Raw genomic sequence first — 144,179 nt, 5'->3', positions numbered from 1 at the left:
AGTACTGTGTTCCAGGAAGTACTCCGCTACATCTCCTACACGGCGCCGAACTCGGACAACGACACTGGAACGGCGATCTTGGTCCGAGAAGGGATCCCAGTTCGCGATCTGGTTTAAAAATACCTTCAGCATGGGAACTGACAATAACAGTTCATGTGATCCGTATTGTCAACGTTTACGCCCCATCCGGTACAGAAAACAGAAGCGCACGTGCGAAATATTATTCAGAAGAGATCGTGCTCTTATTTACCGGCGTATTCGATCATTTATTGGTGGCTGGAGACCAGCTGTGTATAAGTCCTGAAGAATCAAACTCCACATTACAATACCTAATAGTGAAGTACAAGCGATATGCCAGGAAATGGATTTATCCGACAAATGGGACAGAAACCATGGCAAGAGCGACGGATATACGTTTTTCACTAAACACTCGGCAACCCGACTTCATCGGATAGATGTTTCTCTTGGCCTACGAGGTAAGGTTGCCGATGCTGAACGATGGCCCACTGTCTTTACCGACCAGCTAGCTTATCTGTGTTCCATATTCCTTCCTCAAAAAAACAAAAAAAGTGCGTGGGGAAGCCGCGGCATATGAAGCTCAATTCGTCAGTGTTAGTGGACCCCGAATGTCGCCAGCGAGTCGAGGGTGTACTGGCGCCGTGTCAACGCGGCATTGCAGCTTACGTCTCGCTACTTCACTGGTGTTCATTATGTGCTAAGCAGATGATACAAAGAGCTCTTACACAACACGATCTGGATAAGACGAGATTGATAAGGGCCATTCTTGATTATTATTACACGATACTATGTGAGTTGTCATTGCGGGTTCCGTCTCTAGAACATCAGGCAGAAGTTCATCGTGTCAAGGCACGTATCATATCGATCACGCGACGTCAAATTGAAACTTCTTTATTACAAATTTTACTTAAACTGCTGAGTGAAATTGAATGCAAGGGAACCTACTTTCTCTTTACTTGTTCTTATCATGTCAACACTGACCGATAATATTCTAGCGGAACGCAATCTGACTGCTCAAAAAAAGGTTGGTCATACTGTATGTGTAAAAACTCAGAGGCTAAATGACTGTGTTAGTGTTTGGACGTGTGTTGATAATTGAGCAATGGACTGGTTAACAGCATTGCTGGTTCTATGGACATTGCAAAAAAACTAGTGAGTGCACAAGTGGTGGTTTATGGACTTGCTTTATTATCTGCAAGACTCTTCATTTGTGATTGTGCACCCACATAGTCGCAATAGCTGGCTGCTGGCCATCTCTACAAGGACTACAGTGGAGCTGCACCCTTACCAATCTTCATGTCAAGAGTAAGCACTTTGTTTCCATTGGCAGGACAACACTTCTTCAAGACTGCGTGGAGATCCACTACTTGAGGGTGCATTTTTCTTTTACTGCTCAGCCTTGGTGCATAAAACTGTCATTTACTATTACTCTGATATATGATTAGGGTTGTCTTTAGGGACTGAGGACAATATTTGCTTTTGACTAACAGTACATTAATAATTGTGTGCATTTGAACTATTTGATATTGTTAACATAAAAAATTTAACAAATTGATCCTCGCCACTGCCCAAGATAATGAGTAAAATTTTGTTTTTTGGGAGCAGGGGGCTATGTAAGTGGGCTGCTTCTGTGTTGGCAGCGCTGTGTAGCGCTTTGCATTGGATCCCTGACTGCGCTTACTTTATAAGAGACTCTGTGGCTGGTTGGACTCGCTGGAAGTTAATCGCCAGTAGTATTGGGCAGGTGTCTATACAAGTTACAATTTTACAGCATAAGAATACAATTACAAAGGTACAGAAAACATCATTGAAGAACATGATAATACAGATAACATTTGTAGTAATACAGGCTTTACAAAGGAACAGAAATAAGCATATACATGAGTATTCCAGGAATTGTGACATAAGTAAGTAAATGAAACATGAGAATATTCTTTGAAATTTTAACTTGACACATGAGCATTAAAAGAAAACAGAACAGAATAAACCATGTCTAGACATCTTTCCAAAGTAAAGAATATATTAGATTTGAGGATAACAGTATTTCTCATCACAGTAAATGCAGCATAGCACTAGAAGAGAAAATTTAATAAATCTCATCAGGTAAATACGCAGAGACAGGAAGAACACAAATACACAAGGGTACACATAAACACATAGCATAATAACACAAAAGGAAAGAACAGGGTTTGTTTTCAGTGTAAAATTTGGTACTGCAGTCCAACCAAAACTTCATTCCACAGATCTCTCTTATTTCAACATTTGTTCCCGCAAAAAAAATAAATAAATAAATAAATAAATAAATCCTGTATAAGCATTTTTTCTGTATTTCCCATTATCTTACCTCATCATTTATTTTCCCTTACCTTTCCTCATCATTTCTTTCCAAGAAAATCCTACCTAAACCTGTTGTCCCTCAACCCTACTTCCATCTGTTCGTCTCCTCTTTCAAAATTAATTGTTCCTCAATATACAATACTCTTTTGGTCAAACTTGTTTTTATAGCTTCTCAATACATTTCTTCCCAATTCATCACTCTCTTATATCGCCTACACCCTCTTAAACTAACTGAGCTCAGATACATAAACTAGAGAACGAGGCAATGCAGCAGCACAAAACAATTAACGCAAACATCAATGACAAAGAAATGCAAATTGGCAAAACAAGCAGCAGTATATCTAAATTAGCAAAGCAACTGTAACATTACAGCTAATATAAGGCAATATGCAGCAAACAAGAAAGAGTAGTACAAAGTAACATTCAGTAGGACAATGCCTGGCAAATAGTAGCAGCAAATGCAGTAACTTAAATCTAAACATGACAAAGCACGAGAAGAAAAAATATTACGGTAAAGATAGTAATGAGATGAGAGAATATCTGTTTACATCTTCATGCTAGTGTCACATCTTAACACTATAGCGATGCACCACAACAATCTATTCCATGAAAAAAAATAACCAAGTCCTAGAAAAGGAAATTATGTATACAGTTCCTGTTATCAATCACTTCTTCTTATGCTCCTTTCGTTTCCTAGTGCTTTTTTTTAATAATGTAGTTCATACAATTATTATTTAATAGATCTGTAGACAGAAAGTGTGTACATTAGTATATGCATTAAATTTTATTTTATAAAATCAATGCTACAGCGCAACTAGAAACTAGATATAAAATAAAACAACCAAATATGTACAAGGCAAAGCAAAACAAAAAAAAAAAAAAAAAAATCATCCACTAGCCATATAGCATTTCATAAGTCAGTAAAAAGTCTCTCAACTCTAGTAGAAAGACACTTGTCGTAATCAGGTGTGCAGACGTCAAAATATTTCTCATTACTTCATAATCATTTCAGCAAATGGCAGAAAGTACGAGGTCACAGTGTAATCATATGTTTCCAAGTAATAGCGTGTCATGCTTGTGATGCGTTCTGCAAAGAAATGTCAATAACGAGGTCAACAGCCTCTCTTTTCTACAAGCATGCGAGCGCTTGCGAAAGTGCGGGTAGCTTTTAAAGTAGCTAAAGCGGCACAAGGAAAGTTAAAAAAGTTCACACAACAATAACTATATTTCAAAGCAAGTAGCGCACAGTCCAGCACAGCGTTACGTCAAGGTCTTATACACACTTTACCGAATAATTTACGACAGCCGTCTCCGCTACAATGACAGCTTGAGACCAGTAAAAAAATTTCACAGTTTGAAAATTTACGTTAGAAGTGTATAGAAACGAAATTTCATGAATAACAGTGTCCAAAAAATTTCCGTCCGCATTGTGGTACTCACATTCACATATATATATTCACATCTCATAACTCTTCACATACGATTCTATAATAACATCTCAGATCAATCACAGCTCAAAATCGATGTAGCTTCCTTCATTAATCTCAAAATCTCTAAAAATTTCTCTCTGCTCGCTTCAATAGAGTCATCTACCTCAAATGTACTTAAAAAATCATGTTTCCATACAAAATACATCACTCAAATCTCTCGTAGTGTCACTGGTTCCTAAAGTAAATGTGAAAAGTTCCCAAAATGCAGACAAAGTACAATTTTATAAGTGTGCAGTAATATAACTGTGTAATTACGTAAATCTGTGTCACTGACGTAGTAAAAAATGCTTGTCTCTCTCAGTTAAAAGATCAGATAGCTGTGTAATTCTGTGTTAGAGAAATATGATACCGATGTGTAACGTTGTATAAGGAAATGCCATGTTTGCTAGGGCTCCATGCGCTTGCTACACGCATGGTACACAAAGTAAGCGTGTACCTCCCTGAGGATTGATGTAATTATACCCTCAGATACTATAGATTAAACTGTGGAATGAAATGTATCGCCGACAATCTTCTCTCTATCATAATAGTTCTAAAATATTTCTAAAAATATTCCAAGTACGAAAGATAATGACTCAAATGCGTGTCATAAAGCCCTAAACTCTGCGTCTTGCTGTAACATAATTTCTGTCATTGTTTAACGGTAAAATGTGCAAAGTGTCGTAGTTATCGTCGTTCATAAGCAAAGTTCTCCAGAAGTCAATGTACTTACCTTGTCATATACAAAAGTAAAATGCTATGCGTATAGCTGTGGTAGTTATTACGTACATTACTGTGACCAATAACGTACTGTGCTGTAACATATTGTTGTGTTACGAAAAATGCCAATCTCATTGTAGCAATGACACAAAAGTCATTACTAAAATATGTTTCGCTTTCCAGAAGAGCGCAAAAAACTGTGCAGACATGAAACAAATACAGCGCAAAAATAATAATGAAAACTGTGTCACTCATTAGTGGCGTCGCAGTATAATAGTGAAGCTGTCAAACAAACCGACTACTATGTCATCTGTTATCTCTCAGGAAGTACTTTAAATAAAACATGTCTTTTCAAGTAAACCAATATGTTGCAGTAAACCCTCATAATGAATTTATGTTCCTAGAATGTGGACTTCATAGTCATGATGTAATTGTGCAACTAACAAGCAAAATGTACACACACTGAGACTGTGTCGTCTGTTCCTTATAAAAATGCGCTCGTAAAATTACTGTCTTAATAAATTCGATAGGTTCTTGACTTGATATTTGAGTTCAAAACATTGTTGCATGTTAAACAGTTTCTAAGTGTGACAAAGCGTAATAGTAACGTGAAGTAAAAATTTTATAGCAAAGACTAAGTTAGAAAGCAAATTATCTCTCAATAAAAGGTTTTACGTGAGAAATGTTGTGTCCTTTACTTTTCTTAATACACAGAGTTTCAACTTCAACACAATTATCATGTGATATACGTTGGACCCTATAAGGTCCATTGTAAATCAGAAGGAATTTGTGACTCAAATGTTTCTTCTTATGTGACAATAAATGCGCTTTCATGAGAACTTTCTAACCAATACGTAGTTTCTTTATGTTGTCTTACGATTTAATTTTCTCCTTTTTTCAGCAGCAGAATTTTTATTTTTAATAGCCAAATCAATTATGTCTTTATGTCGAAGTTTACGTGTATTTGAAAAAGGTACAAGCTCCCTAATTCTGCTCGGTGGTTCCTCATTCTTCAGTACAAGAATAGGTTGTGAAACAATGGAGTCATCAGGCATTTCATTCAACACGTTTTGAAATAAATGTATGTATCTGTCCCAATACTGATGCTTCCTGTGACAATAAAGTATGCTAAGCTTATTGATTTCTTTCATAATACGTTCAGATGGGTTACAATGTGGTGAGTACAATGAAACAAAAACAGGCTTGATTTTACGATTCCGAAGCATGCGTGACCAAACAGCAGATCTGAATTGCGGTCCGTTATCTGAAATAACTATAGCAAAGTGTCCACCTTGACGTAAAAAATTTTTAACAAAGGCGTTGGTTACTGACAGTCCAGTGGCTTTGCGTAACGGTGTAAAAGAAACAAATTTTGAAGTAAGTTCAACAGCGACTAGAACGTACTAAAATCCAGTCGATGTTTTGACAAGGGGTCCCAGAAGATCAACGACAGCAAATTCTTTTAATCTAGTAGGAATGATAGGAAACAACGGAGCACGATGTGGGATGGTGAAAGGTTTAACTTTTTGACAAAGTTTACAAATAGATAAGACGCTCCTAATTCTCTTTTCCATATTGTTAAAATCAGAAGTCGTTCGAAGAATATGATAACATTTTCGTGGACCAAAGTATGCGTAGCTGAAATGATCATGAATAATATTCAATCTCCAAGTCGATCATGTACAGATCGTTAGCCTACCCTAACACTTCAGACCTCTACCCTCCAACAATGCTAACTTCTCATATTTAACATCCATCACTGCAGGCCGTTTAGCTCCAATTGGCTAAAATGGCTCTGACCACTATGGGACTCAACTGCTGAGGTCATAAGTCCCCTAGAACTTAGAACTACTTAAACCTAACTAACCTAAGGACAACACACACATCCATGCCCGAGGCAGGATTCGAACCTGCGACCGTAGCGGTCGCGCGGTTCCAGACTGTAGCGCCAGAACCGCTCGGCCACCAGCGACCGGCTTAGCTCCAATTGCTCAACAGTACTTCCATCACTGCTGGCGACTAACTTCCAACTGCCCAACACTACTGGTGATTAACTTCCAACAACGAGTCCAACCAGCCACAGAGTCTCTTACAACGAAAGCGCAGTCATAGATCCAATGCAAAGCGTTACACAGAGCTGCGAACACAGAAGCAGCCCACTTACATAGCCAGATCCAATACACAGTGCTACACTACGCTGCCAACACAGAAGCAGCCCTCTTACAAAATGGGAGGCATCCAGATCCGAGTAAGGTGCCCAGACAACATCGCTGGGGAATGATCTCGGTGCATCATATTTCACGAGAACACAAACGTTACCACCGATCATTAGTCACAGCGCTCCATAACTCAGAGGGTCATCAACTGATGATACAAAAGGACTTAGCGGCTGGATTTTTGAAGCATTGCCGCCACCTCTATGCCGGCGCACCGACGGACCACCGGCTGGGGGTGGACGTATTGCAACAGTTGCCAACGAAACTGACTGAGATGGATAAGGCTGCAGTAGTGGAGCTACTCACAGAAGATTAAATAATGGAGCACTCAAGGATAGAGCGACACAGAAATTCTCAAGGCTTGATGGGGTAAAAATTGAATTTTATGAGGAATTTGCGGAAATGATGATGACACATTGTGTGTCGATGTACAAGGTGCTGATGCGCCCTGACATGAGCGTGCCACCGGATTTTGTGACGGGTTTTATTCTTCCCATTCCAAAGTCGCAGTGCGAAGCAGTATCGGTCGCTCACCATGCTAAACAACGATTACAAAACCTTTGCACGATTGCTGTCGTCTTGTCTTAAGGGGACCACACCCTGCCTATCTAACCCACGTTAATTTAGGCAAGTATTTGACCCATTTCTGAAAAAACTATTTGATGCAGGACTTTAATATTTTTACTAATGTTGCATGAGGCTAATAGAGTCAACTGCACTAAAATCTACTTTATCCATTTTATTGTTTTTATGAAATGCTTTTCTAAATTTATTAACAAAAAATATTAAGTTTTTTCTGCAGAAAATATTTTTGTGAACTTCCTAATGGGGGAATATTAATGAATGTAGTACCAGAGGTGGCTTTTTATGTCATGCAGAGTCTCTGAAAACTTCATTCATTTATCCATGGTAGTTTCTGATATAATGGGGCATATGTACTGAAAATTTTAGTTTGCAGAAAATTGACTTTAAAGAAAAAGCTTTTGAAATTTGTTACTTACAGTTAATTAAAACTGTCCTGCTGCATATAATGGCCCTTCTTTGGCCTCTAGCAGGTCTTCCAGCTTGTTTTTCACCTTTTTGGATGTTCGTCTTGCTGTCTTGGCCATATTAAATGCAGACCTGTCTGCATCGGCTATCCTAATTTTATCGCAATGCTGCAGCCCAGTGATCATATTTTCACTAGGCCTCTACGAGGGAGAGAACTTGTCTGATGACGAGATAGAAAAAAACAGCAGTCAACAAGGAAGAGATAGCGGATCCAGTATTACAATCGGAATTTAAGAGTGCTTTGGAAGACTTAACATCAAATAAGACAGAAGGAAACGATAACATTTCATAGAAATTTCTACAATCATTAGGAAAGTGGCAACAAAACGACTATTCACATTGGAATGTATAATCTATGAGACTGGTGATATACCCCCAGATTACTGGAAAAACATCATCCATGCAATTCAGAAGATAGCAAGAGCCGGCAAGTGAGAGAATAATGGCACAGTCAACTTAATATTTCATACATCCAAGTTGCTGACAAGAATAACATATGAAAGAATAGAAAAGAAAACTGAGTAACTATTAGATGACGATCAGTTTGGCTTTAGGAAAGGTAAAGGCATTAGAGAAGCAGTGCAGTAAGCTGCTGTTGGTAATGGAGCCAAAATTGAAGAAAAATCAAGTCACGTTCATACGATGTATCGACATGGAAAAAGCTTTCGACGATGTAAAATGCTGCAAGATGTTCTAAAGAATGAGAAAAATAGGGGTAAGCCTTAGGGGAAGACAGGTAATATACAATATGTACAAGAACTAAGACAGAACATGAAGAGCGGAGGACCAAGAACAAAGTGATCGGATTCAGCAGGGTATAGGACAGGGATGTAGTCTTTTTCCCCTACTCTTCAGTCTATGTATCGAAGAAACGATGACGAAATTTAAAAAGAAGTTCAAGAGTGGGATTAAAATTCAGGGTGAAACGTTATCAGTGATAACAATCGCTTATGACATTGCTATCATCAGTGAAAGTGAAGAAGAATTACAGAATGTAATGAACAGTCTAATGACTAAAGAATATGAATGGAGAGTAAATCCAAGAAAGGCGAAAATAATGAGAAGTGGGAGAAATGAGAACAATGAGGAACTTTACATTAGGACTGGTGATCGCGAAGTACATAAAGTTAAGAAATTCTGCTACATAGGCAGCAAAATAGCCAATGGCGGACGAAGCAGGGAGGACACGAGAAGCAGAAAAGCACTGGCAAACGTGGCAGTCCTGGACAAGAGAAGTCTACTAGTGTCAAACGTAGGTGTGAATGTGAGGGAGAAACTCCTGAGAATGTACTTTGGAGTACATTATTGTTTGGTAATGAGACATGGACTGTGGGAAGACCAGAACAGAAGAGAATCGAAGCATTTGAGATGTGATGCTACAGAGTAATGTTGAAAATTCTGTGGACTGCTAAGCTAAGGAACGAGAAGTTTCTCAGCAGAAACAGTGAGGAAAGGAATATATATTTAAAACACTGACAAGGAGAAGGGACAGGATGATAAGACAACTATTAAGACATCAGGGAATAACTTCCATGGTACTAGAGGGAGTTGCAGAGGGTAAAAACTGTAGAGGAAGACACAGACTGGAATACATCTAGCCAATAATTGAGGATGTAGGTTGTAAGTGCTGCTCTGAGATGAAAAGGTTAGCACGCGAGAGGAACTTGTGGAGTGTCGCATCAAAACAGTCTGAAGACTGATGGCTCAAAAATAAAATTGTTGTTGCTTGATAGCATTCAAGAAAGTCATGAAAACGAACATTCAAAAAAAATTTTTAAACTTTTTATATTTCATACTCAAATATATTCTAGCATGCTGAAAAATACTCTTATATATTCCTGAATTCTCTTATATATTCAATAATATACTAAAATGAAATAAAGTACTATGTCACTCACTCGCTCATTACTTTATAAAACATGAACACATTTCAAAATATTCGACAACATTCAAAAACGTTTACACGACAACATTCCAAAACGTTTGCAGATATTCGAGAACTTTTAAGAAAACTCGAGAACATTCTATAACATTCTAAAACGCTAAAGAACACTCTAGGATAATGTAGAAGACTCTAGAGTATTGTAGAATATTCGAGAACATTTTAGAAGATAAGAAAATATACGTTAACATTGAAGAATGTTCTTGAAATCTCGAGAAATTTTAGATGAAAGTTCCATCGAAATATTCATTGATGCAAAAGGAACGGAAGATGTTCCGGTGACGACCCCAATATGATGGTGACCACATATTTCCGCGCGCTAGACGAGATTGGAATAATCGAGAATTGTGAAGGTGGTTCTATGAACCCTCTGCCACGCACTTAAATATCATTTGCAGAATATCCATGTAGATGTAGATGTAGAGTTGGTGATGATGTGGGCGTGGGAGGAGGGCAACAAATGACAGGAGAGGGGGGAGGGCGGGGGTACTAGTAAATATTTAATTCCACTGAAGGGTAATGTTTTAGGAAAGGTTGGGAACCACTGTATTAGGAGAACAATGGTGGGTCCTTGACTGACTCTTTGTAGTACTCCTGAGAGAACAGGACGACTTTTCATTCCTGCAGACAACACGTCGCTGTCTTGTTTTTCAAGTAGCTTTAACACCACATTAGGGGACTATGTGAAAAAATTAGCTGTCGCATTTTTCTGAGCAATATGTCAAAGCTGACGTTTTAGAATGATTTTCTGAATTCTCGTAGTGTCAGAATTGCGGCCTCGTGATTGTTCATAGCGTATTTCAGGCGAATAGTTACCACAGTCCGTGCAGCGTTTGTGCTATGGTGTTTACGAAAGCTGGACAGGGCTGACTGGCAGCGGACAAAACCGCTTTTCAGGTAAGCGCTACACAAAGTTATAAGATGAAATTAGAATTATATATTAATACCTTCAGCTGCTGACGGGCGTTGATATAAATCAACGTGGACAGGTGAAAACGTGGGCTCCGACCGGGACTCAAACCCGGGATCTCCTGCTTACATGGCAGACGCCCTATCCATCTGAACCAGCGAGGGCACAGAGAATAATGCGACTGCAGGAAGTATCTCGCGCACGCCTGCCGCGAGATCCACATTCTGTCGTTATGTCAACACACTATATTCGTAGTGCCCCTACCCAATACACTCACTACTCGTGAAAGACATTCTTACCAAGTCCAGTAAGAGTTAGGGTAATATGTGCGTATCCGCACAGAAGAAGAAGGTCATGGCCGGTATTGTCAGAAAGAATAGACATCATATCCATATAAGTGTATAAAAATTTATAAGATGGTTCAAAATGCAGATAAATTTAGCTAAAAGAGACGATGATTTTAAAAACGCATGAGTGGACAATATTTAGAGTTTTTACATAAAACTGAATGACACTAAATAAAGTTCTTCCGGAAAAAGAACATTGGCGGACAATATCGAAGATTTTTTAAACCGTTGTACGAGATTTATATTATAGTTAAAATATAATCACGGATGATAATGGGAGTGATGGTAAGGTGCAATGGTAATGCTGATGGTATTTGAAATGATCATCGTCATGGCAGAGGTGGAATAATGAGTATGAGAACGGAGTCTCGTGGAGCTGCAGGTAGCGGCTAAAAGCAAGGTCGGGAAAGAAGGAGGGAAAGAAATGGAAGGATGGTAGCAGGTGGAGCGTTGTGACTGGTGTTGGAAAGATGGGTTTACCTCAGGACGGATTTGATCGTTGGGGAGCGGGAGTTGTTTGAAATTCTGGCACAGCGGGGTTCCTGGATTGGTGATTAGTGAGTGGGATATTTGGTGCTGCGACTAAATTTTGCGAATAATTGAGAAGGCGCTCTAGGAAGAATGGGACGTGGATGAGTTAGTATAAGATGCGAGCTGGGGTGGTAGACTGCTGCGGAAGTAAATGTGGAATCAAGTCTTTCCAGGATTTCAACGGGAATTTAGGGGAGGTTGAGATCCAGGAACATTTGCGTGGGTGATGATGTGACAAATGAGGCTATAGGTGAAGATACTTGGGGACAGATGTAAAACATAGGTGCAGTCTGTTAGTGCTTATAGTAGGTTTCCGGCTTTGTGTTGGTTGGTAAGGAGATGTGCATTCCATATTAGTTTCCTGCAGAGCATTAGCTCTAAATACCTCACTGTGTGTGTAGTGGCTAAGTAGGCGGTGTCCTCAGCATACTGCATGAGGGGCTGGGCTGAAAGTCTCCTACCGAGCTTTGTTTTTTTCTTTGTACAGTAGGATAGTTTGTGTGTGTAGTTATAGTAATGATGAGTGATAAATATATGTAGTGCTCCCTGCTCCACATTTAATTGGTGCATGGAGTGACATCTCGTGGCAATGATGGGAGCTAGGAGCTGGTCAGCTACGGAGGAGGTAGTATCTAGCGGGAAAAACAGTAAAATAAACAGCCACAGCAACTCCAGGGAGCAGCGGAGCTTGACCAGAATCTATAGCGTATCTGAAAGTACATATAATTACTTTTCTGTCTGCATGTGAAGGTTATCTCAGCAGCTACTCTACGGATTTTAATATAGTTTTCACTAACACACAGACTGCTTCACGAAGCAGGTTTGTGTACGGAATTTACTACCGCTATGCCAAACAAGTCGTTCAGCCACAGAAATGTTAACCATGCGATGCGGTGGTGGTTCGATAGTTTGTAATATTAGTTGAATTTTCATAAGTATTCAATAATTTAGGTGTGAATAATATACAACAGGATTTCGAATCCCGCGAGCACGATACTGACTGGTCAATATAAGCACAAGGTAGGTGACTGTGAATTTGAGTTCTAGGGGATAGGTCGCAATATACTTCCTTTCCATGGAATATGTGGTATTGACGAGAGGAAAGTTATATACATGGTGAAGAAAAAATGCCGCACTTGGTGGTCAGCATGTGATTCGTCACCCGAATTCAACACAAATGTGTATCTAGCAAAAACTGATCCCACCAATAAGTTAAAAAAATGTAATTTAATAAACAACGCTCTGGGGAACACTGTAACCACATACAAAGTGGCCAAAGAAAAGGTAGCAGGAACTCGACACTCTGCCGGATTGTCCTCTGAGCCCGGCGGTACGGTAGCGGAACGTGTTCGGCCAGGGGATTGGCTGCCCTTCGTAACAAAAGAATTCAGTGAAGGGGTCAGCAACGAAACTGAAGGGGTGTCATGTCGTATCCGCCACGAACAAATGCGACAAACAATAACGAACAAGCGCATTGAGACGAAGCAAAGCCGTGGGGAATGAACATACAGGCTGAGTCACGCTCGCACCACGTTTTTTTTTCTTTCAGTTAAAGTATCGTTTCCAATTTACACCTCCAAGGTGCGGTATCCTACCTATTTCTTAATGCTGCTGCTGCCTTTTTTCGAACATTAAGACAAAACATGAACTTCTTACGTACGTAATTGAGTAAATTGTTTCGTCCATAACATAAATAAAGTCAGTAGAAAATAATAGTGGATACAGTAATATCGTGTATATCCAGTGAGGTACAAAATCACATTAGGAAGACTACACTGAACTGCACATCAGCTATGCCCAATAATTCCGTTCTATACGTTTGACAGCAATGCTTATCTTCACTGAAACGGTACGTACACGTACGAGCAACGTTTAATTTAGAGAAGATGTTCAAAATGGCCACCCTGCATCTGCAAACAGTTCGCCACTCGCTGGATCATACTTTACTAGGCGGTACGCAACACAATGGCATCCACCATTGTCGAAGCGCCATGCACACGAGTTAGTGAATCGTGTACAATCGTGAGTGGAGTACTAAAAAACTTTTTCCATTAAGTGTTCTCACAAACAAAAATCTAGTGGATAAAAGTACTGGAAACGTGGAGACTAGAGCATTGGGCCTACACAACCAATTCTCTTTTTTGGAAACACTTCATTTAAATAGTTATGCACATTCATTCCGAAGTGGAACGGTGCACCAGAATGCTGAAACCATAGCTGTCGCTGAACACAAAGTAAAACGTTTTCTAATGCATCAGGAAACGTATTGCAAAAAAACGTGCGATACAGTTGTACATTCAATTTGTACGACAATAGATAAGGGCCCAAGATTACCAAGATTCTAGCCCACAAGTTTATGTCAAAGTGTGCCTGAAAGTCACGTTCATGGGTGACATATGAGTTGTGTTACGACCGGTAATGGTTGTTGCTGAGCTTCAAAATACCTTCACGAGTGAAGCTAGATTCGTCAGTGTGTATCACGTTTTTTATGAAATATTCGTTATCTCCCACTTCGTAAAAAGCCATTGAAAAACCGTACTCGTCGAATGCGGTCTTCTGATCGCTGGTGTTAAAGTGTAATGTTGGTGATGCAGGCTTCATAGAACAACACTTCAACATCCAGTCCTTGACGTATCTAGAACTGCCTTGAAATATCACGGGTACTTCCCCGAGGTGACTGGTGAACGGTCACAACAATCACGTCCTCTGTTTGTTGATTTCGTCTAGTTCAAATGGTTCAAATGGCTCTGAGCACTATGGGACTCAACTGCTGAGGTCATTAGTCCCCTAGAACTTAGAACTAGTTAAACCTAACTAACCTAAGGACATCACAAACATCCATGCCCGAGGCAGGATTCGAACCTGCGACCGTAGCGGTCTTGCGGTTCCAGACTGCAGCGCCTTTAACCGCACGGCCACTTCGGCCGGCTGATTTCGTCTAGTCCTTAGACATCTGTCCATTACTTGTGGGCGAAGGCGTTGCTTCAGGCGACGAAAAACGTTCTTATCGGGATGGCGCTTATTAGAATATCATGCAACATACACGCGAGCAGCAGCAGCAGATGCACCCAGCACCAAAGGCGTATCAGCGTATTCATCGTTTGCGTACTCCATCGAGTAGCCGCCCTACATGAACTGACATGAAATATAACATATATTATGGACTATAAAACCCACTTTTTTCTTCCAAATTCAGGTGCGTCTTATACTCGAAATTAATATAAAAATGTCCAGTGTTTGATTAAAAATTTTCGCCAGTCTTTAAAATGCCCACATATTCGATGCAGCGGGAAAACTATCTCTATCTGGCAACATTGGATTCAACTGGCTGCAGCAGTGCACCGATGTGACGAACATAAGTCGCGGAGAATCGCATGGTTGCTAACACTGTCTGCCTCCCGTCCCGCCATCACAGATAGAGAACACTGCCTAGCCTATGATGCGTCATTGCAGTCTACGGTGCCAGTGCACTTGAATTGAAAGTGATTTGTGTTATCAGTAACAGTACAATATTTTTGTTAGTTGTTTCATAATGGAAAAAATAAGAGGTATTCATATGATTCGGGATATAAATTGAAAGTAACGGCATATGCGGAAGATCATGGAAACAGATCAGCTGACCGACCCTCCACCAACAGAAAAAAACCATTCGCGATTGACGGGCTAGTAAAAAAGAATTGAAAAAAATGAGGAATACTAAATGTGCAAATACAGGACTGAATGCAAAATGGTAAAAAGTAGAAGATGACATATTGAAAGGAATCCGAGGGCACCGTCAAAATGGCAAAGGAAGTAATACAAAAATCATTCAAACACACGCTCGTAAGTTAACGCTGCAATGGAACTTAACAGACTTAAAGGGTGGAGTTTGTTGATGCCACAGATTTATGAGGTGTCATCGACTTAGCGTGGTAACTAAAACCAAAATAACTTAGAAAATGCCACAAGAGTATGAAGAGAAAATATTATCTTTCCATCGCCTTATTATTCAACATCGAAAGAAAACCAATGTGGAACTAAACAAAATAGCGAATATGGACGGAACGCCTCTGACATTTGATATAACTGTTGCCATGAAAGGTGCTAAAACTGTGACTATAAAACTAAGTGCACGTGAAAAAATACACTATAACGTTGTCCTTTCATGTTGCACTGACGGTAAGAAACTTAATCCAATTACCATTTTCAAGAGCAAAACAATGCGAAAACCTTCTGAAATATCGCCATGTGTTGTTGTTCACGTACATGACAGAGGTTGGATGTATGAGGCTGGTATGAAATTATGGATTAACAGAGAGTGGTACAGAAGAGAAGGTGCTTTATTGAAGAGGAGTTCTCTTCTTGTGCTACATCAGTTTAGCAGTCGTTTGAAAAGTTCTGTGAGAGAGACATTAAGACGGGGAAATACAGAGCAAGTTTTTTCCGGGAGGACTTACTTCACAATTGCAGCCTCTTCATGCTTCAATAAACAATTTAATGCGTATTTGAGAGAGAAATGGAACAAATGGATGATGGATGAAACCCAAAATGAATTCACGAAGGGAGCTTTAAAAAGGACCTACAATCAAAGAAGTGTGTCAACGGATAAAACAGCCGTGGTCTAGAGTGAGAGAAGACATTACTGCTAAATCTGTCAAGAAGTGTGGCGTAAATAACGCTGTCGATGACAGTGAAGACCATCTTATGTATGAAGAGGACAACGACGACGAAGAAGAAGAAGTAAGTTCAGATGACTTTTCAGGGATTTTGAAAGTCAGTTCGGTTCTATAAATTAATAATTTTTTAGTCTGGACTTGCAATCTAATAATAAAAATGTCAAAAATGTTATTTAAAAAAAAACAGTTTACAAATTAAGGTGCGTCTTGTAATCTGTAGCGTCTTATACTCCATAAAATTCGGTAGCAGTTGTGCACTGCATGGTTAGTAGACACAAGCATGTCGATGCACCTCAATGTCACGTGATAGGCTATTGTCATGCGAGAAAACGATGTCCTACTCATAAAACATTTACATAAACGTCTTATGTGTTATTTATTTTCTGACACCAGATGTATTTCCTCAGTCAACTATCAGTCACATTTCATGAGTCATTTTAGTTAATAGTTGTGGAGCTGCAACAGTACTGAGTTTGAGGTCCTCTTAACTTCTGCCACTAGCTATAAATCGTAATGTAACAGCCTCTCCCCGTGGCTTACAACAGAACTAGGTGGCGCAGTGGTTAGCACACTGGGCGACGGTGAAGAACAACAGTTCGAACCCGCGTCCTGCCATCCAGATTTAGCTTTCCCGTGGTTTCTTTAAATCGCTCGAGGAAAATGCCCGGACGTTTCCTTCAAAATGAGCACGGCCGATTTTCTTCCCTCTCCTCGACATAATCTGTGCTGGTGCTCCCTCTATAATAACCTCGACGGCGACGGGACGTTAAACCCACTGTTCGTTCCTTTCTTCCTTCGCAGCTTACAGCGTCCCGCATGACTATGTTCTTTCTCGTTAAGGACGGTTCTACATCTACATCTACATCTACATGATTACTCTGCAATTCACATTTAAGTGCTTGGCAGAGGGTTCATCGAACCACAATCATACTATCTCTCTACCATTCCACTCCCGAACAGCGCGCGGGAAAAACGAACACCTAAACCTTTCTGTTCGACCTCTGATTTCTCTTATTTTATTTTGATGATCATTCCTACCTATGTAGGAATACAAAATATTTTCGCATTCGAAAGAGGAAGTTGGTGACTAAAATTTCGTAAATAGATCTCGCCGCGACGAAAACGTCTTTGCTTTAATGACTTCCATCCCAACTCGCGTATCATATCTGCCACACTCTCTCCCCTATTGCGTGATAATACAAAACGAGCTGCCCTTTTTTGCACCCTTTCGATGTCCTCCGTCAATCCCACCTGGTAAGGATCCCACACCACGCAGCAATATTCTAACAGAGGACGAACGAGTGTAGTGTAAGCTGTCTCTTTAGTGGACTTGTTGCATCTTCTAAGTGTCCTGCCAATGAAACGCAACCTTTGGCTCTCCTTCCCCACAATATTGTCTATGTGGTCTTTCCAACTGAAGTTGTTCGTAAGTTTTACACCCAGGTACTTAGTTGAATTGACAGCCCTGAGAATTGTACTATTTATCGAGTAAACGAATTCCAACCGATTTCTTTTGGAAATCATGTGGATCAGCTCACACTTTTCGTTATTTAGCGTCAACTGCCACCTGCCACACCATACAGCAATCTTTCCCAAATCGCTTTGCAACTGATACTGGTCTTCGGATGACGTTACTAGACGGTAAATTACAGCATCATCTACGAACAACCTAAGAGAACTGCTCAGATTGTCACCCAGGTCATTTATGTAGATCAGGAACAGCAGTGGTCCCAGGACGCTTCCCTGGGGAACACCTGATATCACTTCCGTTTTACTCGATCATTTGCCGTCTATTACTACGAACTGCGACCTTCCTGATAGGAAATCACGAATCCAGTCGCACAACTGAGACGATACCCCATAGGCCCGCAGCTTGATTAGAAGTCGCTTCTGAGGAACGGTGTCAAAAGCTATCCGGAAATCTAGAAATACGGAATCAACTTGAGATCCCCTGTCGATAGCGGCCATTGCTTCGTGCGAATAAAGAGCTAGCTGCGTTGTAGAAGAACGATGTTTTCTGAAACCATCCTGATTACGTATCAATAGATCGTTCCCTTCGAGGTGATTCATAATGTTTGAATACCGTATATGCTCCAAAACCCTACTGCAAACTGACGTCAATGATATAGGTCTATAGTTCGATGGATTACTCCTACTAGCCTTCTTAAACACTGGTGCGACCTGCGCAATTTTCCAATCTGCAGGTACAGATCTATCGGTGAGCGAGCGGTTGTATATGATTGCTAAGTAGGGAGCTATTGTATCAGCGTAATCTGAAAGGAACCTAATCGGTATACAATCTGGACCTGAAGACTTGCCCGTATCAAGCGATTTGAGTTGCTTCGCAACCCGTAAGGTATCTACTTCTAAGAAACTCATGCTAGCAGCTGTTCGTGTTTCAAATTCCGGGATATTCCATTCGTCTTCCCTGGTGAAGGAATTTCGGAAAACTGCGTTCAATAACTCCGCTTTAGCGGCACAGTCGTCGGTAACAGTACCATCGGCACTGCGCAGCGAAGGTATTGACTGCGTCTTTTTTTTTTTTCTTTATTGATTTTCAATTCCCCCCGAAGGGGGCGGGCTGGCAGCAGCTTAGTACGCTGCTCTACAGCCGACAAACTTTTTTTAAAAACGGAAGAAGAAAAGAAACAAGAAAAACAGGCGATAAAACGGTGACTTAAAGTGTAAAATGGCGGAAAAATGCGGAAAGTTAACAGAAAGCAGAGGGGTTGGCAATGTTAATAAAATACACACAATTAAAAAACATGGCGACAGTCTGGTTTCTGTTCGCAAGAGATAAAAAATCACACCCAGCGACAGTATGATGGCCGTTCGCAACACTTCCCAAAAGACACAACACGGAACACACACTGTAAAACACTGCACGAAAATGGCGACACAAAGATGACACTCCCGAGCCAAAGGCAGATGGGGGGGGGGTTGACTGAGTCTTGCCGCTTCTGACCAGAATTTCTTCGGATTTGAATGAGGTTCGGTGGCTGTATTAACAGATATATACGAAAACCATCGGCTCCTTCCTTTCCTTGCCGTAGTCACTTCTTCGCGGCTTTTCTTCGCCTTGTTATCTCTAAAAGAGACAGGGCACACCTCCGTTTTTGTTTCTGTATAAAGTGGGATCTCGTAGAAAAAATCAACGAATTTTAGATAAACAGATCACAACAGGGAGGCGCTATAATAGCCGCGAGTACAGTTGGTCGGGACGTGTGTATGCTACCACTAAATTGGTTGGTTGGTTGGTCGGTCGGTCGGCAGATGCGCGCCTATGTCTAGAGAGAGAGAGAGAGACCTTAACAAGTACTGCTGGAAAGCTTAGTTTCTGTACAATGGGAAACACACAGCAGACAACAGGTGGCGCCACATGCATCGACTCATCGCTTAAGAGTCCCACCAGCGATTCCTCAGTCAGCGCAGGTGTTTCCGTGCAGTTTGTGTCGTAGGGCTCATTTCAACGTGACGCATGGCAAGTATACCAAGTCTCGGTTGGCGTTGTCGCAAAAACTGAGGTTCCATCCGTTATTTAATTTTGAGGTTCCAGTAGCGACATCATAGGCAAAGATTTCGGCTTTTTTCATTTAGATTTGGTTCATTTTTGCGAGATGTTCTCTGATGCTGCAGATGTATACAGTGTTTCCTGTTTGCAATGGCATACATATTCGGCACTGCAATGTTTCATTTTAAATCGTCTAGCACGTATTTACAGACATTTCCACGCTCATGATTCTGTAAGATGGAAGTGTTTCACTGGGTGCAGCGTAGACTTAGTCTTAGATGACTGTCGGAGCACTTGTTCAGGCTCTTTGTATTTACGTCCCTTTTTTCTGTGAAATGGAGTCGTAGAAGAGAAGTGCAGACGGTTTCTCGCTCTCACCCGCAGTTTCAAAGTAGTCACATCGTTTTCCGTAACGAGATATCGTAATGTTAATTGCTGCTTGCAAAATGCAATAAAATACTAAATGCTATGCTGTTCAAAGTTGATAGTCTCCTCTATAATAGTGTTTCTTTCTTGACATTAAGGCAATTAACGTTTGGTGAAATCTCTCCGTTGATTTCTGGTACTGGTGAGTAATCAGCTATTTTGTCACCCTTCCTTCTTCAGTGGTGTCACACTCTGCACACAGTGTGAGTAGTGATGACAAACAGAACTCTAAAGTACTCTGTGGTCGAAGTTTGGTTGGAAAACAATGTGAGTTGGCAATGTCTACTAATTCCACGACTTTTCTTTCATATTGCATATGGTGTACCTACTTTTTACAACAGCATTGAAACGTTTTATCGTGGTACACGTATTTTAAAGTTTTCTGCATTAGAACTAAACCTTCGTATTTAGAAACCCCATATTCCTTTGACAGCTCAAATACGCATGATAGTAGCGTCATAGTGGCCATAGTCTTTTTAGTCCTGAGGAATAGTTCCCTTTGTGATAGCGGCATTGGTCAAAGCGGACTGCTTGTGAAGCATTCTTCATTGCTTCCAGAGTGCTGCAAGCAGAACGTTTCTAATCTCTATACAGTATGGAAGATAGTACTGGATCTTTGAAGTTAGACGGGTTGCTAACTTCATGCCAATGATGTCCCGTGGGATTCAGTTCAATCTTTCTGCATCCCTTAACGTAGCAAATAAAATTTTCTTCGTACATGATGCAGTGGCGTTAGCTGTGAACACAATTCAATTAAAGTGATAAATGGTAAGATTCCAAGCAGTTAGTATAAAAATATGCATTTTTCTAAGATTGTTGCAAAGTAGCTACGGTCAGTTCGTCAGAGGTTAAAACTAGTGATGAGCCAAAACTAAAACCACACTTCGGCACCACCTGATTTTTAATTCTTCACAAAATACTCGGGTGAAGGCCAAGTGAAGGAATACCTCGTGCGACACACACGGCGTGATTCTTCATTTTGTACTACCTTTCGTTACTCCAAAAGTAATAGCTTGTCACCCATGGCTATCGTAATAAACTGACAGCGGTAAGAGTCCTATCTCCGGAAGACGGATCGTTGTCACTGAAGCTTGTGCAGGAGGTATAATTAAAGTCCTAAAACAGTATTTTACAAGACGTTCATACCGTACGGCTTCACAGTTTGGCAATTTCTGTGTTAGTAATTAATCCGTCCTACCAGAGTGCTGACTGGTTTGCCAACGTTCAATATATTAGATATCGAATGAACGCTACTTAGAGTGAGTTTCCCCCGAACCAAGTCAACTACACAAAATATCAAACATATAGGCACATTAAAATATATTAGAGATCGGGTCTAAAACTGGGACCTTTGCCTCTCGCGGGCAAGTGCTCTACTGTCCGAACCATCCATGCAGGACCCACCCTTTGTTCCGTTTCCGTCAGTACCTCTGGCCCAGTATCCTTCGTCACAGAAACTGGAGCTTGAGCATCCAAGAAATGTGACAAATCAGGTCAACAATAGTGCGTCAGAGTTCGGCTAATATTTAGGAGTATATTGATAGTTTGCCATGAGTAGAAAGTCCTAGAATGAAAAAAAATGTTATTCTTCATAAAATAAAAATTACCCTGCATTATGCTGTTCTGGACTAGATACACGTTTTCTGTTTGGTTAATGGCACTGGTAACTATTTGGATCCTCGTTCGGAAGTATCGCCATTTAAATCCCCGCCCAGTAATACAGGTATAAATTTTCCGTGATTTCCCCAAATCGAATAAGATAAATGCTGGGATTTTACATTACTATGGTTTGATAATGGAATGTAGTCTAATTAAATCGGGTGACGCTGAGGGGATTAGATTAGGAAGTGAGACACTTAAAGTAGTAAAGGAGTTTTGCTATTAAGGAGTAAAATAACTGATGATGGTCGAAGTAGAGAGGATATAAAATGTAGACTGGCAATGGCAATGAAATCGTTTCTGAAGAAGAGAAATTTGTTAACATCGAGTATAGATTTAAGTGTCAGGAAGTGGTTTCTGAAAGTATTTGTATGGAGTGTAGCCATGTATGGAAGTGAAACATGGACGATAACTAGTTTGGACAAGAAGAGAATAGAAGCTTTCGAAATGTGGTGCTAAAGAAGAATGCTGAAGATAAGGTGGGTAGATCACGTAACTAATGAGGTATTGAATAGGATTGGGGAGAAGAGAAGTTTGTGGCACAACTTGACTAGAAGAAGGGATCGGTTGGTAGGACATGTTTTGAGGCATCAAGGGATCACAAATTTAGCATTGGAGGGCAGCGTGGAGGGTAAAAATCGTAGAGGGAGACCAAGAGATGAATACACTAAGCAGATTCAGAAGGATGTAGGTTGCAGTAGGTACTGGGAGATGAAGAAGCTTGCACAGGATAGAGTAGCATGGAGAGCTGCATCAAACCAGTCTCAGGACTGAAGACTACTACAACAACTACAACAACAACAACAACGTTTGCGCTCGTCACGTGGTAGTAGATGGGATACGATACCCCCAATCCTTTGTCTGGCAATTCTCCTTCCCTTTTCTTTCCGGTGAAGTACCACAGCGCTGAGATAAATTAGATGAAAGCTTGATGATCATTCCAGCTGCTGATGCAGCTGTAAACAAGAAGCCTATTCTCAGTTTTAGTAACAATGTGGCATCCTTCGTCCGAGGGCTTAATTCTCCATTTACCAGGTATTAGTAGAAAAAATGAGGCTACTTTCATGGTAGGTCGTAAGGTATCGTAAATTTTCAGTCTGAAATTTACATTCCTGTCTTGTGACAGTAAAATTAACATTTAATTTAGTGTGGTAGTATTCCATAGATGTACGGCCATATACTGCTAGCCACTTCATGGTACATGGTGGAGGCTACCTAGAACTTTCAATACTCCCACCTTTCCTGTGCAAGCCGGGAACGGTAAGAAAGAGAGCAAGACTCTGTGTGAGCTCGAATTCAATTTTAATGGTATCCGTGAGGTACACGCATGAGGAATAGATATATCGGCTGACTCTTCTAGAACGTACTCCTTCGGTATTGAACAGTAAACCACGCCGTAATATATAACGCCTCTATTGTAACATGTCACCGGAATTGGATGACTATCTCCGTGTCGCTACTCCGTTTACTAAACGCTTATTATGCTGGTCTTGTCTCGATCCTGTTTATTTCCTATGTTCTAACCGGAAAAGGGTCTGACGACCAATACCAAAATACCGGGCGAACGAGGGTTCTGAAAGGTAACTCCTTCGTGGTTGGCGTCACCTTCCAATGGACTCGTACAATGAATGTCTCGCACCTGCTTTCCCGATGATCAATTTTGTGATTACTGCCGACAGTTTTTCGATCATTCGATCTTACCGTTCGCTACAATTTACATACTCCTATGTTTAATGGATGTAACTGCATCCAGTGATTGCCAAACAATCTATTAATCATGCAACGCTCTCCCCACGTAGTGATGCGCAATACGTTAAATTTTTTTGAGGGTGACCTGCAAATTTCTGCGTCAAACATCTATCCGCTACATGTTTTTCTGCATTTAGCTAAAGTTTTCTAGCGTTGGGGCTTCTACATAGCTCATCCTCGGGCTTCCGGTCTTATACAATAGATCATACTTAAAGGGTGACGCGACACACACTGCCTATGGCCCTTTCATCTGGTCCGCTCTCTATGCCTGTAAGAAATCAGGTATAGATCCCTGAAACTGTTACTCCAACCACAGCGCAAAGTCATGTCCTTACAGCTCTCTAGCATAAATTCTAATCTGTTCCACGAATATTGCTTAGTGCTTTGTGAGGGCTACTTCCGTACGTTCTGGAACATGTTTCCATTGAGAGGGCGGAATAATTTGATCTAGCCCCTGTCGAGGAAATCCAAATTCTATAGCCTTCAATAGGGTTATGTTCCATTCGTAATGGAACGCGTTGAAGGCTGTTAACAGCTCTGGTACAAGCAGCAGTATCTGCCACACACCACTAATCTTGGCAACGTAGAAGTGCAATGGAAAGTCTTCGCATTAAGATTAGGTAAAACATTCCGCGCTATCATGTTCCTGGTGGACAGTATATCGAAAGCACATTTTCGCACGTCTCATGGAAGCGTGACGTCGGCATCTGGTGTCAGATAAAATTCCCACGGACAGACGAGTTACTAGAATGCCTGTACGAAGTGATTAAACTGGCAACTTGGTAGACTGTGTGATAAGTTATAAGCCAGGTTGATGGTGACAATATTTCGGCTATTGATCAGCTGATAGTGTTTTGGCTCCCTGTATCGCAACCGGTCTAATATTTTTGTACAAATAAGGTATACCAACAGACTTCATTTTAATAAAATTTATTGCTGTTTCTATTTCTAGAGTGCCCACAGTGCAAATAGACCAATGAGAACAGTGAAAATACATGGTACCTTCCCTAATCCGTCTCCTCCCATAGTCAGAAACATCACAGTAAATTTAGAAGTGGAATGTATGCTGTAAATGACAATAGTTTTAAAAAATTAACATGAAAGGAATCCAACAGAGACCTTTCACTGCTTAATTTATATTCGGCCTCACTTCTTGATTTTGCTTCCTGTTTTTTTTTAGTGCTGTTAGCTGCTGATAATTTCCATCTAAAGTTCGTTCACTTTCATTCCCCTTCGTTTTTCTGTTAAGAAAACTAATTTGTTCTCTCTGGTTTCACGTTGACAGTCCAAAATTTCCAAAGAAGAGGCTGTCTTTCGTGTCTTTATATCAAAATCGCCGAGTATTGAAGAAAACATGGTAGTTCCTTAATTTTTTTACTGTTGTCAGATAATCATACAATTCCTCAGTTCTTCGGTTACCGTGTACATGGTCTTGGCAGAAATGATTTCAGTGCTCGCCTTACCATTAATCTCAGTGATCAGTCTGAAACGAACATGGCCTTGGTGATGTGTTCTCTCCTGTTATGAATCAGTGGAGCTGTGCCACTACTATGCGAATTTACGTCGGTTATTTCGAAACATGACACTTGATGTCAGCAGTCACTTCGTCTTTAATCCTCACCTCAGTGAATCCGAGCATGTCCCATATGTCATGTAATTCGTGCTACAAATAGCAGAATAAATGCTCCAGAATGAGATTTTCACTCTGCAGCGGAGTGTGCGATGATATGAAACTTCCTGGCAGATTAAAACTGTGTGCCCCACCGAGACTCGAACTCGGTCCCGAGTTCGAGTCTCGGGCGGGCACACAGTTTTAATCTGCCAGGAAGTTTCATATCAGCGCACACTCCGCTGCAGAGTGAAAATCTCATTCTGGAAACATCCTCCAGGCTGTGGCTAAGCCATGTCTCCGCAATATCCTTTCTTTCAGGAGTGCTAGTTCTGCAAGGTTCGCAGGAGAGCTTCTGTAAAGTTTGTAAGGTAGAAGACGAGGTACTGGCAGAAGTAAAGCTGTGAGTACCGGGCGTGAGTCGTGCTTCGGTAGCTCAGTTGGTAGAGCACTTGCCCGCGAAAGGCATAGGTCCCGAGTTCGAGTCTAGGTCGGGCACACAGTTTTAATCTGCCAGGAAGTTTCAGAAATAATGCTCTTTGTGTATATTTTGTTTAGTTTGGCTGCTCCATTATTTCCCACCCATTTTCTTCCCGCAGAAGTTCTTCATTCAGGGAAGGTTTGGAATGTATCTTCTCACTGGTTCACTGGGGTTGTATAGGAGTTAATAGATAAGGATGGATAACGAATTCACCGTTTTTTCCGCTCAGGATGTAAAAGTAAGGAAGAAAGACAATGATCGCCACTCCCTGAGACGATCCTTCTTCCACCAGATCGTGAGAGCAGACCATCTACTGCCACAGTTGCAGCAACGCACATCGATAATTCTCATATGGGCTAACACTCTGTGCAGACTGAATTGCTACATAGGAAATCAGCATCATGCTCACCTTGGTTCCGTCATAAGCGCACTTACTGTTGAAAGCTCTTAAACATAGACACGTTTTGCTTTTATTGACATGGCATTAGAAATGGTAATATTGTAAACATTACCAGTAGATAATTTTTGTAGCACTTCGGGTATTTACGCTCAGTGACACTTTTGCTTACGGATGACTTCTCCACACAATCCTGTAAGAGTTCTGGTGACAACTTCTCCTTTCATGTTACCTGGTTTGACTTTCTGAACTTCTTTCCATGCCCACCCTTTTCAACATGGCGAATAGTTTTCTCGGACACTAATATTTCCTGATGTCTAACTTTATTTTTAGCTTAGAATGTCATTCTGTGGATGTTCACATTTTGTGATTAATACTGTTTCCTTTTATGTTCCTGTGTTTTGCAGATAGTGCGAACGACAGCATTCTTAAGAAAAATATTGCAAAGTGTGTAATGATCAAAAGGCTGTTATCTACCCTTAATGTTTCAAGTATAGCCACTTGAACAATCCAAAAACGTGAATACTGAGAGTGAATGAGTTTTCATTATTCAGTGCATTTAAGGCAAAAACAAATTGTTACAATTAATGATTTATTGTATTTAATTTGCAGTTAGTGCGCCCAAGTAACTACGCTCTAGTCCCTAAACACAGTGACAGAAAAGAATGCGACTCACTAATATATTCCTCAGGGGTTCTGGATCTTGACCGCCACTTCTTTGAGATGTAAGATGTAGTCATATTTTGTAGCCTACTCAAGAGACTAATCAGCTGGTGTTTTTCCTGCTATTAGCATAATGGCATAAATGAATCTTGGCAACAACGCAGAATGTTTGGCAACCCCCTGGTTAGCAGAGGTTTTTTGACATTTCTAATGAATAATCAGTGATTTTCGCCTAGTGTGACGTAATGTTAACAGTTTATGGTTTTGAGTCGAGAAAAGTCGTTCCATGCAGAAACCTTCTAATCTCGTCTTCTACATTGTGATTCATTTCCAAACCACCACTGGAATAATAAGGGAGAGACTAATGCCACAGTTCTCCACTAGCTCAGGTAATGTGGTGCCTGCAAAGTGAAAGCTGCTTTGACTCATGGTTGCAGTCCCACTGAAGGTCAAATTCTCTGACAAACTACAGACAGTTCGAAGTCCAGTAGGAAACCGTAAGAATACTTCTCCATCACAAGTCGTTTTGCTACTTCCAGTACCTAACAGTGCAAGAACAGAATACTTCCATAATGCACAACTAATAATTTTTCTTTCCGTTTCTGTGAAGGTAATGTTTGGTAACTGCATACACTACTTTATTTACGAAATGTCGCATTTCCATTACACTTTCATATACGTCAGCAAGTAAACAGACCATTCCGAAGTTCAAAATGGTTCAAATGGCTCTGAGCACTATGGGGCTTAACATCTGAGGTCATCAGTCCCCTAGAACTTAGAACTACTTAAACCTAACTAACCTAAGGACATCACACACATCCATGCCCGAGGCAGGATGCGAACCTGCGACCGTAGCGGTCGCGCGGTTCCAGACTGAAGGGCCTAGAACCGCTCGGAAACATCGGCCGGCTTGCCGAAATGAGTAAAATGTTTCTAATTCGTGATGATACACGCAGGACTGCGCGTTAGTTTCTTAATGTTGTTAATGAAATAGACTTGAGCTGTAAGGTTGTGTGTTTCATTTGTATTAGCGCAATACATATTTAAATAGCATTTTCCATTAATTTAACGCAACAGTAAATATCAGAAATAAATTAGTCAATACAGTATTCTTTTGCATTATCTGCAAGTCTGATGATCAGGTAGGTAAGATCCCACGCCTGTAAAATAAAAAAGGTTCTGAGTTAGAGATGTCATAAAACCAGTTTTGAAATGAATTTTCATCTCTAAAGGTATTTCCTGGCAGTTGTGTGATAAGAACTAGGAAAGTAAACATTTGGGAGCACAGGATCAGAAGAGTAATTGCATGAGGGAAGACTTCACAAACTGATGGATAGTGTTATATGTGAAATCAGCACATGGCATTATCATGTAGTAGCAACACATGTAAAAGTTACGTTCCACTGCCCTCTCCTTGAGCATATCTCTTGCTACTGCTCAGCCATTATTCTTCTTAATAATTTAAACACACCACAACCTGTTACCAGCAACAGTATTGTATAGAATAGTCAATGGCAAAATTGGTGTCCAAGCTGATGAGCAGTAATATTCACCCGTTTAGTTTTTGTTACTTTGCAACAGAGGATGCAGTACTCCTAAACCATACTCCTGAAGCTCGTCAACGAAGTTTTGCCCAACGGTTACATGGCCGCAGTTACTCACACTCGTTTATTGAAACGTCCTGAATGCTGAAAAATCATTCACGCCACACCTATCTTTCTTGAAAGAAGAAAATCCTTTCTTGACATTGTCCTCCGAAATGATTCGCTCCACACAGTGAAGAGCATTAGAGCTGCCTTTCAGCCTTCACCTATTAATCCCAAAGAACATGATGTCGCAAATGTTTGAATTTTCTCCGCTTGCGACTATTTAACAAGCTTAACATTTTCGCTGAGGCATCGGTGCAGGCGTGCAACTCTCCAGTGCGGCCGGGTAAGTCTGAAACGGCAGGTACCGCTCGGAGCCGACGCTCCTAAGAACACCTGAGCTACAGGCTGACGTCAAGACCTTCTAAGATCTATAGGATCATGTTCTATACTGACGTAATGACACCACCTTAGATGCATTACTTCAAATAAGCTTCAACTGTATTGTGGTCATGTTTTAAAGTCTGTTTGCTGTCTGACACCTATAGGGGTCACAGGCGTCATTCAAATGTTGTTCGTGATTTGTTGATAATGTAACAAAAATAAAATTCAAACAAGCAACTAATCCTCTGCATTCACGAAAAATTTGGATTCCAAAACGCAAATTCTTAAGAAGGGAAAAAGGAGAAAGGAAACTGGATTCATTTGAAATTATATTTACTTCAAATGCGCATTTTTAAGATTGACTCTGATGTCGTCAATTTAGTACCATGTTTGGTCCTGGTACGAGAGAATTAGCCGTCTACATTTATCATAGACGCCCAGGGAACGCCCCGATGTGTAGAAATTAGTAAGCGAAACACACCCTTGGTGGAGGTTTCTCTCGTGTCCTCCATCACTTCAGTTGCGGTGCTATTAAAACAAATTCTTTTCGCAAAAAACTGAAGTAAACGCTTTACAACGTAGTAAGAAATAAATCGACCTAACACAAAAGAAAACCTCATTTTCTGAGTACTCGTGGAAAAAGTTCTAATCTTTCACGTCATAAAAAGAAACCATGCAATGTCAAAAGAAATAAAAGTTGTCTTTGATAATCTGAATTTCCCCGATATTATCTCGTTTTTGCTACTTATGGGAAATTATACAGCAGTTCAAGCAGTATCCAGGTTTGTCTGGGGAGGTTGTACACTCGTATCAGTGCGCTTGCCTTGTTCCGCGCACTTCTTACACAGCTTCCTCATAACTTGCTTCTTCCCTGCAGTAGCTTCCCGCTTTTGCACAACGCGCGCGCGCGTGTGTGTGTGTGTGTGTGTGTGTGTGTGTGTGTGTGTGTGTGTGTGTGTGTGTGTGTGTGTGTTATGTTTCTTGCTCATATTTCGTGAAGCGTCCATTGGTGGAAGGAAGCCCTTTATAATGTTCATTCTGCAATTGTACAATGTCATTTTATTTTGTTGTACAGATATAGAGAACTGAAAACTAGCATGTCAGTGACATGAAAGAATAGTTTTTCGGCCAGCGGACAGTCTTCCGTTCACATAAATAATACGGTAACATCTGATCTTGTTCCAGTCCCAGACATACAGGAATTGCACCTAATAATAGGCAAAGGATTCGTGACTATTTGTTGGCGCGCATTCTTACTTGTTCCATAACATGTAGATGTTCTGTGGAAATGTAGGAAACCTCTCGTCGATCCTTCCATTGTCCAATCATAACTCCATTAGAATACCGCGCAATTCTCTCTCCTCTCCAAAGTTTTGCCGATACAACGTCTTTGGGGGTATATTTCCTATTTAATTTCAGGGTACCTGTGGAAAGTGTTATGTTCAACAGAGTTGTAGCTAGATGAAAACTGTTACAATAATTGTCAAAGTAAATGTGATGACCAACATGCAGCTTTTCTTCCATCAAATGCAAAACGTCCTTTTCAGCGTGACCTCCCCCCCTCCCCCACCCCTATCATCACTACTTCCTGTGTACAGAACGCACTTATTTATGAAACCGTCTGGATTATTGAGCATGTACATCTTAATACCATATTTATTACGTTTACTTTTTATGTATTTTCTAAAAGACATTTGAGACATTGTCGTGTTCAAATAATCCAATATAGGTCGTATCTTATATAAACGAGCGTCTGGTTTCGGGTTTCCTGGAAGCGCATTTTTTGCAAAATGCAGAGAGCGTAATATGATCAAATACTGGTCTCTGTTTATACTCATCGCTGTTCCCCTATTCTCAAACAGCGGTTCTTTCTTCCAGTAGTCTTGTAACCGTGGATATTTAACGTTACCCATATGTAACGAAACACCCAGGGAAACTAGTAATTCGCTTATACTTAGGTTTCCATTTTCAGATCCTAGATCCCTCTTTTGTAATTTCGGTCAGCAATATGCTGACTTCGTTATCGTTCGTTTCACCAACTACAAGTTGCAACAATTCGTCTGTTACCAATAATCTGAAGAAATCCATAGGAAAATTGCCTGCAGGATGAATTTGTAAAACTTCTTCCTTCGTAAACGGGTGATACTCCATATTACGTGGTTCTTTATTCCGTGTGCCAGGTCGGGCACTTTTTCGTCGTAGATTTCCACACAGTCGTCGTGATCCGCATCATCAGATTCGGAACTGTCACGAAACAGATTCGAAAGCTGTGCTTCTACGCTATCATCACTCTGCAGTTCTTCTGCAGCCTCTAAATGACGAGCTCCGTGGTCTGCCTCGTCCTCACTACATAGAAAGTCACTGTCGTCTAGTACACTAACTGATCCTCTGTCAATTTAACATTTTTTCCTGCTGCTTTTCACATTGGAATGTCCAGGTGTCGGTTCATTAGCCGCCATTACGAACAGTATACGTTCGATAACTGACAACACAAAACGAACGTTTACATGCTTTGATGCTAGCTTAGACGCTGCAACTAGACTGAGTAATCCGGCACAGCGCTGCAGAAGTTGTTGGGGCATCTTGGGTTGCCCAGTCTGAAAGATAGAAGTAAAAGCCTTTCGGCTACGCCTTCAATAATCACTCGTAGATTAACACGATAAATACATTGCACACGTTTATACATCTTACGGTATACACACACACACACACACACACACACACACACACACACAAAAAAAATTCTTTTAAATACACTCCTGGAAATGGAAAAAAGAACACATTGACACCGGTGTGTCAGACCCACCATACTTGCTCCGGACACTGCGAGAGGGCTGTACAAGCAATGATCACACGCACGGCACAGCGGACACACCAGGAACCGCGGTGTTGGCCGTCGAATGGCGCTAGCTGCGCAGCATTTGTGCACCGCCGCCGTCAGTGTCAGCCAGTTTGCCGTGGCATACGGAGCTCCATCGCAGTCTTTAACACTGGTAGCATGCCGCGACAGCGTGGACGTGAACCGTATGTGCAGTTGACGGACTTTGAGCGAGGGCGTATAGTGGGCATGCGGGAGGCCGGGTGGACGTACCGCCGAATTGCTCAACACGTGGGGCGTGAGGTCTCCACAGTACATCGATGTTGTCGCCAGTGGTCGGCGGAAGGTGCACGTGCCCGTCGACCTGGGACCGGACCGCAGCGACGCACGGATGCACGCCAAGACCGTAGGATCCTACGCAGTGCCGTAGGGGACCGCACCGCCACTTCCCAGCAAATTAGGGACACTGTTGCTCCTGGGGTATCGGCGAGGACCATTCGCAACCGTCTCCATGAAGCTGGGCTACGGTCCCGCACACCGTTAGGCCGTCTTCCGCTCACGCCCCAACATCGTGCAGCCCGCCTCCAGTGGTGTCGCGACAGGCGTGAATGGAGGGACGAATGGAGACGTGTCGTCTTCAGCGATGAGAGTCGCTTCTGCCTTGGTGCCAATGATGGTCGTATGCGTGTTTGGCGCCGTGCAGGTGAGCGCCACAATCAGGACTGCATACGACCGAGGCACACAGGGCCAACACCCGGCATCATGGTGTGGGGAGCGATCTCCTACACTGGCCGTACACCACTGGTGATCGTCGAGGGGACACTGAATAGTGCACGGTACATCCAAACCGTCATCGAACCCATCGTTCTACCATTCCTAGACCGGCAAGGGAACTTGCTGTTCCAACAGGACAATGCACATCCGCATGTATCCCGTGCCACCCAACGTGCTCTAGAAGGTGTAAGTCAACTACCCTGGCCAGCATGATCTCCGGATCTGTCCCCCATTGAGCATGTTTGGGACTGGATGAAGCGTCGTCTCACGCGGTCTGCACGTCCAGCACGAACGCTGGTCCAACTGAGGCGCCAGGTGGAAATGGCATGGCAAGCCGTTCCACAGGACTACATCCAGCATCTTTACGATCGTCTCCATGGGAGAATAGCAGCCTGCATTGCTGCGAAAGGTGGATATACACTGTACTAGTGCCGACATTGTGCATGCTCTGTTGCCTGTGTCTATGTGCCTGTGGTTCTGTCAGTGTGATCATGTGATGTATCTGACCCCAGGAATGTGTCAATAAAGTTTCCCCTTCCTGGGACAATGAATTCACGGTGTTCTTATTTCAATTTCCAGGAGTGTATATATATACACGAGGTGTAAGGTCTTCTTATTCTCGTATCTGGTGGAGGCCTGGTAGTGAACCCTGTGTCAAAGTTCTCGTACAAGGTTGTTTGCTGAGTTTTGTGTTCTTTCGTAGAAGGCTTTGGCAGTGGTTCTGAATCGGTCCCTCAGGTATGGCACCCCTGCGAGCTGATGAAGCTCGTTCGTTGGGAACCAGTGTGGCCGCGCGGGATTAGTCGAGCGGTCTGAGGCGCTGCAGTCATGGACTGTGCAGCTGGTCCTGGCAGAGGTTACTCCTCCCTCGGGTGTGTGTGTGTGTGTGTGTGTGTGTGTGTGTGTGTGTGTGTGTGTGTGTGTGTGTGTCCTTAGGATAATTTAGGTTGTGTGTAATAATGTAGTCTAGGATTGGCCGCACCAATGTGAGGTACAATATCACCCTCAGTGTTGATCGTTATGTTGATGATGGGTTTAGTAGTGGGTAAAGCACTACCATTCTTTTCCTGGCTTTCTCTCGGATGTTTTCTGTATGAGGGCGCCATGTCAGACGTCTGCCGAGTGCCACACCTAGGTATTTCGCTGTTTTTGACTATGGGACTGGAGTGCCCCTTATTTCGATGGGCTGGATGTTAGGTGAAAAAGGTCTTCTGCAAATAGCTATTGCCTGCGTCTTCGTGGCGTTGAAGGACAATTGCACTTTCGTCGCCCATTTGCTCTGAATATTACACGCTTGTTGCTGTCTTGCCTGGAGATGTGCAGCATTCATACTTCGGGAGCAGATGGCAGTGTCATCGGCATATAGATACAGGTGTGTTCTGGCCGTCGATGGTAGGACATATGTGTACAATGTGTGTAACAGTGGTCCCAATACGCTACCCTGAGGTACTACTACTTAGATGAGTCTGGTAGGCGATGTACCATCTCGAGTGCGGACATGAAATGTCTGGTTTTTGAGGTAGCTTTCCAGGAGTGTCACGTGTGACACAGGGACCACCTATCTAGAAGTTTATACAGGAGGCCCTCGTGCCACACGCAAAGATGCGTGAGACATCCAGAAATACAGCCCCGAAGAATTCCTTCCTTCCCATGGCGCCGAATGCTTCCTCAACTAGGCGTAGTAACTGCTGGGTTGTGGAGTGGCCTCGCCGAAAGCCGAACTGGAAGTCTGGTATTTTTTGCTAATGCATCTGCCAGGGCGTTAGATTTGGCGTCTGGTTCACTGACAATATTGTTGCCCACGTGTAATGTGAGTAACTTCTGTCCCTTCCCGAGTAGAGACTTCGTCTTCCAGGCTGATTGGTCTTGTAGCTGTAGCAGCGCGATCTTATCTGCCCAAACTTGGTTCTTGTGTATTTCTACTGTGACCCTTATTTCTCGTTGCAGTCGGTTCACTCGGAGCTTTGTGGCTGGGTTGCGCGTTGCCTGCCATTCTCTGAATACGCGGATTTTTTCTCTGATGGCTGTTGTGATGGGTGGAGGCAGTTGTTGAGTTTTTGGTCGTGTAGGTCGTCTCGGTGGCGTGGCTTCTGTTGCAGCGTCCATTGCCTTGGATGTTATGTATAGTAGTTTGGCTGCTGCTCCTGCTGTCTCTGGGTCTGGTGTATCCGGAAGGTCTCTTTCGAGCAGTTGGCGGTATGTTCCCCAGCTGATTCCGCGGATATCGAGGTGGTGTCTCGGCGGTTTATTGATACCGACTAGGTCGACATCAAAGATGACCGGTCATGATCTGACGTAAGGGCCTTTCTGGTGGTGGCACTAACATCGTTGAGAATCCTGTAATGATGGATATATCCAGTACATCGCTCAGGCCTCTGTTTGGAAAGCTCGTGGGGTCGTATGGTCCCACAATGATGGCATGGTTTCTTTCTGCGACTCGTAGGAGACGGCGTCCACTGATATTCGTGATGCGTCTATTCCAGTTGGTGTTTTATGTGTTAGTCGCCAGCAACAAAAAGGTTTCCCTGCTGTGACAGTAACTCCTCGAAGTCTGCTCTTTCTAGATGGCCACGGGTGGGGGGGCTGTAGATTGCGATGAATTGTATGCGGCCTCTTGATGTTTGGACTGCAACCGATGTGGTTTCTACTGTGGCTAGTGCTGGGAGTGGCAGTTGATGATGCATTAGGGAGTTTTTTACGTAGACTGATGTCCCTTTACCAGCGGAATCAGCTGTAGTTGGCGACTCGTACGTGGATATCAGGTTTCAGCTGTCTCTCGGTGACAAGGCACACGTCGATCCTTTCGTCTCTCGTCTACTTGAGTGCGGATTCCATTGGCGTTTCATGGCACACTGTTAGTCCAAATCTAGCTGCCATATTGTGTGATGGAGGTTGGCTTTGGAATGGCCTGTAAGGCAACTTCAACTGCAGCAGAGGGGGGGAAGGGGGAGAGGTTTGGGCATGTTGTGTTGTGCCTGAGTTGTTGGCGATCCGGCACTGATTGTGTACTGCTGGGGCGCAGCAATGGTCGGAGGGGGTGGAGCTGGACGATAGGGAATGAAATGAGGTGGGGGTTGGTTCTCAGTGTACCTGCAGGGGTGGCATTTGCCTTAGAAGATGGGGCAGTGTTGGCGTTGGTTGCTGCGAAATTTGTGGTTCTTCTGTCAGTTGCGATAGCAGCATGGAGTAATCAGTGAGCGCGGACGCTTATAAGTGTAAGCCGCACTGGCTCGTGGTTTGCTGTGACGCTTATAAGCGTCAGCCGCAGCGAAAGTATTAAACAGCAATCGTAAGACTCACATGTACAAAATCCAATATGTAATAGAAATATAAAAGCTAGAACTTCAGACAAGAAAATGAGTTGATAAATATACATACAGCACCGTGCCGTGGTCATCTCATCGGACGGCGCTTGATGTGAGGGGCCCGTAGATCGGAATCACAGCAGGGCGAGGGAACTCTCGAGCATTAGCTTTTATCTAGACTGCGCCATAAGCTATTTTGCGGAATATTTTCTAGAAGTTTTTGCTGTTACTGGTGGGTTGCAAACTGAAGCGAATTCTCTTCTGAGGTTCGTTCAGAGCGATAACTTAAACAGAGCCGAAATACATGTTAAAAATGGGGAATGTTCAGATAGCTCGCGACTTTCGCTACCTTTCGTTTACTAGAAGACAAAGAGTTGGGACAGCGCTGTAACAGCTGGAGGGGGAGAAACTTCATCCAGGCACTTCAGTATCCTCCATTGTTAGTAAATCATACTTAGGGTCGGACATAGAACTCTGAGGGGACGATCGGTTTTATTGGCCATCTTCAGTAAACGACTCGGAAGTCCTTTGATGCGGACAACATGGAGCCAGGTATGGCCTGTAAAATCCACTGGTGTAATGGCAGGAAGGGAAAGTAGAAACGGGTTCGAATATAAATTAAGTAGTGTTAAACTACAAAGGTTTGAGTATAAATTAGTGTTGAACTACAAAGATTGATGATGTGATGCTTATTGTTGCAGGCAAAGTCTCCTAGGTAAGATGCAGGAAGAGACCAAGGAGATAGGTGAAACCAGCATTTCTTTACTTTTGGAGAAGGAATAAACTTTAAGGTCAATGCTGACAATAGACTGGAAAGCATGGAAGGTTGTAGTGCTTTGAAGGCAGTAAACATTTAAAGAAAAGTTCTTGAAAGTAAAAAGATTGTACCTATTCATCAGGAGTACATGAATAACCATACCGTAGTTTCTGCGTAACTATTGAGAAGCCAGGTCCTATATCATACACAAATCTTTTGTGATACGTGCGTGGCAAGCACGGGCCCCGAGCTATTGCAGCCTTCTTTCTCTCCAGGGCTGCATTTCCTTCCCCTCCCCCTCCTACCCCTTCCCCTCCCCCTCCCCCTCCTTACTCCTTTCCCCTCGCCCTGTCCTCTCCCTCTCTTGGTGTCCTTGCTTATGTTGGCCCCTGCTATCCTCCTGGTAATGTTGGTTTTACAATTTGGCCTCTGTTGCGTAATCACCTCCTCCTTTTGGCACTCACTGGTCCCCCTCTGGGGTTTGACCTCCATTACTAAATTTCTCTTCCGTAGTGTGAGCCATTTGGGGAAGAGCACCTTACCTAGTGTCTCCAACGTGTACCCTCCTAGTACATTCCACCTTTTCTTTCACATTGTTGTCTGATGCTAGGGTGCATAGCCAGCACGGTAGCCAGCCTGTGTGGTGGGGTCGCTATGTACCCTTTTGGTTGATCACACTTCTGATACCTGAGCTGTGACCACCTCATGCAAGCCTTGGAGTGGTTGCTCGTCATCCTGGAGCATCGGAACTCCAGGCAATGGCCGCCGTGCCAGATGGCCCTTGCTGTGGCTGGGTGGCGCCCGTGAGGAGAGCCCCTGATCGGAGTGGGTGGTATCAGGGCGGACGCTATGCAACTGAAACGCATATGGGTCCAGAACTCTGGTTGTTCTTCTGCGGCCGTCTCTCTGCGTGGAACTGATTCTTCGAGTGGTGCTTCTCTTGCCCCTTTGGCTTTCCCTTCCATGGCTACCCCCTGGGAGGAGGGTCAGGCCTGTTGGCTAGGGGCAAAACCTTTCCCCCCTTATCTGGTTTGCACCAGGACTGATAGGGATACTTCCACCAATACCAAACCTTTATTCTTTGTGGAACACATTGAAGAAAAGTTTGGCGAAGTGGACTCCCTGAGCAAGATGCAGTCGGGTTCGTTGCTGATAAAAACTGCTTCAGCTGCCCAGTCTGCGGTCCTTTGTGCCTGTACCCATCTTGGCACAATTCCTGTGTCCATTACCCCCCACCAGTCTATAAATATCGTTCAAGGTGTGATTTTTCACAGGGACCTCATCCTTCAAACTGATGAGGAACTTCGGGACAATCTCAGGCGGCAGGGTGTTCACTTTGTTCGGCGTGTTCAGAAGGGTCCTAAGGACAATCGCATTGATACTGGTGCCCTTATCCTGGCCTTTGGAGGGGATACTCTCCCTGAGAAATTTAAGATTATGGTTTATCGATGTGATGTGAAGCCATACATCCCACCTCCTATGACGTGTTTTAAGTGGTTGGGTTTTGGACACATGTCTTCCTGCTGTTCACAGGCCCTTCTCTGTGGTGACTCGACGTCCACTCCAAGAGGGGAGTCCCTGTGTTCCCCTCGTGTGTGTGTTGTCATGGCAATCATTATCCACATTCACCAGATTGCCCAGTATATAAGAAGGAAAAGAAGATACAGGAGTATAAGTCCCTCGATCGTTTAACCTACACAGAGGCCCGTAACAAGTATACACGTCTTCACCCTGTGTCCATGACATCTAGTTACGCTTTGGTTACATCTTCACCACTTCCTCCCCCTTCCTTACCCCATCCCGGACCCCTCTCGTCCCACACCTTCTCCTCTGTGCGCTGCTCCCCCTCCCCAGCCGGAGAAGTGTCCCACTCCTTCGGCGTCTGCCGGTCAAGGGCGCCTCTCCCAGGATGCCCCTTCCCGGCACCTTCCAGGCCAAAGGTCTGCTGCCACGCGACGACCGCGAGAGCTGCGGTCTGTAGGCCCCCAGATCGCCCGGACACTTTCTTTTCCTGATCTTGCTGCAGCTGGCTCCTTTATGCCACACAGCCCTCCTGGATCTCAGCCTGAAAACAAGAAGAAACAAAAGTCCCGGGACAAAGAGCCTCTGGTGTCACCAGAGGTCCCATCCGAGGCTTCACAACCTGATTCTGACCTGACATTCATGGATGTCGCCCCCCCTCCTCGTCGGTGGCGGGTGGGGACCTGGCGGTACGACTGGCTTTAGCGTGTTCAGTCCCCATTTAAAGCATCGTTCTGTATTTATCCAACGGAATTGTATTGGATACTATCCCTTATTTCGTCTTACTCTGCAGCTTGTGTGGTTCTACAGGAATCTCATTTTACTGATGCTCACTCACTGACCCTCCGTGAGTTCCGTGTTTTCTGTCAAAATGGGGTTGGACTCCTGCAGGCTTCTGGTGGCGTTTGTACATTGGTCCGTACAGACATTGCTAGCACGTGGATTCCTCTTCAAACTACATTGGAAACGGTTGCTGTTAGGGTCCACCTGGACTCTGAGGTCACGGTTTGCAGTCTTTATCTCCCTCCTGACAGGACTCTTACACCTGCTGCCTTAACTGCCCTTCTTCAGCAACTTCCTCCTCCCTTCCTCCTCCTTGGGGATTTTAATGCTCATCATCCCTTGTGGGGCAGTGCCTTTCCATCTAGAAGAGGTCTTCTCATAGACCAGTTTACTGCAGACCACGACTTGTGCCTTCTTAATGATGGCTCCCCTACTCATTTCACTGCCAGTCATGGTACCTTTTCAGCCATTGATCTTTCTCTTTCTCCTCCCTCCCTCCCTCCCTTCATTACACTGGTCACCACACGACGACCTTTGTGATAGTGACCACTGATTGGCCTCTATACACTCCACAGATCGTGTTTTCTCCCTCTTTGTCGAGTTGTATTGATGACGTCCTACGTGACGTGTCTAACGCCATTGTCTGCGCTGCTAGCCTTGCTGTCCCGCGCTCATCTGGACCATTTCGTCGCCGGCAAGTCCCGTGGTGGAGTACGGCCATTGCCATTGCCATCCATGATCGCCGTCGAGCTTTGCAACACTTTAAGAGGCACCTGTCCGTAGCCAGCCTTCCTAACTTTAAACGCCTTCGCGCTAATGCCCGTTATTTAATCAAACAGAGCAAGCGGATATGTTGGGAATGCTTTGTTTCTTCCCTCAGTTCCACTGTCCCTATGTCACAGGCATGGGCTACACTTAGCTCTCTCCAAGGTTGCCATCGGCAGTCCACCCTCCCAGGGCTTCACCTCCCAGATGGCCTTTGTACGGACCCATTGATTCTTGCGGAACATCTTGTGACCCATTTTGCAACAGCATCAGCCTCCTATCTGGCTGCTTTCCTTCACCAGACTGTGGGCCAAAGCTTCCGCCTTATGTTTTACCCCTTGTTAGTCAGAATCATACAACGAACCTTTTACTGAATGGGAATTTCTTTCCGCACTTTCTTCTTCTCATGATATGGCCCCTGGCCCAGACTCCATTCATAACCAACTGCTTCAACATCTCAGTGCTCCACAATGGCAACATCTTCTCCAGGTGTTTAACAGTATTTGGCTCCAGGGTGACTTCCCTTCTCAGTGGAGGGATAGCATTGTGATTCCTATCCTTAAGCCTGGTAAGAACCCCCTTTTTGTTGAAAGCTATCGGCCAATTAGTCTGACAAATGTTGTTTGCTACTTGGTTGGATGGTAGCCTGTCGGCTCAATTGGATCCTCGAATCTCGGGATCTATTGTCCCCTTACCAGTGTGTGTTCTGAGAGGGACAGTCTCCGATCGATCATTTACTTCGCTTGAATCCGCAGTTCAGCAAGCTTTTTCCCAGCGCCGCCATTTGGTTGCAGTATTTTTAGACCTTCGCAAGGCCTATGACACTGCTTGGTGCTGTCACATCTTACTTACACTTCATCAGTGGGGTCTTTGGGGCCCACTCCCGATTTTTATCCGCCAGATCCAGCTCCATCCGTCGTTCAGGGTTTGGGTTGGTACTGCTTTTAGTTCTCCATGGACCCAGGAGACTGGCATCCCACAGGGTTCTGTATTGAGTGTACTTCCTTTCCTCATTGATATCGATGGACTTCTGGCCTCTCGGTCCTTTGGAAGCCCCTGTTCTGTGTGTGGATGATTTCTGCATTTGTGTTAGTTCCTCTTCGATGGCCTCTGCAGAGCGGCAGCTCCAGGGAGCTATATGGCATGCTTCTGCATGGACCCTCTCACATGGGTTTCAATTCTCTCCTTTAAAATCGCGGGTGGTCCACTTCACTCGCTGTACTGCGATCCACCCCGGTCCGGAGCTCTGTCTCGATGCACAACAATTACCTGTGGTCCCACACTTTCGTTTCCTGGGTTTTCCATTCAACAACAAGCTCACTTGCTGCCTCATATCAGACTTCTGAAGGTAGGATGTTTCTGTAAACTCAGTGTCTGTCACTTCCTTGCCCACTCCTCTTGGAGTGCGCACGGTTCCCTCCTTCTCCATCTTCATCGTGCTCTAGTTCTGTCTCGCTTGGACTATGGTTGTCAAGCTTATGGTTCAGCTGCTCCTTCCACACTGCACGTGCTGGATCCAGTCCACCATCGTGGTATCCGTTTGGCCACCAGTGCCTTCCCTACTAGCCCTGTTGATAGTCTCCTGGTTGAAGCTGGGATCCCCCCCCCCTTTCTGTTCGGCGGTCCCAGCTTCTGGTGTCTTATGCACTCGCTATCCGTTCCTCTCCCACTCATCCTTCCTATTCTATCCTGTTCCCAGACCATGGACGTCACCCACCTGATTCTCGCCCTCAGGCGGGTTTACCAGTTGGGCTCCACCTTGCGTCTCGTCACTGTGATTTTCAGCTTCCATCTTCGTCCTGTCTCCCACGCTCCCTCCCAAACACCCCACCTTGGTTAGTTCCTCGGCCCCAAATTCAGATGGATCTCCGCCGAGGTCCAGAAGATTCTATTCCCTCCATGGTGTTCTGTTGTTTCTTCTGCCGAATTTTATGGGAGTTTCGGGATGCTGTTTTTTACATCGATGGTTCTAAATCTGCTGATCGTGTGGGATATGCCTTCGTCCTCGGTTGGCACGGAAAATCATCTCCTGAAACCTACATGTAGGGTGTTTACTGCAGAATTGATGGCAATTTCCCAGGCCCTTACCTTTATTAAACCGTCCCAAACCAACCGCGTTTTGTTATGTACTGACTCAATGACTTGCCTTCTGGCTATTGACCAGTGTTTTTCCCGCCATCTCTTGGTCTCGGCCATCTGTGACCATCTCGCTGATCTTTACCACGCTGCTTCTTCCGTTGACTTCCTTTGGGTTCCTGGCCATGTGTGTATTGCAGGTAATGAGCTTGCTGATCGTTTGGCTGAGGGCTGTCACTTACCTCCCCCCCCCCCTTTCTCGGTAAGCCCTTCTCCATCTGACTTATGGCTTGCTTCACATCAAATCCCACTTCGCACAATCATGGGCCAACTTTTGGGAGGCACCCTCCCTGTCTAATAAACCTCGTGCGATTATTGTTACACCAGTCCCTTTGCGTTCTTCCTTCTGCCTCTTCTGAAAGGCCTCAACCACCCCATGTCGTCTCCACATCGGCCGTACCAGGCTGACCCATGGTTTTCTTTTGCGCAATGAGCCACCCCCACTTTGTGGTTGTGGAGCCTTCCAGTCAATAGCCCACATTTTGGCAGCACTTCACCTTTAATGTTGGCTGATGATTCCCAGATGGTCGAACTGGTTCTCAGTTTCTCCGTGAAAGTGGTTCTTATTGTCAGGTTTAAGGTTTTTAATCTCTCTGGTGTTGGGGCAGCGCGGTGAGGGTTGGGGTGTCTCCCACTGTAAGCTGTGTTTGAAGATTCCCGACTCTCCTCCCTGGCCAAGATCCTGTTTTCTTTCCCTTTTACTCTGTTTTTATCACGTTTTAGAACTGGTTAGTCTCCTTTTCCCATACGCACTACTACATTTTAGCAGTTGAACACTTTTAAATAGCAGGTGGTCCTGCCTCTACTGCTTCAGAAGTGGGATATTTCCTGCCTCTAGCATAGCCTTGGGGTTGCTCTCTTGTTGCCTTCCCTCATTTTTTTACCACTGACGACACAACTGCAGATTTACGTTTTTTAGCCTTTTCCCTTTCATAGTTCTGACTTTTCCGAGATGTAAAACTGTTTGAATGCACCACATTTGAAACAAGGGACTGATGACCTTGCTGTTTAGTCCCTTCAACCCCAGTCAACCAACCAACCACTAAAACAAAGGCAAGGCCCCTCTGGGGTTCCACCTTCCCCTCCTTCAGCGAATGAACTAACAGTCTGACCCCACCTATAAGGTCATTACCTCATCCTTATGGGTGATGGATGGTGACTCAACAGTGTGACTGGCTCTGGTCTGTTTGCTTCCCATTTGGACTCCAGCTTGAGAATCCTCCAGTGGAATTGTAATGGCTATTTGCGTCACCTCCCGGAGTTGCGGCCCCTTCTTTTCTCATACTGTACTGCTTGCATTGCTCTCCAGGAAACCCTTTTTGTCAATTCTTACCCACCCTCTGTGGGTTCCACACTTTTTGTCGAAACGAAATTGGCTTCTTGCAGGCTTCTGGTGGTGTTTGCACCTAGGTCTGCATGGACATTATTAGTACATGGGCTCCTTTCCATACTACTATGGTAGCAATTGCTGTCAGGGTCCATCTGACCACTCCAATCACAATCTGTAATCTGTTTCCCGCCTGACAGGCCGCCCACATCCCTTGCCCTAGCCATCCAACTACTACTCCAGTCTCCCTTCCTGCTACTAGGGGATTTAATGCCCACAACCCTCTTTGGGAGTAGTCATACGACTACTGCTCTGGGTAGGACAGTTGAAGCAGTTCTGGCAGGGCTTGACCTCTGTTTACTAAACACAGGCGCTGCCACACACTTTAGTGTGGCGCATGGCGCTTTCTCTACCATTGACCTCTCCATCTGCAGTCCCAGCCTTTTTCTCTCCATTCAGTGGGGTGTTCAAATGGTTCAAATGGCTCTGAGCACTATGGGACTCAACTGCTGAGGTCATTAGTCCCCTAGAACTTAGAACTAGTTAAACCTAACTAACCTAAGGACATCACAGACACCCATGCCCGAGGCAGGATTCTAACCTGCGACCGTAGCGGTCTTGCGGTTCCAGACTGCAGCGCCTTTAACCGCACGGCCACTTTGGCCGGCTCAGTGGGGTGTCCACGATGACTTAAAAGACAGCAACCATTACCTGATTGTTTCGACCTTCCTTCAGTATATCTCGCTCCCTCACTCTCCCAGGTGGGCCTTCTCTAAAGCTGATGGGGGTGTCTGCTCCTCTGCTACAATTCCCCCTGTACTACCACACAGTAGTATTGATGAGTCTACAGAGACTTTGTCTGCCACCATTCTTTCCGCAGCTGTTTCAGCCATCCCTTCTTCCTTGGGTTTCCTCCCTCGAAAGATGGTCTCTTGGTGGACTTGCTACGGACATAAGACTGCCACCATTCTCTTCAATGCTTAATGTGGCACTCTTCTACTGCTCTCCTTGTGGTCTTTAAGCGATTCCGCACCTGGGCCCATTACCTAATCAAATTTCAGAAACGGATTTGCTGGGAACAATACGTGGCTGCCATAGGACCCAAGACCACCTCTTCACAAGTCTGGGCGAAACTCGCGCGAATTTTTGGCCATCGTCCTCCCATGGGCGTTGGAATAATTTCTGTGCATGGTGTTGTCCTTACCCATCTGGACTTTGTCGCACAGCATTTTGCTCAACGCTTTGCCCAAGCCTCTGCATCGACTCAGTATCTGCCCACGTTCCTTCTGCAGAAAGAGCACTTGAAACAACCACGTTTGCCTTTCGTTTCTCGCTGCTTGGAGCCTTATAATGCCCCAGTTAGCGAGTAGGAATTCCCAGTGCCCTCGCGCTTCGTCCCTACACTGCTCCTGGACTGGATTGGATGCATAACCGAATGCTCCAACACTTACTGGTGGCTGGCCACCTTCGTATACTGACCCTTTTCAACCATCTGTGAAGTGAGGGAGTGTTTCCTACCTAGTGGCAGGTAAGCATCGTTACTTATGTTGAAGCTTGGGAAGCCAGCTCTTTAGTTGGATAGCTACCGTCCAGTTAGCCTTACCAATGCCCTCTGCAAGCTCCTTGAACGCCTGGTGAGTTGGCTGCTGTTTTGGATACTTAAAACCCATGACCTTTTGTCATCAGCTCAAGGTGGTTTTCGCTATGGTCGCTCTACGGTGGATAACTCTGTCCACGTGGAGGCTGCTATCTGGTCAGTTTTTGCCCATTATCAACACCTCATTGCAGTCTTCTTTGACCTATATAAAGCCTAAGACACTGTCTGGTGCCACCACATCCTCACCACCCTTCTCAAATGGGGCCTTTGTGGCACTCTGCTTGTTTTTATCTGTAACTTTCTTTCTTGTCGCTCTTTCTGGGTCCAAGTTGGTTCCTCCTACAGCACTTCCCATTGGCAAGAAAATAGTTCCACAGGGTTCCATGGTGAGTGTCCCTCCCTTTCTCGTCGCCATAATGGACTGGTGGCGGTTGCTGGGCCAGCAGCATCCCCCTCTTTGTATGCTGACGATTTTTGTATCTATGTCGCTTCCTCCATGGGCGCTTCCGAACGCTGTCTACAGGAGGAAATCTACCAGGCACAATCTTTGGCTCTCTCCCATGGCTTTGTTTCCATTGGAAAAGTCGTGTGTCGTACATTTCTGCTATCGCCGTATAGTCCATCCCCATCAGAGCTGTTCCTCGATGGCCAGTCTCTCGAGGTGGTGGACACTCATCTCTTCTTGGGTCTGGTGTTAGATACCTATTTTACATGGCTCCCTCGTCTTCACCAGCTGAAGAGGATGTGCTGGTTACATCTCAGTGTTTTTAGATGTCTGTGCAACACCACCTGGGGTGCAGACGGCTCTCTTCTCCTGCAATTGTACAAAGTGCTGGTCCAGTCTCATTTAGACTATGGGAGGCTATGGTTCTGTGTCACCTTCGACATTGCCGATACTAGACCCCAACCACCATTGTGGGGTACGGATTGAGACTGGTGCCTTGTGGATTAGATGCGTGATTAGCCTACTTGCAGAGGCAGGGATTCCACTGCTGCGAGTTTTGCGCCAACAACAGCTGATACCTTATGTGCTCCACATTCGCTGCACCACAGAGCATCCTAATTATGGTCTCCTTTATCCAGACACAGAGATGAACCTCCCATGGCAGCAGCTATGATGTGGGCTTACCATGGCTGCCCATATTCAGTCACTCGTTTCTGAGCTCCAGCACTTCCCTTTACCACCTCTTTACTCCACTCACTCACGTACCCCTCCACAGTGCGTCTCTTGCCACAGCTCTGTCTTGATCTCTCCATCAGTTCAAAGGGTTCTGTCCCTTCAGAGGCCCTTCGCCACCAATTCTACTGTCTGCTCAGTACATTCCAGGGTTCAGAAGTGATTTATACTTATGGCTCCATGGTTGCTCATCAGACTGGTTACACCTATGTGAGACACATGGAACTTCGTTCCTTGCCAAATGGCTGTGGTGTTTTTACTGCAGAATTTATAGCCATCTTGCACGCACTGAACCCCGTCCACTTCTGCTCAGGACTGTCTTTCACTATCTGTAGTGACTCCTTGAGCAGTTCGCAGGCTATTGGCCAGTGCTTCCCTCGCCACCCATTGGTCATCGCTATCCAGGACTCGCTGTCCCTCCTTGATCAATGTGGATGCTCAGTGGTTTTCATTTGGATCCCAGGCGATGTTTGGATCCCTGGGAATGAACTTGCCGATAGACTGGCTGAATTGGCTACTAAAGGTCCATCTCCTACTATTGGCATTCTGGAAATAGACCTTTTCTCACCATTACGTCATCAGGTTTTGGGACTACGGAATGCAGAATGGCACACTCTATCTTCACCAAAAAAGCTCAGGGCGATAAATGATGCTAAAACTATGTGGTAGTCCTCCTTACAGGCCTGTCTTCAAACCTCTGTCGTCCTTTGCTGGCTCCACATCGGCCATACTTTGCTGACTCACGGTTATCTACTCTGTCATGAGGACCCCACCCCCCTATCTGTCGTTGTGGATCAATGTTTACTGTGGTTCATGTCTTACTGGACTGTTCTGACTTAGCCGCCCTGTGTCGGACTTGTAGCTTCCCTGACTCGCTACCCCTGGCGTTAGCTGACAATGCCTCAGTGGCTGATCTACTTTTAAAATTCCTTCGTGATTGGGGTTTTTATCGCTTTATTTAAGGGTGGGACCTTCAACCATATCGGTGGGTGGAGGGGATGGCAGACTGTCGTGCTCCCATCTTCACCCTCATTGAACTGGCTTCGACTGGGCTTGGTGGTTCACCCCTGCCTCTGCCTTCCCACTTCTTTCTTTATGGGGACTGTTCTATCTTGAGTGTCTATCTTGTCTACCTGTGCTTCTTCCTTCTTGCCCCAGTCATTAATCACTTTCTTTCCCTCCTCTCTTCTTCTGCCTCCTTCCTTCATTCACTGTCAATAATTTGTAATCTTATGACCATTGTAGTTCCCTCTCATAGTGTGAGATTTTATTGGTTTTAGTTATTCCAAGGTTGGAGGGACTGATATCATAGTTTGGTCCCTTCTCCAATCCAACCAACCATTATGAAGCAAACACCAGCTTCCAAAGTGCCTTTTTGACACCTTTGGTATGTGGATTCATGGGGGTCAGCACCGTGTTTGAACACTACCGTCAGATCTTATTAACTTATCTGACCAGGCCATGGTTTTCCAGCAATATGTTCGTGGGACCAGGACTGGCTCGACCCTGCAAGGCCCACAGCTCTTCTATGGGTATGTGTGGCACACATGGGTCCCCAAGCTATTTTAGGCTTTCTTATTTTCTGTGTTGCTCTACCTTCCCCATTGCCTCCCTTCCTTTCCTTCTCTTGGTGTTCTTACTTACGCCAGCCCTTCAATCCACCCATGAGTTGAGCCTCTGGTTGGAGTGAGTGGTACCAGGGTGGAGGGTCTGGCGCATGAAACATGTTAAACTCACTGGCCGCTCCTCTGCTGCTGCCCCTAGGGGGATGACAGTTCGTATGCGAGTTTTGCTTGGTGGATGCGGGGAACTGAGCTATTGCACTTTCTTCATTCTGCCCTCTCTCCTTGTCCTCTCTCCTTCCCCATTGCGCCTTCCATCCCCTCTCTAGGTTTTCTGATTTATATCGACCTGGCTATCCACTTGGTTATCTGTATTGCTTGCAATTTTGCTCCTGCCTGTTCTTTCACCCATTTTGGGGTTCAGGTCCCTGCTTGTTTGACCTCCCAAATTTTCTGTTTATAGTGAGAACCGTTTGGGGAAGAACCTCCTCCGTAGTGTCTATGGTGTGGATACCTCTCCACCTTCCTTCCACCCACCCACCTTCCTTCCTTCCCCCCACGTTCCTTCCTGCTAGTTCACCAGCATGTGTAGCCAGTCTGTGTATTGGGGCTGTTACGCACCCATTTAGCTGAGCCCCCTGAAAACACAGGGATCACACTGATACCTGAGCTCTTCCGCCCCCACATATGCCAAGGAGTGACTGCTTGTCTTCCTGGAGCATTGGAACTTCTGTCAAAGGCTGCCATACCAGGTGAACCTTTCTGTGCCTGGATGGCGCCCATGGGGAGAGCCCCTGATTAGAGTGCGTCATATCAGAGCAGATGGTTGGCTCATGAAGCATATCAAGCTTTATGAATCTGGCCAGTCTCAAAGGGCTCTCTCTTTGCATGGTGAAGAATCACTGAATGCTGCTTCGTATGTTCTGGCACCCTTCTCTTCCCTGATCACACCATGAGGGGGGCCAGGCTCAATGTCTTGGGTTGAAAGACTTTCCCTGCTACCTCGTCTGTACTGGGATGGATGGGAACACATTCACAGCCACAAAGCATTTGTTCTTTGTGGATAATATCAAGGACAAGTTTGGTGAAGTGGAGTCTCTCAGTAAGATGCAGTCAGGCTCACTGTTGATGAAAGCTTCTTCTGCCACCCAATCTGCAGCTCTTGATGCTTGTGATCGTCTTGGGAATGTCCCACGCTCTGTTACCCCTCACTAATCTTTGAATATGGTCCACAGAGTGATTTTTCATAGGGACCTCATCCTGAAAATTGATGAGGAGCTCTGGGATAATCTGGAGTGACACAGCATTTTGTTCGATGTGTGCAGAAGGGTCGCAAAGACACTGATCTGGCGCCTTCATTCTGGCTTTCGAAGGGGACACCATCCAGAGACAGTTAAGGTTACGTGCTACAGATGTGACATGAAGCTGTATGTCCCACCACCTATAAGGTGCTTTCGGTATTTGCATTTTGGGCGTGTCTTCTGCTTTATGGTGGACCCTCTGTGTGGTGACTGTGGACACGCACTCCATGGTGGAAGCCCATATGTTCCGCCACCTGTGTTTTGTCATGATTGCTACAACCATCACTTGCTGGATTGCCCAGCTTACAAGGGAGAAAAGATTATCTTATGTTGATGCTCGCAAAAAATGACTCCATCCAGTGTCACTTAAACTTTTGCCTCAGTTACATCTTCCTTACCGCAGCCCCATCTCCCCCTCCCCTCCCATACAGTTCCCACAAAATCCCTTCAGAGAGCTGCTCCCTCTCCCCAGCTGGAAAAGTGCCCCCCTTCTGCAGCACCTGCTGGTGATGGGGTTCCCGTCACCCCCCAGGACCCCTATTCCTGGCGTCTCTCAGGCTGGAAGCCTATTATTACAACTTGGCCACCAGATCCACTATGTGCCTCAAGGTCGCCCCCCCCCCCCCACTCTTTTGACCTCAGATCATGCAGAAGCCTGTACTCCCTCTGTGCCCTGCCCTCCTCCACCTGAGGGGGAGGAGGAGGGGGGAGAAACTAATGGCCCAAGAAAAGTCCCACAAGGTGCCTCCAGAAGTGCCATCTCCCCCGTCGCAACCTATGCCTAACATCTTACTTACGGGTATCACCCCATCCTTGTCGGTGATGACCACAGACGAGTGACATAGCCCCTTCTCGGCTTCTTTGTCTAACCTGGACTCAAGCCAAAGGATCATGCAGTGGAATTGCAACAGTAACTAGTGTCACCTACCGGAAACACAATGTCTAGTTTCCTCCTATTCTGGGTTCTGTCTTGCTCTTCAAGAAACGCACTTCTGTGGTGACCACTCGCAAACATTTCGTGGTTAGCAGGCACTCTGTCATAACCGTGCTGGCCCCAGGAGCCCTATTTTGTATCTTCCCACCATTTCGTCGATCGGTTCGGTACAAGAGAGCACTGAACGGTATTGTTTTCGAAGGAGAGCTCCAACATTCTGTAAGAATTTCGGAAGCGATGTCTAACGGTGCTGAAGAACCGAAAAGTTGTCAGTTCTCCTCACGCCAATCAATCAAAATCAATCTGCCTCAGATCTGCGTATGTGCACTTCAGCGCCACAGTGGTAGGAACTCGAAGTGGCTAGCAGCTTACACAGGCACGCTATTCTGCACAGTACCGTTAAGTGTCAACCACACTACACCACGTAATACTGTTGGTTTCGCTGACCACGTGCGTCCATGAATGCATGGTAGCGATAGAATATTGACTGTGTTCTGGATACCGTCATAAGTCACATTGTCATTTTATTCTCATTCACATCGACGTCTTGTGTAGTACCACATTGGGCATCTATAGAAACACCCCCAAAATTCGTTACTCCTTTGTTTTTTCGTCGTCCTTAGTTGCTTCAAAATTCGTGGAGGTACGTTCCGTCTATGCAAATAATTGAAGGCAATTTGTTTATTCCCATACGCGTTTCACTTATTTTATTCGTGATGTTTCACAGATAAAAGAAGCGAAGTGCATATGGGAATAAACTGCCTTCGATTAGTTACGTAGACGGAACACACCTCCACGAACCCGAAAACTTGTAAAGAGTGTGTCAAAGCATAAGAAGATGTATAGAATGTGGTTTTAGCTCGCTCCTAGAGATCCAAATGATGAAGTAGCCTCCTCCACTATGATACATAAAAGATTTGGTTAATAAAAACAAAATTTAAAAAATCGCCTTTTAGAGAGCGTGTGGCGAATAGCAGTTCATAACAGGCATCTGATGAATCAAAATGTTTCATATATGGTAGTATAGTCTAAAATATTATGGTGGGATCTGTCATCTCTGACGACTATTGTTAAGGATTTGATCGGAGATAAATACTTGTGACAAGCAAGAGTATAAACACTATTGCTGATAGTTTCATTCGCAGTAATTTGTGCTCTTAGGTTCCTGTCTGACCAGATTCTCGCCAAATCGCTACGTATTCAGAAGAAACTGGTAAATTGTGCCAAGAAAAGGTATAAATCTGTCAGTTGTTTCACGCACAGAAATTTCACCTTTCATTTCTTAAACATATGGAAGTCACGAAATCCAAGATACTTGTTACTGAGAAAGCACGCTCTTACGTTATCAGGAGAAAGAAAACTGGCGTCCTACGGATCAGAGCGTGGAATCTCAGATCCCTTAATCGAGCAGGTAGGTTAGAAAATTTAAAAAGGGAAATGGATGGGTTAAAGTTAGATATAGTAGGAATTAGTGAAGTTCGCTGGCAGGATGAACCTGACTTTTGGTCAGGCGAATACAGGGTTATAAATACAAAAGCAAATAGGGGTAATGCAGGAGCCGGTTTAATAATGGATAAGAAAAAAGGCGTGCGGGTAAGCTACTACAAACAGCATAGTGAACGCATTATTGTGGCCAAGATAAACCCGAAGCCCACGCCTACTACAGTAGTACAACTTTATATGCAAACTAGCTCTGCAGATGACGCAGAAATTGAAGAAATGTATGATGAAATAAAAGAAATTGTTCAGGTAGTGAAGGGAGACGAAAATGTCATGGGTGACTGGAATTCGGTAGTAGGAAAAGGGAGAGAAGAAAACGTAGTAGGTGAATATGGATTGGGGCTTAGAAATGAGAGGAAGCCGCCTGATAGAATTTTGCACAGAGCACAACTTAATCATAGCTAACACTTGGTTCAAGAATCATAAAAAGAAGGTTGTATACATAGAAGAAGCCTGGAGATACTGACAGGTTTCAGATAGATTACATAATTGTAAGACAGAGATTTAGGAACCAGGTTTTAAATTGTAAGACATTTCCAGGGGCAGATGTGGACTCTGACCACTGAAGAAACTGCAAAAAGGTTGGAATTTAAGGAGATAGGACCTAGATAAATTGACTAAGCCAGAGGTTGTACAGAGTTTCAGGAAGAGCATAAGGCAACAATTGACAGGAATGGGGAAAAGAAATACGGTAGAAGAAGAATGGGTAGCTTTGAGAGATGTAGTGAAGGCAGCAAAGCACCTAGTAGGTAAAAAGACGAGGGCTAGTAGAAATCCTTGGGTAACAGAAGAAATATTGAATTTAATTGATGAAAGGAGAAAATATAAAAATTCAGTAAATGAAGCAGGCAAAAAGGAATACAGATGTCTCAAAAATGAGATCGACAGGAAGTGCAAAATGGCTAAGCAGGGATCGCTAGAGGGCAAATTTAAGGATGTAGAAGATACATACTGCCTACAGGAAAATTAGAGACCTTTGGAGAAAAGAGAACCATTTGTGTGAATATCAAGAGCTCAGATAGAAACCCAGTTCTAAGCAAAGAAGGGAAAGCAGAAAGATGGAGTATATAGAGGGTCTATACAAGGGCAATGTACTTGAGGACAAAATTATGGAAATGGAAGAGGATGTAGATGAAGATGAAATGGGAGATAAGATACTGCGTGAAGAGTTTGACAGAGCACTGAAAGACCTGAGTCGAAACAAGGCCCTGGGAGTAGACAACATTCCATTAGAACTACTGATGGCCTTGGGAGAGCCAGTCATGACAAAACTCTAGCATCTGGTGAGCAAGATGTATGAGACAGGCGAAATACCCTCAGACTTCAAGAAGAATATAATTCCAATCCCAAAGAAAGCAACTGCTGACAGATGTGAAAATTACCGAACTACCAGTTTAATAAGTCACGGATTCAAAATACTAACGCGTATTCTCTACAGACTAATGGAAAAACTGGTAGAAGCTGACCTCGGGGAAGATCAGTTTTGATTCCGTAGAAATATTGGAACACGTAAGGCAATACTGACCCTACGACTTGTCTTAGAAGCTAGATTAAGGAAAGGCAAACCTACGTTTCTATCATTTGTAGATTTAGAGAAATCTTTTGACAGTGTTGACTGGAATACTCTCTTTCAAACTCTGAAGGCGGCAGGGGTAAAATACAGGGAGCGAAAGGCTATTTACAATTTGTACAGAAAGCAGATGGCAGTTAAAAGGGTCGAGGGACATTAAAGAGAAGCAGTGGTTGGGAAAGGAGTGAGACAGGGTTGTAGCCTCTCCCCGATGTTATTCAACTTTATATTGAGTAAGCAGTGAAGGAAACAAAAGAAATTCGGATTAGGTATTAAAATCCATGGAGAAGAAATAAAAACTTTGAGGTTCGCCGATGACATTGTAATTCTGCCAGAGACAGCAAAGGACTTGGAAGAGCAGTTGAATGGAATGGACAGTGTCATGAAAGGAGAATATAAGATTAACATCAACAAAAGCAAAACGAGGATAATGGAATGTAGTCGAATTATGTCGGGTGATGCTGAGGGTATTAGATTAGGAAATGAGACACTTACATTAGTAAAGGAGTTTCGCTATTTGGGGAGCAAAATAACTGATGATGGTCAAAGTAGAGAGGATATCAAATGTAGACTCGCAATGGCAAGGAAAGCGTTTGTGAAGAAGAGAAATTTGTCAACATCGAGTATAGATTTAAGTGTCAGGAAGTCGTTTCTGAAAGTATTTGTATGGAGCGTCGCCATGTCGGAAGTGAAAGATGGACGATAACTAGTTTGGACAAGAAGAGAATAGAAGCTTTCGAAATGTGGTGCTACAGAAGAATGGTGAAGATTAGATGGGTAGATCATATAACTAATGAGGAGGTATTGAATAGGATTGGGGAGAAGAGGAGTTTGTGGCACAACTTGACTAGAAGAAGGGATCGGTTGGTAGGACATGTTTTGAGGCATCAAGGGATCACAAATTTAGCATTGGAGGGCAACGTGGAGGGTAAAATTCGTAGAGGGAGACAAGAGGTGAATACACTAAACGGATTCGGAAGGATGTAGGTTGCAGTGGGTACTGGGAGATGAAGAAGCTTACACAGGATAGAGTAGCATGGAGAGCTGCATCAAACCAGTCTCAGGACTGAAGACCACAACAACAAACAACGTGTAAATAACGAATATTTTAGAAATATGCTTAACTCTGACCTTTAACGAAGTCTCAATGTGTTACAAACACGGAGAGAGGAAAAAAAAATTTTTGGTATCACGCCGTATGCGAACCCACTATCTTCGTCACAGTGGTTCGTTGCCTTAGCTACTGCAGCTCCTATGCCTTGGGCACTTTATTCTGTATAAGACGACAGAAGGAAGCAGCCTGACTCAGTTGCCGAAAGACGCGGGCGGGAGCCGTATATGCATGACATTTTGGAAGGTTTCCTTTATCAGGCTTCAGAAAATCCCTTTTCACTGTTACTTAAGTTCTAAACGCATTTCTATAAGTACACCATTTGCGGAAAAAACTACGTGAAGTTACTAGTGATTTCAGCTAACACTCATGTGATATACGTAAGCGGAGCCCACCTTCCGAAATTAGATGATTTTTAAACTCTTCATTACGTAAAAATAGTAAGTATTTTGTGAGAATATGGACCGAAACTTTATCATTCACAGTAGTAACAATACAAACCATATTTCCAACAAAGGAAATTAGTCTATTATGAACGCGCTTTCCACTCAGACGCGTTCTGGTGATTCTTCAGTAACACAATCACTGGATCCGAAGCTAAAACAGCACAATATGTTTAAAATAACGAATTCTAGGTGTAAATAAACTACTCCGAACTGAATGGGAGGACCCTACCGAAATCTAAAACCTCTCGGTACAATTGTCGAAAATCCGGCAGGAGGATGGATCGATAACAGATCTCAGAAGCTTACTGGATTGGAACTTCGGATAAGAAACCGAAAATGACATCACTACCGATGTTAACCTACTGCAGCGGTCGGTATGAACGATACAGAGAAAGAATAGGGCCACACGGTAGCATCTGGTGGGGTTTGCACTTCGGTTAGCTCTGATGCCATTAGTGACTGGATCACCCTTTTTACCAACCTGGAAGCAATAGTGGTTAGAGTGCAAACGACTCTGGCAGTCACTGTGTACAGTGTCTGCCTTCCTCCAGGTAGGCCAGTTCCTTACTTTGAACTGTATACCTTAACGCAACAACTCCCGCCTCTTTTTCTCTTCCTTGGGAACTTCAATGCCCACCACCCCCTGCGGGGGAATGCCACTTCAATGGGTAGGGATCTCCTAATACACCAATTTATTACAGACTTTCTCTCTTCAATGATTCCGCTATCCACTTCAATGCCGCTAAGGTACCTTCACTGCTATCGATCTCACGATCTCCTCCCCTGCTCTCGTGGGTTCCCTAAAATGGCCATCGCAAGATCATCGTGTCAGTGACCCCCTTCTGGTGATTCTATCGTTCCCCTGCCTACCCCAGGCAGACAGGCACTCACATTGGACAATCTGCAGGGACAATTGGCATGTATATACGTCTGGCATGCACTTAAACACATCCCTCTCGAATTGTATTGGTGCGGTCGTGCAAGACACCTGACACCACACTGCTGGCGCTGCTGTCCACCAATTCATACGGGCCCTTCATCGTCGACCTGTACTGTAGTGGACTAAGGATGTAGCAGTCACTTGTCCATGAAGGCCAACAGACGCTGCAGCGATGTGAACGACACCCTTCATGGACCAACCTAGTCGCTTTTTAAGTATCTCTACGCTAAGGCCAATTACCTTATTAAGCACATTAAAAATGAATGCCAGGAGCACTGTTTATGGGGATGAATGCCTCTTCATCGCAGGTTTGGTCAAAGTTCCATAGCCTTCTGGGCCGCTAGCGGCAGTCAACTCTCAAAGGTCTTCACCTCAAACGTGCTCTGTGCACTGATCCAGTGGGCCTTGCAGCACATCTCACAACACACTTTTCAACGCCATTGGCATAATCTTCCTATCCTGCAACATGCCTATAGCAGAAATGCAGAGTTGAAAAGACCCACCTCTGTTTCAACCCACACCACGCTGAACCCTGTAATGAACCCTTCAATTAATGGAAATTTTTGCAGGCTCTTACCTCTCCAATATTAGCCTGACGAATGTACTTCGTAAACTGCTCGAGAGGATGGTTAGCTTCAGATTATGTTGGGTACTCAAATTTCGGGGCGTTTTGTCTCCGTATCAGTGTGGCTTCCAGTAAGGACGATGTCTAACTGATCAGTTACTCAGAGTGAAAACAGAAATCTCACAAGTTTTTACTAACCGCCGGCACCTTGTTACGATCTTTGACCTACATAAGGCACGCGACATGGCTTAGCGCCATCACATTTCAGTTACCATCCATGACTGGGGCTTTCGTGGCTCATTTCAGATGTTTATCCCCGAGTTTTTATCTCGCCAGCCCTTCTGGGTTCAAGTTGGCACTTTAATCAGTGCCCCTAAGATTCAGGAGAACGGTATCCCACATGGTTCTGTGTTGTCACACTCTTCCTCATAGCGATCAGTGGACTTTCAACCTCCGATGGGCCTGTGGTTAATCCAGCGTTGTAAGTCGGCGATTTTTACATCTAGTGCAGCTCCCACTTGTTAGCATCTGATGAGCGCCAGCTCCAAGGCACCATCCAACAGGCCTCTGCGTGGCCCATCTCCCATAGCTTACAGTTTCCTCTCTCCAAAACGCGGGTTATGCATTTTTGTCATCGACCCACGGTACACTCTGATCCAGAACGTTTAGATGACCAGCTCCTCGATTTTGTAGCAGTCTATCGTTTCTTGGGCCTCCTTTTTGCTAAAAAGCTGATGTGGCTGCCCCACATTCACCACCTAAAGACCACGTGCATGTGGAAGCTTAATGCTCTCCACCTCCTGGCCCACGTATCTCGGGGTGCAGACTGTACCACTCTTCATCTTAATCATCCTGTGGTCTTGTCCAGACTAGATGGTGGTAAGATTTATGGCTCAGCAGCTCCTTTCTCATTGCAAATACCTGACGCTGTTCACCATTGCAGGGGCGTCTGGCTATTAGTGCCCCCTCTTCATAAACGATGGAGCTGGCTACTGGTTTCTTACACAATCGGCATTCGCCAATTCCCTGACCATTCTGTGTACCCTGTCCTCTCTGCAAACGAGGGATGTCTCCCTCCTGATAAGCACCTACTTGTTGGGATTGCTGGTTGGAATGCATTCACTTCCCTCTGTCAGATCTCCATCTCCACTCACTGGAATGCGCCCTGTGTATTTCTCTCCCCCCCCCCCCCCCTCCACCACCTTGGGTAGTGCCTAGACAACAGATTAGGCTTGACCTCTTCCAGGGTCCTAAGGTCTCTGTCGCCCCTATGGTTTTCCTGCGTCTTGTCTGTCCCATCCTTGCGGGTTTCTACCATGTTATACACTGATAGTTGTAAGGCTACAGATTTGTCGGAATACAATTTCACCGCTTTCATGTCTCCTGGTTAAGAGCACCATTTATTTCCGGAATCATGTAATGTGTTCACAACAGAACTCATAGCCGTTAACAGGGCCTTCCATTTTGTTACGAAGCCTCCCTCCAGTGTTTTAATACGTACCAACTCACTGAATAGCCTGCAGGCTATAGACCAAAGCTAATCTTGTCACCCTGCCGACCCATCAATGTTCATATTACATGTTCCCTTCAAGGCTCTGTACATTCCGTTCAACTACATTTGTAAGTCGGACTTTTTTTGACAGAATTAGAATGTCACCGGTAAACCTCAAGTTTTCATTTTCTGTCCCTGAACATTACTTCTCCAAATTTATCTTTGGCTTCCTTCATAGCTTTCTCAAACATATGGAATAACATCGTGTATAGGCTATAGCCCTGTCTCGCATTTCTGAACCACTGCTTCCCTTTCACTTACCTCGACTCCAACAGCTGTCTGGTTTCCGCCCAAGTTAAATATAACCTACCACTCGATTTTACCCCTACTATCTTCAGACTTGGTCTGTACATAAACCAACACTGCCATTGTTAACATTAACTTATAAATAATAAATCCATGCTTCTGGTTTTTCTGTTAAAGTGACTAAAGGCCGTCTAATCTTGCTGACAGTGAAAAGTTGGCAAACTGTGCTCACACTCACACAGATGACACAGGGGACGGAATGCTTGGGATACTAACATAATTTTTCTTCTGCAGGCAGCTTCCAACATGAGCGTAGTTTCACCATTGTCCAAAGAAGAATGCCACAAGATCGTAAAGAGGTACTTGCCGGTAGACAGCTTCGAACTGAAATCTTTCTCACTGTCTCCACTGTGTACCCAAATCACAGGTTTCATGGGGGATCACATGAGGTTGCATGTAACGTTGTCACTAGGGGACAAAGACGCCACAGCCATCAAATTGCAGTTCTTCGTGAAGTCGTTGCCTCTCAACGTCTACAGGAGGAGTTTCACGATGTCCACTCTGGCCTACCAGAAGGAGGTGCTGTTCTACGGCGACTTCCTGCGGGAAGTGAAGAAACACCTGAGCTGCGCGGCGCCAGAGGCGGCTTCTACGTGCCTGGCCACCGTCCCTCGATGCTACTACCGGCGGCTGGACTTGCTCGTGCTGGAGGACCTGTCGTTGGCGGGCTTCAGCATGCCGGACCCCTTGGTGCCGCTGAGCCTCCCCCAGGCCGAGTGCGTGCTGAAGGCGCTGGCGCGGCTCCACGCCGCCTCGCTCGTGTTCGAGGAGCGCGAGGGCCGGCGGCTGGCCGACGCCTACCCGCTGCTGCTCGAGGAGACTCTGTTCCGGAAGGAGCCGGGGTTTCCCCCGTACGTCGCGCAGGTCTCCTGCGTCCGCATCGCGCACGTTCTGCTGGATCTCGTCCCTCGCTTCGGGCGCGGTACGCCTCTCAATGAGCAGCTACACAGTCACCTCGAGCCCGCTATGAAAGAGATTTACAAATTCCTCAGGCCAAGTGATAAGTAAGTTTTCATGAGGAAGATGGCAGCATAAATCCTTCAAACAGCATATTTGTCAATTTTCACTACTGGCCATTAAAGTCGCTACACCAAGAAGACGACGTGCTACAGACGCGAAATTTAACCGACCGGAAGAAGATGCTGTGATACGCAAATGATTAGCTTTACAGAGCATTCACACAAGGTTGGCGCTGGTGGCTACATCTACACCTACAACGTGCTGATATGAGGAAAGTTTCCAACCGATTTCTCATACACAAACAGCAGTTGACCGGCGTTGGCTGGTGAAACGTTGTGTTGTTGTGATGCCCGTGTAAGGAGGAGAAATGCGTACCATCACGTTTCCGACTTTCATAAAGGTCGGATTGTAGCCTATCGCCATTGCGGTTTATCGTATCGCAACATCGCTTCTCGCGTTGGTCGAGATCCAATGACTGTTAGCAGAATATGGAATCGGTGGGTGCAAGAGGGTAGTACGGAACGCCGTGCTGGATCCCAACGGCCTCGTATCACTAGCAGTCTTCTCCGCATGGTTGTAACGGATCGTGCAGGAGCGCCTGCGATGGTGTACTCAGCGACGAACCTGGGTGCACGAATGGCAAATAGTCATTTTTTCGGATGAATCCAGGTTCTGTTCACAGCATCATGATGGTCGCATCCGTGTTTGGCGACATCGCGGTCTTGTTCGCATTGACGGCACTTTGAACAGTGGACGTCACAATTCAGATGTGATACGAGCCGTGGCTCTACCCTTCATTCGATCCCTGCGAAACCCTACATTTCAGCAGGATAATGCACGACCGCGTTTTGCAGGTCCTGTACGGGCCTTTCTGGATACAGCAACCGTTCGACTGCTGCTCTGGCCAGCACATTCTCCAGATATCTCTCCAATTGAAAACGTCTGGTAAATGGTGGCCGAGCAACTGGCTCGTCACAATACGCCAGTCACTACTCTTCATGAACTGTGGTATCGTGTTTAAGCTGTATGGGCAGCTGTACCTGTACACGCCATCAAAGTTCTGTTTGACCCAATGCCCAGACGTATCAAGGCAGTTATTATGGCCAGAGGTGGTTGTTCTGGGTACTGATTTGTCAGGATCTTTGCACCCAAATTGCGTGAAAATGTAATCACATGTCATTTCTAGTATAATATATTTGTCTAATGAATACCGGTTTATCTGCATTTCTTCTTGGTGTAGCAATTTTAATGGTCATTAGTGTAGTTAACTTTGCAAGTTTCGTTTTGCCTTAGATAACGTTAACTGGAATATTGGCAGTTGTCGTTGGCATTGCTGCTACGTACACTGCAACTGTACCCCCCCAGGGGGTCCACAACTCTTTTGTGGACACGTGCGTAGCGAGCACGGGACCCCGAGCTAATGTGGCCCTCCTTCCTTTCCGGGCTGCATACCTTCCCTTTCCACATCCTTCCCCGTCCCCCATCTTCACCCCCCCCCCTCACCTCTGGCTCTTTCCTTCCCTTTCTCCCCGTCTGGGAGTATGGTTTGTGCCTACGTCCGGAGACGGACGCTCGAAACTGTTCCAAATTCCTTGCTTTCTACACTTGCAAGTCCTCGTCCTTCCTCTGTCCTCTTTTCCTTCCCTCTTCTCTTTTCCTTCCCTCTTCTCTTTTCCTTCCCTCTTCTCTTTTCCTTCCCTCTTCTCTTTTCCTTCCCTCTTCTCTTTTCCTTCCCTCTTCTCTTTTCCTTCCCTCTTCTCTTTTCCTTCCCTCTTCTCTTTTCCTTCCCTCTTCTCTTTTCCTTCCCTCTTCTCTTTTCCTTCCCTCTTCTCTTTTCCTTCCCTCTTCTCTTTTCCTTCCCTCTTCTCTTTTCCTTCCCTCTTCTCTTTTCCTTCCCTCTTCTCTTTTCCTTCCCTCTTCTCTTTTCCTTCCCTCTTCTCTTTTCCTTCCCTCTTCTCTTTTCCTTCCCTCTTCTCTTTTCCTTCCCTCTTCTCTTTTCCTTCCCTCTTCTCTTTTCCTTCCCTCTTCTCTTTTCCTTCCCTCTTCTCTTTTCCTTCCCTCTTCTCTTTTCCTTCCCTCTTCTCTTTTCCTTCCCTCTTCTCTTTTCCTTCCCTCTTCTCTTTTCCTTCCCTCTTCTCTTTTCCTTCCCTCTTCTCTTTTCCTTCCCTCTTCTCTTTTCCTTCCCTCTTCTCTTTGCCCTTTTCTCCGCTGCAGCGTTTGAGACCCCCTCTTCTTTCCTTTCCCTTTCTCTTTCTTCCTCCCTGTGCGTGTCTGAAGGCCAACCCACGCACTTCCATGCGTAGCCGGTGACGGGGTAACGTGTAATTCCCCGCCCCGGATAGACAGGTAGGACACGTACGTACCCCCTGGTAACGGCCAGGCCCAGAGAGGGGTGATTACCCGAGCTGATACCTTTCGAAAGTGCCGATTGGTCCCTCCGTCCGTTAGTCAGGAGGTGTGACCTGAGGTGTGAAATCACCTAAGGGGGAGTGCCCTCAGAGAGGGCCCCCACAAGGGAGGAGCGCGCCATCGGAGACGCCGGTAATCATGGGGGATTCTTCCGCAATGGTTTCCTCACCTTCCACTATGTCTGCTCACAAACGTAAGTTCACTGAGTCTCAGCCACAGACGGTTCTTCCATCGTTACCACAGTTCCTTGTTGTTTCTCGGTCTGACGAAGGTCATGACTTCTCCACGGTCAACCCTTTCATTATTCAGAAAGGTGTCGACGCAATTGCAGGTCCTGTAAAGTCTTGTTCCAGATTACGGAATGGCACCCTGTTGTTAGAAACACACAGTGCCCTCCAGGCACAAAAATTGCTGCGTACTGCTCTGCTCCACACCTTCCCTGTCCGGGTGGAACCGCACCGTACCTTAAATTCCTCGCGTGGAGTCGTTTATACACGCTCCCTCGATGGATTGTCTGACGAAGAAATTCAGCATTACCTGTCTGACCAGGGCGTAACGGCTGTTCATAGAGTTATGAAAAGGGTTGACACGAACATCATTCCAACCCGCACTGTCTTCTTGACATTTGACAAAGTTCAACTCCCATCGAAAATCAAAGGAGGCTATGAGATAATTTCCGTTCGCCCTTACGTCCCAAACCCTACGCGTTGCTATTGATGTCAGCGGTTCAATCACACCAGCCAGTCCTGTTCCAATCCGGCCAAATGTGTTACGTGTGGCAAGGATGCCCATGAGGGTGCTTGTCCACCTCCATCCCCTCGCTGCATCAACTGTATGGGTGACCACGCTGCTTCCTCTCGAGATTGCCCCGTTTTTAAGGACGAAAAACTCATCCAGGAAATAAGAGTGAAGGAAAAGGTGTCGACCTTTGCTGCTCGAAAATTATTCGCCAGTCGACAGCCCACCGTGCCTCAGACAGGAAAATACAGCACTGTCCTTGCTTCCCCTCGGCCAACAAAGGAGGCGGCCACGCAGACTTGCGACCTCACCTTTAGTACCACGGTCGTCAGATCGGCCAGCGCAAAGATCGCCCGTTCAACCTCACCACTTTCGCCTGCCCACTCTATGGCTCACCCTTCGTCGGGTTCTGCTAAATCTCGAGCCCAAAATTCAGACGCAAAGTCTTCGAAAAAAGAGCATACTCGTGAAGAGTTTTTACGTACCGCAACTTCCCAACCATCGGTTCCTCCTTCATCTAAACATCATACTTCCAAGAAGGCTACAAAGAAACCCAGTTCCTCTCCTTCTCCGCCAAGGCGTGTCCCATCTACAGCACCACCTGGCGGAAATCGTTCTCGGCCGTCTTCTGTGTCGCCGAGGCGCACTGCTGGTGGCCGGTCAACCGGCCGATCGCTGGTGGCAGGAGCTGCTCCTGATCAACCTGTGGATCAGGATCTTCTGCCTTCGGCTGAATGCCATTCCATGCTGTCGGTCGCAAGCTCTGCGCAGTCGTTGAGTTGACAGCACCCTTGGTCACATTCCTCCATTTTCTGTTCACCCTATGTCCATTATCCACTGGAATATCCGCGGCATTCGAGCCAATCGGGATGAATTGTCGATCCTCTTACGATCCTACTCGCCGGTCATCTTCTGTCTTCAGGAAACAAAGCTGCGTCCCCATGACCGCTTTGTTCTCCCTCATTTTCAGTCTGTCCGATATGACCTCCCCTCTGTTGAAGGCACTCCAGCCCATGGAGGACTCATGATTCTTCTCCATGATACTCTCCATTATCACCCAATCCCCTTAAACAGTTCCTTCCAAGCTGTCGCCGTCCGTGGTTCCCTTTCTGGATACACGTTCTCTCTTTGTACTGTATACATTCCATCGTCCACACCAATGGCACGAGCTGATCTCCTTCATCTTCTTGGTCAGCTTCCACCCCCCTATTTGCTGGTTGGGGACTTCAATGCCCACCACCCGCTTTGGGGATCTCCACATCCTTGTCCACGTGGCTCACTATTGCTAGACGTCTTCCACCAAGCGGATCTAGTTTGCCTCAACACTGGGGTCCCCACATTTTTGTCTGCCTCCACGACAAATTTATCTCATTTGGACCTTGTGGTCGGTACTGTTCCGCTAGCTCGGCGCTTCGAATGGTTCGCCCTTGATGATACATACTCGAGTGACCACTTTCCATGTGTCCTTCGACTGCAGCCTCACTGCCATACATGCGCTCGCGACGCTGGAAGTTTGCCCAAGCCGATTGGACACTTTTTTCGTCTCTAGCGACTTTCGATGACGGTCGCTTTCCCAGCGTCGACGATGAGGTCACAAATATTACCGACGTTATTCTTACAGCTGCGGAACGTTCAATACCACGCACCTCCGAATTTCCCCGGCGCCCCCCAGTTCCTTGGTGGAACGAGGCATGCCGTGACGCAATACGTGAGCGACGACGTGCTCTTCGCATTTTCCGTCACCATCCTACTTTGGCCAACTGTATCCGCTATAAGCAGCTCCGTGCGCGATGCCGTCGCGTCATCCACGATAGCAAGAAGGCGAGCTGGAAATTCTTTATTAGCTCATTTACCACCTTCACTCCCTCCTCGGAAGTTTGGAGTCGGCTTCGACGGTTCTCAGGCGCGCCTAGTTTCTCCCCGGTCTCTGGGCTCACTGTCGCGCGTGATACCTTAGTGGACCCCGTCGCAATTTCTAACTCATTGGGTCAGCACTTTGCTCAGATTTCGAGCTCTTCAAATTACCCGCCAGCGTTTCTCCCGAAGAAACGTGCAGCGGAAGTGCGACCTCTTGCTTTCTCCTCTCAAAATCACGAAAGCTACAATACTGTTTTCTCCATGCGGGAACTCCAACATACCCTCTCTTCTTCTCGCTCCTCCGCCCCAGGACCGGATGGTATCCATGTCCAAATGTTGATGCGTTTATCAACCCGTAGTCTGCGTTACCTCCTTCGCCTTTATAATCGAATTTGGACCGACAGTACCTTTCCCAGACGATGGCGGGAAGCTATTGTCGTTCCCGTTCCGAAACCTGGAAAGGACAAACATCTCCCCTCTAGCTATCGCCCCATTTCTCTCACGAGTAGTGTCTGTAAGGTTTTGGAGCGTATGGTGAATTACCGTTTAGCTTGGTGGCTGGAATCCCGCAGTCTTCTAACACCAGCCCAATGCGGATTCCGAAAGCATCGTTCTGCAGTTGACCATCTTGTTGCTCTCTCCACTTCTATCATGAACAATTTTCTCCGGAAACGCCAAACGGTAGCAATATTTTTTGATATGGAGAGAGCATACGATACCTGTTGGAGGACAGGCATCCTCCGCACACTGTTCTCTTGGGGCTTTCGAGGCCGGCTGCCCCTTCTTCGCGAATTTATGGCAGAGCGCACATATAGGGTGCGGGTGAACACTACTCTCTCCCGTACTTTCTCCCAAGAAAACGGGGTACCCCAGGGCTCCGTGCTGAGTGTTGTACTGTTTGCCATCGCCATAAATCCAATTATGGATTGTCTCCTTCCTGATGTCTCGGGCTCCCTCTTTGTGGACGATTTTGCGATCTACTACAGCTCTCAACGGACCAGCCTTCTTGAACGACGTCTTCAAGGATGTCTCGATCGCCTCCACTCTTGGAGCATCGAAACCGGCTTCCGTTTCTCACCCAGTAAGACCGTTTGTGTTAATTTTTGGCGACGTAAGGAGTTTCTTCCGCCCTCCTTACATCTAGGTCCTGTCAACCTTCCGTTTTCAGACGTCGCTAAATTCTTGGGTCTTATGTTTGACAGAAAACTGTGCTGGTCCTCCCACGTTTCCTATCTTTCGGCTCGCTGTCTGCGATCCCTTAATACCCTTCGTGTCCTGAATGGTACCTCCTGGGGAGCGGACCGAGTGGTCCTTCTCCGCCTCTATCGCGCCTTAGTGCGCTCGAAATTGGATTATGGAAGCATAGTCTACTCCTCTGCTCGGCCGTCTATTCTTCGGCGTCTCGACTCTATCCACCACCGTGGATTACGTTTAGTGTCTGGAGCTTTTTACACTAGCCCTGTGGAAAGCCTTTATGCTGAGACTGCTGAACCTCCGCTGTCCAATCAGCGAGCAGTCCTTCTGAGGCGTTATGCTAGCCATCTGTCTTCCATGCCTGCTAATCCAGCCCATGACCTTTTTTTCGACGCCTCCTTTGATGTAGGGTATGCAGGCCGCTCCTCCTCCCTACTACCCCCGGGAGTCCGCTTCCGTCAACTGCTCCATTCTCTTTCCTTCCGCTTTCCTAAAACCTTTTTGACAACTTGGGGTAGAGCACCGCCTTGGCTCCGTCCCCGGATCTGCCTGCTCCGTGACCTTTGTCGATTTCCCAAGGATGGTACCCCTACCCTTGTTTATCGTCGGGCATTTGCTGCTCTATGTGCACAAATGACGGACGCCACATTTATTTACACCGACGGCTCGAAAACATCGTTAGGTGTAGGGAGTGCCTATACTGTTGGCGACACCCCAAATCACTTTCGGCTTCCCGACCAGTGTTCGGTTTATACTGCGGAGCTTTACGCTGTTCTCCAGGCTGTCCACTACATCCGCCGCCATCAGCGGATACAGTACGTAATCTGCTCAGATTCTCTCAGCTCTCCCCTTAGTCTCCAAGCTCTTTACCCTGTGCACCCTCTGGTCCACCAGATTCAGGACTGTCTGCGGTTGCTCCACCTGGGGGGCGTCTCGGTGGCGTTCCTCTGGCACCCAGGACACGCTGGTATCTGTGGGAATGAGGCGGCCGATATAGCGGCCAAGGCTGCAGTCTCTCTTCCTCGGCCAGCTATTCAGTCGATTCCCTTCACCGATCTACAGAGCGTTTTATGTCGCAAAGTTGCTCATTTATGGCACGCGCATTGGTCAACACTTCCCCATAATAGATTGCGGGAAGTGAAAGCCCTTCCTTGCGCTTGGACCTCTTCCTCCCGAACGCGTCGTCGGGAGGAGGTAATTTTAGCTAGACTCCGGATAGGGCACTGTCTTTTTAGCCATCGACATCTTTTAAGCGGCGATCCTCCCCCACTCTGTCCCCACTGCTCTCAGCTGTGGACGGTAAGACACCTTTTAATTGAATGCCCCTATTTTAATCCGTTACGCTCCCGTCTACAGCTATCGCCTGATCTATCGTCGATTTTAGCAGATGACACGCGCTCAGCCGACCGCGTTCTCCAGTTTATTAGTGCTAGTGAAATGACGTCAGTCATTTGAAGCCTTTTTTGGGGACAACCAACCCCTTTCTGTAGTGGATTTTTAAGCATTCCTTCTGCTTTTAGTTTCTCCAATTTTATGAATTTGTTCCCATTGCTGCTGGTTTTCAATTTCGGTTTTTTTACTGTTTCCTAAGTCACGGGCTGGGCGCTAATGACCATAGAAGTTTTGCGCCCTAAAACCAAAAAAAACTGCAACTGTACCACTGTTATTCAATAAGCAAGTTGCCCATTACTCAACAAATAGTCCAAGCATTTTAAAGATGGGAGGGCTTATGATCGAAGTATGAAGTGGCTATCATATTGTAAACATCCACACCTCTAGCTATATTCATTTGTTTAGTAGCGTCTATAAATTAAGGTAATCGGATATCATTTATTGAGAGGATAAACTACTTCAAGATTACTTGTAAACCCTTATTGTTCACAGATTTCGGTAAGCATGCTTAACATTTTCAGATCTGTGAATGTCATACTACGTGAAATTACAGGGAGAGGAAATTACGTATAAAACAGATGGACTGTAACAGGAAAACGGTATTAAAACACACATCCATAAAAGGTTCTTACATGTCTCCTACACCAGCTGTCAAAGTACTCTCTGAAAATTGTCAGCTATGTGAGGGATGAGACGAAAGGTACATCGGCAAGTTAACGTTAAAACCATAATATAGATAGTAATTCAACAAATGCTCGTGTGCCATGCTACGCGGTAGTGTTTACTTCATTGCAGCCAGGGCACCGCTAGACGGCAGGTGGTGGTCGCTACCGGCCGAAAAGTTGACAACAGGCACACAGGTGTAGCTAGTGTATTCCTGTACTTGTTACTTAATTATTTATGTATTTTAACTACATGATTTTTGATACGTGTCGATAACAGGTACTTACACGAATCTTTCGAAATTACTGTGAAATAGTTACTAAAATAGAAACTACGAATTACGTTCACTTGCCCAAGTGCGGTTGTTAGAAGCTGCTTTCGTGTTTGGTAAAGTTTCTGCAGACTGTTGGCCAATAATTTGTTGTGTGACAATACTTTTTAATTTATAAAAATCTACAGGCATAACGGTAAAAATACTAAAATTGCGAAAATTATAAAAAAATATTCAGAAGTAAAGTTAGGTGTGCTTCCACTGCGTTACGTGGACAGCAATCTACACTGCGGATGACAACCTAAGTAATCTCCGCGTGTGCAAATAATAAAATAGTGATGGTGGGTAATACAATTAACGTAGTAACAGTTACACAATGTGACTGCCTATACCACTCACGATCTGTGCCTACGTTGCACTCCAGAGGTGTGCTAATTAAGAAATACTCACCACGATGATATTAGTGGAAGGACTAAAGTCATTTAACACGTTACACCAATCTAAAAACATAAACTCCAGCCGCAATTCCTGCCATCATTTGTGGCTACAGAAGAAAACGCGCATTATCCTGAAAGACCTACAAATGACTTTAAATCAGTAGCAGTACGAACATATAACTGAGCTGCCAGCATGTAGAGATGAGATTGCATGAGGCTATTGTTGTCGGTTAAAAAGCTCCTGGCACCAAATTTAATATTGAAACTGGTATCAGTAATAAAGATTTAAAAGCGTTCTTGGCCAAGAAATGAATTTTTTCTGGAGTCCCCTCTTAACTCAAGATCAGTAAACTGATACCATTTCGTATGGGGAGGTAAAGAATCCACACTCAGGTAACCGAGGAAAAGTTGAGAGCTGTAGTTCTATCAAAATTACCCGTCCGTCTTAAGATTCTAACATAGCTTGCTTTCCATTGCAAATTCCATGAATCGTAGGAGGCACATCGTTTGTATGCAATAATTATGATTAGCAATTCTTGTAGTTCCTCACTGTTTACTGGTAAATTTCACACATGAGTCGGCCCTCACACTATGTCTTTACTGCCGTTTTATTCCTAAATTCACGGATGGTTGAACTGGTCATCAGTTTCCTCCATGAAAGTGGTTTTTATTTCCAAATAAAACTTATACTTTACTCTTGGATCAGGGACAGGGTGGTTTTGTTTGGGACCTCTCTTCGTCTTCTCTGTCTGGGACGCCATTACCGCTCCCCCATGGAAAGACCGCCCCCCTTTTTCCAGTTCTTAGATTTGGTCTCACTTTTTTCCTTTTACTGTGTTTTAACTTCATTATTTTGTAACTTGAATCCCATGACTGGATCCGTCCACCTTCAGCGGACCCTCTTTCTTCTGTGAGTAACTTCGGAACTGCGGGACTGACGACCTCGCCGTTTGGTCCCATAAACCCTCTCAATCAATTAATCATTACTGCCGTTTCGAAATTTCCCCCATGAGAATTACAGGGTTCCACCTAAACTTCAGCCCTCCACAGGGTGCTCACCAGTCTTTGGTGGGTTTGTACTTGCCTACCACGGGGCCCAAGCCTTTCCCCCTCCCTTTGATAACATGTCAGGGGTGTTATTGGGAATGTTCTGTATTCTGTCGCTGGCGTAAGAACAGTCTCAACTTTGTTTTATGCTCCATTTTCCTTACTTCGTTTCCCTTCTCTCGTTCCTCCGCTTCGGCGTTTGAGGTTCCTCACGGTCTTCTTCCTCCTGTGCTCTCCTGAAGGCCGGCCCACGCGTGTGACGCTTAGCAGGTGACTGGATAAGGCGTAATTCCCTGCCCCAGGTAGACAGGTAGGGTTCGCATGTACCCCTGGTATAGGCCAGGCACAGGGAGAGGTGATGACCTAAGCTGTAACCTTCCCAAATTGGCGATTGGTCCCTGTGTCAGGTGTTCAGGAGGTGTGACCTGAGGTGTGAACAATCACCTAAGGCAGGTGTGTCCCCTTGTAAAGGGGGTCCCCAGTTGGAAGGAGTGCAGCATCGGAGACTTTGGCAGTGATGGGGATTTCCTCGCAATGAGTTAACCGTCTTCCCACCCAACGGCTACAAAACGTAAACGTAATGAGGCTAATGGTCGAAAGACCTTTCCCGCTGCGCCACGGTTCCTCATGGTCTCACATACTGCAGATGGTAAGTCCTTCACTACGGTAAACCTGTTTATTATTCAGAAAGGTATTGATGCAATTGCTGGCCCTGTTAAACCCTGCTCTCGTCTACAGAATGGCACTTTGCTTTTGGAGACCACTTCTGATTCTCAAGCACAACCTCTTGCTGCCTCACTTCTCCACAGCTAAACCGTTAATGTCAAGGCCCATAGAACTCTGAATTCTTCCCATGGTGTAATTTACACCAGGCTGCTCGACGGTCTGACTGAGGCTGAAATCCAATCGGGGAGTCATTGCTGTCCATCTTCTAATGAAAAAAATAGATTCCTCCTTAGTGCCCACCTGTACTCTTATTCACCTTTGATAGAGTGGTTCTTCTGTCAAAGATTAAAGCAGGGTGTGAAATTATCACAGTCCAGCCATACATTCCGAACCTGATGCGCTGCTACCAGTATCATCGTTTCAACCACACTAGAACGTCTTGTCGACACCCAGCCAAATGTCACCTGTGGTAGGGATGCGCCCGAGGGCGATTGTACACCACCTTCTCCTTGCTGCATCAACTGCAAAGGCAGCCATGCCGTCTCCTCTCAGGATTGTCCCATGTATCCTGACGAGAGGCTGTTGAAGAGATCCGGGTAAAGGAAAAAGTGCCTTACCCAGTCACTCGCAAGTTACTGGCTAGTCGCAAACCCTGCGTTCTCCCATCTGGTACCTAAAGTTCTGTTCTTGTTACCCCTGGCTCCATGAAGAACATGGCGATGCAGACGTGCGACCTCCAAGTCAGCGCTGAGGTTCTGAAATCGCCCAGTGTCAAGGTACCCCCGTACAGCTGTGTAACAAGCCATCAAACTCTCGCCTCAAGGGGCGAAGCCACCAGCTACACAACTGGTAGGCCGGAAAGGACAGTAGTAGTACTCCTGTGAAGACTTCCTCCGTTTCCCCAGTCAAAAAACACCAGTCTTCCCTAACTGGAAAGGCTCGAAGTAGTCTACCAAAGGCAAACGGTCTTCTTCGCCAACTCGGAGGTCCTCTTCCATGGTGTCGCCACCTGATACCTTAGCCCAGCTGGCCTCTGTGTCGCCAGTGCGCACAAACATCATTTTTTTCAGCGTTGGACTCCACACACCAACTGCACAAGCAAGCTGATGCTTCTTTCGATCCCATGGAGCAGGATCCTCCTGCTTCCGTGCCCTGTAGTAGCGACTCTTCCCCAGCTATCACTCAGTAGCTGCCGAGGTGACACCCCTATATCTCTTCCTCATCATGACTCTCCTCCAATGGAACGTTCGCGGCCTTCGATCCCACAAAGAGGATTTACTGCTGCTCTTAGCATCGCAGCGTCCCCTTGTACCCTGCCTTCTGAAAACGAAATTGCGCCCTCATGACCGCTTTGAACTTCTGCATTTCTCTCGAATTCAATTTGACCTTCCCCCTAAGGTCGGCATTCCGTCTCATGGGGGCATCATGCTGCTCATACTGGATGACATTCATAGTCAGCCCATCTCCCTGACTACCAATCTTCAAGGTGTTGCAGTTCGCCGTTTCCTTCCCCACCTGACTTCTTCCCCTCTGTACCATTTATGTCCCTCTGTCATTTTCTGCCACAAGGGCAAACATTCTTCAGCTTATTGGGTAGCTCTCGCCCCCATTTTTTGCTAGTCATAGACTTCAATGCAAATCATCCCCTTTGGGGTTTTCCCAGGACCTGTCAGAGAGGTACCCCCTTGGCTGACCTTCTTAACCAACTTAACCTCTTCTGCCTTAACACTGGCCGCTCATGATGGATCAGGGGTGGGAAACTATAAACGGGACATTTCCTGTCGCATGCAGAGCCCTGGGGACTTCGCTATTTCCTTCATCTTCCTCTTATTATTGACTGTACAAAATGTCTCTTACACTTTTATCTTCCTCGTTTTTAGTGTTATGAATATCCCGACTAGACCAGAAAAGTTTTCGCTGTACGTCTCTACCTCTGGATGTTCCACCTTCGGATCGAAGGACTGATGACCTCGTTACTTGTTCCCTTAACCTCTCCAGTCAACCAACTAACTTTAGACTTCATCAGTCACTGCCGAAAGTAAACTTCATACTTCTAGTGCTTCAGTTCCTTATCCAACTCACATAAAATCGTCTGATACAGAATATATTTCAAAACGTTGTTTTTCTATTGTTTTTCCTTTTACAGACACGATTCAGTAAAACCACCTCCCAAAAGCCTTGCTTAAAGCTTGTGTGTTGAATTGTGGTACTCTTTTTAATGAAGAATGGAGTTAACCACGTGGTTGAAATCTGTCCTGAAGCAAATACGTAATTGACATTAGTAATTGTCTTTGTGCTCCACGCCACATTCTGGTTTGCTGTGCAGGTATCGCAATGTGCTGTGTCACAGAGACCTGTGGGTAAACAATATGCTGTTCGCGGAGGACGCCAAGGGCGAGCTGTCAGTAAGGCTGGTGGACTTCCAGACGGTGCACCTGGAGCCTCCAGCACATGACCTAATGATCTTTATGCACTGGGGCATGTTGCGCGATTTGCGGAGGGCGTACGGCCAGGGTCTCCTGGAGCTGTACCACCACACACTGGCCGACGTGCTGCGCCAGCACGACCTCGACATCGACTCCGTTCTGCCGCTGCAAGTCTTCCTGCAGTCATGCGTGGAAACACAGCCGCTGGCCGTCATCCTCGCCGTCTACACCCTGCAAGCCACAACGCTGCCAATAAAAAAGGTACCAATTTAACAACAGATGCAGACTATATTACAAGACCGGTTTTTCGTACTTGTGTAACAAATTCTCACTGTGCAAAATTCGTCAATTTTTTTCGAACTTCTCTGTTTTAGCAGAATACCACTTCCAGTTGTAATACTATTGCTGTCATTGGTTCTCAGAAAACGTATGTAAATACGAGCTAATACACCTGCAACTGACGTCAGCATGTCTAGAAAAGGGTGGTGCTGCAAAGTAGTAAGCGCACACACACACAGACAGAGAGAGAGAGAGAGAGAGAGAGAGAGAGAGAAAGAAAGAAAGAAAGAAACACACACCAACACGCCAAAGTGTGTGTGTGTGTGTGTGTGTGTGTGTGTGTGTGTGTGTGTGTGTGTGTGTGTGTGTGTGTGCGCGCGCAATGTTTTCGTACTGCTAATTCACCAATCTAGACTCAATAACAGCGTATTCTAAATGTTTTTAAAGTTCCGTAATGCCAATATCCAGCTCTGCAATGGGTGTTATTACAGACATCTCGTGACAAAAATCTGGATTATATGGTCACTGTTTCTTTTGTATCGTACTATTGCATTGCGAAGACACAGAAATTGATGTAACGTGTGCGGTTGTTGCCTTTGGCAAGTGTTCTTACTTTGCCATTTCTCTGTGGTTTATTCATTTAATTCAACATACACAGCTCGATGTGGAATAAGGTAAATACGTAAAACACAGTATCTTTTATTTTGGGAAATGGAAGTTTCCATTATGTCTGAAGCAAATGTTTACACGAATGTAGTACCCTTTTACGAACTTGTGCTTCTGTACACTTGACTCTGTTACCATTCGAAGAGAGACTGTAGACAAGTGCAGATTATCACAGAGAATAGGCTCCATGAGTTCTACAACAAGTGGCCGTGTTTTAAAATAATTTTTAAGTCCTAGCCCTTCAGATTTGTTCGTTTGACCTGGGAGATCATTCCCAGGTAACTGCTTAGTACCACTTAGTCACCTCCACGCTGCTCTTTACTTTCTTTTCGTCTCATGGATGTCTTAAACCAGTGGTGGTCAAACGCTTTTGCTCAAGAACCAATAATAATGTTGTAGAGCGGCACCTCGGGCCGCATATTTACCGGCATTATTATTAATTGGTAACCTACATAAATTATGCTGAGAGACCCCAGTAGGCTGTCTATTGTGAGTGTGGAGTAAGTTGGCCGCAGACTCCCGACGCTCCCACCTTCAGCGACCTTGTAGTTGCTGACACTGTAACTGCTAGCGATCACTGTGTTGTCTATGCGAATGAATGAGCAACTAATTAATAAGACATTACTTAGATGTAACTGCATTAACCCATACGAGACACGATCACAAATGTTTACTAAACGCTTACTACTGCTTTTCAGTACAACAGACATCATTTAATTTCGTATTCCTTGCTACACATACATACCATAGATGAATTCTTGAATAGCAATAAATAAATCTGTAGGCATAGTATATGCATTTTGTGCCATTTAAGAGAGTGGAGTAGATAACACTTTATTCATGAGTGCATTTCTTATGCACTGGAGACTTTCCACATCATAACGGTCACCATGAGACTGATCAATGAAACACAACTAATTAATTACCACGTTTGAAGATAATCGCCTCTGAAATGCACTTTTGGGAATCTGTTACCTCTGTGTCAAAATGTGTACCACAGCAACTGATCAGGATGAGTCGCCCACGCCCATGAGATGGCAGTACTGGAAGAACAGTAAAACATTCCTCCTCGCACATACTCTAGTCCCCAAAATGACCGCGCACTTTCTCTGCTCCTGAGGTATGAGGCTGAATTAACCAACGTCACTTAATAAGCACCTTAAAATTACCGTCTCGGTATGATTTTGCTTGTTACTGATCAGAACAAAAACACACGAAGCTCTTGACATTAGTTAGTTGCTAGAGACACATTATCATAAAATACTGCCGAGAACCGTGGGCAGCACGAATACTTTATTCATGCTACAGTTCGACGACCAGCCTTACACCACTTTCTATAACAAATGCAGATAAAAGTAGAGACCAAATGACGGTAAGAAACATTGAGCTGGAAAAAGTGAGAACCATATCTGAGAAAAGCGTCGCTATGTAGGCGTGTCGACAAAACAGCACATAGTCGTGCGTGCGTGCGTGCGTGCGTGCGTGCAAGTCAATACCAGTGAAGTAAAGTTTGTGCAAGGGAAGAATTATTTTACAGAGATGGGGCAATTATTTGCCTGAGGATGTCTACTTAGTAGAAACTTCAGACCCAGAAATTTTGAACATTCAATGTAGAAAGTAGTACTGGACACGTCTTAACTTACATTCTCTTTTCATCAGTTATCTCAATTTTCAAATGGTTGCCTCTCTGAGTAAAAATTAACTGTCCGTGTCTTCTCAGTATATGAGGTAACCTTCCAAATTTCATTATACACGGTGGAGAAAAATTGTCGCGAAATTTTAACCCTTGATAGCTGATGCCAGTAACAACACAAAATTATTCATATTGTGCAGGTCGACAGTCCACAGTTTTTTAACTATGGAACCTTGGTGCCACGCGCTCGGATTGGCCGCGGGATTGCCCTGTTGCCGGATGCTGTGGACAACGCATGATCGCGAACGCTTTCTCTGCCAGAGATCGCTATGTATCGAGAGACGCTCTATGGTAGCGCGCCAACCTTCCACTCCGGGGGCTTGGAGGCGAATCCGCCGCGGTCCCAACACATCCATTCTAATTCGTACCGAGAACAAACCCGTCAACAACTGTTACTTCGTGTACAGAAAGTATTTTTCAAATTGTCTGCACTGAAAAGGGCCTTTTTTTGTAGCTAGGACATTGTTTATTTAAAGTAGGTGCTCGAACTGGAGACCCTTTGACCCGACACAAGCTTGGTAACGTCGAACGGTGTTCTGCTGAACCTTTTCAAATATTCCTGCCATTGCCCTGATGTGATTGGCGGCATGTTGAATGCGATACATTAATTCCTCTTCGTTTCTAGGTGGTTCGCTTCCGGTTGGGTGAACTAGAACCTTGAAGAATCCCCACAGGAAAAAGTCTGGTGGCGTGAGATCTGGTGATCGCGAGGGCCATGTCCTTCGAGCGCCTCTGCCAATTACCCGGCTGTCATTTCAATATCCACGCACAGGACGACTGTTCTATGCGGGTGCCCCATCTTGTAACCACACGAGTAGCCGTCTGTTAAGGGGAACATCTTCCAGCAGGGCGAGTAGTCTTCTCCAAAAAGTACAGGTAATTTGCCCCCAGTTAGTCAAGGAGTACCGGCCCAATCAGAAGGCCACCCACAATGCCTGCCCAAATATTGAGCGAAAATAGTTCCTTGTGTCTGGGGACGTACGTGACGTGAGGATTTCCCGTTGCCCAGTAACGAACGTTTAGAGTGCTGTAAAGGCCATCCCACGGAAGGTGCACCTGTCGATAAACAACAGGGAAGTCGGGATGTCGTGCAACACGTCGCAGAAACCCCCGGCAAAACCCTAGCCTGTGTTGATAGTACGCCACATGCAAGCGTCGAGCTTCATGCGCATTACCGTCGGATAGTCCATAAACAAAAGGTCTCGTTCTTCAAAGGAATACTGTGCCGCCATGCTTACTTTATGACTAAATTGCGGATGACGTGTGTGTGGTCCGCAGCCAGTCTTACGTGTGGCTGCCTGTGACGTGAGTAGAGACAAACAGAAGGGCCTCTTTGACACGTACGTATCACGTTGGGTCAGTGACGGGGCGAGGAACATTTGTATGTGTGAACAGACAACCGTAACGCCGCCCGTCAACCGACGAACGGCGACAGGGCAATCCCACGGCCAATCGGAGCGCGTGGCGCCAAGTTTAGTTTAAAAATGGTGCGTTGTCGACCTACTCAACATTAGCAATTTGGTTCCTACTGGCATCAGTTATCCAGGGTTAAAATTTCATGATACCATTTTTCTCCATCTTGTTTAAATGAAATGCATCTCTTTACAAAATAATGGATTTACCAAGATTGGCAAAGTTTTACAAAATTGCAAACTTAGTGAACTTCAGTACGAAACGCGTTTTCGAGTTTCCACAACAAAACTGTCTAGAAATCTCGCAGATAATCCAGATATTCGGGTCATATGTAAAGAACACGAGCGGAAAGACACAATTAATACCCTCAATGCGCGATAACAATGGTTGGGTTACTGATGATGACAAAGTTACTAAAGTTTTCCAAAATTCCTTCACCAAAGAAGACGAAGCAAATATTCCAGAATTAGCATATTGTCTCAACTGTGTGCCTACATTCGTGATTTCGTGTCAGAAAGATTGCAGTTCTTAGCAACTGAAGGGAGGTTGTAGAGTAAAACACAACCAATATTTGGCGTTCCCCAGGGTAGTGTTAAGGCTCTGTGCTGTTCCTAATCTACATAAATGATTTAAGAGAGACTTTGGGTAGCCCTCGTAAACTGTATGCAGGAAACCCTGTGATTCACCGTCTTACAAAGTCGTAATATGATCAAAACTATTTGGACAAGATACCTGTGTAATGCAGAAAGTGGCAGTTAACTCCAAATAGTGAAAAGAAGGGAAATCATCTATATGAGTAGCGAAAGAAATCCACTAAATCTCGGTTACAGGATAAAACACACAAATGTAAATGCTGTAAATTCGACAAAAACTTAGCTTACATTTAAGAATAACTTGGAACGATCACATAGATAATGTTGTGGGGAAAGCAGACCGAACACTGCTATTTATTGGCAGTGTATTTACAAATGCAACTAGTCTACTAAAGCAGGGAGGGGCGCGTGAGCTGAGCTGTCTGGCTGCACTTGGACACGTGTATCACCATGTGGGCAAGATATGCGCGCAGTTAACAGGACTGAAGACTGCCAGTAGCACACGATCGACAGCTGACGCTTGAGTCTGTAGTCATGTTAGCGTTCCTTGCATTGTCATAACTATTGCAGTAAGATAGTGCAAGGAATATCCACTAATCTTACAACATGTGCATAGTATTTTCGGAAGTGAAAGACCAATTGTGTGATGCGAAAAATGGCCATCGAATGAAAAATTAACTTAAGTTAGCTTATAACAATTGCTTCACGGCAGAAAACAAATTTACGTTACCCTGTATGCTTCTATGCTACATCTCGTCATGTAAGGCTTCACGTGCCAGTTTGTAAAACAACCATGTTGGTTTCCTATGTTCGTCAGTGAAAAATTTTATTTTTGATTTTTTTTTATCCCTTCCCAGGAAACTCGTACTTCATATTCAGCCATTCCCCCTTGCCCCTGGGGGCTCAGTTTTTTTGAGGTCGTGCGTGGCGCACACGGGTCCCCAAGCTTTTGCAGCCCATTCTTCCCTCCCTGGCTGCATTTCCTTCACCCTGCCCTCCCACCCTGTTCTCACTCGTTCCCCTCTCACGGTGTTCTGATTTATATCGATCTGGCTATTTACCTGGTTCCCTGTATTGCTTGCTATTTTGTTCCTTCTGCCTGTCCTTTCATCCTTCCTGTCGTTTAGGTCCTCGCTTGAGGTCGACCTCCACTTCTAAATTTTCTGTTTTTAGTGTGAGCCATTTGGGGGAGAGCTTCCTCTCTAGTGTCCCCAATCCTTCCTCGCTTCTTCCCGTCCACTGTCACAGGCATGTGTAGCCAGTCTGTGTGGTGGGGCTGTTTCGTATCCATCCGGCTGAGCCCCTTTACAACACAGGGATCACACTACTGATACTTGAGCTGCTCCCTCCCCATGTATGCCAAGAAGTTGTAGCTTGTCTTCCTGGAGCATCGAACCTCTGGGCAATGGCTGCCATGGCAGGTGGCCCTTTTTGTGGCTGAAAGGCGGTCATGGGAGAGCCCCTGATCGGAGTAGGTGGTTAACAGGGCGGATGCTTGGTGCATTAAGTGTACCAAGCCACAAAGATCTGGCCGTTCTCGAATGGCCGTCTCTTGGAATGGTGAAGGATCTTTCATTGCTACTTTGGATGAGCTGACGGCCTCCGTTCACTGGCTACATCATGAGGGAAGGGTCAAGCTCGCCGTATTGGGATGAAACACTTCCCCTATTACGTCATCTGTAATAGGACGGATGGGAACACATTCACCTCCACAAAGCCACTCTTTTGTGTAGAGAATATTGAGGACAAGTTTGGTGGAATCTCTCAGGTCGGGCTCCCTGTTAATCGAAGCTTCTTCTGCCGCCCAGTCTGCAGCTCTTCGTGCTGGTCTATTACCCCCGCCCCCCCCCCAATTTTTTTCATAGGGACCTCATCCTGCAAACTGATTAACTCCGGTCTAATCTGGAAAGATGCGGCGTTCATGTTGTTCGATGTGTGCAGCAGGGTCCCAAAGACAACAGCACCAATGCCAGCGCCTTCATTCTGGCTTTAGAGAGGGATACCGTCTACCCTCTGTGTGGTGACTGTGGACACCAACTACATGATGGAAGCCCCTGTGTTCCACCACCTGTGTTCAACTGTCATGACCGCCACTTCCCTCACTTGCCGGATTGCCTGGCTTACAAGAGAGAAAAGCAGATTCAAGACTAAAAGTCCCTGGATCGCCTGTCTTACGCTGGGGCTCGGCAAAAATGATACTAATCCAGTATCACTTCCTTCAATTTTTTGCTTCAATTACATCCTTTCCCCTCCTACTTGTTCCTTACCACAGCCCCATCCCCCTCTCCACTTCGCCCTTCTCGGCAGTTCCCACGACCTTCTTCTGGGAACTGCTCCACCTCCCCAACCGAAGCACCTCCCTTCTTAGGCACATGTCAGTAATGGGGTCCCTCCCTGGGACCCCTCTCCCTGGCATCTCTCAGGCCAGAATCATCCTACCACAACCTGGCCACAAGACGCACTATCTGTGCACACCATGGTTGCCAGTCTCTTTTGGTTCCAGATCTTGCAGACGCCTACACTCTGTGCCCTGCCCTCCTACAGCTCAGAAAGAGGAGGAGGAGAAGAAAAAAAAATCTTAAGTTCCAAGACAAGGACCACCCCAATGCCCCTTCAGGTGCCATCTCCTCAACCCCCCTCACACCCAACCTGAGTCTGACCTCTTATTTGTCACTCATCCTTGTCGGTGACGACCACTGACAGACATGACGTCCTCTTGGCTTCTGTGTCCAACGTGGATTCCAGCCACACGATCATTCAGTGGAATTGCAACGGATACTATCGTCACCTAATGGAAATACGTCTTATTTCCTCCTAGTCTGTGTCCTCTCATGCTCTTCAAGAAATGCACTTCCATGAGGACCACTCGCCTAGGAATTTTGCTGTTATCAGGCGTTCTGTCAGAAATATGGGTAGACTCCAGTGGGGTCTGCACTTTGGTTCGCTCAGATGTCACGAGTCACTGTACCTTCCTTCACGCCAACCTGGAAGCGATAGTGATTAGAATGCAAACGACTCGCTCAATCACTGTCTGCAATGTCTACCTCCTTCCGGATGGGCCATTTCCTTCTGTTGAACTGTCTAACTTATTACATCACCTCCCACCCCCATTTATCCTCCTTGGAGACAACACTCACCACCCAATGTGGGGGATTGCCACTTGAAGAGGTACGTGTCTCCAAATTGACCAACCCCCCCTGCGGGTCCGGGGTGAGAATAGGCCCGAGGTATTCCTGCCTGTCGTAAGAGGCGACTAAAAGGAGTCCCTCCCCCTCAAGGGGGTAGTTAGCGCCTGCGTCCGGAGACGGACGGTTCCACGACCTCTATTTGCGGTCATTTTGCTTTTTCACTTCTCGTTTCTTCCTTCCTTTGGTTGGTTCCTTTCTTTGCTCTTCTCCACCTCACTGTCTTCCTTACTCTTTCCCCTGCAAAATCTCCTTGCCTTCTTCTCCTTGCCTTCTTCTCCTTGCCTTCTCATTGCCTTCTTCCCGTTGCCTTCTCTGGTCTCCGCCTCGGCGTTTGAGACACTGTCCTCTCTCTCTCCTTTTTCCTCTTCTTCCTTCCTCCCTGTGCGCGCCTGAAGGCCGACCCACGCGTTCGCACGCGTAGCCGGTGACGGGGTAACGCGTAATTCCCCGCCCTGGGTAGACATGTAAGGCACGCGCGTACCCCCTGGTAAAGGCCAGGCCCGGGGAGGGGTGATTGCCTGAGCTGATACCTTCTGACCATGCCGATTGGTCCCTCCGTCTGTTTCTCGGGAGGTGTGACCTGAGGTGTAAACATTCACCTAAGGCGGGAGTGCCCTCTGAGAGGGTCCCCACAAGGAAGGAGCGCGCCATCAGAGACGCTGGCAATCATGGGGGATTCCTCCGCAATGGATTCCACTCCATCTCTCTCGACTTCTGCCCAAAAACGGAAACGTGACCAGCTACCAGTGACAAAAGTACTACCGCCTGCCCCACAGTTCCTCGTCGTTTCTCGATCTGAGGACGGAAAGGATTTTTCCTCTGTCAACCCTTTCGTTATCCAGAAGGGCGTCGATGCCATAGCCGGATCTGTCAAATCTTGTACCAGGTTGCGTAACGGTACCTTATTACTCGAAACTGAGAGCGCCTTTCAGGCACAAAAACTGCTTCGGGCCACACTCCTGTACACATTCCCTGTCCGGGTGGAGGCTCACCGAACTTTGAATTCGTCTCGTGGTGTGGTCTATACTAGATCCCTCGACGGCTTGCCTGACGAGGAGATTCAATCTTTCCTCGCTGAGCAGGACGTGACGGCTGTCCATAGGGTCATGAAAAAGGTCAACAATGACCTTGTACCGACCCGGACACTTTTCTTGACCTTCGATAGTGTTCAGCTGCCATCGCGCATCAAAGCGGGCTACGAGGTTATTTCTGTTCGCCCCTATGTCCCGACACCTACGCGCTGCTACCAGTGTCAGCGTTTCAATCACACTCGCCAGTCTTGTTCCAATGCGGCTAAATGTGTCACTTGTGGCAGGGATGCCCATGAGGGTGACTGTCCACCTCCGTCTCCTCGTTGTGTGAACTGTCACGGTGACCATGCCGCATCCTCCCGCGACTGTCCTGTCTATAAGGAAGAACGCTGTATCCAAGAAATTCGGTTCAAAGAGAAAGTGTCCACCTCGGCTGCTCGCAAGCTATTGGCTAGTAGGAAGCCCACGCTGCTCCCAGCGGGGAAATACAGTACTGTCCTCGCCTCTCCTCGGACTACCAGGGAGGTGGCAACCCAGACATGCGATCTGACCTTCAGCACCACGGTCGTCCGTTCGGCCAGTGCTAGGATCGCGCGGTCGACGTCTCCTCTTCCTCCCATCACCCCACAGACACCAGCCCCTTCATCAGCTTCTGCTAAGACGAAGACCCAGAAGTCAGATGCACGGGCCTTCAAGAAGGAACCGTCCCGTGCAGACTTCCTACGTACCTCGACCTCCCAGCCTTCGACCGGTACTTCCACCAAACGACCTTCCAAGAAGGCTAATAGGAAGCACAGTTCTCCTTCTCCGCCACGGCGCATTTCTTCTCCTGCGCCACCCAGCGGTTGCCGCCCCAGGCCGTCATCCGTTTCGCCTGGCCGCACCGCTGGTAGCCGAACATCTGGCCGTTCACCGGCGGAGGAAGCTCCCCCTCCCGGCCATCTTCCCAAGATGGCCGATGAACCTATAGACCCAATGGACGATGACTGTCCGCCTACTGATAGCGGCGGCAGTGCTCGCTCGAAGCCAGGCCCTCAGCGGCCTTCGAGGTGACCCCTTCTTTCATCTTCCTTTTTTTTTTTTTTTTTTTCTTACGATGGCACTTATTCACTGGAATACTCGCAGCATTCGCTCCAACCGAGAGGACTTGAAGTTGCTGCTCCGCTTGCACCGTCCGCTCGTCGTAGCCCTCCAGGAAACGAAGCTACGCCCATGCGATCAAATTGCCTTGGCACACTACACCTCTGTGCGTTTTGACCTACCCCCTGTGGTAGGTATCCCAGCTCATGGAGGGGTTATGTTGCTGGTCCGGGATGATATTTACTACGATCCCATCACGTTGCACACCGGCCTGCAGGCAGTTGCCATCCGCATTACTCTCCCCACTTTTACATTTTCCATTTGTACCGTTTACACTCCATCGTCGTCTGCCGTTACCAGGGCAGACATGATGCAACTTATTGCTCAGCTACCTGCACCATTTTTGTTAACTGGAGACTTCAATGCCCACCATCCCCTTTGGGGCTCTCCAGCATCCTGCCCGAGGGGCTCCCTGTTAGCAGACCTTTTCAACCAGCTCAATCTTGTCTGCCTCAATACTGGCGCCCCTACTTTTCTTTCGGACACATCTCACACCTATTCCCATTTAGATCTCTCTATATGTACTCCCCAACTTGCACGCCGGTTCGAGTGGTATGCACTTTCTGATACATATTCGAGCGACCACTTCCCGTGTGTTATCCATCTCCTGCAGCATACCCCCTCTCCGTGCTCATCTAGTTGGAACATCTCCAAAGCAGACTGGGGGCTCTTCTCTTCCAGGGCGACCTTTCAGGATCAAACATTCCCAAGCTGCGATAATCAGGTCGCACACCTCACGGAAGTCATTCTCACTGCTGCTGAATATTCCATCCCTCACCCTACTTCTTCTCCACGTCGCGTACCGGTCCCCTGGTGGACCACAGCATGTAGAGACGCTTTACGTGCTCGTCGACGTGCTTTACGCACCTTTAAACGCCACCCTACAGTGGCGAATTGTATCAATTATAAACGATTACGTGCGCAGTGCCGTCGTATTATTAAAGAAAGCAAGAAAGCCAGTTGGGCTGCTTTCACAAGCACCTTCAACAGTTTTACTCCTTCTGTTGTCTGGGGTAGCCTGCGCCGGCTATCTGGCACTAAGGTCCACTCACCAGTTTATGGCTTGACGGTCGCGAATGACGTCCTTGTGGCCCCTGAGGCTGTCTCCAATGCCTTCGGCCGCTTTTTCGCAGAGGTTTCGAGCTCCGCTCATTACCACCCTGCCTTCCTCCCCCGCAAACAGGCAGAGGAGGCTAGGCCACCTAACTTCCGCTCCTCGAATCGTGAAAGTTATAATGCTCCATTCACCATGCGGGAACTCGAAAACGCACTTGGCCGATCACGGTCCTCCGCTCCAGGGCCTGATTATATTCATATTCAGATGCTGAAAACCTTTCTCCTGCGGGTAAAGGTTTTCTTCTTCGTACTTACAATCGCATCTGGATTGAGGGACATGTTCCCGCATGCTGGCGCGAGTCTATTGTTGTCCCGATTCCTAAGCCGGGGAAGGACAAGCACTTGCCTTCCAGTTATCGACCCATCTCGCTTACCAGCTGTGTCTGTAAAGTGATGGAGCGAATGGTTAACTCTCGATTGGTTTGGCTGCTAGAGTCTCGACGCCTCCTTACCAATGTACAATGTGGATTTCGTAGGCGCCGGTCTGCTGTTGACCATCTGGTTACCTTGTCGACCTTCATTATGAATAACTTCTTGCGGAAGCGCCTGACCGCGGCTGTGTCCTTTGATTTGGAGAAGGCTTACGACACCTGTTGGAGGGCGGGCATTCTCCGCACCATGCATACATGGGGCCTTCGCGGTCGCCTCCCTCTTTTTATTCGTTCCTTTTTAATGGATCGACAGTTCAGGGTACGTGTGGGTTCTGTCCTGTCAGACACCTTTCGCCAGGAGAATGGGGTGCCACAGGGCTCAGTTTTGAGCGTCCCTCTCTTCGCCATAGCGATCAATCCAATAATGGATTGCCTCCCAGCTGATGTATCAGGCTCCCTTTTCGTGGACGATTTTACCATCTATTGCAGCGCGCAGCGTACGTGTTTCCTGGAGCGCTGTCTTCAGCGTTCTCTTGACTGTCTTTACTCCTGGAGTGTCGCCAATGGCTTCCGTTTTTCTGCCGAGAAGACAGTCTGTATTAACTTCTGGCGCTACAAAGAGTTTCTCCCACCGTCCTTACGACTCGGTCCCGTTGCTCTCCCATTCGTGGAGACAACAAAATTTTTAGGTCTTACATTTGACAGGAAACTTAGTTGGTCTCCACATGTCTTATTTGGCTGCCCGTTGTACCCGTTCTCTCAATGTCCTCCGTGTTCTCAGTGGTATGTCGTGGGGAGCGGATCGAACCGTCCTACTTCGCCTATATCGGTCGATCGTCCGCTCCAAGCTGGATTATGGGAGCTTCGTATACTCCTCTGCACGGCCATCCATCTTACGCCGCCTCAACTCCATACAACATCGGGGTTTACGACTTGCGATCGGAGCGTTTTATATTAGTCCCGTCGAGAGTCTTCATGCTGACGCTGGTGAGTTGCCACTCACCTACCGGCGCGATATACTGCTTTGTCGGTATGCCTGTCGGCTACTGGCAATGCCCGACCACCCGTCTTATCGTTCCTTTTTTGATGACTCTCTCGACAGTCAATACGGGTTGTATGTCTCCGCCCTGCTACCCCCTGGAGTTCGCTTTCGTCGCCTCTTTCAACACCTTCATTTTTCACTCCCTGCCACCTTTCGAGTGGGCGAGAGCCACGCGCCACCTTGGCTCCAGGCTCAGGTTCGCGTCCACGTTGACCTCTGCTCACTCCCGAAGGAGGTTACCCCCGGTTCAGTCTACCACTCCCGTTTTGTCGAACTTCGTTCGAAGTTCATTAATATGACCTTCATTTATACAGATGGCTCTAAGACCAATGACGGGGTCGGGTGTTCTTTTATTGTCGGGGCACAAAGTTTCCAATATCGGCTCCATGGCCATTGTTCGGTCTTCACAGCTGAGCTCTTTGCCCTCTACCAGGCTGTCCTTTACATCTGCCGCCACCGACATTCTGCATATGTCATCTGCTCCGATTCCCTGAGCGCTATCCAGAGCCTCGGTGATCCGTACCCGGTTCACCCTTTCGTGCACCGGATCCAACGCTCTCTTCAGCAGCTGGTGGACGTCGGTTCTCCGGTTAGCTTTATATGGGTTCCTGGCCATGTCGGTATCCCTGGGAACGAAGCTGCAGATGCCGCGGCCAAGGCTGCGGTCTCCAGCCTCGGACAGCTTCTTGTTGTGTCCCTTCGTCAGATTGTAGCAGGGTAATTTGTCGGCGCATTGTATCGCTGTGGCATGCCGATTGGGCTGCACTTCCAGACAACAAGCTTCGGGCCTTGAAAGCTCTTCCCGTGGCTTGGACGTCCTCCTCACGCCCTTCTCGGCGGGAGGAGGTAGTTTTGGCCCGGTTGCGAATTGGCCACTGCCGGTTCAGCCATCGCCATCTGCTGACGGCTGCGCCGGCGCCGTTCTGCCCATGTGGGCAATTGCTGACGGTCCGCCACATTTTAACGTCGTGTCCGAATTTTAACACCCTACGTGTCGATATTGGCCTGCCATGTACTGTAGAAGCCATTTTAGCGGATGACCCACGAGCAGCTGCTCGCGTTCTTCATTTTATCAATTTGACAACCCTCTCAAAGGACATTTGATTATGCTGTTTTCTTTTTTCATCCTATGCCTGTCAGTATGTCTTTCATCGTGTTTTCCGTTTCGTTGCTGTTTTAAACTTGTGACTCGCGGTGCATTCCTAAAGTAGTCTGGGCGCTAATGACCGTTGACGCTGTGCGCCCTAAAACCACAAAAAAAAAAACAAAAAAAATTGACCAACTTACTACAGACTTCGATTTCTCTCCTCAAAGATGGTTCCCCTACCCACCTCAGTGCCGCTCATGGCACCTTCACTGCTGTCGATCTCGCAATCTTCTTCCCAGCTCTCGTGGCTTACCTACAATGGTCATCTCATGATTATCTTCGTAACAGTGACCACTTCCAAGTGATTCTACTTCTCCTCTGCTGCCACCAGGCAGTCAGGGCCCTCTGTTGGTCTTTCCACAGGGCCAGTTGGCCCTTATACATGCCTGCTGTGCACTTAGATGCCTGCCTCTCAAATTGCTCTGATGGGGTCGTGCAGTGCGTCTCTGTCACCATTCTTCTTGCTGGTGGCGCTGCTATCCCCCCATCCACAGGTCCACATCATCAACCGGTACTGTTGTGTATCTAGGATATAGCAGTTGCTGTTCAGGACCACAGCTGGGCGGTGCAGCGATCTAAATGAAACCCTTCACAGACCAGCCTCCTCGCTTTTAAGTGTCCCAGTGCTGAGGCTCATTACCTTATTAAGCAGAGTAAAAAGAAATCCGGGAAACACTGCGTTTCCTCCCTGGGGACATATGCCTCTTCATTGCAGGTTTGGTCCAAGCTCCATAGCCTTCTGGGCTGCCACTGGCAGTCAACTGTCCAGGGTCTTAACATCAAAGGTGCTTTGTGCACTGATCCATTGGTCCTTGCAGAACACCTCGCGATGGCACTGGCGTCCTCTTCCTATCCTGCTACCGTTCTCTGGCAGAAACGAAGTTGAACAAACCCCTTCTGTTTAAGCTCGCACCATGCTGTATCCTATAATGAACCCTTACTGAATGGGAATTTGAAGGCTCTTACCTCTTCACGTGACATAGCCCTAAGCCCAGATTCTATACACAGTCAGATGACCCAGCACTTGGACGTTCCCCAGAGGCAACACCCCCTGTGAGTATTTAACTGCATTTGGCTCATGGGTGCTTTCCCGTCACAATGCATAATTATCCCCTGGGAAGAACCCACCCTCTCTTGACAGGTATTGCGCGATTAGTCTGACAAATGTACTTTGTAAAATATTAGAGAGGATGGCTGGCTTCAGATTATGTTGGATACTCGAATCTCGGGGCTTTTGTCCCCTGTATCAGAGTGGTTTCTGGGAAGGACCATCTCCAACTGAGCATTTACTCAGATTGGAAACAGCAATGTGACAGTCTTTTATTTACCACCTGCACCTTGTCGTAGTCTCCTTCTACCTACAAAAGGCATACGACATGGCTTGGCGCCACTACATCTCAAAGACTGGGTTTTTGCGGCCCACTTCAGATTTTTATCCACGAGTTTTTATCTCACCAGCTCTTCCAGATTACAGTTGGTACTTCACCCAGCGCCCCTTGGATTCAGAACGGTATCCTACAGGGTTCTGTGTTAAGTGTCACACTCTTCTTCATAGCCATCAACGGGTTTTAACCTCTGTTGGGCCTGTGGTTACCCCATCGTTGTAAGTCGATTTTTGCATCTGGTGCAGTCCGCCCTCGGTAGCATCTGCTGAGTGCTGGCTCCAAGGCGCAATCTGATGGGCCTCTGAATGAGCCATCTCCCAGGGCTTCGTTTCCTCCCGCCAAAACGCGGCTATGCTTTTTTGTTGTCGACCCACAGTACACCGCGACCCAGAACTTAAAGTGACCAGTTCCTCGATGTCGTAGCACAGACCCGTTTCTTGGGCTTTATTTTTGGCAAAAGACTGATGTGGCTGCCCCGTATTAGCCACCTAAAGGCTACATGCAAGCGGAGGCTTAATGTTCTCGGCATCCTGGCCCACACATCTTGGGGTGCAGAGCATATCACCCTTCATCTTCCCCATGCTCTGGTCTTGTGCAGACTAGATTATGGTAGTCAGGTCTTTTGCTCAGCAGATACTTCCAATCTGCAAATACTTGACCTTGTGGGGTGTCTGCCTATTGGTGCCTTTCACACTAGTCCCATGGAGTCACCTCACAGGCACAGAGAGATTCGCCCCCCCCCCCCCATCCCCTACAAAGACGATGGAGCCAACTCCTGGTTTCTTACGCACTCGCCATTCGCAAATTACCTGATTATCCTGTGTACTCTGTCCTCTTCGCAAACTAGGGATGTCTCCCTCCTGACAATCGCTCATGTGTGGGATTACCGGTTTGAATGTGTCTCACTTCCTCTGTTGAGATATCTATCTCCACTCCCTGGAATGAGCCCTCCGTATTTCCTCCCACAACCCCCCTCTCCCTTGGATGGTGCCTAGACCACAGTTTAGGACCGACCCATTCCAGGTCTCTGTCGCCCATGTGGTTTTCTGGCATCTTGTTTGTGCCATCCTTGCAGATTTCCATAGTGTCACCGTCTTCTACTCTGATGGTTCGAAGACAATAGATCAGGTGAGATACGCTTTCACGTCTCCTACTGGCTTAGAACACAGTTTGATGGGATCATATAGTGTGTATACAGCAGAGCTTCTAGCCATTCACAGAGCCCTCTATTTTGTGTCTCAGGCCTCCCTCCACAGTGTTTCCATTTGTACTGACTCAATGAGCAGCCTGCAGGCTATTGACCGATGCTACTCTCGTCACCCTTTGGTCTCTGTAGTCCATGACCTACCTGCCCTTGGTCGAGCCAACTGCTCAGGTCTCTTTCTCTGGGTCCCACATGATGTGGGTATCGCAGGGAATGAACTGGCTGTTTGGCTAGTCTCTCTCTCTCTCTCTCTCTCTCTCTCTCTCTCTCTCTCTCTCTCTCTCTCTCTCTCTCTCTCTCTCTCTCTATATATATATATATATATATATATATATATATATATATTCCAGTTGCAGATATGCGGATACACATTAAATCTGTCTTTGCCCAAAAGTGGAATGACATCTGGTGCACTTCTCTGCATCGTCGAGGAGCCTACTGCGGTTTGGCGCTCTTCCTTCCGCTCGTCTTGAGAGGAGTCCACTCTCTTTTGTCATCTACACGTTGGTCACAACAGGCTTGCTCATTGTTTACTTTCGCGTAACGAACGACCCCCACAATGTGGTTGTGGTGCCAGGCTGTCGGTAACCCATTTATTGGTGGAATGTCGCTTCTTTTGGCCCTTCGTACTCAGAGCTTATAGAAAACACGAGCTCATACAAAAATACAACTGATGAACAAGGAAAAACCGAATACAGAAGATTAAGGAATTTAGTTATTAGAGAAGCTAGGAAAACAAAAGAAACAGTTTTTGAAGAAATGTGCAGGGAAGTGGAAGAAAATGTGCAAAACGGAAGAACTGATTTAGCCTACAGAAAAGCAAATCAATTTTTAACAAACGTAACACTCGCAGGCACAACAGAAAATGAAGAGGAGAAAATGCTGTTTGGTGAAGACATGGTGAAAAGATTGAAAGAATACATAGAAGAGTTGTATGCCGGAACACCTCTTTCGGAGGAAGTAGTAGAAAGAGAAGAGCAAGTAGACGAAGATGACAAGGGAGATGACCTTGTGCAAGAAGAATTTGACAGAGCTCTAAAAGAACTATTGGACAAAAAAACGGGTATTGATGACATCCCTGCAAAACTAATAAAGAATGCTGGTGACAGCATAAAAATGATGCTGCTTAAACTTGTTAGGTCCATCTATAACACAGGAGAGATGCCGACAAACTTCCAGAAATGTATCATTGTTCCTATGCCAAAGAAGGCAGCAGCTACAAAATGTGAACAGTACCGAACTCTAAGCCTAATATCATATGCATAAAAATTCTCCTAAAAATAGTTCTGAAGAGAATTGAAGAGAAGATGGAGGATATACTGAGTGAAGATCAGTTTGGTTTCAGAAGGGGATTGGGAACAAGAGAGGTGATTCTGGCACTGAGACTAGTTATCGAAAAGCAATGACAGAAAAATAAACCAACGTATATTGCCCTTGTAGACATGGAAAAGGCATTTGGTAATGTTATCTGGCAAGAGATGTTCAGAGTGCTGAGGAAAAGTCGAATAAAGTACAGAGACATCCGTGTGATACTCAGTTTCTATAAGAATGAGGTAGCAGTGATTAGGAACTGTCACCAGGAACAAGAAGCAAATATTAGAAAAGGGGTAAGACAAGGATGTGCTCTCTCTGTCTCCTCTTATATTCAATGCTTACATCCAGGAAGCTATAGACAAAGCTCGAGAAACTACTGAGGTGGGGATCAAAATTAATTGGCAGAAGAGACATGCTACGTTATGCAGATAATGTTGCTATACTCACGGAGACAAAAGATGATTTAGAGGAAGTCGTCAGAACAATGGAAAAAACTCTATGCAATCAGTATGGAATGAGAACAAACAAGAAAAAGACTAAAGTGATGGTATGCAGTACAGGAGCAGAATATGAACCTCTGAGAATGAGAATTGGATGAGAGGAGCTGGAAGTGACAGAGGAATTTACTTACCTGGGAAGCAAAACCACAAGGGATGCTAGAAGCCGGAAATAAATTGTGAGCTGAATACAAAAGGCCAAAATTGCATTTAATTGGAGAAGGATCTTACTGACCAGCAACAATATCAGTCTGAAAATAAGGAAACGTATAATGAAAGGTTTCGTTTCGAGTGTTGCCCTATACAGATGTGAAACTGGGACAATGGAAGAGAAGAGAGAAGACGGCTAGAGGCCCTGGAGATGTGGTGCTATAGAAGGATGACGAAGATCAGCTGGAGAGACAAAGTAACAAATGAAGAGGTACTTAGACGAGCACAGGAATCAAGATCTCTGTGGAGGCACATCCAAACAAGAAGAGACAAACTTGTAGGGCACATCCTACGACACAACCTCACTGGAACAATAGCATAAGGAGCTATTGAGGGAAGGAAGCGGCTGGGGTGACCAAGGATATCATACATACAACAGATCATGAATGACGCTGGATGTAACACATACGCGGAAATGTAGAGGAAGGCAGGCAGATGAGAGGAATGGCGCTCTGCTGCAAACCCACCTCAGGTTTGAACACTAAAAGAAAACTCAGTACAATCTTCTTGATTTCTGAAAATTAACACTGGCAGACTTTTCACGAATGGTTGAACTGGTCCTCAGTTTCCTCCCATGAAAGTGCTTTTATTTTCAGATGTAACATTTTGCTTTACTCCTGGAGCAACGGCTGGGTAGTTGTGATTGGGGCCTCTCTTCAGGTCCACCTTCTTCTCAGCGTTGATGGGTCGTTCCAGCTTTGTCATATTAGACCAGCAGACTAGAGGAGCAGGTGACCACCTGCAGTTAGGTACAACAGTGTGTCAAAGAAACAAACATTAACATTTTCACTTCATAATGCTGTAACGATTCCTGCAGTGTCGCATTCCGTAGACTGGCAGCAATTACAAGCAGTACTTTGTTCCATAATCTGTTGTTCAGTTTAGTAGATAGACACGTTTGGGTGTAGGAGTTTCGAGGAAGAGAAAATGAAATACCACCGTCGCCGACTTAAGTTCTTGTGGCAAACACCACACGACGTAATAAACAAAGAACACTGTTTTTTTTTATTGAACTGTTAAATCAAAACATATAATCTTATGAAGATAAGTTAACTTCGGAGCTGGTCTAGTACTTCAATAAGACTAATCGTAAGATTAGATGTGGTTAATTTCAGCAACTGTGGAAACTGTTATCGACGGAATTTTACTGTAAAACATTTCAGTACTTTCAGTACTTTCAGTACTTTCAGTACTTTCAGTACTTTCAGTACTTTCAGTACTTTCAGTACTTTCAGTACTTTCAGTACTTTCAGTACTTTCAGTACTTTCAGTACTTTCAGTACCGTATTTTCCGCAGTGTGGAAACTGTGAGTGGGCACACGACACTGAATGACTGAAGGTCTGTGTGCGGGAAGTAAATATTCTAATCTTACCCTCACGATCCCTATGTGAGAGATACATAGGGGGTTGTATACGCCTAAAGTAATCATCTAAGGCGGGTTCTTCAAGCTTCTGTCAGTCGAGTTCCTTCAGTATCTCTGTGACTCTCTCCCACAGATTAAACAAACCTATGACCATTCGTACAGCCCTTCTCTGTATACGTTCAATATCCCCTGTTAGGCCTATATGGCACGGGTCTCATAAAATTGGGTAATACTACAGACGCGATCGCATTAGCGATTTTAAAGCGATCTCTTTTGTAGGCTAATTGCACTTCCAGTATTCTACCAACGAACAGAAGTCTGTCACGAATGAAGCAATGTGATAATTCCATTTCAGGTCCCTACAAAGTGTTACACGCAGTCAGACATTTTCTGTATCCAGAAAAGCCCGTACAGGACCTGCAACATGCGGTCGTGCATTATCCTGCTGAAGCGTAGTGTTTCGCAGGGATCGAATGAAGGGTAGAGCCACGGGTCGTAACACATCTGAAATGTAACGATCACTGTTCAAAGTGCCGTCAAGGCGAACAAGAGGTGACAGACGTGTAACCAATGGCACCCAATACCATTACGCCGGGTGATAACCCAGTATGGCGATGACGAATACACGCTTCCAATGTGGGTTCACCGCGATGTCGCCAAACACGGATGCGACCATCATGATGCTGTAAACAGAACCTGGATTCATCCGAAAAAATACGTTTTGCCATTCTTGCACTCAGGTTCGTCGCTGAGTACACCATCGGAGGAGCTGCTGTCTGTGATGCAGCGTAAAGGGTAACCGCAGCCATGGTCTAGGAGCTGATAGTCCATGCTGCTGCAAACGTCGTCGAACTGTTCGTGCAGATGGTTGTTGTCTTGCAAACGTCCCCATCTGTTGACTCAGGGATCGAGACGTGACTGCACGATCCGTTAAAGCCATGCGGATAAGATGCCTGTCATCCCGACTGCTAGTGATAAGAGGCCGTTGGGATCCAGCACGGTGTTCCGTATTACCCTCCTGAACCCACAGATTCCATATTTTGCTAACAGTCATTGGATCTCCACCAACGCGAGCAGCAAAGTCGTAATACGATAAACCGCAATCGCAATATGCTACAATCAGACCTTTATCAAAGTCTGAAACGTGATGGTACGCATTTTTCCTCCTTCCACGAGGCATCACGACGACGTTTCACCAGGCAACGCCGGTCAACTGCTGTTTCTGTAAGAGGAATCGGTTGGAAACTTTCTTCATGTCAGCATGTTGTAGGTGTCGCCAGCGGCGCCAACCTTGTGTGAATGCTCTGAAAAGCTAATCATTTGCATATCACAGCATCCTCTTCCACTCGGTTAAATTTCGCGTCTGTAGTACGTCATCTTCATGGTGTAGCAATTTTAATGGCCAGTAGTGTAGGTGACTGCATCATTTTCAAGTAGCCTGACTTTACTATTAATATTGTCTGCAATGTAATTAATGCACAACATGAACAGCAAGGGTCCTTTCATACACTGGCGTTCCTTTCATGTCCAAGAATAGCGCAGTGTCCTTACTAAAAGAAAAAAACATGCTATAACGCAACCATCGCTGGTTGACTGCGCCAGCGGACAAGCAGTGCGGGCATTCACGGGCGATAGTTGGCGCCCGCAGCAGCTCATTTTCCATCCGTCTATTGAAGAGACTGCTTGCACTATGGTTTTCCGCAGTCTTCTGTAGTATTATTGTGCGTGTGCGGGATGCGCATCATACAGCATTGACGGAGTACACCGGAGACGTTCTAAGAAGGGTGTCTTGTTTTGTATTATCACTGAATAGGGGAGAGTGTGCGGCTGATATGATAGGCAAATTGGGGTAGCATACATTAATGCATAGATCGTCGGTACGCCAGAATAATCTCATGAAATTTGTCATCAACTTTGTTCTCAGTGAGAAAATCTTTTGTTAGTGCCTACCTACATGGGGAGGAATGATCATCATAATAGCCGGCCGCAGTGGCCGAACGGTTCTAGGCGCTTCAGTCCGGAACCGTGCTGCTGCAACGGTTGCAGGTTCGAATCCTGCCTTGGGCATGGATGTGTGTGATGTCCTTAGGTTAGTTAGGTTTAAGTCGTTCTAAGTCTAGGGGACAGATGACATCAGATGTCAAGTCCCATAGTGCCTAGAGCCATTTGAACCATTCTTGATCATCATAATAAAATAAACCTTAGCTCTCTCGGAAAGATTCGCGTGTTGGTTTTTCCCGCGCACTGTTACAGAATGTGCAGAAACAGCCTCAGAGTTCGATAAACCCTCTGTCAGGCACTTCATAGTGAACTGCACAGCAGTGTAGGGTCCAGGATTACTACTGTAGACGATGTGCTTCTAGTGTAGTACACGTAATTATTAATCTGTACCCACTAAACATCGCGGAAGTATCGCTTCTGTCGAAACAAGCATTAGACAGGTATTTAAATGTTCCTGTCAAACTTAAATAATTAGTTCAACGTAATTATCTGCTGGACTAGAGGCCGCCTATTAACTAGGGAAGGTTCGTTTAAATATTGTACGCGTCAGGATGGGTTAAGGAGCATAGGTGGGCATCGAAGACTGATCCCATTCACTCTACCACATGAAGTGAAAAAGATTGTAGATTTATTAACATTCTACTATTCTACAGGGTACACTTGGTCTGCCGCCTGCTACGATCGCGGAGGGAGAGCATTTCGCCCTCAATCTGAAGCCAACACACACAAATCTAAAACAATTCTCGCTTCCTAAAACGAAACAAAAAAGCTAAGCGCACACGAATAGTCAAACCACAGTCTTAAAAGTGCCTTACGACCCCAAACGCGACTATTCCACTAAGTTAATAATAACACAATGAAATAATATAGAACATACCACTAAATGCTTTTACACAACCAAATTGACTAGATCGTGTTGTTCAGGTCCCAGAAGACCACATATACCAAGATGCAGTAATTCACTATGTTTATACTGTTCAAAACCGCCCTTCTTAAGCAGACTTTACCTAACACATCGACTGCCAAATTTACCATACATGAACGCAAATACGGGCAAGACTCCAGTTGAGCAAATAAATTAGTACCAACAAGTACCGTAACGAGCCAAACACACAGCAAAAAGTTCCAACAACACCGTCCCACATCAGAAAAGTTCAGAAACCGCTGCTGGAGCTTCCATGAGAAATTCTGAAGAGCCAACCGAGCCCACACCTTAACCTACCAGGCTACTCCAAAATTTAGCAACTAGTTGTCTCCGGGCCAGAATATCGCAGGATCCAACCGGACCTCCACATCAGACAGGCAGGAAGAACAAGTACGCCGACTAAAATTAATCACCATCGCATGGCCAGCACAGCGGCAAGTCGCCTCCGCCCCAGACCACTCTGCTCATATTGCAAGGCACAACCACCTTAGCGCTAGTCAGTAGCAGGTCAGGAAGAGCGAACTTCACATTCCGTCCAGTCCCCGGAAAACCATCTACCCTCTCGCTTTCAGTCGGCCACCGCAAACACACGCCAGCGACGTCATAGCAAATCGCCACCGGAGCGCCACCCGCACCAGGACAGCGACCCCCCCAGGGGGTCCACAACTCTTTTGTGGATACGTGCGTGGCGAGCACGGGGCCCCGAGCCATTGCAGCCTTCTTTCTCTCCCGAGCTGCATTTCCTTTCCCTTCCCCTCCTTTCCCCCTCCATGCTCCTTTCCCCCTCCATGCTCCTTTCCCCCTCCATGCTCCTTTCCCCCTCCATGCTCCTTTCCCCCTCCATGCTCCTTTCCCCCTCCATGCTCCTTTCCCCCTCCATGCTCCTTTCCCCCTCCATGCTCCTTTCCCCCTCCATGCTCCTTTCCCCCTCCATGCTCCTTTCCCCCTCCATGCTCCTTTCCCCCTCCATGCTCCTTTCCCCCTCCATGCTCCTTTCCCCCTCCATGCTCCTTTCCCCCTCCATGCTCCTTTCCCCCTCCATGCTCCTTTCCCCCTCCATGCTCCTTTCCCCCTCCATGCTCCTTTCCCCCTCCATGCTCCTTCCCCCCTCCATGCTCCTTCCCCCCTCCATGCTCCTTCCCCCCTCCATGCTCCTTCCCCCCTCCATGCTCCTTCCCCCCTCCATGCTCCTTCCCCCCTCCATGCTCCTTTCCCCCTCCATGCTCCTTTCCCCCTCCATGCTCCTTTCCCCCTCCATGCTCCTTTCCCCCTCCATGCTCCTTTCCCCCTCCATGCTCCTTTCCCCCTCCATGCTCCTTTCCCCCTCCATGCTCCTTTCCCCCTCCATGCTCCTTTCCCCCTCCATGCTCCTTTCCCCCTCCATGCTCCTTTCCCCCTCCATGCTCCTTTCCCCCTCCATGCTCCTTTCCCCCTCCATGCTCCTTTCCCCCTCCATGCTCCTTTCCCCCTCCATGCTCCTTTCCCCCTCCATGCTCCTTTCCCCCTCCATGCTCCTTTCCCCCTCCATGCTCCTTTCCCCCTCCATGCTCCTTTCCCCCTCCATGCTCCTTTCCCCCTCCATGCTCCTTTCCCCCTCCATGCTCCTTTCCCCCTCCATGCTCCTTTCCCCCTCCATGCTCCTTTCCCCCTCCATGCTCCTTTCCCCCTCCATGCTCCTTTCCCCCTCCATGCTCCTTTCCCCCTCCATGCTCCTTTCCCCCTCCATGCTCCTTTCCCCCTCCATGCTCCTTTCCCCCTCCATGCTCCTTTCCCCCTCCATGCTCCTTTCCCCCTCCATGCTCCTTTCCCCCTCCATGCTCCTTTCCCCCTCCATGCTCCTTTCCCCCTCCATGCTCCTTTCCCCCTCCATGCTCCTTTCCCCCTCCATGCTCCTTTCCCCCTCCATGCTCCTTTCCCCCTCCATGCTCCTTTCCCCCTCCATGCTCCTTTCCCCCTCCATGCTCCTTTCCCCCTCCATGCTCCTTTCCCCCTCCATGCTCCTTTCCCCCTATTGGTGTCCTTGCTTATGTTGGCCCCCGCTATCCTCCTGGTTCTGTTGGTTTTACACTCCGGCTTTGTTGTGTACTCGTCTCCTCCTTTTGGCATTCCTTGGTCCCCCTCTGGGGTTTGACCTCCATTCCAAAATTTCTCCTCCGTAGTGTGAGCCATTTGGGGAAGAGCACCTTACCTAGTGTCTCCGACGTGTGCCCTCCTAGTACATTCCACCTTTTCTTTCACGTCGTTGTTTGATGCTAGGGTGCATAGCCAGCACGGTAGGCAGCCCGTGTGGTGGGGTCGCTATGTACATTTTTGGTTGAGCCCCCTGAACACACAGGGATCACACTTCTGATACCTGAGCTGTGACCTCCTCATGCATGCCTTGGAGTGGTTGCTCGTCATCCTGGAGCATCGGAACTCCCGGCAATGGCCGCCGTGCCAGACGGCCCTTGCTGTGGCTGGGTGGCGCCCGTGAGGAGAGCCCCTGATCGGAGTGGGTGGTATCAGGGCGAACGCTATGCAGATGAAACGCATATGGGTCCAAAACTCTGGCCGTTCTTCTGCGGCCGTCTCTCTGCGTGGTACTGATTCCTCAAGTGCTGCTTCTCTTGCCCCTTCGGCCTTCCCTTCCATGGCTACCCCCTGGGAACAGGGTCAGCCCGTCGTCTAGGGGCAAAACCTTTCCCCCGTTATCTAGTTTGCACCAGGACTGATGGAGATACTTTCACCAGTGTCAAACCTTTATTCTTTGTGGAACACATTGAAGACAAGTTCGGCGAAGTGGACTCCCTGAGCAAGATGCGGTCGGGTTCGTGCCTGTACCCATCTTGGCACAATTCCTGTGTCCATTACCCCTCACCAGTCTCTAAATATGGTACAAGGTGTGATTTTTCACAGGGACCTCATCCTTCAAACTGATGAGGAACTTCGGGACAATCTCGGACGGCGGGGTGTTCACTTCGTTCGGCGTGTCCAGAAGGGTCTTAAAGACAATCGCATTGATACTGGTGCCTTTATCCTGGCCTTTGAAGGGGATACCCTTCCTGAGAAAGTTAAGATTATGGTCTATCGCTGTGATGTGAAGCCGTACATCCCACCTCCTATGCGGTGTTTTAAGTGCTTGCGTTTTGGCCACATGTCTACTCGCTGTTCTCAGGACCCTCTCTGTGGTGACTGTGGACGTCCACTCCATTAGGGGAGTCCCTGTGTTCCCCCTCCTGTATGTGTAAATTGTCATGGTAGTCATTCTCCACGTTCACCAGATTGCACAGTATATAAGAAAGAAAAAAAAATACAGGCGTATAAGTCCCTCAATCGTTTAAGCTACACAGAGGCCCGTAAGAAATAAGCACGACTGCACCCTGTGTCCATGACATCTAGTTACGCCTTGGTTACATCTTCACCCCCTCACCCCTTCCTCCCCCTTCCTTACCCCCATCCCAGACCCCTCTCCTCCCCCCCTCCCCTGCGGCTCCCACACCTTCTCCTCTGGGCGCTGCTCCCCCTCCCCAGCCGGAGAAGTGTCTCACTCCTTCGGCGTCTGCCGGTCAAGGGCGCCTCTCCCGGGATGCCCCATCCCAGCACCTTCCAGGTCAAAGGTCTGCTGCCGCGCAGCGACCGCGAGAGCCGCGGTCTGTCGGCCCCCAGGTCGCCCGGTCTCTTCCTGTTCCTGATCTTGCTGCAGCTGGCTCCTTTATGCCACACAGCCCTCCTCGATCTCAGCCTGAAAAGAAGAAGAAACATAAGTCCTGGGACAAAGAGCCTCTGGTGTCACCGGAGGTCCCTTCCCCGACTTCACAACCGGATACTGATCTTTCGTTCATGGATGTCGCCCCCTCCTTGTCGGTGACGGTTGGGGACCCGGCGGTTTGACTGGATTGTTCTCCAATGGAATTGTAATGGCTACTATCGTCACCTTCCGGAATTGAAATCCCTTCTTTCGTCCTACTCTGCAGCTTGTGTGGTTCTCCAGGAATCTCATTTTACTAATGCTCACTCACCGACCCTCCGTGGGTTCCGTGTTTTCTGTCGAAATCGGGTCGGACCCTTGCGGGCTTCTGGTGGCGTTTGTACGTTGGTCCGTACAGACATTGCTAGCACGTGGATTCCTCTCCAAACCACATTGAAAGCGGTTGCTGTTAGGGTCCACTTACTCTGCAGTCACAGTTTGCAATCTTTCTCCGTCCTGACAGGACTCTTAAACCTGCTGCCTTAACCACCCTTCTTCAGCAACTTCTTCCTCCCTTCCTCCTCCTTGGGGATTTTAATGCTCATCATCCTTTCTGGGGCTGTGCCTTTGCATCTCGACGAGGTTCTTATAGACCAATTTATTGCAGACCACGACCTGTGCCTTCTTAGTGATGGCTCCCCTACTCATTTCAGTGCCGGTCATGGTACCTTTTCTGCCATTGATCTTTCTCTTTCTTCTCCCTCTCTCCTCCCTTCATTACACTGGTCGCCACACGACGACCTTTGTGATACTGACCATTTCCCGTTGATTATCACGCTCCCTTCCCGCTCCCCGATGGACAGGTTACCTCGTGTGTCTTTCCACCGCGCCGATTGGCCTCTATACACTGCACAGGTCGAGTTTTCTCCTTCTTTGTCGGGTTGTATTGATGACGTCCTACGTGACGTGTCTGACGCGATTGTTCGCGCTGCTAACCTTGCTGTCCCGCGCTCATCTGGACCATTTCGTCGCCGGCAAGTCCCATGGTGGAGTACGGCCATTGCCATTGCCATTGCCATCCGTGATCGCCGTCGAGCTTTGCAACACATTGTCACCCATCCGTAGCCAGCCTTACTACCTTTAAACGCCTTCGCGCTAGAGCCCGTTATTTAATCAAACAGAGCAAGCGGATATGTTGGGAACGATTCGTTTCTTCCCTTGGTTCCACTGTCCCTCTGTCACGGGTATGGGCTACACTTCGCTCTCTCCAAGGCTGCCATCGGCAGTCCACCCTCCCAGGCCTTCATCTCCCAGATGGCATTTGTACGGACCCATTAGTTCTCGCAGAACATCTTGCGACCCATATTGCAGTGGCATCAGCGTCAGCCTCCTATCCAGCTGCTTTCCTTCATCAAAAACAGCAGGCTGAAGCTCTCACCTTATGTTTCACCACTTGTGAGTCAGAATCTTACAACGAACCTTTTACTGAATGGTGATTTCTTTCTGCTCTATCTTCCTCTCATCATACGGCCCCTGGCCCAGATTCCATTCATAACCAACTGCTTCAACATCTCAGTGCTCCACAACGGCAACATCTTCTTCGGGTGTTTAACCGTATCTGGCTCGAGGGTGACTTCCCTTCTCAGTGGAGGGATAGCATTGTGGTTCCTGTCCTTAAGCCTGGTAAGAACCCCCTATCTGTTGACAGCTATCGGCCAATTAGTTTGACCAATGTTGTTTGTAAGTTACTTGAATGGATGGTAGCCCGTCGGCTCACTTGGGTCCTCGAATCTCGGGATCTATTGTCCCGTTACCAGTGTGGCTTTCGAGAGGGACGATCTCCAATCGATCATTTACTTCGCTTGGAATCCGCAGTTCGGCAGGCTTTTTCCCAGCGCCGCCATTTGGTTGCAGTGTTTTTTGACCTTCGCAAGGCCTATGACACGGCCTGGCGCCATCACATCTTACTAACCCTTCATCAGTGGGGTCTTCGGGGCACACTCCCGATTTTTATCCGCCAGTTCCTCATCCATTGGTCAGAGTTCGAGTATGTACTGCTTTTAGTTCTCCACGGACCCAGGAGACGGGCATCCCACAGGGTTCTGTCTTGAGTGTCCTTCTTTTCCTCATTGCTATCGATGGACTTCTGGCCTCTGTCGGTCCCTTGGTCGCCCCTGCCCTGTATGTGGATGATTTCTGCATTTGGGTTAGTTCCTCCTCGATGGCATCTGCAGAACGGCAGCTCCAGGTGGCTATACGGCGTGCCTCTGCATGGACCCTCTCACACTGGTTTCAATTCTCTCCTTTAAAATCGCGGGTGGTCCACTTCTGTCGCCGTACTACGGTCCACCCTGATCCAGAGCTCTATCTCGCTGCACAACGATTGCCTGTGGTTCCACAGTTTCGTTTCCTGGGTCTTCTTTTCGACAACAAGCTCACTTGGCTGCCCCATATCAGACTCATGAAGGTAGGACGTTTCCGTAAACTCAATGTCCTTCGCTTCCTTGCCCACTCCTCTTGGGGTGCGGACCGTTCCCTCCTCCTCCGTCTTTATCGCGCTCTAGTTCTGTCTCGTTTGGACTATGGTTGTCAAGTTTATGGTTGAGCTGCTCCTTCCACACTGCACGTGCTGGATCCAGTCCACCATCGTGGTATCCGTTTGGCCACCGGTGCCTTCCCCACTAGCCCTGTTGATAGTCTCCTGGTTGAAGCAGGGATCCCCCCCTTTCTGTTCGGCGGTCCCAGCTTCTGGTGTCTTATGCCCTCACTATCCGTTCTTCTCCCACTCATCCTTCCTATTCTATCCTGTTCCCAGACCATGGACGTCGCCCACCCGACTCCCGCCCTCGGGCGGGTTTACCGGTTGGGCTGCGCCTTGCGTCTCTTTACCGTGATTTTCAGCTTCCTTCTTTGTCCTGTCTTCCTCGCTCCCTCCCCTCCACCCCTCCTTGGTTAGTTCCTCGGCCTCGAATTCGGATGGATCTCCGCCGCGGTCCGAAAGATTCCATCCCCCCGGTGGTGTTCCGTTCCTTTTTCCGCCAAATTTTATGGGAGTTTCGGTATGCTGTTGTTTTTTACACTGACGGCTCTAAATCTGCTGATCATGTTGGGTATGCCTTCACGTCCTCTGTTGGAACGGAAAATCATCTGCTGCCACCTACATGTGGGGTGTTTACTGCGGAATTGATGGCAATTTCCCGGGCCCTTACCTTTATTACACAATCCCAACACAACCACGTTTTGTTATGTACGGACTCGATGAGTGGCCTTCTTGCTATTGACCGGTGTTTTTCGCGCCATCCCTTGGTCTCTGCCATTCATGACCATCTCGCTGATATTCACCGTGCTGCTTGTTCCATTGACTTCCTATGGGTCCCTGGCCATGTGGGTATCCCGGGTAATGAGCTCGCTGATCGTTTGGCTGGGGGAGCAGTTACTTACCCCCCGTTTTCTGTAACCCCTCCTGCAGCGGATTTACGGCTTCACGTCAAATCCCACTTCGCACAGTCATTGGCCAATTCTTGGTAGGCTACTCCACTGTCTAATAAACTTCGTGCAATTAAGGTGACACCAGGCCCATGGCGTTCTTCCTTTCGCCTCTCCCGAAAGGACTCGACCACTCTGTGTCGTCTCCGCATTGGCCATACCAGGCTGACCCATGGTTTTCTTTTGCGTGATGAGCCACCCCCGCTATGTGGTTGTTGAGCCTTCCAGTCAGTGGCCCACATTTTGGTTGAATGCCCCCTTCTTTTGGCTCTGCGTGCTAAGTAACGACTCCCCCACACTTTACCTTTGATGTTGGCTGACGATTCCCGGATGGTCTCTCTGGTTCTGGGTTTCCTCCGGGAGAGTGGTTTTTATTCTCAGTTTTAAGGTTTTTAATCTCTCTGGTGTTGGGGCAGGGCGGTGAGTGTTTGGGTGTCTCCCACTGTAGGCAGTGTTCAGAGATTCCCGATTCACCTCCCTGACCGGAATCCTCTTTTCTTCCCCTTTTACTCTGTTTTTACCCCCTTTTTTTTAAGGCTTGGTTAGTCTTTCTATTCCCATACGTACTTTCTGCATTATAGCAGTTGTACTTTTTAAGTCACAGGTGGTCTTGCCTACGCTGCTTCAGCATAGTGTTGGGTTCGTTCTCTTGCCGACTTCCCTCATTTGTTTTTTACCAATGACAACTTAACTGCCCTTTTACGTTTTTCCCTTTTTCCGTTTTATTGTTCTGACTTTTCTGAGATGTCTCGTTAGCAGAATGGAGTGTATTTGAAACAAGGGACTGATGACCTAGATGTTTGGTCCCTTAAACCTCAAACAACCAACCAACCAGGACAGCGAACTAGAATCGATTACAGTGCGCGCTCTGAAAAAGATCATAGGTTAGCGCCACGCGCCATATCAGGCTGTCACGGGATATTTAACCTTCATCAACCGTCTACCAGTCAGTTCTTCTGTATTTCAGTGGCGCTCACCGATTAGTAAAATATGACTATTCAAAATAGTCAAATTAGTGTGGACGTTATGTATTCATGGTCCTACGTGGCGAGCATCCCAACCGATTAAACAGTATTCTAAGCTTGTCGAGGAGCTCCGGAATTGTCACTTTTGTAGAGCTTATAAACCTCTCCACTTTCATCTTGTAAATAAATACACATCACGTTAAGGGTACAGTTACAGGAGATTACCTGACCTCAATTCGTCGTTCTTGCTTCTCAGGCTGCCGACCTGGAGTGCTTCCTGCTTAACAAGGCGGCTCTGGTGAGGGCGATGTACAGGCAGGACGACCGCTTCCGTAGGAGGGTGACTGAGGCTATGGAGGAGCTGGTGGAAACATGCCTGATGCCTCGTCTAGCGTATCACCAGCAGCAGCAGCAGCAGCAGCAGCAGCAGCCGCCGCCGCCGAGCAAGAATGAAAGGGAACAGTAGCAGTGACCGCCCCGGGGTACTGGAAAACTTCAGTGGACTACAGACGTATTTCATATCAATGACATGTCTGTTTTTTATAACAGAATTACTTCCTCTGGAAGGTACAGAAAAAATACTTGTACAAACGGAAACAACTTACTTTCCTGTACCCGTGGACTTGTAGACTCTGCTGCTCTGATTTTAGTTTCCCAAGACTGAATAAAAATGATGAAATTTATATTCTCAAAGTGTCTTTTTTTCATAGTAGAGCCCTCTCTCACAAATTTGTTTAATTAAACTGCAACTGCCATCGTGAAGTTCTTAAACGGCACAGGCTGACACCTTGGCGTAGAAATACCAGTATTTCTTTCCAGAAGTCAGTTTACACGGGAATTTACCGATTAGTCTGACATACAGTATTCGCACTATGCACATATAGCGTCATTTTTGCTTAGCTCACATTTGAGTTGCTTCACCTGCAGCTAATTCGACAGACGTTAAAACGTCAAAGAACAGAACAAAAATCGACCACATACTCGTGTGACTAGCATGTAACCACCTCTGAATTACACAGGAGTAAGATATACAGATCGTGAAGTGAAATTTCGAGTCGTCATAACGTTTATCAGTTTGAGGTAGGTGAGAGTATTCTGGATGAGTGGGAATAAAATACGAGGTGCATTCAAGTTCTAAGGCCTCCGATTTTTTTTTCTCTGGACTGGAAAGAGATAGAAACATGCGTATTGTTTTAAAAGAAGGCCGCGTTCATTGTCAATACGTCCCAGAGATGGCAGCACCGTACGGCAGATGGAATTTTACCGCCAGCGGCGAGAATGAGAACTGTTTTAAATACTTAAAATGGCGACGTTTTCCTTACTTGAACAGCGTGCAATCATTCGTTTTCTGAATTTGCGTGGTGTGAAACCAATTGAAATTCGACAGTTGAAGGAGACATGTGGTGATGGAGTTATGGATGTGTCGAAAGTGCGTTCGTGGGTGCGACAGTTTAATGAAGGCAGAACAACGTGTGACAACAAACCGAAACAACCTCGGGCTCGCACAATCCGTTCTGACGACATGATCGATAAAGTGGAGAGAGTTGTTTTGGGGGATCGCCGAATGACTGTTGAACAGATCGCCTCCAGAGTTGGCATTTCTGTGGGTTCTGTGGACACAATCCTGCATGACGACCCGAAAATGCGAAAAGTGTCATCCAGGTGGGTGCCACGAATGCTGACGGACGACCACACGGCTGCCCGTGTGGCATGTTGCCAAGCAATGTTGACGCGCAACGACAGCATGAATGGGACTTTCTTTTCGTCGGTTGTGACAATGGATGAGACGTGGATGCCATTTTTCAATCCAGAAACAAAGCGCCAGTCAGCTCAATGGAAGCACAGATTCACCGCCACCAAAAAAATTTCGGGTAACTGCCAGTGCTGAAAAAATGGTGTCCATGTTCTGGGACAGCAAGGGCGTAATCCTTACCCATTGCGTTCCAAAGGGCACTACGGTAACAGGTGCATCCTACAAAAACGTTTTGAACAAATTCCTTCCTGCACTGCAACAAAAACGTCCGGGAAGGGTTGCGCGTGTGCTGTTTCACCAAGACATCGCACCCGCACATTGAGCTAACGTTACGCAACAGTTTCTTCGTGATAACTTTGAAGTTGAAGGAACTGGCTCCTAGTGACTTTTGGCTTTTTCCAACAATGAAAGACACTCTCCGTGGCCGCACATTCACCAGCCATGCTGCTATTGCCTCAGCGATTTTCCAGTGGTCAAAACAGACTCCTAAAGAAGCCTTCGCCGCTGCCATGGAATCATGGCGTCAGCGTTGTGAAAAATGTGTACGTCTGCAGGGCGATTATGTCGAGAAGTAACGCCAGTTTCATCGATTTCGGGTGAGTAGTTAATTAGAAAAAAAATCTGAGGCCTTAGAACTTGAATGCACCTCATACGTTCACTGTACAGATAACTCCGGTATACAGTGCAGTCCAAAATAGATTGCGACTACAAGCGGCTAAGACTATATAACACTAGGAGGGGTACCGATTTTCTCACAATCTGACAAGTCCTGTTATGGTTCACCACCCTCACACAAAAATTGATCCTGATCAACGTACTCAAACAATCTATTCAGGATCAGTGTGGCAAAGAATACTACTACTTGAACAAGAATAGTACGAATCCAACAATATATTCATTACAAAAAATCAAGAAAATTGCAAAAATTGTATCAGTACATCATCATTCAATTAATTGCTCAATCTAAGTTCAAAATTAGCAAACCACCCATCTCCAAAGCCTCCAACTACGCACGCACGCGCGCGCGCGCGCAAGTTTTTCACGACAGGAACACTCAAATGGTTGATACTGTCTAGCCTCTTGGTTAATAGAAACCTCCATCCTGATTGGCGCTGACAAGCTCTCAGAGAAAATATAGTGAAACAAAACACATTTATCGTTACGGCTCCCCATTTCTCAAGCCATGGTGCGTATATCATCGTAAATATTAGTGGAGGAAATGTCTGCGGAATTGATCTAATGAAGGTTGCGGTTGGTGCAGAGACAGTGTGATGTGCAGATCTGAATTTAACAACACAGAGGATGTGTGGTTGCGTCTGTAAAGTAACTGAAATAGTCTGGTCACGAGACAAAACAATGTGCTTGAACACTTCACAGTAGCAGAGGCTTGAAGTGCGTGATCGTCAGTGAGCACTTCAGAGCCCCTAAAGCTCCATAGAGAAGCCCTAATTATTTCCTCTGCTCCTAGAGAGAAAAAACGATTCCGCTTAGTGGCATAACTGGAGCTTCCTCAGCCTAAGTTTCTGTGCGATAACTGGACGCTTCGCCGGTACTATTTCAAATTACACATTCCAGTGATGTGTATCAGCGGGAAACCTATCAGAGTATTGGCACATTCTAGATATCAGCACACCTCAGTTCACTAATGTGGACTCTTGACCTAGCCAATGATGGCCTTCATTACGACATGATTTCCTCACACTCTTTCTAGTCATGAAACGGCTGGCCAACCTCAAGCCGTTAATACAAAATGGTCTAGAAGCATCTTAAAAATTTAAAGCCATGTTTGCCTGTAGAGCTCAGCCAATCGCAAGGCCTCCTAGATGCAGCCGCGACGAAGTGCTACATCTTCTGTGCTCGAAGAATTCTTACACATTTCCTCACAGGCACCTGAGTAGTGATAAAGACGCATGCCAATGGGGCCGAAAAAACTGCAGGCGAATCCAGTTAGTTGCCCAAGAAAAGCTCCCCCATCACAGCTGCTGCCCCCACCCACTACTCCTGCCTGAAGTCCGGCGCTTCCTCGGCTGCTCCTACTACCATAGCCAACGTAAAAAGTTTGTAAAACGTGCAGTACTGCAGTTGTTCAGTGAGAAGCCGTAGAGTATCAACCAGTAGGTTTAACCGAGCTGTTATCTTTGGTTCGATATGACATGAAAAAGAATCTGTTCTTCCACAGGCTTTTAATATTTAAATGGTATTCCTCCTAACGTGATTACTTAGTTTCTCTTAACATTCTAAATACACTACTGGGCATTAACATTGCTACACCAAGAAGAAATGCAGATGATAAACTGTATTAATTGGACAAATATATTATACTAGAACTGACATGTGATTAAATTTCCACGCAATTTAGGTGCATAGATCCTGAGAAATCAGTACCCTGAACAACCACCTCTGGCCATAATAACGGCCACCATACGCCTGGAAATTGAGTGAAACAGAGCTTGGATGACGTGTACAGGTACAGCTACCCATGCACCTTCAACACGATACCACAGTCCATCAAGGGTAGTGACTGGCGTATCGTGACGAGCCAGTTGCTCGGCCACCAATGACCAGACCCAATTGGTGAGAGATCTGGAGAATGTGCTGGCCAGGGCAGCAGTCGAACATTTCCTGTATCCAGAAAGGCCCGTACAGGACCTGCAACATGCGGTCGTGCATTATCCTGATGAAATGTAGGGTTTCGCAGGGATCGAATGAAGGGTAGAGCCACGGGTCGTAACACATCGGAAATGTAGCGTCCACTGTTCAAAGTGCCGTCAGTGCGAACTAGAGACCGAGACGTGTAATCAGTGGCACCCCATACCATCACGCCGGGTGATACGCCAGTACGGCGATGACGAATACACGCTTCCAATGTGCGTTCACCGCGATGTCGCCAAACACGGATGTGACCATCATGATGCTGTGAACAGAACCTGGATTCATCCGAAAAAATGACGTTTTGCCAGTCGTGCACCCAGGTTCGTCGAGTACAACATCGCAGGCGCTCCTGTCTGTGATGCAGCGTCAAGGGTAACCGCAGCCATGGTCTCCGAGTTAATAGTCCATGCTGCTGCAAACGTCATCGAACTGTTCGTGCAGATGGTTGTTGTCTTGCAAAAGTCCCCATCTGTTGACTCAGGGATCGAGCCGTGGCTGCACGATCCGTTACAGCTATGTGGATAAGATGCCTGTCATCTCGACTGCTAGTGATAAGAGGACGATGGGACATAGCACGGCGTTCCGTATTACCCTCCTGAACCCACAGATTCCATATTCTGCTCACAGTCATTGGATCTCGACCAACGCGACCAGCAATGTCGCGATACGATAAACCGCAATCGCGATTGGCTACAATCCGACCTTTATCAAAGTCGGAAACGTGATGGTACGCGTTTCTCCTCCTTAAACGAGGCATCACAACATTTCACCACGCAACGCCGGTCAATTGCTGTTGTGTATGAGAAATCGGTTGGAAACTTTCCTCATGTCAGCACGTTGTAGGTGTCGTCACCGGCGCCAACCTTGTGTGAATGCTCTGAAAAGCTTATAATTTGCATATCAAAGCATCTTCTTCCTGTCGGTTAAATTTCGCGTCTGTAGCACGTCATTTTCATGGTGTAGCAATTTTAATGGCCAGTAGTGTAAATACATTAAAGCTCAAACAAACAAAAAATACTTTTCTCCCCCTTGCTAAAACTTAAGTTATTAGACTTGCGTTCTTCAGGTCAGTATCACCTACGGGGAGCAGGTGGGGCTTAAAGATTCACAGAACGTGGAAAGATCATAGTAAAGTTTTGTTTCTACGTGCCGGAGGTGTACGTATAAGGTCTTTCTATGGCAAAGTAAATATCTGATTTCTTACTATTGAAATGTCTGAAGGTTATGCAGCAATGCAAGTCGCTGATTCCATTCAAATAATTATTGCACATTATCGCAAAGAGTTAAGTTTATCAACTCCTATGTGCAGACGCAGTTCATGTATTTATCGTAATTTCTGTGTAGCTATCGTGACAGAGTTCTTTCCGATGAGGAATTTGAAACATTAACAAATGCATCTGGCAGCGAGGAGAATATTTCTGAAGAAGGAAGTCACACTGGTGGTGACAACATTCATCCCTCATCTAATTCGGAAGACGTTTCAGTTATCAATAACTCAGATGACAATGTGCAAGCTGTTTACCTGATTCAGTCTAAAGAGCAGAAAAAAGAAAACGCGTGGAGCTTAGCATCTTTTTCCGTGAACTGAAGAACATCTAGTGCAAACATTGCAGAACTGACTCCCGGTCCGTCAAGATAAACTATCGCCAAAGTGACATAAAACCATCTTTTCAACTTACTGTGTGCGATAATATTCATAGTACTGTAGTGGAATTGACTAATACTGAGGGTCAGAGTTTCTGCGGATAGGTGAGTAACTTTAGACGAAATTACATGCAAAGCCTATATTGGATTGTTACTAGTGGCTGGTGTCAACGTCATACAGTGAATGAACAAAGTCCATGGGATCCAGGAACAGATAGAGCAATCTTTCCTGCCATTATGTCCCTGAAATGTTTCTTTTGCATCCCACGTGTTAAATTTTGATGATGGCAGTTCTGATCGAACAGCATGAAAAGTAAATGACAAACCGTCACTTATTACTTCTGTGGGCTAAGTGGATGCAAACATTTTCAAAATTATAATTCTGGCACAAAAAACGCGGATGAACGATTGGTATCTTCTAGGATACCGTCCATTCAAAAAATGTGTACTGAATAAACGTTCAAAATATCGGATAAAAATATGGACATTGTGTGATAGAGCTACTTACGTTTCGAAGAGTCAAACCTATGCAGCAAAATTACCTGGACGAGCACCGGATAAAAATCAAGGTATGAGGGTTGTCATGGGAGTGACCCATCTGCTAAAAGGGCAAAATGTCACATGGGACAGTTTCTTTGCGTCATATGCATTAGTCCAAAGACTTATCAAGAAAATCTTACAATGCTGTAGACCGTGACCAAAACTGAGTCAGAACTCCCTGATAATACATCATGCAAAGATGATGATCATACTTAAAAGTTCTCTTTTACTAAGCATATGAAAATCGCATCTTAACGTCCCAAGGGTGAACAAATATGTTGTCCTGATGAGCACAATGCACAACAGTGAGGAAATAAACAGAGAAGATAAGAAGCCAAAACTGATACTGGACTAAAAGTAAGCTACCAGTTGACACACTGGGTCAGCTTATTGGCACCTACACATGCAAGTGGAAAACCAACCGCTGGCCAATGATAACCTGCTACAATATTATTGATACTTTCGCATACAATGCTTTTGTGCTGTGGAGAGAAGCCAGGATGAAAAAAAGGCTCTTTACAAAAGAATATTTGATGAATTGGGAAGATACTGTTACTCCTTAGAACAAAGTTAAAAAATGCTACCAAGAAAGGAAGTCAGCGGCCATTGTTAGAAGAATACATTAGGAAGTCCATCAAAAAGCTCCAGTGTTGACAACCAAAGCTGCCAACGCGCGAGATGCAAATTCTCTCAAAGTTACGACCACAAGACTTAAATGAAATGTTAAAATTGTAACAAACAGGTCTGTAAAGCCCATGTTAGATACCTTGCCCAAATTTTGGAATCCTCATTAAAACTCTCATCTGATTTTTCCAGTGGTTGACAGTTCATATGCGAAGTAACACTCCATTGCGAAAGAGCTCATTGAGGGCCAGAACTAACGTCATTCTCGAAATTGTTGACATGTAATACTGTAAAATTTGTTTGTATTGTAACAAACCTACATTTAAAATTATAATAATTTTTAACAGTTTATAATAATGTCCTTTAAATACCATAGCGGGTCATGGGCCCAAAAGAGCCTGTGTGTACAGATTTTTTAAAAATTCCGAATGATACATTTGTTACTCTAATCGACCTAATTACGTTAATCATGTAAGGAGACAAAGTTCCGCTACCTTAAACTACATAATAGCATACATCAGTATGGATTACAGATCTTCGCGTATATTGTTAGATCAAAACCTTCCAAACCGTTGGAGCGGTGGCATAGGACTCAGCGACGCAGTGTTCGTCTTTCGGCCGTGTGGACCTCAAGATGAGACACCCATGGATTTATTTTTATTGATTTGTGTGGAGGATCAGTTCATATGTTTCGTAGTTCTTTAGAGCAGTGTGTTCTCAATTTGATAACTGTGTGTACCACGTAATAGGAGACCCACTCTGAATGACAGATATAGGTAGTTCCTTCAGCATCTCGCAGCAGCCTTCAACAAAGTACTGGCTTATTTTGAGATAGGCCATCCCATGCCACAACTCTTACATTAACTTATTTAATTTTCACTTAACTATTTGTGGCCATTATGTGTTTGCATTCGAGAATGTACAAAGGTGTTTCCTATACATAGTAAGTACTTAGTACCACCGCTCTGTGTTATTAACATAGATTGTCAGCTCATAATCTTTTGTTAACTGTTACGGCTCACAGGTATTTTGAACACAGTCAAATACAGACTGGTGAGGGGCATGGTGAGCTCGATCAGAGCCTCACAACTTTGGTACTTGATCTGAGCTACACGACAGCCGAGAGCGCATTTTGCATTTGACTCACATTGCCTTCTATGGTGGTCTTTAGCCAACGACACTCCAGAAGATCGCTGTTGCAAAACATAAATGGTAAACTTTGGAACTAGCAGTCACGAAAAATCTAGCCATGAAATCCAACAATTCAAGGCGTGTCAAGGGTGATGCACAAATAGTCCGGCCATCGGGAGACACAGTAATTTTACAATGCAAAGTTATAGGTATAGAGCCGATTAAGGCTTCGATGTAACTAAGTTTCAATTAGCAACCTGATCAGCTGGGCATACTCTTTCATATTTTTAATCGGAACATTAACAACAAACTCGAATCAGTTACATCACTGTTATGCTTTCGTGTAAGTGAGCAGTCAACGTGAAACATTCACCTTTGATACTGAAAATGTTCAGTGTAAATGGACGAATATAAAGCACGCGTTAGACAACTACGTTACGAGCGAAGGAAAGCTATGAGAGATAGAATTGCCGTGATCAGACAGCCGTGTTAAACTGCTCCGAAAACAAAGGGCATCACTGCAGATTTAAAAGTAACCAAAGGCTCATACTGAAGCGGAACTGTTAGTTCCGCTCAATTTAGAACGTTCTCAAGATGCTAATTTGCTATCGTTGGATTGTACATGAATGGCTACTCTCTTTATATTGAGACTAGCGACCTGCCCAGCTTCGTACGGGCAGTGTGAAGTATTTATGACCGGTCAACTTGACCTGTGTAGTGGACTTCCTTTGGGGGCCACGAATAAAGTTTAGAAAACAACTTTAAGTATGTGAATGTCATCACCTCCACGTAACTTAAGTGATGTAATCAGCGCACGCCATGAAAGTTGTCTGGAGGCACATCCATCTCTAGGCATAATGATACTGAAATACTGAAAGTAGAACTAAATAACTGCATCGTATCGTCTATCTGCAAACCACATAATGCGAAGTTCTCTTTTGTAATTCCTGAGAACTTCAACATACACCAAACCAATTTTGTAGTTGGAGACTTCAACAGCCACAGTACAGTTTGGGACTACTCACAAAATGATGACAACGGGGAAGTAGTGCTGAAATGATCTGACACGTTCCAATTAACTCTCATCCACGATAGTAAACTCCCCGCATCTTTGAACAGTCGACGTTGGAAACGTGGATCTAATCGAAGTCTAATCTTCGCAAGTGATCACATAGGCAAACAGTGTGTAAAGACAGTTTGCCACCCTGTACCCAATTCTCAACACCGTGCTGTGATGTGCCAAGTTACTGCAGTATCCCAACCGAGAACCATTCCATTCCGCAGAAGAAGCAATTTCCTTAAGGCTAACTGGGAGATTTTTCGTTCCAACCTGGATAAAATTGTAACTGATCTCCAGTCAACACCAGAAAACTACGATAAGTTTGTGGGTAGAGTGAAGAAGGTATCACGGTCATCTACGCCACGGGGCTGCAGAACACAACACCTCTACGGATTAACAACACGGTCGGCAGACCTGATGAATAAATACCTTTTGCTGTTTGAACTAGATCCATTCAATCAGCAAACCATCTTGGCTGGACAAGAAGTAACGTCTTCCATAGCAATAAACAAAAGAAAAAGATGGATTAAACTTATGGAAGAAACAGATCTTTCAATTAGTATCCAGAAGGCCTGGAAACTGCTGAGAAAACTAATTAACGATGCAACCAAACATACCAATCACGCTAACACCACTCCAAATAAAATTGCTCCCCAGATTCTTGAGAATGCTAAACCAAGATCTCATATCAAAAAATCGGACTTCAAATTAGAGTTTAAAGAACAATCTCAGAATAATAACCTGAGAAGACCATTTAACCTAGGTGAATTAGAAGCCATGCAAAAATGGCAAGGCAGCAGGACTAGACGATATTTATGTAGAGAAAATTAAACATTTTGGCACCGCAACCAAAGACTGGCTCTTAAACCTGTATAACCACTGTCTGGCTTTTTTCAAGATCCCGAAATTATGGCGCAAGGCACTCGTGATTGTGATACTGAAACCTGGAAAGTGACCAACGGATCCGAAGAACTTCAGGCCAATATCTCTCCTTTTCCATCTCTATAAGATCCTAGAGAGAATGATTCTTCACCGCTTAACTGCGGTAGTTATCCACTTCTTATCTCCCAGCAAGCTGGCTTTAGACCAGGCAAGAATTGCACCTCACAAATCCTTTCTCTGACCTTTCGTCGGCCTTTAACACTGTAAACTACAGTGTGTTACTGCACAAAATCTACAACCTGACTAACGACTACGCACTGACAAGGACAATTGCAACACTCCTAGGAATCGACGTTTCTTTGTGGACTTCCAAGGAAAACACAGCCAATGGAGAACTCAAAAGAACGGTCTCCCGCGAGGAAATTTACTGTCACCTATTTTATTTAATGTGTACACTAACGATCAACCACAGCATCAAGGACGCAAAAGCTTCATATATGCTGACGACCTTGCTCTTGCTGCCCAGGGCAATCGGTTTGAAGATGTAGAGATTGTTCTTACACACGTTCTAAAACAGCTTGGTACTTACTATGAAAAGAATCGACTCCCACCCAATCTTAAGAAAACGCACGGGTGTTCATTCCATCGGAAACATAAACAAACTGACAGGAAACTTGAAATATTCTGGAATGGTGTTGCAGTAGACTATTGTTCCCACCCCAGGTATTTGGTTGTCACTCTCTGTCGTACACTGACCTAAAAGGAATATTGTCTGAAGCTGAAGCAGAAAGTATCCTCCAGAAACTGCCTTCTTCGGAAACTGGCTGGATCGAACTGGGGTGCACATCCACAAACAATAAGAACACAGCTCTTGCCTTTTGCTATTCTGCAGGAGAGTATGCTAGCCCAGTGTGGTACAATTCAGTACATGCAAAGCAGGTTGATGTAGCCTTAAATGGCAGCTGTAGGATTGTTACAGGCTGCCTAAGGCCAACCCCCTTGGATGAAGTTCAATGTCTTGGTGAGATTGCTCCATGTGACATCAGAAGAGAGGTAGCCGCTAACATCGAGAGGCATAAATCAAATACAGTGACCTCACATCCACTCTTAGACATCAACCTGCAAAGTCAAGATTAAAGTCCAGGAAGAGTTTTCTAAGAACCTCACTGCTCTTAGAAGGATCAGCTGCGGCTACCCGACTCACCAGAAAAATTCCAACACTAATCAAATTGGATGACACCACAAGAATCTCTGCCGCCTGGACACATTGAGAAGTGGGTCCTCTGGAAGTCCTTGAACAGACTACGGACCGAAGTAGCAAGTTCGAGGGACAATCTCCTTAAATGGAACTTTCAACTGCCAACACAACACTGTGCGAATGCGGTGAATTGCAGTGAACCCGGCATCTCTTCAAATGCAACTCACGCCCAACCGGCTGTAGCATGAAAGACGTAACGTCTGCAGCACCCAATGCTATCAAAGTTGCCCAATTCTGGATGAATACAGTATAGTTTTCTCTGTATACATTGTATATGTGTTCAGTTTAGTGTACCTCTGACACGAATAAAGAATTAATCGTACTTCACAGTTATACGATATACTTACATTTGTTTGGTTTATGATTAGAAAACTACTACAGAATCTGAAGTTACAGTAAAAGTAAACAAGGCTCAACTTCAGAGAGAGGGGGAGAGAACGCGGACAGTCGTGGGAGGAAATGATCGTAGAAAACGGGAAAGAGAAAACGGACAGAGAGGGAGATGAGGTGATGGACAAAGAAAGGGAAAAGGGACAGAGAAAAGAGAGAGGAGATTGAGACGTATATCAAATTCACATACATGTGTTTTCTATTTACCTCTTTTTCCATTTAAGCGGACTGAGCCATAGCAAAGCGTGGCTGGGTACAGCTATTATACAGGCTTTTGGTTTGGTCATACTCCTGTCCCTTCCCTACATTTCTAGTCCTGAGTGTTTGAATGCTTGAGAATGAGGTGCAAACAGGTAAATTTAGGACTAAACATAGTGGGTGTAGAGTGGTGGTATTGTACCGACTTAGCACCAAAGATAGTTACCAGATTAAGGGATGTCAGATTGATCACGGCCAGTGAGGAAACTGCGCCCTCCACTGAGTTAGACCGAGGAACCGTTGTCGCTCCAGTTCCGCCGTATTGCAGCTGTTCGGTTGGGTGTAGGAGTCTGAGGACAGCCCGTCAAGGATCCTCTTGCAAAGGTAAAAAGAAAGGTATTGGAATGCGCTGGTTTGTTATAGATAACGCTAGTAATTTGACCTTCAGAGGCAGAGAAACCTCGAGACATATTTTCGTGTTTAAACGGTAAAAATGGAACTTAGCCCTGACAATTCGGGTCGAATTCACGATCCAGTTACATTTGCGACGCAGTTGCAGAATGTTCGAACAGATGTAAAATCTCGTGATGTAGTTCGGCTAGCATCAGTTTGGTTGATTTCGTCAAAATTAAGGGTTTTTGTATGTCGGACTTGACACTGTTCCCACCATTATTAGTGTTTTAGCTTAATCATGTCCAAATTACATCGTTGGGTAGTTTCCCTTAGGATAAAAATTTCGTTCAATTGAAAATCAATAAGGTCGTAAAAATTTTGTGTAGCAGTTTTACTGAATTTGTTGTAATTTCTTTGTAAGAAATGTTAAACCACGTTTACCCATCATCAATCGTGTGTTAGTTTCACTCGTAGAAATTACGTTTCGTGACTCTACTATGATAATTTTGTGTTTTAATTTCAACAGTCTTCTGTAATTTATTTCTAAGTAGTGTCCACCTACATGTACCCGCCATTTGTCGTGTGGTAGGGTTGAGTAGTCAAAATGAATTTTTAAAGTACTTCCTTTACAGTTAGTCCGCTTCACTGAATAATATTGGAACTGCCCTCGTTTCGATTAAGAATTTTATAAATGTCGGCATCCTTTTTTGTAACCTAAGTACGACCATGTGTTCCTGCTATCTGTGTTTAATTATGTGTGGTATTACTCGTTTGATTATTGTGGATCCTCTGAAGTGTCTGTAAAGACTCCACATAATAATATCACGTAGTTCGGGTATTATTCAGCCCAACAACCCCAGCCGCCCCCCCCCCCCCCCCCCCCCCCCCCGCCCGGCACATTTGTAACACATACGTGCCCATCTGGCCAAACCAGCTGCGTACTATCCTGTTGTGGTTTGTTAGTTAATTGGGAGAATATTCTGTAAGGATTTTCGTCAACTGAAAACTTAAATGCATTCATTTCCCTGTTGCCTCTATGTATGGCAGCGACCAGCGAAACTGTCGGTCAGTGTTTGTTCTGTCAATTTCCCACAAGTTCTTCGAGGTCACACCTCTAACTTGATCATGTCACGTAATTCAGAATGCACGCTCAGTGTCGCACTAATTGCATGTGTTTGCCAGATGGCATACTTGTGGTATTGATGAATGTAATAACCAGATCCCGTTGCTAAACTTTGTGTAACGAGATTCTTTATTCGGTGCAAGACGAAAATTTAACTTCATAGAATTCATTACAACTTATTCTGTGGATCTGAACATTGCACACATTTGTCAATTAATTGTGAATCTGTTTTACCTGGTAATTTGAAAATATGATTTTTATAAAGTGTTGCGGCTACATGTAGTAAGTGTTGCTTCACGCAGTGGAGAATGGCAAAACAGAGGCAGCCGGCGATCGCGGTATTGCGAAGTAGGCATAGATAGCCTTGCTGACAGCTGCTGTCTATCAACCGGCTGACGCAAGGACGCACACAGACCGAGCGCCGAGCGAACCCTGGAGAGTGCAGAGTAAGGGAAGTGAGGCCAGCACGCTAAGTTACGCTGCAATATACTGCGAGAGCCGGCCGGAGCGGCTGAGCGGTCCTAGGCGCTACAGTCTGGAGCCGCACTACTGCTACGGTCGCAAGTTCGAATCCTGCCTCCGGCATGGATGTATGTGATGTCCTTAGGTTAGTTAGGTTTAAGTAGTCCTAAGTTCTAGGGGACTGATGACCACAGCAGTTGAGTCCTTTTACTTTTTTCTTTATTGTAATTTTAATCACCTATACAGGCGGGCTGTCAGCAGCATAATACGCTGCTCTTCAGCCTCAAGTGGAACAATGACATGACATAGAGGTGATACAGACAGTACAAAAAACGGCGGGCAAAAAATGGAGATACGAAAAACAATAAACATGAAGCCGTTCACGCTGGACGATAAAAACACTAACACTTGTTGACACTGCGCACAAAACACGGAAGACGGCGACGGCACATGTGAACAGTGGAGTTGTAACTGCGAAAGAACGCGACACACAAAACGAAGCACACACACGAGACACTGATGGCGATGATCTCCGGCGCGCGAATGTTCACTATGCGCGTGCGAGTCCGAGGACCTGCCAAGAGAGGAGGAGGAGGAAGGGGAGTGGGAGAGCGAGAAGGGAGAGCAGAGATGCCACGGGCAGGGGAGATAGGGGGAGGGAGGAAGGGGTAGGGGAAGCCCGGGGGAAGAGGGACGGAGGGAGGGGACGGGGGAAAAGGAAAAAGAAGGGAAGGGAAGGGAAGAGAAGGGAGGGAGGGTGCCTAAAGGAAAGGACACCGGAAGTGGGGGGTGGGGCAGGGTCAAAGTTGATAGGAGGGGTAGATGGAGGGGAGGAGGACATCATCAGGGAGGGGGAGCTGGTGGAAGCCACCTTGGGAGAGGGTAAGGAGGGTGGAGAGATGGAGACCGGGTGGGACGTGGGAATACAGGCGCGGCAGTGGGCGGGGGTGGGAGTGGATCGGGGAGACGAGTGGGTGAGAAGGATCGAGTTTACGTGAGGTGTACAGGATCCGTATCCTTTCAAGGAAAAGGAGGAGGTGGGGGAAGGGGATGAGATCGTACAGGATCCGCGTGGGGGAGGGAGACGGATGCGATAGGCGAGGCGGAGAGCATAGCGTTCAAGGATTTGGAGGGATTTATAAAAGGTAGGGGGAGCGGAGATCCAAGCCGGATGGGCATAGCAAAGGATAGGGCAGATGAGGGATTTATAGGTGTGGAGGATGGTGGAGGGGTCCAGACCCCACGTATGGCCGGAGTGGAGCTTGAGGAGACTGAGTCGGGATCGTGCCTTGGCTTGGATTGTCCGGAGGTGGGGAGTCCAGGAGAGGCGACGGTCGAGGGTGACGCCACGGTACTTAAGGGTTGGAGTGAGGGCGATAGGACGGCCATAGATGGTGAGATAGAAATCAAGGAGGCGGAAGGAAGGGGTGGTTTTGCCTACAATGATCGCCTGGGTTTTGGAGGGATTGACCTTGAGCAACCACTGGTTGCACCAAGCGGTGAACCGGTCAAGATGGGATTGGAGAAGGTGTTGGGAGCGCTGCAGGGTGGGGACAAGGGCAAGGAAGGCGGTGTCATCGGCAAACTGGAGAAGGTGGACGGGGGGTGACGGCGGCGGCATGTCCGCCGTGTACAAAAGGTACAGAAGGGGGGAGAGGACGGAGCCTTGGGGCACAGCGGCGGAGGGGAAAAAGGTGTAGGAATCTGTGTTATGGATGGTGACATAGGAAGGACGGCGGGAGACAGTTGAGTCCCATAGTGCTCAGAGCCATTTGAACCATTTGAACCAATATACTGTGGGAGTAATAACAAGAAGCTGCTACCGAGGGTAAAAAACGTCCTCCTGCCGGATATAAATAGTGGAGCGCAGGCAGCAACGGACAGAAGCCATTAGGAAGCAGTTCGGATCTGAGGACGGACGTGGTCCGTGTCCGAATGTTCAATCTTCGTAGGTGACGATTCCGGAAGTCTGTTCCAGCTCGCAGGAGTCATCCGCTCGCCGCCAGATGTCGACTTCAGCTCTGGGGGTCGGCCCGAGTCCGGTCGGCACCATGGCTGACTGACTACAGCGAAAACTTCCAGCAGGACCGGCCACAGTGCGGTCTTGGGCACAGGCGCCGCCGGAGACTGACGCCCTGACTCCACGGCAACTCGGCCCCACGGCGCGTGGTCCGTCCATGACGGGATCTCGCGGACATCGCGACTGACGGCTTCCCAGCCACCGGTGCAGCAGGCGTCGGCAGCTGACCTCACGGCGACGCGGCTCCGTGGGAGTGCCATACTGGGCTGCCGAGCGGCGACGAGTTCATCTCAACCACAGGGCATCCTGACTTCAGCGGAGCACTAGTGGCGCGTTGCGCGCATTGTCGGCGATTCTGCACAGCGGCAGCCAGGCGGAAGGATCCGCAGGGCTGGGCAGCGACGACGAGGGAGAAGTTGTAAAGAAAGCTCAATAAATAATTGTATAACTCCATGCTGTCTGAGTCTTTGGCGCAGCCACTGTGTCTGCTGCTAACAAATACTGCAGAAGTCGTAACAAGTAGCAAACGGCCATGACAAGTACTGCAGAAGTCGTAACAAGTGGCCATCTGACATAACAAAAGGAAGTCCTCGTTCTCTGCCATTCTCCGAACAAGTATTAGTGCTGAGAGAATAATTAAGCTCCATAGTGATTACTATGTCAACAAGGAAATCCAAGTATAGGACGGTGAATGAATTCGTGATTATAAAAGAAAAAGGCACATAACCCATTACTTCACGTGGTGCTCCCTGGCAGCTTGTCATTTTTGTGTTATCCGTTGCAAACTTAATTTCAGCGTCAGTCTGCTTTAGTTTTATATTGAACCGTATTTCAGGGAGTTTAATGCGTCATTCCATAAGAGTAAATTCAAGTCGAGATAAACCATGGAACGTAACGATCAGTACGACACGGGGGAAGTCTGTTATTCAATAAAAGTCAAGGTTAAGCATATACGAAAGAGGTGGTACGCTTTCAATGTACTAACAAAATACTGAGCGAAGCCAAATTCAGCGTAATGAACCGTGCGTCAAGGGCTTTTAGAATTTTAAAATTAAATTCACTGTACCGGTCTGACAATAAAATATTTAGAAGTTTCGGATCATACATGAAACAAGTAAACTTGTCGGAACCATCTGTCCAGGCACTGACCAAATGGCATCGAAACGGAGGTTGACAGAGGGCTGAAATACTGCTAACTTTACACTGAGGAAGATAGTACTGCGCTTCTTCACTAATCTGTCGCACGAAATGACATATCGAAATGACTGGCCACGGGATAGAAATCGTTCCGAAATTATTCAGCAGAGGAAATGCCGCTGGAGTTAGCGGGATACAAATCTAGTGGAAGTGGGGGGTGGGGCAGGGTCAAAGTTGATAGGAGGGGTAGATGGAGGGGAGGAGGACATCATCAGGGAGGGGGAGCTGGTGGAAGCCACCTTGGGAGAGGGTAAGGAGGGTGGAGAGATGGAGACCGGGTGGGACGTGGGAATACAGGCGCGGCAGTGGGCGGGGGTGGGAGAGGATCGGGGAGACGAGTGGGTGAGAAGGATCGAGTTTACGTGAGGTGTACAGGATCCGTATCCTTTCAAGGAAAAGGAGGAGGTGGGGGAAGGGGATGAGATCGTACAGGATCCGCGTGGGGGAGGGAGACGGATGCGATAGGCGAGGCGGAGAGCATAGCGTTCAAGGATTTGGAGGGATTTATAAAAGGTAGGGGGAGCGGAGATCCAAGCCGGATGGGCATAGCAAAGGATAGGGCAGATGAGGGATTTATAGGTATGGAGGATGGTGGAGGGGTCCAGACCCCACGTATGGCCGGAGTGGAGCTTGAGGAGACTGAGTCGGGATCGTGCCTTGGCTTGGATTGTCCGGAGGTGGGGAGTCCAGGAGAGGCGACGGTCGAGGGTGACGCCACGGTACTTAAGGGTTGGAGTGAGGGCGATAGGACGGCCATAGATGGTGAGATAGAAATCAAGGAGGCGGAAGGAAGGGGTGGTTTTGCCTACAATGATCGCCTGGGTTTTGGAGGGATTGACCTTGAGCAACCACTGGTTGCACCAAGCGGTGAACCGGTCAAGATGGGATTGGAGAAGGTGTTGGGAGCGCTGCAGGGTGGGGACAAGGGCAAGGAAGGCGGTGTCATCGGCAAACTGGAGAAGGTGGACGGGGGGTGACGGCGGCGGCATGTCCGCCGTGTACAAAAGGTACAGAAGGGGGGAGAGGACGGAGCCTTGGGGCACAGCGGCGGAGGGGAAAAAGGTGTAGGAATCTGTGTTATGGATGGTGACATAGGAAGGACGGCGGGAGACAGTTGAGTCCCATAGTGCTCAGAGCCATTTGAACCATTTGAACCAATATACTGTGGGAGTAATAACAAGAAGCTGCTACCGAGGGTAAAAAACGTCCTCCTGCCGGATATAAATAGTGGAGCGCAGGCAGCAACGGACAGAAGCCATTAGGAAGCAGTTCGGATCTGAGGACGGACGTGGTCCGTGTCCGAATGTTCAATCTTCGTAGGTGACGATTCCGGAAGTCTGTTCCAGCTCGCAGGAGTCATCCGCTCGCCGCCAGATGTCGACTTCAGCTCTGGGGGTCGGCCCGAGTCCGGTCGGCACCATGGCTGACTGACTACAGCGAAAACTTCCAGCAGGACCGGCCACAGTGCGGTCTTGGGCACAGGCGCCGCCGGAGACTGACGCCCTGACTCCACGGCAACTCGGCCCCACGGCGCGTGGTCCGTCCATGACGGGATCTCGCGGACATCGCGACTGACGGCTTCCCAGCCACCGGTGCAGCAGGCGTCGGCAGCTGACCTCACGGCGACGCGGCTCCGTGGGAGTGCCATACTGGGCTGCCGAGCGGCGACGAGTTCATCTCAACCACAGGGCATCCTGACTTCAGCGGAGCACTAGTGGCGCGTTGCGCGCATTGTCGGCGATTCTGCACAGCGGCAGCCAGGCGGAAGGATCCGCAGGGCTGGGCAGCGACGACGAGGGAGAAGTTGTAAAGAAAGCTCAATAAATAATTGTATAACTCCATGCTGTCTGAGTCTTTGGCGCAGCCACTGTGTCTGCTGCTAACAAATACTGCAGAAGTCGTAACAAGTAGCAAACGGCCATGACAAGTACTGCAGAAGTCGTAACAAGTGGCCATCTGACATAACAAAAGGAAGTCCTCGTTCTCTGCCATTCTCCGAACAAGTATTAGTGCTGAGAGAATAATTAAGCTCCATAGTGATTACTATGTCAACAAGGAAATCCAAGTATAGGACGGTGAATGAATTCGTGATTATAAAAGAAAAAGGCACATAACCCATTACTTCACGTGGTGCTCCCTGGCAGCTTGTCATTTTTGTGTTATCCGTTGCAAACTTAATTTCAGCGTCAGTCTGCTTTAGTTTTATATTGAACCGTATTTCAGGGAGTTTAATGCGTCATTCCATAAGAGTAAATTCAAGTCGAGATAAACCATGGAACGTAACGATCAGTACGACACGGGGGAAGTCTGTTATTCAATAAAAGTCAAGGTTAAGCATATACGAAAGAGGTGGTACGCTTTCAATGTACTAACAAAATACTGAGCGAAGCCAAATTCAGCGTAATGAACCGTGCGTCAAGGGCTTTTAGAATTTTAAAATTAAATTCACTGTACCGGTCTGACAATAAAATATTTAGAAGTTTCGGATCATACATGAAACAAGTAAACTTGTCGGAACCATCTGTCCAGGCACTGACCAAATGGCATCGAAACGGAGGTTGACAGAGGGCTGAAATACTGCTAACTTTACACTGAGGAAGATAGTACTGCGCTTCTTCACTAATCTGTCGCACGAAATGACATATCGAAATGACTGGCCACGGGATAGAAATCGTTCCGAAATTATTCAGCAGAGGAAATGCCGCTGGAGTTAGCGGGATACAAATCTAGTTCTACACAAAGTATACTAAAGAACTGTCCGCAGCTCGTGGTCGTGCGGTAGCGTTCTCGCTTCCCACGCCCGGGTTCCCGGGTTCGATTCCCGGCGGGGTCAGGGACTTTCTCTGCCTCGTGATGACTGGGTGTTCTGTGCTGTTCTTAGGTTAGTTAGGTTTAAGTAGTTCTAAGTTCTAGGGGACTGATGACCATAGAGGTTAAGTCCCATAGTGCTCAGAGCCATTTGAACCATTTTGAACTAGAGAACTTGATGCTCTTCTCGTAACCGCCTACCGTAGTATGTTGGGTGAGCGAAGACTTCCTAGTGATTGGAAAAGCATCTCTGGTCATCGACGTCCTCAAGAAGGGTCGTCATAAAGACCCACAAACCTATAAGCCTATATCGCTGACTTCAGTATGACGTAGAATTTTCGAGATAGCTTTGTGCTCGCCTATTATGAAAGTTCTGGAAACCGAAGATCTCATGTGCGAATCAACTTGGATTCCACAATGATAGTGTGAAACCCACATCGCCCCAGTCCCGAGAGATCCGGAAAGTTGCAGGTAACGGCATATAGATAAAACGGTTGGATGTAAGGTCCGCTAGTTATGCAAAACACCGTTTTCTCTCTCTCTCTCTCTCTCTCTCTCTCTCTCTCTCTCTCTCTAAGTTCCTTAGCATGTTTCAGCACCTCTGTTCCATTATCAGTGGGTTTCTGTTTTATTTAATCTGCAAAGTAAACATTTTTACGAAACTATTGCAAAATTATGTGGATATTTAGTTCAAGCAAACAATTCCTTTCTTATCTTTAATAGCTTTACACTCGATTTGTACGGTTTTTCTTGGAGCACTTGTGTATTATTTATTGTAGGTAGTCTGTCATCTGCAAGCAAACGATGTTAATGAGAAATATTGTTAGAAGTTAACCTATCATTTTATGCTCTAAACGTAATTTAGTTTCTCGCTATATTTCGCGCCTATATTCGTTTTTAATTACGTTTTGGAGTGGCAAGCCCCTTTATTGTCATCATGTTTTGGAACTTGCAAAAAAACGGTGTTTTTCATAACTGGCGGATCTTACATCCAACTGCAAACACCTTAAACACAAGGAGCTGCAAATCCAAATGATGAATAGGCATCTAGATAGATGCCACGTTCCTGGAATGCTGCCTTTTGAACAAAATAAGAGCATACAGAATATCAGACTAGGTCTGTTACTGGACTTATGAGCACCTAGTAAACAGAATGTGACATGTCATCAATGTAGAGAAGCCTTAAGCTATAGAAGTTACTCAGGCATCCCTCAAGGGTGTATTACAGGGGTTATAGATAACATCCTGGGGGACAACTTTAGTTACAGATTGATTTCACTGGCACTTCCTGGCGATACTACGCGTCTATTATCATCGATTATGTGCTTGAGAGGCAGCAGGGCGGAGGCACTTGGCGGTGTGCACATACCTCGTGTGTTGCTATAATCCAGTCAATGTGCTCAGCATGAAAGGAGTAGGCACAGCAAAATTAAACTTCCCACGAGAGTTTCTTGTTGGAAATCACTATCAGTTTATTGAGACACAGTACGCAGCACACCTGCTGAGAAGGAATTTGCTAGTTCGCTGTTATCTCGCCACAGTGCCGGCGAATGTCAACGGGTGCCTACCGTCTCCGGAAAACGTCAGCAAACATTTTCTCTAACAGTTGTTCCTCTGGCATGATCTATCACACACACAGGCGTTCTATGCGGTGACTTTGAAACACCCTGTATATGAATGACTTACTGCATAACCACAAGCTCGATGATTCTTGTCACCGATGACGTGTTTGTATGCGGGGAAGCAGAAAGACTAGAAAACGGTAGCAAATGAAGGCAGGATCGGTAATTAGTGCAGGGATTATCTGTGGATCATAAACATAAACAATTGCGCTTAAACAGCCAGACAGATGCATTATCGTACCACACAACTCCACAACAATAACTGGAAACAGGCAAATCCATTAAATATCAAGTGCGCGTACGGGTGATTTAAAGTGGAACAATCACATAAAGTTAATGGCAGGTAAGGCAAACGCCAGTCTGAGATTCATAGCAAGAAACGTCAGGAAATGTAGTTCACCAACAAAGAGGTAGCCTGCAAAATCTTCGTTCGACCAATATTTCGATGTTGTTCATCATTCCGGGACGCGTGACAGTGTTAACAAGGGAAATAGAGAATATCCAAAGAGAAACAGCGGCTTTCATTACAGGTTGATTTACTGCGTAAGCGTCAGGGAGATGCTCGGTCAACTCCAGTTGCAGACGGTACAAAAGAGGCGTTGGCTTACTAGCTATTAAAATTCCCCTGCGAAGACGTCCGCAGGCGCCTCAAACAATATATTTCTTCCTCCTCAGTATACCTCCAGGAAAGACCATGAAGGTAAGGTTTGAGCTTTTTCTGAAGCTTACCAAAAATAGTCTGTATCAGACCCCATTCGTGACTGGAACAAGAAACGGGATAAGTTACTGTGGTAAACAAAATACTCGAAGCCACACACCATTAAGTGGCTTCTGAAATATAGATGTACAAAACGCTATTACTTATTTTGCCTCAAATTTTTTTTCGAAAATTTTACGCTCACCACTTAAATATTTTCTATTTGGTTAGATTTACTCTGGAAAAAATTCATCTCAGTTGGGTGACATTAACCCACACTGACTAAAGCGACAAATTTTAATACTGAGAATTTTAGGTTTTGTAGTGTTTAGTCAGTGTAAAAGTTGATAACTGTTTAAAATGAAAATGAAATACCCTTCACTTTTTAGCACGAGTTAAGTATTGTAGAGAATTGTTTTCTCTTTCTTTCAATCCGGGTACAGTCTACGATGTTCTTGAACACAACACAATACAAATTTCTTTCGTTCCTCATCTACAGCCAGTAGTCCATGTAAATCTAGCGCTAGTTGAACTCACTTCTCAAGAGTCGTTAACAGCTTTTAACTCTTTCTCATTTAGCGTCTAAATATGAAATTCTGGTCGTCCAAGTCGAAGAGCATTCCTGAATGCAACTTGTGTCCATAATCTTCGGCTAAGAAACGGATCATTGGTCTTGGTTGACAAGAAGTCGGCTAACATTTTCTTTGAAGTGAAGATGAGATTGAATTACAAGATATGTATTAACGAATAAAAACTAATAAAAATTGTAATCACAATAATAATCACAATAATAGTAAAATTACCAGATAATTATCCATACAGTTCTCCAGAAAAACGGAATAATAACTTTAAACTTGTAGATTTCCTCTGTCCAAATTTTGCTGCCATTTTGGCTTTGGTTCGTACGTCTACTTCGTCATCAAAGAGCGATAACAGGTAACTCTTCAGACGAAAACAAATGGTAACTAATTTCCTTTAGCTTGTTTTGATGTCCTGGAATATGATTCCAGGTCTTTTAAGAAGCAGATATCCAGATGAGTCACTTTTACAGCGCCACCACACTGAAGTCACCGTATGATATAAACACTTCCAACGAAGAGACATCTCTAAGTAGGTACATTTTTATTTTCAATGGATAGTCCAAGTTGTCATCTTAGAAGGAACATTTTAACAATAAATTGCTCTTGTTAGCCATCTTGCTTGATGCATTGCTCCGGGAGTGTATAATTACATTACACAGAGATCTATGATTTCACTGTGTCACGTTTCACTGTTGGTTAAACCAATTCACTTTCAGAAACTTCTAACGTCACCTCAATTTCTGACTCACTCAAAACAAATCCATAATCTTTTTTCCAGTGTGAAAATTACTGACACAAACTTTTCCAGTTCTCTCTCACATGCTGAACAATTGGTATGTCAGGACTAATTGTTATATCATTGCCTATTACATTCAAGCATACTTTTCCAAAAACGTTTTATATGTGACGACGTCACTGGAAAATAAACCATGCTTCTCTCTTTGTGTACACGTAAGATGCGTGCCCCATTAAGGCGGCTGCTGTTTGACGCAGTTGCGTCGCTGCAGAGATTTGTGCATTGTCGTCAACAACCCAATACGTTAATGCGTTCCAAAGAGCATTCGCTTGCTCTTTACCAGAGTAATTTGTAATTCTGGAATGCCAATGAGCTATTCAGTCCCCAAATTTAAGTGAGGCTGGAAGTTTCTCTTCTTTTTGGTCTCTGACTATGCTGGCAACGATTTACCATCCCAATGAACAATAAGAACGTCGGTGACGTCATTCTTGGAGGCTGATTTTGATTCAGACTGTTCTCTTTCCTTCTGTCCCATTCTATGAAGAGGTGGCTTCTTACAACAGAGTTCTTCATACTGTGATCAAGTGCCTCTGCTGTCGAACGAACAATATACACAGATTCTCTTACTCAGCTGGCATTCATTCAAAGGAGACGCTAATTTTTTTGCGATAAGGTCTTCGGCACCTCGCCATGCAGCATTTTTCAATAAACTACTCTCAGAAGTACGTTGTAAAATCTTAACATTAGCATCGTTATTGTCAACTGAACTTTAAAGTTTCTTATTTGATTCTTCAGATGATGAAGAAAGAAGTGCAACAGATGTTGTAGAAGTAGACGCTGTGCATTTTTCTCTTGCCTTTTCTCTTCTTCCCGTTTTCTCTGCCTCGCTCTTTCTTCTTCATTCCCAAGTATTAGATCTACCCCTGCACGGTAGTCTCTGAACCCTGGCTGTTTCTGTCAAAGTAAAAATATCCCGTCTTCCTCCAACTTGAATGTTTGTAGAGCGTTGGGATGCGCGATATCAAATTATTTGTACACTTCTCTCCATGGCGCTTATTGCAATTTTCTCCACTCGGCATGCAAGTTAGTAACATTTTGTGAACAAGGCTGCACAGCTCTTGCGGGAATTCTCGCCTTTCCAAAATGTAATATAATCGCGAACCACAAGATTATCACTTTCAATAAGGATTAATTTTATTTCCCGTCTGTTATAAAACTTCCATCACTCCTCTATTTGATGGTAATTTGTATGCAGTTTTGTGTTTTAGGTCTCCTACTAAAAACACACGTTCATTGACACTGCGTAATTGATGTAACATCTTCGATAGCAACTTCAAAATACGTGCCACACGATCGGAAACAAGTAAACTCCTGGTTGCACGCACCTGCACGTACTTTAAACTTGAGGTGGCGTCAGCGTGACGTTTGTGAACATTCGCGCTTAAGTCGGCACAGGTTACAGTGCTTCGATCACAACAAAATTTTGTACAAACATGTTTCATAGTCATTCAAACGAAACCGGAGCGTGAGCGCTCAAAAATATTGAACTCGAAAAATAAGGGACATCCTACGAACTAATATGGGGTCGGAACGGCGTGTTGAAGATGCCCTTGGTGTCGAAGCAGCTACCGAAATGGGCATTGTGGGTTGTGATAGCGAATATCGTCCTACGTTTCATTTGTAATAATACACTGTAACAAAACACGTGGTGCTACCTTAATGGTTAGTAATCGCTGTCAGAATTCAGTCACGGCGACGGCCGTACAAATGGTCCCATACTAGGGTGGCCACGGAGTGCTGCTGCCGCTATGGAGTCAGCTTCTAGGTTTTCCTAGTGGCTCTGTGTCCGTGCAGAAAACTGAACTGTATACCCGAGTTAAGAACTGAAAGTAAGAGGTTACTCCTGTACTTCCAAAACCAAAAGCGTACTGTCGGAGCAGTCTCCAGATGCGTTTTAACAGTCCGTACACAATAACAGCCATACGAGGTACTCGAGGCATAGTCCAGATATCAAACCAAATCGTTTAAAAAAGCAGAAGCCAAAAAGCGAAGTTCATAGAGAACGCCAGGAATGTGTGAGCCATTGCTATATAAGCTGTACCAAGCTATACAGAAAGGGCGAAATTAGTGGTCGAGAAAGAGTATCGTGCACCAAATACAGGCAACCAAACTTACATAATTCGCAACGGGTGCGGTTTCCTTATCTACATTTCTGTTTAAGTATGTATAATTCAATATGTGTACCCCGCTGTCACGATAGAGCGCTTTCTCCTAAAAAGTAATCTGCAAATACGTTTCTGTAGCCCGAATGGATGTAAGCCTGCATATTCGTTCCAGAATATTTTCCTAAAACGGAAGACAACCGTACAATTTATCTAGAGATGGTAATTTTTCCTACATAGTTCTACAGAATCCAGCATGCCTCAATAGCATGTACTGCAGAATCGTATATGTTAAAAAGCCTGTGAAAAATTCTCCACATATTTGCCATTATCCCGAATGTACGCTCGACGAAACATAGGGATCGAGAATGTCTATGGTTGAAATACATACATTTTTTCCATCATAAGGTGGGAGGTAATTCTATTGAATTCTTCGCTTTTACCGAGCGAGGTGGCGCAGTGGTTAGCACACTGGACTCGCATTCGGGAGGACGATGGTTCAATCCTGCGTCCGGCCATCCTGATTTAGGTTTGCCGTGATTTCCGTAAATCGCTCCTGGCAAATGCCGGGATGGTTCCTTTGAAAGGGCACGGCAGATTTCCTTCCCCATCCTTCCCTAATCCGATGAGACCGATGTCCTCGCAGTTTGGTCTCTTCCCCCTAACAACTCAACCCAATCTTCGCCTTTCTCATAAATCTGATATAGGTTGTGAGCCCTCGATCTAAATGTAATCGACTGCTTCAAAACGAAGGCCCCTTTATTCATCACAATGCAAATTTTACAAAATAAAAGTGCATTCTGATATAACTTAAATTCATTTCAACCACTACATGAAGTTGCTTGAAATTTCAGTATCGAGCTTTTTACCTCTATTTGTGAGCTTTCTTCGTATGTTCAAAGTTTCAAACTTTGATTCATCTTTTAGAAATAATCCCCTACTTTACTAACATCTATTGGAAGTCGGAGCCGCAGGTTTCGGGCGATAGCTTCCATGTGACTGATATAAGAATCCTGTTCTACTTAATTTTTGACAGTTGCTTTAAAAAGCATTCTGAAGGAACTAAAGTATCACAGTTGATGTACAAGGTATAAATATACACAATTGCGAAGTATTTTTTTCCTTCAGACAACGTCCTAGTTACTATTGACTCATTAAAACAATCACATAAATGCAGAGATAAGTTATGTAATACATTTCCCTGCATAACTTAGTCCAGACCTGTAAACCAAGATTAAAGTTCAATTTTTATGCTCTGTAATTTTAACTGACATTTTTGTAGTTACTGTTGTTTTCATGTTTTTTAGCCATTCCATCCCCATCTCAGGTCGTTTCAGTCAATAGACTATAAACAAGACTGGCATGCAAACAGATGGGGCAGTCTGCTAGTTTCTCGTATACTACTTTGCTTCACTGAATTATACGGGAAATTGGATTTCAGCTTCACTGGAAACGTAAAAATACTAAGTTGGTTCGTAAAACACTTCGTAATTCTGATGTAAAGCTTCTTTTGAGTCATAGGAAAGACATCACAAGCCACCACAAGAGGCAGCTTGAGCTGCAGATGGGCAGTGTTAGATCAGTGATTCGGATTTTCGGTTTAATTAAATTGTACGGTGGCAACGCTAAGGCAAGTACAGGGCAAACAAGATGTCTTCGTTTTTGTACTGAACAGTAATAAACAAACGTTACTTAATGTATTTGCTAATTATGAAGTTAACGTAACATCTGGCATAAAAAGGATCGGTGGAACTGCAACCTCGGACAGCAAACGACAACAAGGGAGTTGTGGATTCTCGCTTTGTATAAGATAAACAATGGGAAACGATTCTGTGCGACTACGGAAATGGGTTATAAACAATATAACAAAGACACATAACTGTACTCCATTTTTAACAAAATTAGAATCTAATAATAGCATTGTAGTAGGTAAGTTTCCCATTAAACGAATTTGTCACCTTACCACATCCTTTTGCCTACCAATCTTTTGGCTGGTTTGATGCGGCCCGCCACGAATTCCTCTCCTGGCGCCAAGGTATTACTTTCGGAGTTCGTTTCAGAGTAGCACTTGTACTACACGTCCTCAACTATTTGCTGTATATATTCCAGTCCATCTTCCCCTATTTATTTATTGTCTACGGTCCCATTTAGTAGCATGCAGGTTGGTACCATGCAGGTTATTCCCTGATTCTTTAAAACATACCATACCAACATGCCCCCTTCTTCTTGGCAGTGTTTTCCAGATGATCTTTTCTTCGCCGATTCTTCGGAGAATCTCCTCGTTCCTTATATCAGACGACCTGATTTTCAATATTCTTCTGTAGCATCACATCCCAAACGCTTATGTTCTCTAATACTCATATTTTCCCACTGGCCATGATTCACTACCATATAGTGCTTCATACTCGGTACTCATTATAATGTTAATTCTTCTTCGCTTTCACTGAAGATAGAAATGTAATCAGCGAATCTTATCACTGATTTCCTTTGACCTTAAAACTTAGTCCCAGTCTTCAATCATTCTCTTTTTCGTTATTGCTGCTTAGATGTATAGATTGAACAGCAGTGACGAAAGACGACATCTCTGTTTTACATTCTTTTTAATCTGGGCACTTCGTTCTTGTTCTTAGAGGCTTATTGTTCTCTCTTGGTCCTTGCGCATTTTGTATACCGCCGATGTTTCCTTGTAGCTTACTCCTAGATTGCACAGAATTTCGAAAATCTTGAATTATTTCTCATTGTCAAATGCTTTTTTTGCGTCCATCATCATGCGCAAAGTCAGAATTGCTCTCTGGTGCCTTTAACTTTGCTAAGACCATAACAAATCGTCGTCTAAAAGATCATATTCTTTTCCAACAACTTGAATGTATGAGATGTTATGCCGATAATGTGATAGTTTCTGCTCCTACCAGCCCATGCTATCTTCGGAATTGTATGGGTACTTTTACGAAAGTCTGCTGGTACGTTGCAAGTATCATGGATACTAAACACGAGCTAAAATAATCATTTGGCTGCCATTTGCCTTATTGTTTTAAAAATTACGGCGGAACTTTATCTACGTCTTTTGCCTTATTTGATCTCATATCTTCCAGAGCTCTTTAAAATGGTCACTCTACTATTTCATTCCCTTGTCTTCCTTATAGACTGTAGTTTCTCCTTCCGTCAACTTATTAGACAAGTCCTCACCATCAAATAGGCCTTCAGTGTACTCTTCCCACCTACCTGCTCTTTGCATTTAACATGGGAATTTCCATTGGATCCCTAATGTTGCCACCCTTGATATTTCACAGAAGGATGCTTTTACTTTGTCAGTGCTTCCGACGCTCATTTCTTCTTCAATTTCTTCGAATTTCTCATTCACGAAATTTGGCCTTGGCTGCCCTGTACGTATTAGTCATTTCATTCCTAAGTAGTTTGTATTGCTATTTTCCTGTCTTACCCCAAATATATTTGTACTTCCTCCTTTCAGCATTAAATGTCATAATTGCCACTCGTTTCTCTAAGAATGTCGATATGCGCCCTCTCTATGCAGCCTGTGTAGCAAATGCATATGGCTTACAACAAAGAACAACGAAACAAGCAAAAACATATTTCAGGATACCTGAATTCATTCTGTAATCACTTACTTTTAAAGAGTAAAGGCATAATCCCGCCCGAAATATACGTGTAAGTATAGTTGATTTCCTCAGCTGAAACTCAGTACTGTTCTGTTTCAGCGTCAGCGCACTTTTTCAGTTTGATTGCTAAACATTTTAGATTAGCATGACTGACATTGCTTTCGTCGTAAACATAACAACAGAATTATTCTGGCGTAGATATTTTAAAGGAAGTGCTCATACGCTACAGATCACAAGCTTTCAGCACATGTGCATAACTCAAATATAGCCACAGCCTCTCGTATTCACTTTCTGTTTCACTATATGGTACTGTGCTCTACAGATGCGGCACAATTCATTCTCATCACGCTAAAAAAAAAAAAGCTGCATTTCATGTTTTTTTCCACTGAGTCATTCATTTACATTATTGTCACTTCCAGTAACTAATTTTAAAATATACGTGCAGGATGGAGGTAATAAGAGACGAGGAATTTCGTCCTATAACAACATGTGGTCACGACAGCGTTTCAGTAATAATAAATGATATTCAGCTTCGTACATTTATAAGGAATTTCAAGCCAATTAACGTACCACTGAATCGCCAAGCACCGTACTCAACCACCCGACTCCCACAGATAACGTAAATCACTGTACAAAGCTGAAAATCGGAGGCCTGGTTTGAAATGCTAAAAAGATGTAAACTTGGAAATTATTTAAAATGTTACGGCAAGCAATTTAATCTTTAAGAATGTATGAGGGAAAAGCTGTATCTCCTTGACGTGGGATCTATGCTCTAACCAAATGACAATTTTTAGATTTTTGTCTCGGCAACTCAAAATATAATGGAAAGACTCCACGAAATTTTAATATCAAGTACAAAGAAAATACAAGGGCACTGAAGAATTAATGTACCCACTCCCCTTATGCTAACTTCTAATATAAGAAAGTCACTGCTACACTAGAATGGAGACATACATGGCAATTGTATGCCATAACAACAAAAGAAAGGGAATTCCCAATCTACAGGAAGAGTATTTCATAAAAATTGCCAGGAAGAACAGTGTTCACGTACATAACTTGGCCACTTGGCAGTGGCACCACTGGGACACCCTACCGAGAAAGATGTCCGGCTCTACGACGGCATGGCTGGGAAACCAGTTCTCAAGAGATGGCTCTTTCCTTCGACAGTTTACTCCATACTGGAAATTTCTTCAATAATATGCTTCGAGGGTATTAAAATTACTGTACACATGGCAGAGTGGCAGATCCAGAACATGGAGAAAAACTGATATTATAGTGGAAATTTGGATATTAAGTTGACTTTTTAAATATTCACGCAATAGGCCCCTCATTGCAGTCAGCAGATTTGTAATTTCGTCTCCTACATTAATCTCTGATTGTAATTACAATTGATCGAATAATTAGCTACGCTTTCTTTACAGAGGTTGGGCCGGCCGGAGTGGCCGTGCGGTTAAAGGCGCTACAGTCTGGAACCGAGCGACCGCTCCGGTCGCAGGTTCGAATCCTGCCTCGGGCATGGATGTGTGTGATGTCCTTAGGTTAGTTAGGTTTAATTAGTTCTAAGTTCTAGGCGACTGATGACCTCAGCAGTTGAGTCGCATAGTGCTCAGAGCCATTTTACAGAGGTTGGACAATAGAGTCGCTGCGGCATCTCGAAATGTGTGGGGGAAATACTGAGGAACGAAAAAAATCTCAGTTAACAACCCATCTTAGAGTGACGTGACGTGAGTAAACAATGAGCAGAACTTCCGGCAGTGACACGCGGCCTTGGCGCTGTGTGAGAGCAGCAAACACAACACTACCAAGAATGTTACGTGGCTTGTCGCAGTAAAGATATCTACTGCGTAGCAAGGAATTTGAACGTTTACCCATTGGTGACGTGGTCTGGAGCTTTGTTTGAATATAGAGTGCAGTATAGAGATTCGATGAAAGATCCGCAAGATTTCGAAGCAAATTTTTTTTCCGTGAATTAATTGTGCGACGAGATTCATTTTCATGTTTTGTCGAATAAACATTTACAAAAAAGTGTTTTGAAATTACGTAACGGTCTCTATAAGTAAAATTAATTGTTCAGCAAGAATATTATCCAGTTGGGGCCAATATAGAGCAATTGTGATATTAGTGTCTCCTACATGCAGACCTTTGCCGATCACTGTGAAATGTATGACAAAGGATTCCTTAATTCTACCGTAAATTAATAAACTCACCGGACAAAATTTTAGTCAACTCTTAAAAGAGCACATTGGTCGCTATAGCGTGTTGTAGAAGGTGCAGAAGTGGTACCAGACGGTCTCGTAACCGTCCATCGCTGAGGTTGGTCATTGCAGCGATGCTGTGTGCGGATTCAGTGTAGTAAGATGGGCTGACCTGGAGACGTGACATTTGGACAGAAGGAATGTATGTGTTCAGACATCCGCATAACCACAATGTGAACGAAATTACTGGAATTGCTGGTGTACTAGTGTCGACTGTCCACCGTACATGCAAGTATTGTATGAGCCTTGAGCAGCCGCTGGTGAAGCATCAGTGTAGCAGTAGTGCAGCAGCAGTGCAGTAGCGAGTCGCATATTTAGCTTTCATATTTGTTTTGTAGTTTGATTCTTAATTTCTTTCCGAGTATTTGTGCGCTTGCATATTTAATTACATAAGATCCTTGCGTATTCTTGTATTTGAGAGGAGTAATATTGCTTATTGATAGCTGTAAAGTATAATTTCGCAGAGTCGTTAGTCATTTGTTTGTTTTGGACAGCCAGTGCTTTCTGTTTATTTCGTAGAGTCAGTCAACAGCAGACAGAGGCCAGTGCGGTTTCATCTGTGCTTGCAGAGTGACGTGTGCGAGTAGCAGTAGCAGAAACTAGTCGTATATTCAGTTTTTCGTATTAGTTCCGCAGGTTTAATTCAAATTACTCTGTGTGTTTGTGTGCTTGCGTGGTGAAATTTTTCGGACCCTTGCGTAATTTCGAATTAGAAAGGGGTAGTATCAAATTTTAATAACTATAGAGTGTAACATCGCGTACGCGGTTGTCATTTGTACTAAGACAGGGGTAGGGTCGCATTGTAATATCTGTATAGTGGCGTAGTCGTGGTCATTTGATTGCTTGGTTCGTAACTAATTCTTCATATATCGCAGCTCAATCTGGCGCTGGTGACGCAACTGTGCAGTCGCATATTGCTGTTTTATTTGTCGCAACTTCTATACGTCCAGATATTAGCAGTAGGATGGATAGGGTGTGTGCGTGCTGTGTGCGGGCTCAGGAGGAACTGGCCGCGGTTCGTGAGCAGCTGAGCGTGCTGTTGGCCACGGTCAGCCGCCTTCAGGCTGCTGCCTCGAGGTGCAGCGACGGCGGAGGGTCTGGCGCGTCGCTTGAGACACCCCAGGTGTCGCTTGCTGCGTCCGCTGACTCGGCCGCCGAGGCACCTTCTAGTGTACCCGGCGCATTGGGGCCGCCCTCACCTCAGGGTGAGTGGCGGACTGCAATGCGTTCGCGTCGCTCGAGGCGGAGGCCAATGTGGAGGCTGGCCGACTGGCCTCGCCCGTTCATCCTGTCAGTGGGCAGGTGGCCGCTCCTTCAACGGGGCCCGAGCAGGCACACGGGGGCAAAGGCTTGCTGGTTATTGGGAGCTCCAACGTTAGGCGGGTGATGGTCCAATGTGCACTCGGATTGTCTGCAGGGGAGGGGGGGGGGGGGGGGGCTCATCCAAGATGTGGAGGCGGCCTTGCCTGCGGCTATCGAGCGTACGGGGTGCAGTCGTCTGCAAGTAGTTGCCCACGTCGGCACCAATGATGCCTGTTGCTTGGGTTCTGAGGCGATCCTTAGTTCGTACAGGCGGCTGGCGGTTTTGGTGAAGACCGCTGGCTTCGCACGCGGAGTGCAAGAAGAGCTCTCTATTTGCAGCATCGTTCCCAGAGTGGATCGGGGTCCTATGGTTTGGAGCCGAGTGGAGGGTCTAACCAGAGTCTTCGTCGACTCTGTGACGGTTTTGGCTGCAGATTTCTAGACTTGCGCTATTGGGTGGGGAATTGTAGTACGCCCCTAGATAGGTCAGGGCCTCAGGGGTGCACTACACAAAACAAGCGGCTACTCGGGTAACAGAGTACTTGTGGCGTGCACATGGGGGTTTTTTTAGGCTAGGCAGTAGTGCGAGGTGTCCTGATGAACATTCACCAGTCGACGTGCACGCAGGGAAATCAGGACACGTTCAGTGTAAAGACACTTCAGCTATCAAGATATTAGAAGTAATTTTTCAGAGTGTTCGGAATAAAGTTCCTGAATTTACTGCCCTACAGGAAGCGTGTGGCGCGCAAATTATTCTCGGGACTGAGACCTGGCTGAACCCTGAAATATTAAGTTCTGAAATATTTAGTGAGGGTTGGAATGTGTATCGGAAAGACAGATTAGACACCGTAGGAGGTGGTGTCTTCGTTGCAGTTGACAAAAATATTGTGTCTACTGAGGTCGAAGTAGAGTGTGATTGTGAAGTTATCTGGACACGTTTAACAGGGCTAGGAGAAATAAAGTTAATTGTTGCGTGTTATTACCGGCCACCAGGTTCCACCGTGACAGTTCTAGACTCATTCAAAGGGAGTCTACACTCTGTATCGCAGAAGTACCCGGATCATGCTATATTAGTCAGAGGCGACTTCAACCTATCTAATACAGACTGGGATGTCTATGGATTCATTACAGGTGGTACAGACAAGCCGTCGTGTGAATTCCTTTTGAACACATTATCCGAAAACTGTCTTGAGCAGCTAAATCGGTAGCCAACGCGTAATGGAAATATTTTAGAACTGGTAGCCACGAACAGACCAGACCTCATCGACGGTGTCCGTGTTGAGACGGGGATTAGTGATCATGACGTTGTCATTACAACTATGGTTACGAAAGTTAAAAAGAAGGTCAAGAAGGCTAGGAAAGTATTCTTACTAGGAAGAGCAGATAAGCAGTTGTTAGCATACCACTTAGTAAATGAATCGACTTCATTTAGTTCCGGTACGATGGACGTGGAAGAATTATGGGTAAATTTTAAACACATTGTAAATCGCGCATTGGAGAAGTATGTGCCGAAAAAGTGGTTTACGGACGGAAAAGACCCACCGTGGTTTAACAGCGCAATTCGGAGAATGCTCAGGAAGCAAAGACAATTGCACTCGCGGTACAAGAAAGATCGAGAGAATGAGGACAGACAAAAGTTAGTAGAGATTCGTGCTGCTGTAAAAGGAGCGATGCGCGAAGCATACAACCACTGCCACCGTCATGCCCTAGCAAAAGATCTTGCTGAAAACCCAATGAAATTCTGGCCTTACGTAAAATCGGTAAGCGGGTCGAAGGCTTCCATCTAGTCACTCACTGATCAGTCTGGCCTGGCAACGGAAGACAGCAAAACTAAAGCTGAAATTTTAAATTTAGCATTTGAGAAACCTTTCACGCAGGAGTATCGTACAAACATACCGCCGTTTGAGTCTCGTACAGATTCCCGTATGGAGGACATAGTGATAGACATCACTGGGGTTGTGAAGCAGCTGAATGGGTTGAAAATAAATAAATCGCCAGGTCCTGATGGGATTCCAATTCGGTTTTACAGAGAGTTCTCTACTGCATTGCTCTTTACTTAGCTTGCATCTATCGCGAATCTCTTGCCCTACGTAAAGTCCCGAGCGACTGGAAAAAAGCGCAGGTGACGTCTGTATATAAAAAGGGTAGAAGGACGGATCCCTAAAATTACAGACCAATATCCTTAACATCGGTTTGTTGCAGGATTCTCGAACGTATTCTCAGTTCGAATATAATGAATTTCCTTGAGGCAGAGAAGTTGCTGTCCATGCATCAGCACGGCTTCAGAAAGCATCGCTCCTGCGAAACGCAACTCGCCCTTTTTTTCACATGATATCTTGCGAACCATGGATGAAGGGTATCAGACGGATGCCATATTCCTTGACTTCCGGAAAGCGTTTGACGCGGTGCCTCACTGCAGACTCCTAACTAAGGTACGAGCATATGGGATTGGTTCCCAAATATGTGAGTGGCTCAAAGACTTCTTAAGTAATAGAACTCAGTACGTTGTCCTCGATGGTGAGTGTTCATTGGAGGTGAGGGTATCATCTGGAGTGCCCTAGGGAAGCGTGGTAGGTCCGCTGTTGTTTTCTATCTACATAAATGATCTTTTGGATAGGGTGGATAACAATGTACGGCTGTTTGCTGATGATGCTGTGGTGTACGGGAAGGTGTCGTCGTTGAGTGACTGTAGGAGGATACAAGATGACTTGGACAGGATTTGTGATTGGTGTAAGGAATCGCAGCTAACTCTAAATATAGATAAATGTAAATTAATGCAGATGAATAGGAAAAAGAATCCTGTAATGTTTGAATACTCCATTAGTAGTGTAGCGCTTGACAAAGTCACGTCGATCAAATATTTGGGCGTAACATTGCAGAGTGATATGAAGTGGGACAAGCATGTAATGGCAGTTGTGGGGAAGGCGGATTGTCGTCTTCGGTTCATTGGTAGAATTTTGGGATGAGTGGTTCATCTGTAAAGGAGACCGCTTATAACACACTAATACGACCTATTCTTGAGTACTGCTCGAGCGTTTGGGATCCCTATCAGGTCGGATTGAGGGAGGACATAGAAGCTATTCAGAGGCGGGCTGCTAGATGTGTTACTGGTAGGTTTGATCATCACGCGAGTGTTACGAAAATGCTTCAGAAACTCGTGTGGGAGTCTCTGGAGGAAAGGAGGCGTTCTTTTCGTGAATCGCTACTGAGGAAATTTAGAGAACCAGCATTTGAGGCTGACTGCAGTACACTTTTACTGCCGCCAACTTACATTTCGCGGAGAGACCACAAAGATAAGATCAGAGAGTTTAGGGCTCGTACAGAGGCATGTAGGCAGTCATTTTTCCCTCGTTCTGTTTGGGAGAGGAACAGGAAGAGGAGATGCTAGTTGTGGTACGAGGTACCCTCCGCCACGCACCGTATGGTGGATTGCGGAGTATGTATGTAGATGTAAATGTAGATGTAGATGTAAAGGTGGGCAACTCATAGGCACGCAACATGGCGTAACAAGAGTGGCCGTGAAAGTATCCTAACCGACAGGGACCAGTGTACTAGTATCTCACCTTGTCAATGACAGTCGGTTTCCAACACGACAGGAATTGCAGCTCCCAGTGAATGCGTGTCCATCTGAACTAGTTTACGAGCAAAAACAGCGTTGGGAAAGGCAATAAATGGACATTTGGTGTCAGGTACCCCGTGAAAGGGCATTTCTCACTCCATGGAGAGCAGCACGTCTAAAGTGGGCCAAGTGACATAGTAATGGACAGTAGCTGACAGCAGGTGTGATGTGTGGTCTGATTTAGTGTGGTCTCCTGAGTCCCGGTTTTGCAACTTTGTAAAGGATATAAAGTGTGGAGTGCACCTACACCTCAATGAGGAATTGAACCATCAGTGTGTAGGTGTAGTCCAGAACAGAGGTGGCACTACCCCTCTGTGCGTGTACGTGTGCGTGTGCCCATGACTTGGTTTAACACGTTCTGGTTACCGTTAACATGAACCAGGATGTTTATTTTATCGTTGCCAGTCAGTTAGTGTTAACCATGTTTTGATGAACACTCAGGCACACCATCGCTCTTAGACTGACCTGCTAAATCACTCGTTATTAATCCCAAGGAAAATCTCTGGAATTACTTGCGGCACCTGGTGACAGGTAGCAGTCAACATTCACGCAGTTTTGTACCTCTGCGAGATTTAATTATCAATGAGTGGGGTCAGCTGGATGTGACTCACCTGAAAGAAGTTTTGGACTCTCTTCCTCGCTCGAAAGAGGCCGTTATCAAGACTAGGGGCGATGTTAGCCGGTATCTGCATGATGTCCCCAGGTGGCTATTAATTAAAATGTGGACTCTTTTCCTCGGCGAACAGAGGTCATTATTAAGAGTAGGCTGACGTTAGGCTGTGTTAGCGTGATGTCAACTGCTGTTGTTTATTTTTGGTCCGGTGAGCTTAATTCTTGTGATGCCAGTCGAAAATGGAGCGTGAGTGGAATGAATGGTTGTATGCTCCTGTTAGAGCCGTTAATCCACAGAAATCGTGAAATTAAATAAGGCTAAAGGTGCCTAGGAGGAAGATGAATAATTGGAAGAGCCCACCCTGAATGCCGATTTCTGAAACTAAGCTTCATATCCAGGCTCTCGTGAGATGCACGGTGACTGTCTTCGATTTTCTAATACTTGAAACCTTTCAGCAATAACGTTTGACTCAGTTATCAAAGAAACCTGTTGCCATATGGACCGCCATTGATTTCTGCACGCTATGTGTCACGTATGAGTCGATCTTCTGTGGATCCCACTGAATCAGGCAGTACGGTGATAAGAGAAGGCGTTCGCGTCCGTGAATATGGCGTTTCAAATCCTCACCTGCTCATTGTGATTTAGGCTTCTTGTGGTTTCCATAAATCGCTGACATGTGTCGGAATGGACATGGCCGATTTTCTTTGCCATTCATCCCCAATCCGACTTTCTGTTCCTTTTTTTTCAAGGACCTCGTCATGGATGGGATGTTAAAACCTTATTGTATTCCGTTTCATCCTGCTGAGCAGCATTCGATAACGAAGAGTACAAGCGTTTTGTAGGAAATCTCTCTGTTGTAGTTACACTACAAAGGTATCCACTGTCCTATAAATGATCCGTAGCCTGCCATTTTCTTTGCCTATTACTGAACTTACATAGTCTTTCTACTTCATAGCTCCACACACTGCTGTTCTCGAGTATCTGAATGATTCGACTGACTCTAGTTCCGACTCATCTTCTTGTCAAAGATTAACGAACTTCTACGTTTCCGTAAACACTGGATACAACTGACTCCTACGCAGGAACGAACTGGTCCACAAAATGTGCTCACTGTATGGAACGACGGACACCTGAAATGCATGGTCCTAACCGACCGCTAAACGTTGGTTCGGCGCTGGAACTCTACACTGGTTTGGACATATGCAACCTTACCTGAGAGAATAAATGCCACTGAGTCATTTTGCATTGTACAAAAAACACAAACGTGTCACTCTGCAATGGGCTCTTGAGCTCCATGTTGAGTCTTGCGGTGCCGCACATTCGGACTAGTCTCGCTTGAACTTGTCCTTCACTGATGGACACATATGTGCTGGATCATACAGTACGGACGACATACTGAAAGCCTCCATTCTCTGTGCCGTGGAGGTAGACAAATACTACCCTCTTCGAAACACGCGCTCGCAGAGTATCGTAATTAGGCTAGAAGTTTACAACTGCATTGCAAGTACAACCAAATTTAGAAGACACAACCGGAAATGACATAATGTTAACAAGACCAGTACTGCTATCATCTTGGATCCTTAACTACATAAGATGGCTAGACAACGCCAGTCGGTCAGTATTCTGTGGAAGCGGAAAAGGTCAACATGTCTTGCCCCTAAATCCTTAACGTGCCTCAACTTACTGGGGTGAAGATGAGTCAAACTTAGAAACGCTTTGGTTCGTGTTTATTATTGGAGGACTTGGACAGTTTTGTTACTGACATTGGTAAAATAAATTATATTGAAAATGGTATTCTCCGTAGCAGGTAGAATTCGAATCTGCTATTGTAAATGGTAAATGTGTTACCCTCTCCAAGTTCATCTCTGCGAGATGTGGCGTAAGGGAAAAAAGCCATTTCTGCTAGATGAGAACGACAATGTGACACGAAGAGAAATACTAGGAAAAGTCGGCAAGGTAGCCATATCGAGGAAAATAAAAATGTTTGGAATACTGCAGCAGCTCCATGTAGACGAATATTACCTTATGGACCTGAATACAGAGTAAGGTTTTACTGGAACTGTAATATAATAGAAATGTTTTATTACCTAACATCAAACCACGATTGATGTGTACCAGAAGACTACTATGCAAACAGAAATGTGACTGGAAACAGAAATGTAATTGAGAAGATAATGTCAAATCGCAAGCCCGGAAACGAACAAAGATATCAATGTCCTCTTGCGGATTTACCGGAAACTTACACATTTTCCTTGGTTAAAGGTCATGACTTCAAACTATGATGTATAACCACAGAATCGGGGGGCTCCACTTCACTGTGTGCCAATGCTTCTGTGTGCTGTAAACTAACAGATAACTTACAGAACAGTTCCTGTGTTGTGTGTAATACTGCTGTGAAATTTGTCTTCTGGGGTAATAAGAATACACTGAAGTTGTCTCGTGTACAAGTAAACGTTCCAGACAATAAAAACAGAGAGTAGATTGTAAGCTATGTCCTATCTGCTATAGTTTTGATTATTTACCGGTGGAGTATGTGGACATTGTTAATGCAGAATCCTACAAAAATGATCCAACTATTGTACACAAGTATTATATTAAAGATGGAGAAACATATTCTTCCCAGCCTGAGACATTGTTCTCAACAGTAGCATCTGATACAGATACCGCCAAATCAAGATTCGTTGCTACAAATGATGTTATTCAATGAGTCTTAAAAAAAAAGAAAGGCAACATGTCGAATAGATCTATGCCTTTACCTATTAAAGAAGCAACTCCTTTAATTCCATTGAATTTGTTACCTGAAAGGAAAAGGAACTGGAAAAGAAAGAATAAAAAGTATTTGGTGAAACCAGTTGCCACGAAGGAAGAATATAAACTGCTGTTGAAAAAAGAATTAGCCATTGGAGATGTGCAAGTAAGGCTTACAGATTACTTTGAACACAGTATAAGAAACATCTGGATACGAGTAGGGAATAGATGATATCGACATTTACTGAAAACGGAAGCGGAAAGTGGTCTTACATTGGTGTATTCACACAAAGTAGGGGACTTGAGACAGTTTACTGGATTAAAGGGTACACAGAAAATATGTTTATAAACCTCCATTTACACTTGGATCCGCTGAAAAAGGATGATTACATTGTATCCAGATGTGGCGCACCTAGCAACTAAAAAGCTATTTTCAGACTTTAAGTTTGACAGAATAAATGCTCTTAACAGACATTCATTTACTACAGTGGTAAACGTAATGTTGTACATGTAGTTCCTGCAAGAATATGGAGGAGCAGAGTTGGTAACATACGCCCAATAATATGTGGAGTGTTTTGACTATAAAAAACAAAATTAAAATTCCCAGATGCTTTCGACAAGAAAAATTGCAAGAAGGAGCAGTGTTAGTTATTATTTACAGGCAAACATATTAAATATGTATTAGAATTCAGGAACACGCTTTCTTCGCATTTATCAAATTACTGGCTGGAGAAAGAATTAGATGGTCCACACGTAGATTTAAAAGTTGAATTAAAAATTAACCTGGATACTATTAAACCTACACCAGATAAACATGAAGAAAGAATTGTTTTTTTGTGTAATACGTATGTAAAAATTAATAAAGTTTTTGAACAAGAAAATTTGGTTCCTTACTAAAAATCCTAGAAAGAGGCTACCACTTACGATAAACTGCGAAGGCGTGCTAAAAAGTGATGCATCAGAATTTTTTAATGTGTTATCCATTTCTGTTGAAGTATTACATGTCGTGAATATTACTCGGTCGACTCCACTGCTTCCGTGACACAAGTTGCAACCCTCTGCCACTAGAGGGCTACGACTTGTAGCTGCATTTAAGTAACTAGGTCGGTGTGCGCGAGAGAGAGAGAGAGAGAGAGAGAGAGAGAGAGAGTGTGTGTGTGTGTTTTGGGGCTTACGGGAGCTCAACGTCGAGGTCATCAGCGCCCTGACACACATTAAAAGAAACGAATGTGGATAGCAAAACCTAAGCAAACACGCAAAGAAAGCAGGAAAAGAAGGAAAATGTTGAATAAGAAAGTAAAACGTAAGGAAAACGAAAACGGAGCATCAAGAATGCCAGAGGAAATTGTCATTCGCTGGCCACTCACATAAAATATGGGCGAGCTTGTCACCCAGTGAGCAAATTAAAATCTTTGTAAAAACATTTGACAAGTCACAGAACTTTACAACTTTAACCACATTCGTTCGAGTGTTTCCTAAAAGAGAGATGGCAGATCCGCCGGCAAGTCAGAAAATAAAATGCAATCCAATAAAACGTGGCAGCACAGTGACCTGGACGCCACAAGCACCACACATTGGAGAGTCCTCTCGCTGGATCAGGAAGGCATGCGTCATGGGACTGTGGCCTGTCCGAAGCCGAGTGAGGAGAACCTCGTCTCATCTACGGGGCTGGAAGGAAGTGCACCACACACGCGTTGTGGGCTTGACTAAACGGAGCTTATTGTCAGTAATTTCCAGCCACTCATCCTCCCACCGACGCATGACTCGTGAGTTCAACAGCGAGGTGAGTGCGTGCAGGGGGATAGCACACTGAAATACTTGCGGATCGAGACACGCCTCCTTGGCTGCGAGATCTGCCCTTTCGTTCCCAGCAATGCCGACGTGCCCCGGAGCCCAGCAAAAAGCCACCACCTTCCCCAGTCGTAGTC

The 144,179-nt window shown here is 45.6% G+C and overlaps 1 protein-coding gene across 1 annotated transcript; it reads left to right on the top strand.

Moving 5' to 3' along the window:
* Positions 1–57,899: 57,899 nt before the first annotated feature.
* Positions 57,900–102,630, top strand: LOC126235050 (uncharacterized). Its single transcript, XM_049943786.1, has 3 exons — positions 57,900–58,411; positions 71,368–71,728; positions 102,421–102,630. The coding sequence occupies exons 1-3, from the start codon at positions 57,900–57,902 to the stop codon at positions 102,628–102,630; spliced, it is 1,083 nt and encodes a 360-aa protein (XP_049799743.1).
* Positions 102,631–144,179: the final 41,549 nt, after the last annotated feature.

Source organism: Schistocerca nitens, chromosome 2, assembly GCF_023898315.1.
Source record: "Schistocerca nitens isolate TAMUIC-IGC-003100 chromosome 2, iqSchNite1.1, whole genome shotgun sequence".
Classification (NCBI taxonomy): Eukaryota; Metazoa; Arthropoda; class Insecta; order Orthoptera; family Acrididae; genus Schistocerca; species Schistocerca nitens.
Note: the sequence above shows the minus strand (reverse complement) of the source record. Positions and strands in the feature narration are given on the sequence as shown.

Excerpts from the sequence above, each read along its gene's own strand:
- LOC126235050 (XM_049943786.1), top strand. The coding sequence starts at position 57,900 with ATGTCCACTCTGGCCTACCAGAAGGAGGTGCTGTTCTACGGCGACTTC. Across the intron at positions 58,412-71,367 it reads TTCCTCAGGCCAAGTGATAA|GTATCGCAATGTGCTGTGTC; the intron begins GTAAGTTTTCAT and ends TTTGCTGTGCAG. Across the intron at positions 71,729-102,420 it reads CAACGCTGCCAATAAAAAAG|GCTGCCGACCTGGAGTGCTT; the intron begins GTACCAATTTAA and ends CTTGCTTCTCAG.